Source organism: Festucalex cinctus, chromosome 17 (genome assembly GCF_051991245.1).
Source record: "Festucalex cinctus isolate MCC-2025b chromosome 17, RoL_Fcin_1.0, whole genome shotgun sequence".
Lineage (NCBI taxonomy): Eukaryota > Metazoa > Chordata > Actinopteri > Syngnathiformes > Syngnathidae > Festucalex > Festucalex cinctus.
The window spans coordinates 30673-174851 of record NC_135427.1 but is presented as its reverse complement, the minus strand read 5'-3'; the positions used below and the strand labels follow the sequence as shown (position 1 = coordinate 174851).

General features: G+C 38.0%; 5 protein-coding genes across 23 annotated transcripts in view; 2 read left to right on the top strand and 3 right to left on the bottom strand.

The window, feature by feature from the left end:
* Positions 1–5744, bottom strand: part of LOC144005258 (heparan sulfate glucosamine 3-O-sulfotransferase 2-like) — a 7812-nt gene extending 2068 nt beyond the window's left edge. Inside the window, exons 1-2 of the mRNA XM_077503312.1 lie at positions 5007–5744; positions 1–31 (exon numbers count right to left, since the gene is read on the bottom strand). The exon at positions 1–31 is cut by the window's left edge and continues 2068 nt beyond it. Of these exons, the coding sequence (XP_077359438.1) occupies positions 1–31; positions 5007–5446 (471 nt within the window). The 5' untranslated portion in view covers positions 5447–5744. The remainder of the gene's footprint in view (positions 32–5006) is intronic.
* A 16996-nt stretch (positions 5745–22740) lies between these two features.
* Positions 22741–32203, top strand: LOC144004969 (leucine-rich repeat-containing protein 4B-like). The gene is made up of 3 exons (XM_077502731.1): positions 22741–22855; positions 28099–28723; positions 28812–32203. The coding sequence occupies exons 2-3, from the start codon at positions 28481–28483 to the stop codon at positions 30795–30797; spliced, it is 2229 nt and encodes a 742-aa protein (XP_077358857.1). The 5' UTR covers positions 22741–22855; positions 28099–28480; the 3' UTR covers positions 30798–32203.
* A 3734-nt stretch (positions 32204–35937) lies between these two features.
* LOC144004814 (tripartite motif-containing protein 16-like) lies at positions 35938–120096 on the top strand. 12 transcript variants are annotated; one of them, XM_077502377.1, is made up of 12 exons: positions 35938–36012; positions 66466–66537; positions 76944–77043; positions 77916–78039; positions 89620–89691; positions 89823–89924; positions 106326–106380; positions 107773–107876; positions 111000–111163; positions 117414–117476; positions 117557–117699; positions 117931–120096. In XM_077502377.1, the coding sequence occupies exons 9-12, from the start codon at positions 111097–111099 to the stop codon at positions 118324–118326; spliced, it is 669 nt and encodes a 222-aa protein (XP_077358503.1). In that variant the 5' UTR covers positions 35938–36012; positions 66466–66537; positions 76944–77043; positions 77916–78039; positions 89620–89691; positions 89823–89924; positions 106326–106380; positions 107773–107876; positions 111000–111096; the 3' UTR covers positions 118327–120096. The 12 variants fall into 12 exon arrangements, with proteins under 12 accessions (XP_077358503.1, XP_077358501.1, XP_077358500.1 ...); XM_077502375.1 differs by having other exon boundaries at positions 66466–66554; XM_077502374.1 differs by lacking the exons at positions 35938–36012; positions 66466–66537 and adding an exon at positions 75262–76791.
* Positions 72240–103749, bottom strand: LOC144004812 (myosin-binding protein C, fast-type-like). Of its 8 annotated transcripts, none has more exons than XM_077502361.1 (31): positions 103591–103749; positions 97394–97411; positions 95665–95685; positions 95256–95279; positions 91042–91065; positions 89830–89892; positions 89601–89749; positions 89384–89501; positions 89235–89283; positions 87737–87796; positions 87477–87640; positions 87225–87357; positions 85280–85404; positions 85082–85187; positions 84810–84979; positions 82923–83088; positions 82756–82862; positions 82635–82664; positions 82385–82527; positions 80425–80584; positions 79270–79374; positions 79009–79197; positions 78801–78935; positions 77938–78105; positions 76946–77034; positions 76670–76865; positions 76459–76598; positions 76228–76387; positions 73771–73907; positions 73389–73575; positions 72240–72351 (listed from the first exon to the last, which is right to left on the bottom strand). In XM_077502361.1, the coding sequence occupies exons 1-31, from the start codon at positions 103610–103612 to the stop codon at positions 72326–72328; spliced, it is 3384 nt and encodes a 1127-aa protein (XP_077358487.1). In that variant the 5' UTR covers positions 103613–103749; the 3' UTR covers positions 72240–72325. The 8 variants fall into 8 exon arrangements, with proteins under 8 accessions (XP_077358487.1, XP_077358488.1, XP_077358489.1 ...); XM_077502362.1 differs by having other exon boundaries at positions 95256–95276; XM_077502363.1 differs by lacking the exon at positions 95665–95685.
* Positions 108169–111238, bottom strand: LOC144004813 (stonustoxin subunit beta-like). The gene is made up of 5 exons (XM_077502370.1): positions 110997–111238; positions 110878–110919; positions 110731–110793; positions 110505–110647; positions 108169–109455 (listed from the first exon to the last, which is right to left on the bottom strand). Exons 1-5 carry the CDS (start codon positions 111046–111048, stop codon positions 109039–109041), a joined length of 717 nt encoding a protein of 238 aa, XP_077358496.1. The 5' UTR covers positions 111049–111238; the 3' UTR covers positions 108169–109038.
* Positions 120097–144179: the final 24083 nt, after the last annotated feature.

Below are 144179 nucleotides of genomic sequence, written 5' to 3'. Positions count from 1 at the left end.
TTGACCTTCTAGAGTCCTTGGCATCAAACCTCTGAAGGAAATATGAAAGCAAAGCGAAGACTTTTTGTTTACATCCACATAAATTATTTATTTTACGCTATTTCTTGGGGGGTGCAGCACTTTTGAAATGCTGTACAAGCTAAGCGTCTCAAACAGGGAGGACACAATGTCCTTTGCATCAAGGAAAATGGGACTGTTGGATGTTTTGATGCCGAGAAATTTGAGTGGGGACTAAAAAGACCAGTGGTGGAATGTAAAGAAATCCAATTACTTCATTACAGTACTTGAGTAGATTTTTTTCAGGTATCTGTGCTAAGGTGTTTTTTTCTGACATTTTACTTTTATTAAAAGTACTACTTTTTACTTCGAAAGAAAAGATCTGTGCGACTAAAAAAAGTTTTTATTTCAGAAATTGGTAAGCTCTTTGCGTGTTATTAGCTAATTTAGCATTTTATGGTAGTCAGGTCACACACAAAAGCTATGGAAAGGTTTTGGATTAGAGTGACCAGATTTTCAAAATGACAAATCATGAGACTACAATTTTGTTGAAATTCAAATATACCATAAATTTTCACCAGGACTTATTTATCACAGATTTGATTGCTAGCCAATCTGGTTGTTATCACCTAAGCTAATGTTAACTCTGTTGGTTGGTTCAACATTTGTAAATAATCAATGCACTCACCATTGTCCCACATTTTTATTTTTTTATTTTTGCTCGGTCCCGGCAGCTATTGGAAGATGCTGTTTATCTCGCGCTGGTCCCACTTTGTAACATTGGTAATTCGCCGTCAAAAAAAGGTCAGCTTGTGTTGGATCTGACTGACAGCATTAGGCTAGCAGGACTACATTTCCCATGATTCTTAGACATTTAAGACTGTTTGTGTAATAACTACAATTTCTGCACCCGCTCTTTGCAATTGAGACGCTGCATCAAAGCCTTCTGTATGCTCTAGCATAAAAACAAAACCAAAAAAACGTATATATACGTCTTTGGGACACTTAAAACATAAAAAAAACGTATTTACACGTTATTGGTTGCAAATGAGTTAATTCAGGACGTCTCGTCATCCTAATTTGAATCACATACAAGCCTGCGCCAGTGCTAGCTAGTTTGGTTTAGAAAAACAAAAACAAACCAACATGTCATTGTCGCAAGATATGAAAATTTAATTTGTATATCATTGATCATTTTACGCTTCTAATTTTAATTCTAACTTCTACTCACACAAGTCGAAAGTTTCCCCATCCCTGATAAAGACTTGAAATCCTAGCCAAGGAGAATCTTCTTTTGGCTCCAAACCCAGTTTCTTGATGCAAATGAAGACGCCGAAGCAAAGCGCGAGCGCAGTCACTTGTCACCAGAGAATTGTGTCTCGCACGGCTCTATCGTGTAGCACGCTTCAAGAGCCATAAATCACCATGAAGGCACGCACAACACATCCAGCAGCAGGTGACGATGCTCACTTACTCACAAGTCGACAAAGTGGAACGCTGTAGTCAGTACTTGATCTCAAATTCTCTAAGATGGCTGAAAAAGGTTAATCAAATCAATTAGATAGATGTACAGGAAGGTAAGTAATTGACATCACACATGTTCATCGGTATTAATGAGGTTATTTTAGATATGAACAAAATATGCACTCAATATATATAAAATACCGACTGTTGTAACCAGAACAAATGGTTTAAAGCAAAGAACAAAATAACTACATACTGTATTTTTCCCCCCAATTTCAAGTGCTCTCATTCAATGACAGCACAAAACTGCTGAATAGCAAACCAGCATTAGGTCCTCATTTTGCACATTTTGCACAACACTTAAAATATGACGTATTTATACGTTTTTGGGAGCTAATGAGTTAATTAAATTAGTAATGAATAAATATATTATAATTAATTAAATAAAATTAATAATTGTCTATCGTTTTATATCGAGCACATCATAACATAGCATCATAACCTGTGACATATGTTAGCTTATTTTAGGGGGGGGAAGAGTTGGTTTATTTTTCTGAATTTTTGTCAAGCCTGTCCTGATGTTATGAATATTCTATGCAGCTTTTATATTGGAACTCATTAGCTTGTCCAAGAGTATTTATTGAAGAGTGCTGCAAGCAAATGTATGTGCTCTAAGTGCAGCCCCTTCAGTCTAGTAATTATTTTTTTTTTACAGTACGTGTAAAAATCGAGTATACCGCATGCATTTATAACCCAAAACTTGCAACCGTATTAATCAGTTTGTAGGTTCGAGAAGGCTTGGGCAAACTTCTGTGCTCAAGGGGCTCATTTTCTTAGTTTAAGAGCAAAATTGCTCAAATCATTCTTAACTTGCTGTCATAATATCAATAAAAACAAAATCTGTGTGTTTTGCCCACCTCTGGGTTAGAACGTGAGCATCGGATCCAAGTCATATCACCTCCTCCCTGTGCTTGTTGTTTTGTGTTCATGGGAGAAGTTTCCAGTGACGTCTCGCACCGCACCGCAGTCCTCTTGAGAGTTGTTACCATTTGTAACATTTCCGGAATCTTTAGCTTCACCTTTTTTACTCATTTGAGACAACACTTGCACGTAGTCTATATACTGGTCAATAAGCGGCTGTCCAGCTCCACAGTTTGACCTTTACTCATCAGACGGCAAACGTCCGTTTTATGAAGGCCTCCCAAACCTCCAAAGTCTGTGTTGGCACTTGACCTTTTCTGGCGGCTGACAATCATAATGCCAGGGCGCCAATTACTGGAATGGCCGCGCTTTCTTCTCCAGTTATCTCATATGAGCACTCCTGCTTGACGGCGAATCGTTAACAAAAACGAATATGTGATATAATCATTTCAATGGTGATTTAGAGCGTTTTAAATGGTTGGGGTTGTCATGTGACTCCACGTGTTGTGTGACGCAATTTAACAGTCCTGCAGTTTACAAGTAAGTCTTACATTGACTCTCACTTTGGATTGTGTGGGTATGCCTAATGAAGTGTCTGACAGGCTTTCGACAAACACGGCCGTTTAACTCATTCACTGCCTTTGACAAGTATACTTGTCAATTGTATTTTTTAGAGCGGTGCTAAATGGGGGCGAATCTGAGCATGCTCCACTGTAAATATCAAACTTGGAAACAACTTTACTGATGCCCAACCACCGGTAGATGACATCATTGCCCCATTTTATAGGAAATAAACACAGTTTCAGAGTCCATGGGAGAAATGGCTGCATTTTGGCAAACCTACATTTTTCTGCTGTCAATTATAAAAGAACGGGACGGGACAAAAAGTAGGGAGTCTATTCTGTTATTTGGTAGATTCGGTATATATATAATTATTGAATGTAATATCACGTGAGTATTGGAAATGTAAAAATTTTCTATAATGACTGGCAGTGAATGAGTTAATGAGGCCGCGCTTTGTTAAAAGCCTTTATGTCGCAGTTTGGGATCAATAACCAAAACATTCCAAACTTCTTTGCGGAGGAAGGGAAAAAGTACAAGCTAGTTGACGACTACTGACAAGTTGGTTTATCCGTCTATTTTATGAACCGCTTATTCCTCACAAGGGTCGCGGGGGGTGCTGGAGCCTATCTCAGCTGGGCAGTAGGCAGTAGGACAGAGATGTACACGCATCCACACACACAAGCACACAATTCGGAGCGCCCAATTAACCCGCCGTGCATGTCTTTGGAATGTGGGAGGAGACCGGAGTACCCGGAGAAGACCCGCGCGGGCACGGGGAGAACATGCAAACTCCACCCAGGAAGGCCGGAGCCTGGACTCGAACCCGAGTCATCAGTACTGGGAGGCGGACGTGCTAACCAGTCACCCACCGTGCCACCCCAAGTTGGTTTAATTTATTGTAATAGCGGCAGGACGCAAAAATCAGCTCCGCTTCTCCTTTTAAAAATAAATAAATAAATAAATAAGTACAATATTTTTTCGAAGTTTTCACCTTGTTAACATAAAGGTGGAAAAAATTCTAAATTAATTGAAATATGACTGCATCTTTCAGTCATTCATAACATAATTTCGTAATAATTCATAAACTTGAGTTAAAATTGAAAAGATGAAAAAAACCGTAATGTTGATTTGTGCTGAGGTGTTTTCTGCCACTAGATGGCATCATTGCATTTGTAAGACGTTGGTGGTAGCTCAGTGCATTTTTCTTTTCATATTAAGAGCTGTCTATAACATGAAGTAACCTGTGAAATTCTGCACATTTTTAAAATTGGAATATACAACTTGACAGAATTCTACACAAATATATTCATTGTTATTAAAATTAATTACTGCTAAATAGGGGTGTGAATTGCCTCGTACCTGACGATTCAATTCGTATCACGATTCACAGGTCACGATTCGATTCGATACCGATTAATCCCGATACGAATTTATAAGTCGATTGTTGCGATTTTTTTTCATTCAAATTTAGAAAATACTAATCAGTAAGCTTGTAGAGTGTAAGATTTATATGAAAATGTATTATTTATTTATCTGAAATTTCAGTCTTATAGAGGTTGTAATCTGTTTCATGTTTGAACAGCATTAAAATAAAATATTAAGGCTTAATGTTCCGTTCATATAACATTCTTCCATGCTCAAGGTGTGAATCCTAAACCGAAGTCAGACGTTTTGTTGAATATTTTTCCATTAAAAATGGAAATTTAAAAATCGATTCACACACAAAAAAAAAAAAAAAAAAAAAAAAAGGCAATGATGATAAGACGTTGAATCGGTAAGACTACCGAATGAACAATTCTGAGCTCTTAAAAAAAAAAAAAAAATCGTTTTTTTTTTTTTTTTTTTTATTGAATCGATTCGAGAATCGCGCGATGTAGTATCGCGATGTATCGCCGAATCGATTTTTTTTTTTAAACACCCCTACTGCTAAATTTTGAAATGGAGTGTCAGCTGCATTGTGATTGGAATTCCCCCAATACAGGCTTTCCAATTAAGGGGCGTATTAAAAAATAATGTAGGGTTAAAGGAACTTAATGCATTGTCCAGTCCGGCACCCTTACCTGTACCACTCGAACCCTCTGTCATAGTTCCTGTCGAAGAAGTGCGTCTCGGTCCCGGCAGCTCTCACGTCCGGATGGATCCGTATAAACTCCAGAACCGCCCTGGTTCCTCCCTTCTTCACGCCAACTATGATGGCGTTGGGCAACTTTTTATTGCCGAACTTGGGGTGGCCCATCGGCGGGCTGGGCGTGTCGCCCCTGGCGTGGAGCGGAACTGAGGGCGGCCACTCGGCAGCCGACGGGGGAGGAGACGCGCAGGCTGCGCCGGCCGGGAGCCGCCGATTGCAGCTCGGCGCCGGATCCCCCGAAACCGGCAACATCATGAGGGGGTCCGCGTGGAATAAAGTGCAGTAGCCCACATAGGAAAGGAGCAGGGACAACAAGCACACGGATGTTTTTGTAAGCCGGCGATTGAAGAGGAGCGCGCATGCCATATCCATGGATACCAACAGTGCATTTTTTCCCCTTTTAATTAATCTTGCCTAATGTCTCCAAAGCTTTGAAAAGATCGCATTCCATCTCCTCTGATGCGCGTCCAAAACTTGACGTGAGAGGTGGGGGGAAAAAAAAGCCTATTCTGAGTTCTCCGTTCTTGGCCATGGTCATGACGCACCGGAAAGAAAGACGCGTGCTGGTCTGACAACTTCTTCGTCTGGCTCCCTGCACACACACCAAAAAAGAAGAAGGGAAAAAAAAATCCAGGTGGTGACGTCACAGCATCTTTGCATTAAACACGCGCTGGGCTCTCGCTCAAACTTGACTGACTCGCTCCTCAGCGAGTTGCTGCAGCACACAGATTCCAACACGTCGGATATTTTCAGCACACTGCAAAAACTCAACCCGGTGCTAGACGTTGCCATTACATATCCTAGTTAGAACTTGTTAATTTATCACAGGCAGCATACCAATCTATAAGATAACCTCCCGTACACCTTATATTCAAATCAAATCAAATCAAACGTTATTTATGTAGCACCTTTCATACATTCAAATGCAACTCAAAGTGCTGAGCAAATAAAACATATATAAAACAATAAAAAGAAAAAGCCATCCCTCCCCCTCCATATCCCCATGATCGTACCCACAGACGCACGCAAACCACAACATGGCGGGGCACAGAAGAACCCTGTGAGGAAAGGCACCCAGGAGGAGTTCATCCACTTTTTGCACATCACATCTATTGCGCATCTGTTGAGCCGCTTTCAAGACTATAAATACATAAAAAAAAAAAATAGGAATGCATTCAAACAACCACTTAGCTTTGCTTTAGTCAATTTAGCGTAATGCTAACAAAAAATAAGCAAAACATGCACACAAATATTTAAATACACCAATGTTTATATTATAGCCTATATTTGCTTATACTTATATTCTGCGTAGAATAGTACTGCAAAGCTCAATGTTATTTTCTTCTTTTCCTTTGCCGAGCAGTGTTATGAATCAGTGACATCATTTGACGAATAACTTGTATAATTTTGTGGAATTTATTTTTGCAGGTCAATCCCATAGACCTGAAACAATGGTTTTATTAAACAATAAAAAAATACAATAAAAAGAATTAATAATGTTTTTCTTATAACCAACCATTTTTATATCTTAAATTCACAATGTGTATAGACGCAAACTTTATTTTCTTGTCTAGAATCAAATCTAAATGTCATTAAAAATAACTCATCTTATTATATTTTATACTCGAGGCCACGCATTCTGGCTGACATACACCGTTAACAGAAGTTAATTCATTTACGGTTTTGTTTAGCGGGAAAAATCTTCTCTCAAGAGTCCAGTCACATATTAATTTGCCCACTATTTTGATGTTCAAACTTGAACGTTCCCCACTTTAACGCAAAGCTGTGAAAAGCCGCTAGCCGTCCGTGTCGGTTTTAGGTTAGCTTAGCAATTAGCGTGGCTTCTCCATCTTTTCTCGGCATCCATTTGTGAGAAAGATACCTGTTGGAAATGTACAGTAGCTTATTTGCCACTACAGAGGCGCTAATTACAGATATAGGAGCGACTTTAACATGTTTAGCCACATTAATAGCTAGCCGAAGCACGTTGCTAGCTAGCTGGTGCAGCAAACGTAGCACCTTCTCGGTGGTTGATTCTCAGTTTCTAGTGTGATATTTTTTACATTTTTAAAAACATTGTAACATTTTTGTTTTGTATAAGTCTTTTTTTTTTCTTTTGTGACAACATTGTTGCTTTTGTTTAACTTTAAAAGCAACATGCTAATCCCTGCAGCGTTAGCCTCCCCGGCGCTATTTCAAGCCGAAGTCGGCTAATATTCCGTGAGCGCAAACTGCTGAATAAAACAGCAGAGTTCCAATGACAGACACTAATTCCGTGACAGTGTTTTGCTTTTGGGCAAGGGCACGGTTGGGGTCATCCCTCTTCGTTTCCTGACGAGTGGACTGACAATCCCGGAGGGGGGGAAACGCGAAGATAAAAACGCGGAGTAGCGCGCGGACGTGCGGGGAGGAGTCGAGGTGTCACCGCGTTGCTCCCGAGGGTGCCTGCGCCCAATCTCGGAGGCCTCTGATTAAAGAATGATTTATAGGGGCCAGTCGCAGGGCCCCCCTCAGCAATCCGTCTCGTGAATGAGATTTTTTCCCCGCAAGAGGGCGGGTAAATCAAACCTCGGAGCGAGTACGTCTACGCAGGCTGTGATTAAATGTTATAATCACCTCTGCTGAGTGTGCAAGCTTGTGTTTTCTGCTTGTTTTTTTTTATTTTATTTATTTTTTTATCAGGGACATTGAAGCTTTAAATCAGTTTACCCTGAGTTTGGTTACAGGGCTTATGGTTTATTTTCAGCTATCATAGACTGCACAGTCCCAGTGATGGTTTTATATGAGAAAGATTGCTCTAGCAGTAACCACTTAGGTAAGTCACTCTCATACACACTAGTAAATCACTCTTAAACACACTAGTAAAACACACTCTCACCCACCACTGAAATAATCTCATACTCCTGAAATGGTCTCATACGCACCTGTAAATCAATCTCATAACACTAGTTAGTCAATCTTATACACAATCATAAGTCACTCTCATACACACTAGTAAATCACTCTCACACACACACCACTGAAATGATCTCAAACACTACTGAAATGCTCTCATACACACCCGTAAATCACTATCATGCACACTAGTTAATCCATGTCGATCGCTAGTACAACACTCACATACCACAGAAATGATCTCAAACACTACTGAAATGCTCTCATACATACCCGTAAATTAGTCTCATGCACACTAGTTAAATACTCCCTAGTAAAATACTCTGTACACACTTGACAACACTCTCACACACTGCTGAAATAATCTCATATGCTCAACTGAAAAGAAATCTCATACATACTACTGAAGCTCTCTCGTTAACAGTAGTAACTCACTGTCATACACACTTATAAAACACTCACACACACTACTGAAACACTTATACACTACTGAGACGTCATATGCTGCTGAAATGATCTCATACTACTGAAATGATCTCATAATAGTGAAATGCTCTCATGTAGACATGTAAATCATTCTCATAACACTAGTTAGTCAATCTCATACACACTCGTAAGTCACTCTCATTCACACTAGTAAATCGCTCTTATACACACTAGTGAAACACTCTCACACACACAACTGAAATCATCTCAAACACTACTGAAATGCTCTCATACTCACCCGTAAATCACTCTTATGCACACTTGTTAATCAATGTCATACACACTAGTAAATCACTCTTATACACACTAGTAAAACACTCACATACCACAGAAATTATTTCAAACACCACAGAAATGCTCTCATGCACACCCATAAATCACTCTCATACACACTAATTAATCTCATACTCCCTAGTAAAATACTCTGTACACACTTGTTAAACACTCTCACACCCACTACTGAAATAATCTCATGCTCAACTGAAAAAAATCACATACATACTACTGAAGCTCTCTCATTAACAGTATTAACTCACTTGTCATACACACTTATAAAACACACACGCAAACTACTGAAATACTCATATGCATTATTGAACACACACTGCAGAAACACTTATACACTACTGAGACGTCATATGCCCTAGTAAATCACTCATATGCAATTGAGAAAGGCTCTCACACTATTAAAACTTACTACTGAAACGTTCTCACGCGCACTACTGAAATTGCATTACACACACTACTGAAACATATACATACTACTGAAACACTCTTTTAGGCAGTAGTGAATCACTCTCATACACATTTGTCAAACACTCTCATACAACTGCTGAAACACATACATTTATTTTATCCTGTGTGAAGCCTTCAGAGAAAAGTCTGGACACCATTTTTAATGTCATGAAAAAATGTATTTAAATTTAACCTCTTGAGTAACAGATGTTGTGCTGTTAAAAAAAACAACTAATTATTGTATATTAACTACTAGTCTTGTATTTTTTTTTTTCAGGTGAAAATATAAAGTTTATTTTTACTGAAATGTTCCGTTCAAATATGACTGTATTATATATAAAACACTTATCGAAAAGAAGAGTTTTGGACCAAATTGTATAATGCATTTATAATAAAAAGCAATATAAGTACAGTAGAAAGGGAAAATTGTTGATACCAACCACTTATTATTAGCTCTTGACAAAAATTGTTCATATGATAGTGGGTTGTTTTTTTCTGCTCTCTCTCTCATTTGTCTCGTGGCAAATTCCAAAAGCCACTTTTTCTTGCTGGCCACTGTGCCAGCGGCTTAGCTCGTTTGTCAGCACTAAGTGAGGCCTGAGGTGGGGGAGATGGGGGTTTGTGTCACCACTCTCATACGGATGATGCGCCGCAACTTCACCTCGCAGATGGATGAGCGATGGCTTCTTAGCAGAAACAATTCACGCCCACTCCGTAAAGCCAACACCCCTCCAAGCTCTTTTATTGACTGCCTCTCTTGGGCTCATAAATGGACCCAAGGGGACCACCAGGCTGCATCTAGTATCTGTTGGTGCAACCCTCTCGCAGGTGCAGATATTTACAATACTGGAAATGAGTAATCACTTATTTCCACACAAGCAAAATATATATAAATCACTCAAATGTACTTAAAATATGGCCTTTTGTCACTTGTAAAGCGTTGACTTCAATATCATGGCTTCATCACGTGGAAAAATAGCTGCTACAACAGCACAACCTACCGGTGAGACAAGGGTAACGCAATTCATTTGTGGAGCGATTCGGATTTTGAGGGACACTAAATGACGTTAATAATGAAATGCATCCATTTACTGGACAATATATTCGGTATACCTTCAACTAATGAGATCCAATATTATACCTTAAACCTAATAATGCTCATTTGTGATTGTCACTATAAGTGTACAGTTTGTTTACACTGTATATGTATGTAGTGTATATTTAGATCAGGGGTGTCCAAACTTTTTCATTTGAGGGCCACATACAGGAAATTCGAAGGACGCAAGGGCCACATAATGTTATGAAGAGAAATTGTATTTAGTCCTAAAAATTGTACAAATAATTTATTTGTGCTTTTGCATATTTAGAAAAATGCTACAGTATAAAAACCAATTCATTTTTAATATGGAAGTAGGGTTATTATAGTTTTTTTTTTTAATTTAGTTAGTTTTAATTGGTTTTCAGGGTGTGGTTTTTTTTTAATTAGTTTGTTCTTTAATCAATGTTTAGTTTTAGTTTAGTTAGTTTCAGTATTGGTTTTAGTTTTTTTTTATGTGTAGTATTGTGCGCAATTTTTAAAAAAACACCACGGGCACGACGTCATTATCCGGTTTATATCAAAATACATCTACTAAAAATCACATTTAAAATCATTCCCAAAGGCTCATGCATTAAATTAACTACCAAAGACTAAAACGAAGGACATTTTTGCTATAATTATAGTTTTATTTTAGTTAGTTTTGTAAACATAAAATGTAGTTTCAGTTAGTTTTCTTTTTTAAAAAAGCAAATTCGTTTTTATTTTATTTTGTTAACGAAATTGTTTTTTGAATTTTTGTTTTTTCGTTAGTTTTAGTTAACTAAAATAACCTTTAATAGCACCTGTGTTTTTTGACACCCTCCCTTCTTACTTTGACCATCTCCAAACATTTTTGTTTTTATTTTATCTGAACTGAGTCAAATGCCATTTTTAGCATATGTCGCGGGCCACTAAAAAATGGACGGCGGGCCGCAAATGGCCCCCGGGCCGTAGTTTGGCCACCCCTGATTTAGATCTTCAAAATTTACATAATGGTTAACTTTGTGGGTTTTTTTTTTTAAATTTTTTTTATTGAGGAGCTCAATCATTTCAGTATTTTACCTTATAACATTTATTTTATCAACTAAATAGATGGTCATGACTTAACCCCATTGGATTAATTACTAATGATATTTCTGAAAGCATTTTGAATTGTAATTGGTAACAGTGGACACGGATGAATTCCACATGAAGAGACATCTCAAAAGGAACATTCTCACATCATCGAGGAATTTTCAAGAAAGGCGCTTCAGTGCACTGGATTATTATTATTTTTTTTCTTTAATCATTCTGCAGAAGCATGATCTATGAAACAAGTCCAACTCCTTTGGGATTTCTTTCTAAATCATATGCTGATCTCTATAATGTGCGAATAATGCCCTCACTGCGTTCTGCTGACTCTGGAGATTTGCCTGCAGAATCCCTTTGGGAGACGGACACATTCAGTTATCATTGTGGCGTGACCTTTATTTCGCTCCCTTGTTAGATATTCACATAATGTCTCTTTGTATGGCCGCATACCATTTTATAATAATATTATGTTACCTTAAATGTTAATTCTGTGGACCACACCTGATGAAATGACAGCAATTGTCCCTAGTATGGAGTCTTATGTGAGAATATTAACGCCGTCATCACATTTTGGTGAAGGAAGATGACTTCAACTTAAAATATGTTTGATTGAAAAAAGAAAACAAATATTGTAAGAAGGGCCTGAAGGTGATTGCAATTGCCAACTTAACCACAAGAGGGAAGTAAAGGATAAAAATATTTTCAAGACCGTAAGACCCTCAACATTCACACTGAATGAGTGTTTGATACAAGATTTTCTTCCTGTTTTTTTTTTTTTTTTTTTTTTTAATTGCTTCTTTTTTTTGGATTGTTTTTTAATGACAGAAAAAAAATCCAAAAAAACAGACAAAGGAGAAAAAAAAATACACACAAAAAAAACAGAAAAAAATACGATAAATGTGAAAAATCCAAAAACAGAAATAAATTCCATGACATAGATTGCTCCTTGACAACAGAAAAAGAGTATTTTGAAAAAAATTCTGGAAAAACAGAAAAAAATTCTGAACCCCCCCCCCCCAAAAAAAAACAAAAGAAAAAAACGACACACAATTCTGAAAAAGGGGAATCAAAGAGAACAGGAATTATAAAAATAAATAAATAAATAAATAAATTATATATATATATATATATATATATATATATATATATATATATATATATATTCTTAAAAACAGGGGAAAAAAATCTGAAAAAAAAAACACAAACAAAATTCCGAAAGACAGAAAAGAAATCCCATAAAACAGATTTTTCCCAAAAAACAAATTAATCCAAAAAAACAAAAGGAAAAAAATATCCAAAAAACAGAGTAAAAGTATTCTATAAAACAATAATTAAAAAATCTGAAAAAAATTCCCATAAACAATGCACAAATAATTTAGTGCAACATGTGAATACAATACGCTTCCATACAATTCAGTTCTTGTGATAATATATGGTATGATATAAAAGACAAAACAATTACATCATTCATCTCTACTTGTGTAGTCAACTGTAATTAATTGTTCTATTTGATAGTATTTCTTTCTATTAGAGTTGCCATGGGAAACTACAGTATTTTGTGACAGCAACTATTGTATATCTTGCGTCACATGTAACATGTACTCAACTTAATTCAAACCCACAGACACACACACGCACACACTTAAGTGAGTTCTCTTCTCCCAGACAGGAAATGATGTCATCTCTCCGTCTCCAAGGAGATGGAGGCAGTTGCTAAGATACTGTGACACCAGGGTTTTTCCTCACTCTTTTCTCTCAGCCTCACATATATTGGCGCCAGCCACTAAATGTATACTTTTTTTTTTTTTTTCCAGGGGGTTTGGAATTGATGGCCGTGAGTCCGGCCCCCTTCCGTCCAAACCTCCCTTCACAGTGTGAGCCGCACCTCTGTGGTGCTATCAGCATGCCACATATGTCTCGGCGCGCTAGCATGTCTCTGCCAAATCCTCGTCGCCCTCCCTCTCCCGACGCCGCGTTAAGTTGAAGCCATTTGACAATCCCCTCCTCTGTGCGCTTCATGTACTGATGACACGAGCAATGCAACCATGATGTTTATTTATGGTGAACAAAACGCACGGCCGTGTCGTCCTCTCCTCACAGATGCTCAAGGGTGCCCGCGAGTACACGAGCCATACATGCATAAAGGGGGGGGGGATATCAGATTCAATGTGCAATGACACAGTGAGGACACGGAGTGGAAAGCAGAGGGGGGGGGGGGACTTGGCAGGGGCGGCGTGGAGTCATTTTAAATGGCGTGGCGGCCGGGGGATGGGAGGGGGGCGGAAGGGATGCTGGAAGGCAAAAAGATGTACACAGAGGAGAGCGAGCGCTGAAAGGCGGCCAGGTTGGGACGCAGGCCGGATTGTGAGCTGAGATTTCAGCGAGGGTGGGAAAAAAAAAAAAAAAAAAAAGAGGAGGGGGAACAAGGGAAAGGAGGAATATCCTCTGCACCGCTGTGTGACTGGAAATTTAATAGAGAGAGAGAGGAGGGGGGAGGGGGGGAAGGGGTGTAGGGGAAGGCAAAAAGGCACAGAGACCTCATTGCTGTGCGGCTTTCAGCAAAAAGCAGGCGCTCGTGAACAATACTCACTACGGCATTCACGGGGAGGGGAAGTGCAAAAGGGAGGGGGGAGGAGCAAAGGCGAGGGGAGGGGGCAGGGGGGGGCATATCTCGGGGCTCTTTGGGAAACATAACCGGCCTTCTGCGTCCTCTGACCTTTCGGTGCGGGCTAAGATGGGGCGAAGACAGTGAAGAGGGCAGTCAAAAACTGATAAGAGGGGAAATGTGGCAAATGTGCACATATACAGACATAAGGAGAAGTCAAGTCAAAAATTACATTACGTTACATTCGGATTAATTGTTAGGCTCTGGATTTGGATTCCAAAAACGCAGAGGCAAATAAGATTTTAACTCTTTATTCGCATAACGTCGAGAGGCGTACAACAAACTTGACTAGACGAGAAAGAATGAGAATGCATCGAGAATCACGAGATGCTAAACTAACTTGGTCTGTGGAGGTGCACAGAGGAACAGAGGAAATAAATCCAACAAAACACACACTTATCAAACAGGCTTATATAGACAATGAATCAATCTGATTGGCTGTGGCTAGACATGTGGATAACAGGTCTGACATGGAATTATCTGATTGGCTGTTGACCAGAAAAAGAGATTAAAGATTCCCGACATCACTTAGCTTGTGATAGAATTTTACCAGTTGAAACTAGATGCTGGTTACATCAGTTCAAAACAGACACTTGAACTCACGGTCATGACCCAAACATAACCCTTGCATGACCCTAGTCACGACAGTAAACATAACCCTTACATGACCCTAGTCACGACAGTAAGCATAACCCTTGCATGACCCTAGTCACGACAGTAAGCATAACACTTACATGACCCTAGTCACGAAAGCAAGCATAACCCTTGCATGACCCTAGTCACGACAGTAAGCATAACCCTTGCATGACCCTAGTCACGACAGTAAGCATAACCCTTGCATGACCCTAGTCATGACAGTAAGCATAACACTTACATGACCCTAGTCACGAAAGCAAGCATAACCCTTGCATGACCCTAGTCACGACAGTAAGCGTAACCCTTGCATGACCCTAGTCACGACAGTAAGCATAACCCTTACATGACCGTAGTCATGATATTAATATTGTGTTTGTGGAAAATGAATTTAGCAGCAAAATCTGCCTGTTTATCCATCCCAGGGGGCGGCCATTTTGCCACACTCTGTCAACTGAAAATGACATCACAGTCGCTCAGGTAATGACCATAATTTTTTAAACTTTATTTCCCCTTTTTAATGGTTCACCCTTTTCAAATATAGTGGATCTAAAAGGTCTACACACCCCTGATCAAATGCCTTTTTTTTTATGTGCTATAAAAAACAAAAACAAAATCTACAACCCCATTCTAGCTGAAAATTTGGTGGTAACTGTTGCCTGCTTTTTTTTTTCTTTTTTTTTAAATATATTATTATTTTTTTTAAACTGTTCATAATTCCCTCCACCTAGACTCAGGCCTGATGCTAACACCACCACGTTTGGCTGTATGTATTGTATGTATTGTGTTCCTTTGGTGATATGCAATTTTGTGTTTGTGCCAACCACCTTTTGGAAGCATGTGACCAAAAAGTTCAATCTCCAACAACTACAAAACCTCCCATATGCATTTGGGAGATAAGTATTTGTAAAAGGTAGCCAGGCTTGGATGCTTTTTTTTTTTTTTTTTTTTTTTTTTTGGGAAAGATAGCACAGCCTAAACATGAAGAAGCACCAAACAGCAGCCAGTTACTTGCCAGAAATTCCTGCGATTTTTTTTTTTTTTTTTTTTAAACGACCTCTTGGCTTGACTTCTCTTCTTCAGAATTTTGGCGGCACATCCAGTTCTTCATAATGTCACTCTTGTGCCATATTTCATCCGCTTGAGAAGGACTGTCTTCAACGTGTTCCATTGTATATTTCATGCAATGGAAATCCTTTTGTACCTTCTCCTCACTGATACCTTTGAAGAATGAAATCCCTCTGATGCTGCGGAAGTTCTCCGCGGACCATGCCTTGCGCCGTAAGATGTGCCTACAAAAATATCAGTCAAACATAGTAGAACAGGTGAACTTTATTTTGAGGTGATTTTTTTTAATTTTTTTTTTAATTTGGGGTGAATCAGAGGCGCTTGGTGTGTTTGAATGTGATTGATTCATTCAGCTTTATAATATTAAAGACGCAATGGACTATTTTGAGTTTATCTCTTGTTACATACCAATCGCATCGTCCTATAAGGATTCTCTATACCGTGTGCAATGGATCTTAGTACCAGTACCGTTTTGGTCCACTGAGACAAATAATCACCTTGTCCAGTAATTAGCATTACATTAGCGTAGCTTGTACCTTGATGGACAGAAATAGACTGTCTCTTGTACCCCATTTCTCGACACTATGGATGTCTTTTCTAGCTTGATAGTCAGAAATGAGCAAATCACATTTGGAAGTGGACTTCTTGTAGGCTGAAATACTGTCATTTTTAGTCATTCGGCCTGATACTGATACCCGGTATTGGTACTCGCCCATCCCTAGTAAATATATTTCTGCCATGTTTCATGTAAATGAGTCACTTTGAAAACTGCCTGGCTCGTTTTGATTGGTCAAGTTACATTTGAAACAGTCATGACAGGTAATGGATGTAATTGACATTGGCTAAGAATTAAACTTGCATTCAAAAGACAGATTCTTAAAAAACAAAAAAAAAACAAAAAACATTGCGTTCAGACATTCTAAAAACACGGGTCAAAAATAACCCAAGTTGGAAAAAACAAGGGGCCAACTCAACTTTTTTGGTTATTCAATTGACCCAAAAAGTTGGGTCAAATCAATAACCCACAAAAAACCCTCTAAAATTGGGTTATTTTGTGGGTTATTAATTCATTTAATTTTACCCATCTTTTTGGTTTGAAGTCAAAAACTTGGGTCAGTTCATTTTTGACCCAGTACAATTGAGTTATTCGATTTACCCAAAAATTTGGGTCAAATGAATAACCCACAAAACAACCCAACAAATTGGGTTACTTTGTGGGTTATTGATTTAATTTCACCCATCTTTTTGGGTTAAATAACTCAAAAAGTTGGGTCGGTTCATTTTTGATTAAATTCAATTGGTTTATTCAATTTACCCAAAAAGTTGGGTAAAATGAATAACCCACAAAACAACCCAACAAATTGGGTTACTTTGTGGGTTATTGATTTAATTTCACCCATCTTTTTGGGTTAAATAACTCAAAAAGTTGGGTCGGTTCATTTTTGACCCAATTCAATTGGGTTGTTCGATTAACCCAAAAATTTGGGTCAAATGAATAACCCACAAAACAACCCTACAAATTGGGTTACTTTGTGGGTTATTGATTTAATTTCACCCATCTTTTTGGGTTAAATAACTCAAAAAGTTGGGTTGGTTCGTTTTTGACCCAATTCAATTGAGTTGTTCGATTAACCCAAAAATTTGGGTCAAATGAATAACCCACAAAACAACCCAACAAATTGGGTTACTTTGTAGGTTATTGATTTATTTTCACCCATCTTTTTGGTTTAAATAACTCAAAAAGTTGGGTCGGTTCATTTTTGATTAAATTCAATTGGTTTATTCAATTTACCCAAAAAGTTGGGTAAAATGAATAACCCACAAAACAACCCAACAAATTGGGTTACTTTGTGGGTTATTGATTTAATTTCACCCATCTTTTTGGGTTAAATAACTCAAAAAGTTGGGTCGGTTCATTTTTGACCCAATTCAATTGGGTTGTTCGATTAACCCAAAAATTTGGGTCAAATGAATAACCCACAAAACAACCCAACAAATTGGGTTACTTTGTGGGTTATTGATTTAATTTCACCCATCTTTTTGGGTTAAATAACTCAAAAAGTTGGGTCGGTTCATTTTTGACCCAATTCAATTGAGTTGTTCGATTAACCCAAAAATTTGGGTCAAATGAATAACCCACAAAACAACCCAACAAATTGGGTTACTTTGTAGGTTATTGATTTATTTTCACCCATCTTTTTGGTTTAAATAACTCAAAAAGTTGGGTCGGTTCATTTTTGACCCAATTCAATTGGGTTGTTCGATTAACCCAAAAATTTGGGTCAAATGAATAACCCACAAAACAACCCAACAAATTGGGTTACTTTGTGGGTTATTGATTTATTTTCACCCATCTTTTTGGTTTAAATAACTCAAAAAGTTGGGTCGGTTCATTTTTGACCCAATTCAATTGAGTTGTTCGATTAACCCAAAAATTTGGGTCAAATGAATAACCCACAAAACAACCCAACAAATTGGGTTACTTTGTAGGTTATTGATTTATTTTCACCCATCTTTTTGGTTTAAATAACTCAAAAAGTTGGGTCGGTTCATTTTTGACCCAATTCTATTGGGTTGTTCGATTAACCCAAAAATTTGGGTCAAATGAATAACCCACAAAACAACCCAACAAATTGGGTTACTTTGTAGGTTATTGATTTATTTTCACCCATCTTTTTGGTTTAAATAACTCAAAAAGTTGGGTCGGTTCATTTTTGACCCAATTCAATTGGGTTGTTCGATTAACACAAAAATTTGGGTCAAATGAATAACCCACAAAACAACCCAACAAATTGTGTTACTTTGTAGGTTATTGATTTATTTTCACCCATCTTTTTGGTTTAAATAACTCAAAAAGTTGGGTCGGTTAATTTTTGACCCAATTCAATTGGGTTGTTCGATTAACACAAAAATTTGGGTCAAATGAATAACCCACAAAACAACCCAACAAATTGGGTTACTTTGTAGGTTATTGATTTATTTTCACCCATCTTTTTGGTTTAAATAACTCAAAAAGTTGGGTCGGTTCATTTTTGACCCAATTCTATTGGGTTGTTCGATTAACCCAAAAATTTGGGTCAAATGAATAACCCACAAAACAACCCAACAAATTGGGTTACTTTGTAGGTTATTGATTTATTTTCACCCATCTTTTTGGTTTAAATAACTCAAAAAGTTGGGTCGGTTCATTTTTGACCCAATTCAATTGGGTTGTTCGATTAACACAAAAATTTGGGTCAAATGAATAACCCACAAAACAACCCAACAAATTGTGTTACTTTGTAGGTTATTGATTTATTTTCACCCATCTTTTTGGTTTAAATAACTCAAAAATTTGGGTCGGTTAATTTTTGACCCAATTCAATTGGGTTGTTCGATTAACACAAAAATTTGGGTCAAATGAATAACCCACAAAACAACCCAACAAATTGGGTTACTTTGTGGGTTATTGATTTAATTTCACCCATCTTTTTGGGTTAAATAACTCAAAAAGTTGGGTCGGTTCATTTTTGACCCAATTCAATTGGGTTGTTCGATTAACCCAAAATTTGGGTCAAATGAATAACCCACAAAACAACCCAACAAATTGGGTTACTTTGTGGGTTATTGATTTAATTTCACCCATCTTTTTGGGTTAAATAACTCAAAAAGTTGGGTCGGTTCATTTTTGACCCAATTCAATTGGGTTGTTCGATTAACCCAAAAATTTGGGTCAAATGAATAACCCACAAAACAACCCTACAAATTGGGTTACTTTGTGGGTTATTGATTTAATTTCACCCATCTTTTTGGGTTAAATAACTCAAAAAGTTGGGTTGGTTCGTTTTTGACCCAATTCAATTGAGTTGTTCGATTAACCCAAAAATTTGGGTCAAATGAATAACCCACAAAACAACCCAACAAATTGGGTTACTTTGTAGGTTATTGATTTATTTTCACCCATCTTTTTGGTTTAAATAACTCAAAAAGTTGGGTCGGTTCATTTTTGATTAAATTCAATTGGTTTATTCAATTTACCCAAAAAGTTGGGTAAAATGAATAACCCACAAAACAACCCAACAAATTGGGTTACTTTGTGGGTTATTGATTTAATTTCACCCATCTTTTTGGGTTAAATAACTCAAAAAGTTGGGTCGGTTCATTTTTGACCCAATTCAATTGGGTTGTTCGATTAACCCAAAAATTTGGGTCAAATGAATAACCCACAAAACAACCCAACAAATTGGGTTACTTTGTGGGTTATTGATTTAATTTCACCCATCTTTTTGGGTTAAATAACTCAAAAAGTTGGGTCGGTTCATTTTTGACCCAATTCAATTGAGTTGTTCGATTAACCCAAAAATTTGGGTCAAATGAATAACCCACAAAACAACCCAACAAATTGGGTTACTTTGTAGGTTATTGATTTATTTTCACCCATCTTTTTGGTTTAAATAACTCAAAAAGTTGGGTCGGTTCATTTTTGACCCAATTCAATTGGGTTGTTCGATTAACCCAAAAATTTGGGTCAAATGAATAACCCACAAAACAACCCAACAAATTGGGTTACTTTGTGGGTTATTGATTTATTTTCACCCATCTTTTTGGTTTAAATAACTCAAAAAGTTGGGTCGGTTCATTTTTGACCCAATTCAATTGAGTTGTTCGATTAACCCAAAAATTTGGGTCAAATGAATAACCCACAAAACAACCCAACAAATTGGGTTACTTTGTAGGTTATTGATTTATTTTCACCCATCTTTTTGGTTTAAATAACTCAAAAAGTTGGGTCGGTTCATTTTTGACCCAATTCTATTGGGTTGTTCGATTAACCCAAAAATTTGGGTCAAATGAATAACCCACAAAACAACCCAACAAATTGGGTTACTTTGTAGGTTATTGATTTATTTTCACCCATCTTTTTGGTTTAAATAACTCAAAAAGTTGGGTCGGTTCATTTTTGACCCAATTCAATTGGGTTGTTCGATTAACACAAAAATTTGGGTCAAATGAATAACCCACAAAACAACCCAACAAATTGTGTTACTTTGTAGGTTATTGATTTATTTTCACCCATCTTTTTGGTTTAAATAACTCAAAAAGTTGGGTCGGTTAATTTTTGACCCAATTCAATTGGGTTGTTCGATTAACACAAAAATTTGGGTCAAATGAATAACCCACAAAACAACCCAACAAATTGGGTTACTTTGTAGGTTATTGATTTATTTTCACCCATCTTTTTGGTTTAAATAACTCAAAAAGTTGGGTCGGTTCATTTTTGACCCAATTCTATTGGGTTGTTCGATTAACCCAAAAATTTGGGTCAAATGAATAACCCACAAAACAACCCAACAAATTGGGTTACTTTGTAGGTTATTGATTTATTTTCACCCATCTTTTTGGTTTAAATAACTCAAAAAGTTGGGTCGGTTCATTTTTGACCCAATTCAATTGGGTTGTTCGATTAACACAAAAATTTGGGTCAAATGAATAACCCACAAAACAACCCAACAAATTGTGTTACTTTGTAGGTTATTGATTTATTTTCACCCATCTTTTTGGTTTAAATAACTCAAAAATTTGGGTCGGTTAATTTTTGACCCAATTCAATTGGGTTGTTCGATTAACACAAAAATTTGGGTCAAATGAATAACCCACAAAACAACCCAACAAATTGGGTTACTTTGTGGGTTATTGATTTAATTTCACCCATCTTTTTGGGTTAAATAACTCAAAAAGTTGGGTCGGTTCATTTTTGACCCAATTCAATTGGGTTGTTCGATTAACCCAAAATTTGGGTCAAATGAATAACCCACAAAACAACCCAACAAATTGGGTTACTTTGTGGGTTATTGATTTAATTTCACCCATCTTTTTGGGTTAAATAACTCAAAAAGTTGGGTCGGTTCATTTTTGACCCAATTCAATTGGGTTGTTCGATTAACCCAAAATTTGGGTCAAATGAATAACCCACAAAACAACCCAACAAATTGGGTTACTTTGTGGGTTATTGATTTAATTTCACCCATCTTTTTGGGTTAAATAACTCAAAAAGTTGGGTCGGTTCATTTTTGACCCAATTCAATTGGGTTGTTCGATTAACCCAAAATTTGGGTCAAATGAATAACCGACAAAACAACCCCAAAAAATGTGGTTGCTTTGTGGCTCATTAATTGAATTTGTTGAATACCTCAAAAAGTTGGGCTGGTCCATTTTTGACCCAATTTGAGGTATTTTTGACCCAATCGTTTTTAGAGTGCACGACTCCTGACACTAATGTTGATTGGTTCACTTTGCCGGTTAAAATAGAGGAAAAATAGCTAAATAGCAGCAGCCCTTCTTCAGAACCACAGTGACATGTAACACGTCCAGTTTTATCCTAATTATTCCGTTTTTACTTTGAATTAAGCACGTCGTATATCAAGTCGCCCAATAGTTACTTTCTAATCTTGGCAATTTGCTCGCTTGAAAGCCTCAACTTGTCCTTATGTGTTCCATAAACTGAGTCATGACTAAAATATGTGTCAGCATCATGCTCTTTTTTTTTTTTTTTTTTTTTTTTTTTTTTTTTTTAAAGGACAACTCATGCGGATGAAGTGCTCCAATGGCTCCATGACTGCAGGTGTAGCCATGAGAGGCGCATCTTAAGCTGCTCTTAGTGGGATTCAGAGAGGGCAACATGCGAAATGTGCGTAAAGACGCGAGAGGGAGAGAAAAAAAAAAACACCTTGTGCGCAGCCTGCATGCGCGCCTTTCTCCAAGGATGACCAGACACGCGCATGCATCCTCGTCCCCTTCAATCCAATGTGATCATACTAACATCATCGTCTCCCTGTGGCCTTTAAACTGATTTCCTCTCTCTCTCCTTTCCATTTTTTTTTTTGTCGGCGCGGATTGTGTTCATCTGTACGCTGCTATCATCGCCACCGCCGTGCGGACCCCCGCGTTGCGTTGGCGCTGCGGAATAGCCGACAAGACGAACAAGAAGAGGGCAGCTCTCAGCCCGGGAGACAAGCCAATCCATTTTTTTCTCTTTTTTTGTGTGTGTGTGTGGGGGGGGGGGCGAAAGAGGGGGTGGTGGTGGGGAAGACAGACAGGACCAGACAGACAGACGCTGATGAGGATGTCGAAGGGAAAACATCGACGTTAAAGACTCCCGCAACGCTCCAAGGTAAGCGCATGTTCGTGCAGGTGTGTACATTTTTGGAGAGGAGGATGAAATGGCCGGCGCGGTTGATTTACATTTTCCGCGACGCGCGCGCGCGCATCCGACGAAGACGATCAGGTGGCAAATTGTGCAGAAGCCGCAAAGATGCATGACAATTTAGGAGGAGTGAATAATTAATAAAGTGGCGAAATAAAAAAACAACCACATTATATAAGCACATTTCGTTGCCTTTAAAGAAAAGATGGAGGGAGTTGGGGGTGTTTTTTTTTTTTTGTGGGTGCAGTTGTCATTAAGCGCGAATGGGTGCAAGCCATTTTGTAATGCAGCATGTACAGAATTAGGCCTATTCAGAATTTCAATTGCGTTCTAGAGGAAGGTGCGCAGCTGCATAGATGAATAAGGCCATTCTGTTCCATCACTCAGCTTAGTATTTTGATTTTCTTTAAAAAAAAAAAAAAAGTCTCATCATTTGTTAACATTTTGCCATGAAAACGGCACCGGATTCCCACGTCCTGAATCAATCTAGTGTTGTCATAGTTACAGCAGATGATGTTGGCCCTGCTGCACCTGTGTCGCTTTGTGTTCATGCACACCATCATCTCATCAGGGCCTGGCATGGACCCCCCCCCCCCCCCCCCCCCCCCCCAAAAAAAAAAAACAACTCACACTATTTTTTTTCACCCCCCCTTTTCCTTCTCTCCTCTTCATAAAGCTTAACGACTGTGTTGTGGAAAAGCTTGATACAATCACGCCGTGATTGGTTTGTAGCAATTGGTCAGCAGCTTGCAGCTAATTTGTCTTTTCACGACTGAGCGCTCTCTCAGGCCTGATCGAATAATCAATACCGACATTGTTGCAATCTGCTCTCAACACCAAAGAGCAACAAAGATTAAAAAAAAAAAAAAAAAGACATACAACCGTTGAGAATTGGTGGGGAAAATACACAAGTGTCAGCAATGTCATGATTCAAAAACCTCCTCGGGGGAAAAAAAAAAATGACTCAGTGTAATATTCTATACTTGAAGAGCATCTCATGAGATATAATTCGCCTCATATGGTGGAGAGATTGAAGATGGCATGTCAAGGCAACAGGCTTTCAGTGTCAAGGTCTCTCTCTCTCTCTCTCTCCCTCTCTCTCTCTCCACACAGTGAAAGGTTTGTTACCTTGTGTGGTCCTTAACATGTGAATAATGTGTTTTTGCTCCCCCAAGGCTGTGGAAAGAAATCACACACCAAACCAGAGCCGCTTAAATAGGCCTCGTGTGCGGTAGAGCACTGAAGTAGGAAATCAAAGATGATTATTTTTTTTGCCTAAAGGAAAAAGACATTTTGACTATTTTGGTACTTTTAATACATAAAAATCCCCCAAACAATGACAGATAATTTTAAAGAAAGGCATATATGCATTTTAACTTCACATACATGACATTAATAGCAAATTTCTATTCCACTAATTTTTTGTAGCTTAAAACGTGCCCTGTGATTGGCTGGCAACCAGTTCAGGGTATACCCCGCCTACTGCCCAAAGCCAGCTGAGATAGGCTCCAGCACCCCCCGCGACTCTTGTGAGGAATAAGTGGTCAAGAAAATGGATGGATGGATAATCTTAAAAGGGCCACAAGAGGGCGGCCAAACCCAGTATCCCTACCAAAAAAAACAGACAAATAAAAAAATCCACAAATGTTTTTCTAACCCAACGTTGAGTCAATTATTTTGACCCATTAGATTGAGTTGAAGATTGGATTTGGGCGGCCTAAATAATATCTGAAGCGGGTCACCATTTTTGACAGTTTTGTTTAGTGGCCTAACTGAAGCTGTAAATTGAATGGAAAATTTTTCGTAATCAAGTCATTCTTTCCTTATATATAGTAATGCTGCGTTCTCACCAAATCCGAAAAGGTGAACTGGAACGCTTCATTCGCGAGCGTTTAACCGCGTAGAGTGTTTTTGGAACGGTTGCTGCTCATTCGCGCTTACCGGAGCCGAGGAGGCGTGTCCCTCGGTGAACAAGGAAGTGGAGCACTTTAGCGAGTCAACAAAAAGTGAGCACCGCCAACTACTTTCACTTCTCTCCTGGGACTAAACAGCCGTGGCACTATTTTCTCCTTTTTTGAGGTACGTGATAGCACTTTCGCTTTTTTAGTGGCAATCGGGCGGCCAGCATTTGAGCTAAAAAATAGCTTTGGCGTTAATAATTAGCACTGCTGCTAACTCGGTACAGTTCAAAAGCAAGTAAACAGACTTTCTTGATTATCGTTCTGTGACGGCTGGCCGTGTTGTTGCGCTCGGTGTCAAGTTAGTGTGATGGAGATTGTGGACCAAAGTGCAGGGAGGCAAACGAGGCGTGGCAGCGGTTTTAATTGAACTCAAAACAAAGTGCAACATAAGATACAAAGTACAAAACAAAGCAGGGAATAAAATTACTAATGGTGAAGACAAAAGGCAGGACTCTGAGGCATGGAAAACAGGGCAAGACTGAGGACAAAAACCGGCAGCATGACAGGAAAAAAAAGACATCGACAGCAACAACAGTAACAACGATGAACCAATAAGAACTGAACGGAAAACAGGTGACTAAATACACACAGACTAATTGACAATGACTAGACACAGTTGGGCAAGACAAGACAGTTGGCAAGGGAAGCTGATTGGTGGATACACTGGGAAGGGAAGACACGCAGGTGGACAAGGTTAACAACAAACCAGAAAGCAGAAACAAACATGACAAACTCAAAAACCCAACAAAAGTAGCAAAATGCAACGAAACGCCAAAAAAGTTCAATTTTTTGAACTTCGACGAATGTGCGGATTTTCGTCGCGAATGTGCGGATTTTCGCTGTTGCGCACCGCGTCCCAACGCGCGAAACGCGTCCTCCGCGCCGCCCCACGCACTTTCGTTCCGTTGCGCGCGAACTCCATTGATTACAATGCAAACGCGCCGGCAAAACGCCCCCCCGGCTTTTGGTGAGAACGCAGCATAACGGGAATTTTTTATTTTTTTTTTTTTACCCGTTGTTAGATGCTGTCTAATCCTCAACTCAATGTGCTGGGTTTAAATTTCAAATAGGCGAGTACTGATACCTTATTTCAAGGTATCGGTACTTGTGATGTCGCCCTCTTGTGGCAGTTTTATGATGATGAACTAGTCATTAGAAATGAGAAGAATTAATTTTATGCAGTTTTAAGGGAAAATGCTATCATTGGATATGTAGGCCTTTCTTTAAAATAATCTTTAAAAATAACCTTATCTTATTTTTTTTTTAAATAGTAAGGTATCGATCGGTCTGAAAAAAAAAAAAAAAAAAAAAAAAAGTGTTATTGAACATCCCTAGTATAAATAACCCAACATTGACTTTGAAGCTAGTGCTAAGTTAGCTTTTTGATAATCCAGTATATCATATCTGTTAAATTGTATTAACTTAATTAATTTAAAATATAAATAACTCTCTGTTGAATCAATTTCTTCCTAGCCTCCATTTTGGATCTTGTCATATTACAAAGTGTTGCCTGCAAAAGCATGCAGTAAAAAGGGCAATTACATACTAGCACCTCTCTATTTGTGTTGTTGACAGTTTGGTGTGGTTCTATACAGTGTGTGCGTGTATGAGGGTGTGTGTGAGACTGTGAGAAAGTCTGTGGGATGTGCAGAGCATCTGAAAAAAAAAAAAAAAAAAAGTCTATTTTTAGCAAACACACTCCCTCATGAATTTCCTTAATAGCTGCTATAACAGTTCTCAGCTATGTTTTATTCCACAAAGACTGATGTTGACCTTGTCGATATTATAATGAACCATACACTCTCGTTTGGATTCTTTCTTAATCCTCCCACCAAAACGCGGACGTAATATATGAAAGCATACGTTGATTGTATGTGACATCGAAGCGCAGCGGAGCTTGTTATGCGTTTTGAGTGGCAAACGCTCATCAAGCGCCGCTAAATATAATCATGTAGAATGGGGCGCCGGACAGTAAAAACACAAGATGGTGAGTGAGCAGGTTGCCACAGCAACCGTGTTTCTAGGAGCCCATGCGTCGTCGCCGCATAGGAGAGGAGACGCAAAAACGCCGCCATTGGAGCGTGCCAAAAGCACCGGTTGTTCGAGAGTAAAAATATGTGCATCTGTAATGTATGTTCAACACGGCCGGCTTATAAGAGATCGTGGGAGTCGTAATGTCTCGAAGACGACGAGGCGCTTTCGCTCTTATCGTGAGGGGAAATAGCCCGAGCGGTTCTAAATTTAGTGAGTCTGCTGATGCTTGCAGGCGTTTTCTGTTTCCCAAAAAGTGCACGACGGCCTCGCAAGCAAGGGCAACGGTTTTGCTAGGGATGCATATCGGCGTGGGTCTCGCGCTCGGTGTCTTGTTCGGTTCATCGGCTTCAGCGCCAGGCCTAATTGCGTGTTGGTTTATTGCACGCAGCACATGCGGTCAATAATAATTATAACTTAATTGCCAGTACTACGTGAGGGTACCATTTGTTAACTCGTTAATAGTGTTGTGTTCTTGCTTTCATGATGGATTGCAAGAATCGCCGCAGTGACCTTAAGTGTAGATTAATCCTGCGGGCCTCACATAATTCCATCCCTATAATACAAAATAATCTTTCAAACAGGATGTACCGTATTTTTTTTGGACTATGAGGCACACTTAAATTTCTTTTAATTTTGTGCTTTTATTATCAGGTGCGCCTTACGGATGGATGTCAGCTTTTCACTTTAACTTAATTCAAATTCCTACTTATTTGCTTTACAAAAAAAATACTTGATCCCGGCGTGGATTGGGCGCCTCCGGTTTCTCACTAACATACATAATCTAGTTTAGTATTATAGTAACCAAGTTAAAACTCAAGAATGGGAACAAATACTTTAAGATTCAGCCTAAAGCAGGACATTTTCTGGACTACTTATATAAAAATAAAGATGAAAATTTAGATTAGATCTCCAGGGACCACCACACCACGGCAACGTGCTGTTTTTTTTTTGCGGCCATTTCAGATAAGTTCAAGAAAATGGCAGCTTACTGTCTAGTTGTGCTACGGGCCATAATTTGAAAGACACTTCTTCACAAGTCAAAGCCTGACCTTGCTTGTCTCCAGCAACAGGACATTGTCATATTTTCATAATTAAATTCAGTCCTGGGCATCCTTGCATGAATGTGTTAGGCTAATATCTCAAAGCTACGGCACTGTGCATGACTTGACCTCCTTTCTTTCTTTTTCTCCTTTTCTCTCTTCTTCCACCCTCTAGCCCCTCCTGCCACAGTGAGAAGAAACAAACAACCTCTGCAGAGAAGACGCTTTCCGGAGCAAAATCCCTCCCAAATATAATTTTATACTAATAATTGTCATGGGAACAAAAAAGGACATGCTTTCTTAAAATGACATGCAAGGAAGAACAAGGTGCTTGGTAGTCAAAGAAGCATGAGCAAAGTAAAATAAGAATCTATTAATGATAGAGTCTTTAATATAACATCAGACCCGTCTTTCTAAATTATTAAGCAGTCGACTTGAAGGAGGAAAACAGCATAAGAACATAAAATATGAACATAAAAATAAGCACTTAAAGTCCCCTGTTAGGAGGTGATTTATAACATCATACAGCAGTAGGGGTGGGTCATGACTCAGTTGCCATGCGTGTTGTCATGGTGACCAGCCCCTGCACCCCTTCCCCCCTCCTCTGGTTGGTCCACCTTTTGTTGTGGTTCCACAACCATGGACCGCAGCTGACAGAGGCAGCACCCCCCTGCCCTGTCCCCTGTAGCTGCTCCAATCAAGCGAGCCGTGTCATCTGCACCAGGAAGACTCTCGATCAAGTCCCGGACAGTATTTCGGAAAACACAAGATACCTCAATCTACAAGAGAACACAATTCAGGTGAGCGCGGCATCACATTGGTGCTCAGTTCATATGTTTTGACAGGAGGTGCTACAAACATGCCTCCGTGTTTCTGTTTCCACACCAGGTGATCAAGTCTGACACCTTTAAACACTTGCGGCATCTGGAAATCCTCCAGCTCTCCAAGAACCACATCCGGCAGATCGAGGTGGGAGCGTTCAATGGGCTGCCAAACCTCAACACGCTGGAGCTTTTTGACAACCGTCTCACCGTGGTACCGTCGCAGGCCTTTGAGTACCTCAGCAAGCTAAGGGAACTATGGTTACGAAACAACCCCATCGAGACGCTGCCGGCGTTCGCCTTTCACCGCGTCCCCTCTTTACGCCGTCTCGATCTCGGGGAACTCAGGAAACTGGATTTCATCTCAGAGGCGGCCTTTGAAGGTCTGGTCAACTTGCGGTTCTTGAATCTCGGCATGTGCGGCTTGAAGGACATCCCCAACCTCACCCCGCTCGTACGACTAGAGGAGCTGGAGTTGTCAGGGAACCAGTTGGGAATCGTCCGGCCGGGATCGTTCCAGGGCCTCGTGTCACTTCGGAAGCTGTGGCTCATGCACTCCAAAGTGTCAGTCATTGAACGCAACGCTTTTGATGACCTCAAAAACTTGGAGGAGCTCAACCTATCACACAATTCACTTCATTCACTGCCTCATGACCTCTTCACGCCTTTGCACCAGTTGGAGAGAGTCCATCTTAATCACAACCCATGGGTGTGCAACTGTGATGTCCTTTGGCTCAGCTGGTGGCTTAAAGAAACGGTCCCGAGCAACACCACGTGTTGTGCCCGATGCCACGCGCCGCCGGGTCTGAAGGGCAAGTACATTGGCGAACTGGATCAGAGCCATTTCACCTGTTACGCCCCGGTCATTGTGGAGCCGCCCACAGACCTCAACGTCACCGAGGGCATGGCCGCCGAGCTCAAATGCCGCACGGGAACCTCCATGACCTCGGTGAACTGGTTCACTCCGAACGGCACCCTGATGACCCACGGATCGTATCGCGTCAGGATCTCGGTGCTCCACGACGGAACGCTCAACTTCACCAACGTGACCGTGCAGGACACCGGGCAGTACACTTGCATGGTGACCAACTCAGCTGGCAACACCACGGCCACCGCTGTGCTCAATGTATCCGCCTCCGACCCCAGCAACAGCTACAGCTATTTCACCACCGTCACTGTGGAGACAGTTGAGACGGTGGGAGGAGGGGACGATAAGAACTCTGCAAGACAGTACATCAATGAGACCTTCATAGATTTTCCTAATCCTACTGTTGAAAGAGGGGTCTTAGACGGCATCACTATCACCCCTTCTCTCTCTTCACTTTCCTCACTGTCCCCACGAGCAAACAGAGCCACAGATAATGCAGTGACTGTGTCCCTAATTGATGTAACGAACATCCCCGGCCTGGATGATGTCATGAAAACCACCAAGATTATCATTGGCTGCTTTGTGGCCATTACGTTTATGGCGGCCGTAATGTTGGTGGTCTTCTATAAGCTGCGCAAGCAACACCAGCTGCACAAGCACCACGGCCCAGCCAGAGCCATCGAAATCGTCAATGTGGAAGACGAGATCGGAGCCGGCGCAGGAAGTGGTATCTCAGGCGGGTCCACCATGAATACCGGCAGCGGCGGCGAAGGAACCCTAAGGATACATCATCCCGAAATAGTTACCCTGCCCAACATCGGCCGTTCTGATACGTTGAACCATTACTACAAGACTCATCACTTCAACAACAACGTGATGGGCCTAAGTATTGGTCCCGACGGAATGGGGTCAGGAGGACTGCACAAGAACCAGCAAGGCCAGGAGATCCCCATCTCCTGTACCCCCGTCCCCATCTCGACGTCCAATCTGCTGGTCTCCTCGGGAAACGGCACCAACACCAACCCGAGTCCAATGTCGCCGCCTCTGCCGATGTCTCTCCCGATGCCTACCATGGGCCTACACGGATCGATTAAAGGTTTCATGGGCCAGAACCAGAACCCCCAAATGGAGCCGCTTCTTTTCAAGGGAAACTCAAAGGAAAATGTCCAGGAGACTCAGATCTAAACGCGCCGGTGGGACAGAGAGGGGATTCATGTTGGGTTTATGCTCGGAATCATTAGACACTAGAGTGCATTGACTTTACACCAGGAGATGGGATAGACGGGACATGGCGACACACAAACACAAAGACTCGTCCGTAATGGTGTACTGAGCCAAGGATTACCACAGTGGGCCACTTGTGTTTGTAGTAACGCTCATGGCCAAGGAGATCGAGGAATGGACTTTGCTACAATGTAAATCTGTGCCAAAGCAAATGTTTTTTGCATTTTCTCCAAACTGTGTTGTCAAAGGGAAAAAAAACAAAACAGAAACAAGTCTTTGGGAGTAACCGGCCCCTAAATCATTGTTGGCCCGGAGAGATGGAAGACATGCACACTAGTACTTACCAAGCTGAAGATGGCAGAGATTACGGAGATATGAAATCCGAGAGACATTTTTCTTCTCAAAAAGAAGCCACACTTGCTCTGAAGTGACTCAAATAGACTTTCCCAAGGTGACAATAATGTAGGCATAACTAGATGGACAAAAAGGTACAGTGCAGTACAAACTACTGTGAAAAATCCACAAATTATATAAATATATTTTCATTTAAATATGTATCATTGCAAACTCCGACGCAGAGATATTTTGGGGTGGATGCATACGCCGGTAGAGTTTGTTTCTATGTGATTAACGAGGGGGCAGAGATGGGGGGAGGTTGGTTATGATACATGTTTTCAGTTTGGCTACTTCTCAGAGAACATAAGGGCTCAATTGCAACACTCATTGTGAATCTTTGAATTGGCTTCAAGTCTATTTAGGTTGTAGTGCAGTAAACGCAGATCTCTGTTTGACAAACTTCTGTCTGTTGCTTCAGTAGTACTCATTACAAATTTTTGTGTTCCGAGGGTGTATTATGTATTTTGTAACAGCCAGCTACTTGGTATTTGAATCGTATCAATTCTGACAATGCCATAATGTTCCAACTAATGTTTCACAAACAGGGAGCGGTATTCCCATGCAAAGACCTGTACGGCTAAAATAAAGTGTTGACTTATATGTGTTATTTCAAGCAGATCCGTAGCCAGGAATTTGATATGACCTCCTTGCTCATGGTGACTATAATCATGCCATAAACGCCATCATGACGACGTTTCGACATCTCTCTGCAGCCACATTGGAGAAGGGATCGAACATCCGACCGAGGATGATTAGAGTGAATGGAAATGTACAGTATATCAATAATAACAATGTCTGGTTGTATGACAATTGTAAGAACTGCATTTTTACAGTGTAACTTTCATATGTTCGATGCCATTTGCGCTTCTCGCGTTTCAACTATGTATTTCTTTATTTTTGTTAGTTTGATATAATGTGTACAGTTGTCTAGCCATGTATCATTATGTGTGAAATAAATGAATCATATATTGGATTGTGGCAGGTCAATATGGCAACCGCGATAGCAAAATGTGAGGAATTCTGGGCTCAACCTGGAGTGGACGTATGGGTTGTGGTTGCGCCATTAGTCACTGTGCTAATGAAAGGTGTCATCTGCTCTATTAACATGTTCAGACAGGCTATTAGTCACTCTCCTATATACGTCCAACAGACACTACAAAGGGAGCGTTTTCATGAAAACGAGATGAGCGTGGTATTTATTTTAGTAGCCCTTGGTGTAATAGCGATAACATTTGTCTTGGCGAGAAGTTTTAAAGTACATAAAGCAGGCACGTAAAATGTTTGTTGCAATTGAGCACAGGCTGGACGTGTGGTCCGATGTGTGAATACTGAGAGTACGGCATTCACACTATCACACTATTCTGCATTCATTTCTCCTTATCGTTCACTTCACAGCAGCGCCATCGTTTAAAGGTGAAGTCAAGTCAAACGTTTTCTTGGCAATATGTGCCCCTCTGGTTTAAACACAAAATTCTGGATAATACTTAACTTGTGTAATATAAACTAAGCAGAAAATGCTGCCCGTTTTCTACATCTCAGGAGCGGCCATTTGATATTATACCGCCCTCTGTTGTCGACTGAAAATGACATCATAGTGCCTAAGGGCTCAGGTAACGAATGTCAGTCCAAAATTCAGGATGTAACGATAAGGGCAATATCGTGATATTGAGATATTAAAACTGCCATAATACCGTCGTCGTCATGTTGAAAATATTCAAAAGCAGCACATCTGTTAAAAAAAAAAGAAGTTGATTTCCATTTGTGCAGTTCTAGCACCCTCTAGTGTCTAGTTTCTTAGTGCAATTTAATTTTCATTAGGGATGTTTTGGCCCGTCTATGTTTACAATCTACACTAATGATCAGATAAAGGGGAACATAGTATGCATGTGAACCGTCAACCTAGTCAATATGGAGGAACTCAATATGTGCGTGCATTAACAAGTAAGCGCCTCAATATTAAATGTTATTAGAGATTGTAGGTGGTTTATATGCATTGCTATTGTGTACAAAAGCACAATATTGTGCTTTTTGTTTTTTAGTATGCGCTCATGTTTATTACAGTATTGTGACCTTTTTTAAATATCGCCAACCTCCCCACAATGTTGTTGTGATTATCGTATCGTGAGCTTCATATCGTGATATCGTATCGTGATGTTTGGATATCGTTACATCCCTAGACAAAATGGCCGCCACCTTAGATGGATTTAAAAAAAAAAAAAAAAAAAAAAAAAAAAAAGGTGGTTTTCTCGGCTTAATTCATATTCCATAAATAAAATGTTTATCTGGATAACTTGTTTAGACTAGTGGGTATTGTAAAGATAGTGTTTCACTTGACTTCCGAAACTCAATCAAATCCGTTTATTGCTCCTGTCTGGTTTCCATGTACAACTTTCTTAACGTCACTGTAAAGAGAAAATAAAAACGTCTTGTAAATTTGACACATCATAGAGAAGACTATTAGCAACTCTGCTAAATTTAAAGTATATAGAAGGAGGCTTCAAAATTGTGTAAAATTAGCTTCTGCTACAGGCGTGTTCACTAAAACCTCATCATGCTCAACTGTCAATCAAATACCACAAATCTTTCAAATGTCTAGTCATGTTTAAGCCACGAAAATATATCTGCTAAAACCCTCCATTGGCTGGAACATATATCACAGACTCGTCATCTTAAGAGCTTTCCACGCATTGATGAGAGGCGCTAACCGCCAGCTAGCTTGAGAGGGAACAGGCTTCCGGTCGCCGCGGATGGGCGACAGGCTCGTCAGCTGTGTCACCTCGTCGCTTGGGTTTGTCAACGTGTAGGTCCACAAAATGGAGACGCTTCAGGAACCGTTTATTAAAGATGGCGGCACACGTCATTCAGCCTGTGGCTAACGCTACATGACATATATTGAAAACGTACGTCCCGATAGTTAGATACACATTTTTATCGCGGCATCCAGAGATGATTAATTTTGGGGGTGTTAGCTTGGCTAGCTAGCTACAGTAGCTAACTTCTTGCTGTTGTGGTAGAAGTGGGCCAAGTAGTCGCTATTCTCTGAATTAAGTTTACAGGGGCTTTAAGATTGAATCCTATTACAAAATGTAGTTCTCCAGTTTGTTTATATTTTTATATTTTTGTTTATCATTTTTGTGCCAACTGATGTGTCTTTCTCTTCCTTTTTAACATTTTAATGGCTATATTGAGCATCACAGTATTTTACATTTACTGAAAATTGAACGGCACAACACATGAGCAACTATAAATACTTTTTTCACATTTCGCTTTTGAATTACAATAGCTGTGCTATTTGTTTCGATACGTCTAACAACAATTAGCTTATTCTTACGACGTCGGGCTCAAATTGCGCTTGTGAAAAGCGTTTTTGTGCCACTCAAACAATGCAATGTAAATGCAGCCTCGTGATTCTCCACCTTGACACATAATAGTTCCTAAAAACCGTATTTGACTTTGCATCTGAGCGTCCATTCCAATTTATGTGATGTCATCTCCCACGCCGCTCACAACCGCTAGGGTGGCTAATTTTTTTATGTTGTCATGTATTAACCGTTATAGCTGGCACTTAATTTTGTTTGATGATATCTCAGCATTCACACATCATTTGTAGTGTACCTGTACGATAAATGCTGTTATCGTATTTGTGACTGTTATACAGCGTTGTGTGTTATTTTGTGAGTTTCTTGTCACTGTTGAAGCTTTTCTTTGGAGTTACAGAGGCTGTTTGATGTTTTTTTTTTTTTTTTTTTCCCCCTTACTCACAGGTCCGTATTGATTCTACCGCATTGACAACTAGTCATAGTCGAGGTAATAATATGAGATGGGGCGTCAGACGAAAACCCACGAGACTCTGTTGTCTGTTATTAAAGGACGTCTCCCATGTCAACAAACACCAGCTCATTCTGTTCAATGCTTAACAGTGAATCTGTTACGCTCTGCCCCGCAGTATAATCTCACAAGTGGAGCAATCGATCAAGTGAGTCAGGTTGTCTCAAATGCGGCCAGGCTTATTCTCAGACTGGCTGTGTTTTTGTTGTTGTTGTTGTTGTTTTTTGTGTCCGTGCATCCCATTAAAACGCTGATGTATATCGCGGTAAACGTGAGCGCAGACCCGACAGACGCGTCGAGCAAACGGGGACGGACGCGCTCGGAATATAAATGAAGGCTAAAGACGTAACATATGGGCCGCTCCCTTGATGTGATCCGTTTGGCGGGCCCCGTCGTCCAGATTTCAAAGAGCATACGAGATAACGTCTCATGTGGGAGCGCGCGGTCGCCATGGCGCCGATGTTCCTACCTGAATGTTACCGTGGAGAACCGAGCGCTTTGGCTGACGAGAGCTCGCCTTTATTCGCGCTGAAATGTGACATTCACGCGTATTATGATACGATTTTGAACATTGTAATTGCGATTTTTGTGCGATTGCGATTCAATGTGTGATTATTTTTTCAAGGTTCTCTTATAATGATGAAATAAATATGTTACCGTGGTGATATAACATTTGCAGGGTCCTCTTGAAGGTTGTATAAGATGTTTGAGAGGTCCTTCATTGATATAATTGTATGAGCTCTTTTAATTGAAACTCAAAGGCGAGACTAATAACAAAGAAAGTTGTACCTGACTGTGTATGACAGCGTCAGGTGGAATTCTGCTCTATGTGTACCACCCGTTGCCTACAGAGACTTCTGGATTATACGAAGGCGTCCCTAATGATACCGACTGTTGTTGACTGCTGGAATAACGAGACAGGAAACGGACTGACCTTTTTGCTCCCTGAAAGGTAAGACACTCTTTCATAATATGAGAAATATCACCAATAGCTGTTTTTGTGTGTCTGTATTCAGTTCAGTTTATCACAAGGTGTCACGATGTCACGAAATATATACTGAACAGTATTGCGGTAACGTGGACGTAAACAAAAAGAACACAACAGGCTGTGATTTGGAACGACAAACTTGAATCAAAAAGTCATTTGACAAATAAATCAGCAGTAATGGACTTTACGTTTTATTTGAATCCCTCAAAAATGGGCATTTTGGGCGATCAATTCAAATTTTTTTGGGAAAAGCTGGTTTAACAGAAATATACACGTCATAATTTTTATTTAAAGGAGGAAAATGACACTAATATTTTATTTAAACAATCATCCATCCATTTTTTTTTTAGCAGCTTACTCCTCACAAGGGTTGTGGGGGGTGCTGGAGCCTATCCCACCTCTTCACCAGTTGGCGGGGTACACCGTGAACTGGTTTCCAGCCAATCACAGGGCGCACAAACAATAATATTACAATCAAATTAAACACAAGACGGACGGATATACTGTTCATTGAGACACCTCAGCTCCTCTCATCGTATCAGTACGGCACTAATATTACTCAGTCTGCACAGAGGATAAAGAATATATTACAATGAGTATGGTTTAAAGTTATAGCACCACAGAAGTAATGCTATTTAGTGTTAGCATTAAGCTAGGATTGCTAAAAAAAAAAAAAAAAAAAAAAAGCTATGTGGTTGTTTTCAAATTATATTCAGTGTGGCCGTAAACTTCAACTTGGAGTGGCAAAATAACAACTTAAAAGGCTCTTCATTATTTTCCAAAGTGCTGCTCATTGTGAAGTGAGTTGAGATTACTGTTACCTTACAGCACTTCAAGTCTGCGCTCCCAGTGTGTTTATATTCGTTATATCTCTACAATTAACACATCAACACCATGAATAAATGTGACAATAGGAAAACGCCCAGATGTTTCAAATTAATTATCGCTGCAAAAAAAATATCAGTTATATCCTCTCTCGAAATGTGAGTAACCCCTCGTACTCCTGTTATGTGCCCCATTATGTTGTAATAAGCGCCGCTTTTGGCTAAACTGTACAAATGTAGTGGTTTTACAGCAAATCTTGTTAGGCCGGGGTGCCAGCTGGCTAGTAAACAAAAACTGTAAACGGATTTGACTGACTGCTCAGCCACCAAAATGTTGTTATAATGACGGCGCAGAAACATCGTGTCATGCCGGCTTTCCCAAAAAACATCGCCCGTTCTACTGATCTTCATCCTGACTAATTAAAACCCTAATTATAAACGAGTTGGCTCATTTGCCAATGCGGTTATTATAAATGACTACAGTCAATATGATGAAGAACCATTTTAAGATGGTGTTAAATGTTTATACTCGCCATCACATCTTGAAAAATATAACAGAATTTTTTTTTCTTTTTTTTTTTTTTTTCTCACATCACAGCTCAGCTTGTGAATGTCACATGACCAAACCTAGAAAACAGGTGAGCTGTGATTGGTTACCTGAGCCCTTGTGATGGCATTTTCAGTCGACAGTAAGTTGCAAAATGTGTTTTTAAAGGTACTAACTGTATGTGAAAAATAATGAAAGTATCAAATTAATTATAGAAAAAATATTTACTTTTTATTGCTCTAATGGGCTAAATAAGTAAATAAAATAGCGAGTCTGCAACAAGTCACTTGCCGTTCAGAAAAAAAAAAAATCTCCGAAAAACAGAGCACCAGCTTCTGTTTTAAATTTTTTTTCTGTTTTTTTTTTTTATATTTTGCCCATTTTTATGAATATTTTTTTTCTGAGTATTTTTTCCTCCTGTTTTCCCATATTTTTTTTTTATGACAGAAAAAATATTTAGAAAAACAGAAAAAAAATTCAGAAAAAAAATAGAAAACCAGGATTTTATTTAATATTATTGTAAATACTACAGTATATATAGAACTTGTGCATTTCCACAAATGCTAATTTTGATGAGCATAACGTTGACGTTCCCCTGCGGTTACACGTACTGCATCCATCTCCTTGCTCCAGCCCTGCTGTCTTTCCCCTTCAAATTCAATAACGAACGTCCCAGCTGCGCGCTTCTCGAGGGAATCCCCCGGCCCCAGTTGGCCCCCAGACAGGCTGCACGGTCTGCGGGGAACCTGACACAACATCAACTCCACTGCGAAGCCGAGGTGTCAGTCTGTGGGCCGCGTCTCTCTCTCTCTCTTTTTTTCTCTCGCTTCGCTCACATTGGGAGCCTTGAAAAATGCCAAAGCTTCTCGTTCCTTCACACTTCACAGGCAGATAAATAAGCGCAGGGCGGACATATTTGATGTGGCTGCGTGGGCTGCAGCAAGAGCAAAACATCAAATGAAAAAATAATAATAAGCCTGTTCCTATTTATGTGAGGATGGAGCACTTTTAGCTCTGACTTGACTTAATAAGATGGATGAAAGAATCATTTACGATGAATTTGCTTGCTTTTTAACTCGCGTTCGTAAACACTTGATTAGATACACCTTCGCTTTCTAATGAAGCTCAATATCAGTACTCAATATACTATAATGTAAGATATTATATAATAATAAGATACTCAATATCTCTAAAAAAAAAAAATAATAAAAAAATATAAAAAAAATAATGAAACTCAATATCAGATCTCAAACAACAATTCTGTTTGTCCGGTTTGAATCCGGGTCATGACACCAATTAAAATGTTATGAGCAGATTTTTATTTTTTATTTTTTTTGAACTGATCCTTTCATCTGTATTGCTCACAATATTATACTAACAATTAATAATAAAAAATAAATAAAATACTATAATAAATAATAAATAGAATAAAAAAAAATAGAATTAGGCTTTATTGATCCCTTTGGGAAGGCTCCCTGTGGGAAATGTACATGTCCAGCAGCAATGAGAACAGATAATAAAATAATTCAATCAATCAATAAATAAGGTTATTACACCAGAGATTGAATTATTAATAATAATAATAAGAAGAAGAAAAATAAAAATTCAATCAATCAATAAATAAGGTTATTAAACCAGAGATTGAATTAATAATAACAATAATAATCATAATAAAATAAGAATTCAATCAATCAGTAAATAAGGTTATTACACCAGAGATTGAATTATTAATAATAAAAATAAAAATTCAATCAATCAATAAATAAAGTTATTACACCGGAGATTGAAGTCTGTAAATTTTCAGACGAACTATTTTAATAGGAAAAATCGAGCTACGGCCATGATTTATCCATGTGGCGGCTGAGGAGATCCGTCCAGTGTCCACACCGCTCGAGTGGACATGCGTCACTATCTATCCAGAATGTGTCACGAGATTTCACAAGCCTGCAGAGTTTCTCGCCACCTCCGGGGATAAAACAATCAGCCTGACCAACAAGGCATGTAACCTACAGAGCGAGAGAGAGGAAGAAAGAGAGAGAGAGAGAGAGGGGGGAGCTGATTGTTTGTGCAAGCGCACAAATGTTGCTGATGTGTGTAGAAAGGTTACACTCGTGCAGAGTGATGACAACTTCACTTTGGTCGTGTCACAGCGGAAAAAAAATGGACTCAATATTAGACTGACAATTTGTCATCCAGTGAAACCAACAAATCCGTTTAGAAAGAAAATGTATAAATAAAATTCTCTCACACACTTCTGAAACACTCATTCGTAACTGAAACATTCTTATATACACTACTGACATGCTCTCACACAACTTAAACATTCTCATTCTAACTGCTGAAATGTTCTCATTTACAGTTAAATGCTCTCACTACTGAAACACTCCTACTAACAAGTGAAACCGTCTTATATACACTAATGAAATGCTCTCACACACTATTTAAACACTGTCATACACAACCTAAACACTCGATACAAATTTATGAGATGCTCTCATATCATACACACTACTGAAATGCTATCACTATTGAAACACTTTCTGACACATCCTACATAAATGCTCTCACACACTACAGAAACTCTCACACACTACTTAAAGTTAAACTACTTAAACTACCCAAAGTTCAAGCTACTGAAATGCTTCTCTCTCTCTCTCTCTCTCTCTCTCTCTCTCTCTCTCTCTCTCTCTCTCTCTCTCTCTCTCCCCCCTGCAATGCTCGCACACACAACTGAAATGCTCTCACTTCTAACTAATTTGCAAAACCAATTTAATTTTGAACCGGGTCATTTGTGAACTGAGAATCCAAAGTCTGACTAATGGGCAGTGAAAGAGTGTGTAGACTTTTTCCACAGTTGTATATATTTATATATGTTGATTAGCACTTGTCCTCTAATGCCTTTATCCTCCGTAGTCTACGTGATGAAGTGACAGCGATTACTGTCCTATGAATATTTAGTTTGCGGCAAACACTGCGAGCAGACACCTCGGAGTAATTACTGCAGGAATGTACAGTGTGTAGCAAAACGTTCCCCAGCGGATACACGCCCACACACACACAAACACACGCTCGGGCTCAGTGCGGATGCCGTTATTAGATTATACTTACTTGATTATTGATTTACCATAACGTCTGATGGAGGCGATGTCTTTACTCTGTAGACTCTCGATGCTTTTGGCTTTTATCGGCGCTGCGCATTATGTCGGAACATTTACTTAGCCCCCTCGTGCCCCAGGAGTACGCTAGGTTTTTACACGGCTTATAAGAGCTTGGCATTTGGGGTAATTTGTTTGCTTTCCTGCTAATTAAATGAGAAATTTAAAAGCCCTCTCATGTTTCTTGGGTCAATATCGAGCTGAAGATGGTGAAGAGTTAGCATAATATTATTATACTGCTAGTTTTATCTGCATGAAGCTTGTGTCAAATCACTTTTCATTTGTTCTTATGGTTTTAAATGTAAGACTTTAAAGAAACAAGCACCATGAAAAGGAATTTTTATGTCGTAATGCTAAATGTTAAAACTTCCTCGTTTGGTCCATGTTTGCACCCCCTCATTATTTTGTCAAATTCTAGTGAGACCTGAGTCATTTTCGTCCAAAAGTGTCTGCTTTGGTTTAGGGTGAACACTCTTAATTGGGCTTAGAAGAAAATTGTAATTTATTATTTTTTTTTACAAGTTACAATTTATTGCCTCATCAAAGAAGCTTACATTTTATAATCTTACATTCCTAAATCAGCAGGGATCAACTATAACGCTAGCTAGCTCATACTAAAAATAGCTTATTAAAACTTATTTGAGCGAGAAGATGCTAACTTATGCTAACACTGGGAAATCATGCTAAATTATAATATAGCTTACTGAAACTTATTTTCCTTTTCCCTAAAATATGTAGGCCTACTGTAATTACATTTACTTCAAAATGTAATCCATGTTAGAAAAAGTTAACTCGCGAGCACTCATGGCATTGTGAGATCATACAACTGATAGATTAGATAAGATATAGACATTTCCAATGTTGCCTCTCACTTCAGAAGCTAAATATGGTAGCTAATTTTTGAAGTAACATTGAAGCTAACACTGGAAGCTAACATCAAAATCTCAAGTTGGACATTGACGCCAGTTTCGGAAGCTAATATTGGTTTTCCTTTGATCTAATGTTAGAACTAATATTGGAGATTTGAACTTTCACAGTAACTCAAGATCATATCTTATTGATTAAAGGTGCAAGCTTCTTTGTTTTTCAGTATTAAAGTCCACCTTAAAGATGCTATCAAGATAGCACTGGGAAACTTTGCTAGTTTAACACGCCAAATCACACTTTACTAAACTAAAAATGAAATTCTAACACATATGAATGATTAAAACACATATTAATGATTAAAATAAGTGAGCAAATCAGATTTAAAACTATTCAAATGAAACTGTTTCAATGTTAAATTTAGGTTAGAAGATGCTAACTCATGCTAGCTAGCGCCATGAATTTGGATGATTTTGTTGACATTTTGTACTTCTGTTGAAAAAAAAAAACAACAACACATTTTTGAAAACCTATTTTGAAACAGAAGTATCACATTTATTCCAAAATAACAAAGTTTATTAGTAACCATGATACTAATGAGTATATGCAGTATATGTTTAGATTTTTATATGCAGTGAAAATAGAAGTTTTTAGGCAATATTTTTTAAGTTCTATAATACTTATTCCAAAATGAAGTTTTGATCGAGATAAATGTATCATGCTATGCAACTAAATGGCTGTCTGGTAAAAGCATGTTCTTCATAAAATATACATGCCACATCATCACTGGCCCAAGCTTGAAGATTCCACTCAGCACAAGCATCAAAAAACACTAGAAAAGCGGAAGAAAGTCCACTTTCTGCGCTTCCCATCCCGTCGCTGCCATCTTGCTAATTCTCCTTCTGTCCTAAAGAAGGACATTTAAGTCCCATGGGGCACAGGAATATTGACGTGGAGAGATGAGTTATTGATTGCTGGGAGAGGACAAGCGAGACAGTTGACATGCAGCAGACTGCTTCACGTCGCAAACAGCATAAAAAAAAACGTTGGGCACTAATGACAGAATATTAGCTATGATATGCATCTATTGAGTTTTGATCCGACACGTGTATGAAAGTGTTCGTCTCCTCTGCGGCGCAGTGATGCATCTTTACATGATGCAACGCCGCTTTTTTTTCTTCTTCCAGGGCCTTGTACTGTACGCGTGTGTGTGTATATGAAGTGATAATACAAAAGCGTTCCGTCCTGATCGAATGGGATGATGACATTGATGAGAAATAGCTTTGGCCTTCCCCTGGCTGCAATTCGGTTTCCACAGAGATGCATCTTCTTGTCTCATGGATGCTTTGACGTTGCTTTGTGATGATGGAGCGCGTGAAATGGAAAGGCGCGCGCAGGTTTGTGCTTGATGACATTATAGCAAAAAAAAAAAAAAAAAGTTGCAGTGCATTATTTGAGCAGGCAAATATATTCCCACCGGCTATTATGCAAATTGGGAGGCTGCGCATTGTGCGATGCGACTAGAGAGGGGAGTTCACCATCACGTTAGAATTAGCATTGTTCACACATCCGCTCATCTTTAGGCCTCTTTCTGCACTCCCTCCACCCCTCCCCCCCTCCCCCCTCCCCTCCTCCATGCGTCCTCTCCTTCCCGTTCTCGCTGCGGTGTTGCTATAGCAACAGAGAAATGTGGGAATACCTCCGTCCTTCAGAGTGCAGGAGATGGAGGGTTGGAAGGAGCAGACAGTGGGAAGCGAGCGGGCGAGGATTCTTGTGAGAAAAGCAATGTTATTAAAAAAATAACATTAAGTCTACACCGCCCGAACCCTACCCCCCCCTATTCATATTTAGGGTTTGGGTTCATAACCGGTTACCAGAACGCTGCGTGCGGCCACGTCTGAGTGTCACGCTGGGCCCTACACGCCATTTGTCCGACGATACATGTGTTCTGGACGTCTCCATTTGTAGTGAGGCTGCAGTTTCCATGACAACGTCCAGACTAAAATAGCACCACATTCTCCTAGCCTCTCTCTCTCTCTCTCTCTCTCTCTCTCTCTCTCTCTCTCTCTCTCTCTCTCTCTCTCTCTCTCTCTCTCTCTCTCTCTCTCTCTCTCTCTCTCTCGGCTCACGGTGCACCGATAACGGTTCATCCCAGATCTTCGGGCCTCCTTCTATCAGTACGAGTCCAACCAGGCACTCTCGTCATATCTATTCATCATAATAGACTCAAGTGCATGTAAAACCACCATCCCAGCCTATCATAACTCCGCCCACCCCTTATCTCGGCGGCGCAACACGTTCCGTCAACATGCATCAAGCCCGGCGTTGCCACGGCGACGCGCTTGAAAATCGCCGCTGTAATTTCCAACAAAGGCAAAAAACACTAGAGCCCACTGGGATGGGAGTGTGTGTCTTTGAGTGTGTACTTGTGTGAGTGTGCGTGTTGATTTGAGTGACAGACAGCCGCAGTGTTGTAAGTGACCCTTCTGTGAACTGCTGGGTATCGAACGCCACCGTTACATGCTGTTTGTTTACGTGTGGGCCCCATATGGTGATTCTGCTACTCTCCTCAAGACCCATCAGTATGTACATTATATGCTTAGTTTATGTCAGTGTATGCTGAAGTGAGTTGAGGAGCGTCAAATTCATCCTGAAACGTGACAGTTTTTCTATTTTTTTTTTTTTTTTTTTTCTTTTTTTTTTTTAAGAGCTCAGAATTGTTCATTCGGTAGTCTTACCGATTCAACGTCTTGTCATCATTGCTCTTTTTTTTTTTTTTTTTTTTTTTTTTTTGTGTGTGTATGTGTGCGTGCGTTTGCGTGCGTGCGTGTGCGTGCGTGCAAATACGTATAAATTTATACTCATTCATTCACCTAAAACCTTATAAATATCCCATTACCCTTCGCCTTAACCAGGTACTTCAGAATCTTGCCAGAGTCGTGAGATTTAAATGGTCAGGAGACCAGAGAAAAGGTCAGAAAAAAAAAGAAATAAAGAGAAAAGAAAGGTAAATCAAAGTGACATCCAGCACCGACCAAACACTTCCTGCCTTCCCCATGGTTACAAAATCAAAGTCTTACGCCAACCCCGGAAGCCTCTAAATTCCAGCAAATTTAGCGAGATCTCAAGAGCCCAGAGGAAAAACTAAAGAGAGGAAGGAGGGAAGGATCGATAAGGCAGAGTGAGATCAATGACGTGACAGTTTTTCTGTCTACCAGTTGGTTGGTCAGAGCAAAACTTGTATGATGTGTTTTACCTTAACATCCTTAATGGTTTTCTAATGTTATTAACTCATTCAAACCCAAAAACGTGTAAATATGTTTTTAATGCTTTGTCCTTAACTCCCAAAGACGTATTCATATGTTTTTTTTATGCAAGAGCACACAGAAAGCTTTGATGCAGCTTCTGACATGAAGAGGTGCCTTAAAGCAATGGTAGCGATTACAAAAAACGACCAGCAGGTGGCAGCAGAGTATAAGTGATCTGCCAGGGCCATGTTGCAACAAGCTCTTTTTGGCAGTGTTTTCACCAGGAATGTGAATACTGATGAAACCTTCCTATATTCTAATGTTCATTGCTGCAAAATGGTAACAGATACATGTGTACTTTTTTTGTCTTATGAAAGAAGAGACTCTAATCTTTCTTTTGGTATGTTCCATGTTTTTATAGCAATAGAAGACACTATTCTGTGGGCCTGGCAAAATCAGTCAAAATCCATTAAAACAGTGGGATTGAAGGGGGTTGCTTCAGTGAAAATGGTTGGGAGTGAATGAGTTAATATTGATTCTGAACTCCTACATTGATGGGTGACAATTATCTTATATCATTTTAATTGATGGTTTCTAATTGGCAAGTAATATATATGCGATTAAGAGGTGAATTAATTCAGGTAAGTCCACACTGAGGGCCTTTATACCAAATGCATGGTCCGCCACGATGTGTGGATCACTGACCCATTTCTACATGACACGTGTGCCTTTTTCAAAGGCCAACTCGTACCAGCTGTGTGCTCTGAGTAAGCGTACGCTATGCGGACAGAAGTAGTAAGGAACACATCTTAATAAAATAAATTACAGGTCAGGCTCGATCCCGTAATTAAGATCTGAGTTTGCAATGTAAAGGTCCTCTTGAAATTGCGTCCTTTTGTCGGGCAAATAAATCACAATTTTTCCCATACTATAAAAAAAAAAAAAAACTAAACTAAACTAAAAACAAACAAACAAACAAACAAACATATATATAAAAAAAGCACTTAAAAAAAAAACACACCGAATTTTGTGTTCATCTTGGTCGAAATGTATGTTCTGTAGTGGCCCCCAGCAGTTTTGAAAAATTGAGCCACTGAAACCAGCTTCACTAATTTAGCGACACGAATTTTTTTTAGGTGTGTCATCTGCCCTAAATTTGTAATTAACTTTCCTACAACATTTAATTTGTTAGAAAACTTGCTAGCGCCCCTTCAGAATAAAATAGATTCCAATGTTGCGTCTAACTTTGGAAGCTAAATTCGAAAGCTAACATCAAAAGCTAATGTTAGCGTTAGCATTGACAGTAACACTGGAAGCTAATTACTTCGGAATCTTAAGTTGGAAGCCAACATTGAAGCTAAATTTGTAAGCTAATGTTGTTCATCCTTAGCTCTGGCTAAGTATTTTGGAACAGCATAATTAGATCGCTTCCAATGTTGCCTCTAACTTCAGAAGCTAACTTTGGAAGCTAAATTCGGAAGACAACATTAGAAGCTAATGTTAGCGTAGCATTGACGGTAACACTGGAAGCTAATTATTTTGGAATCTCAAGTTGGAAGCCAACATTGAAGGTAAATTTGTAAGCTAATGTTAGTCATCCTTAGCTCTGGCTAAGTATTTTTGAACAGTCATAATTAGATCGCTTCCAATGTCGCCTCTAATTTCAGAAGCTAACTTTGGAAGCTAAATTCGGAAGATAACATTAGAAGCTAATGTTAGCAGTAAAGTTGAAGGTAATATTGGAAGCTAACTTGGGAGTCTTAAGATGGAAGCTAACATTGGAGCCAACTTTGTTTAGCTCAAGTTAGTTTTCCTCAGCTGTAATGCGAGGAGAAATTTTGGAACTTGGAAATATCACACTAATCTTTAGCTAGTTAATAAAAAAAAAAAAAATGTTTTTCAACAATAAAATACAACCAGAAGATGCTTAGTGGATAGCACAAGGAAACTTCACTCATTACATGCCAACTATATATATTAAAAAAAAAAAAAAAAAAAAAAAAAAAAAAAAACAAACTCAAACACGTTATTGAATAAAATATGTGATCACTTCAGACGTCAAACTATTAAAATAAATCTGCTTCAGTGTGAAATTGCGGTTATAAAATGCTGATTCATGCTAGCGCCGGGGAATTAGCTTGATTTTCATCATATTTCCTTACTTGTTTTGAAAAAAACAAGTTCTTTTTTTTCTTTTTCTTTTTTTTTTAACTATCAAGAGGCAGGATATTGATTCCAAGCTAAATCACATTATGTCACAATAAAACTTGGCTATCGACTCAGAAGTGCATAGCGTTGTGTAACAATTTTAAACTTAGTAAGTAAATGTACGAGTAAACAGATACGAGATTATCATTGTTGCAGTACATGCAATACAGCTTGTGCGAGTTTCTTCAAATGCAAAATATGGGTCTTGGCTCGGTAAGGGTTATGCATTTAATATGACAGGTGTGGGGGTGTGAGAGCCCATTCAGACAAGACAAACACAAACTAAGACATTTAGGAAAATTCTCCTTCCGACCTTGTGTGAAGTGTCAAAGGCTTGAAATGCTTCAGCCTTAAATGCATGATGGGATGTTTGTGGAATGAAAAAAAATATGCCAAAGAGCCTCAGGCCCATCAAAGACCTTTGGAATAAACTAGAACAGAGATGAAAATTCTCACATCCAGACAGTCTTGCGGAAAGTCTTTTGCGTAGAAGTGGAAAGTGATTCTAGCTGCCAAAGGGCCATTTCCATATTTTGGTTCCGGTGCTTATTTATCTCTCATACATTTGCTTATGCAATCAGTGATATTATAACCTCCTGAATGTCCATCCCATTTATTTTCCATACCGCTTATCTTGCTCAGGGTTGCCAGTCAATCACAGGGGACATACAGACAGTCGTGTGAGCCAATACATCATCAGTGATTCAGTGTAAATGTTCTGTAAGAATTCATACATGCAGTTTAGTAAGTTGACTATCAAATGACAAAGGAATCATTGTGACAGGACATTTTCTTGTAGCATTTCCATGGTAACTGTGACTCACCTACTTGTTTGGGCTAACGTTACTGTTCAGAGTTATGTACAGTGTTTGCATTTTCCTTCACAACTATTAAAAAAATATACTACATATATAATGGCTTTAGTCAATAGCATGCATGCTTGCGTCATGCGCTAAGTGGATGCATTGCATGAAGCGCCAGGAAGGCCACTAGCTAAATTATTAACATTCATGTAGTTGGCAATTATCTCAATTCAATTCAGGTCATTGAGAATGAGTAGCTTTCATTTTTTGTTTGCTGTTCATTAAGAGATGGATAGTTTGCTCTCACGGGCTGAATTCTTGAATTCATGTTTGCCTTTAACTCATTCACTCCCAGGACATTTTCGTTGTTTTACTGGATTTTGACTGATTTTGCAAGTTCCATAGCATATTGTGTCCTATTGCTATAAAAACATGGAACCTACCAAAAGAAAAATTAAAGTCTCTTCTTTCATCAGGAAAAAAAAAGTGTATTTCTAGCTGTTTCCATTTTGGATCAATTAGCATTAGAACATGGCTAAGTTTCATCATTATTCACAAATCAGTTTAAAATAGTGGGGAAAAGAGCTTTTTGATCTCTTATACTCTGCTGCCATCTGCTGGCCGTTTTTGGAATAACTACCATTGTTTCAAGCATTCTCTTCAGTTCAGAGGTTGCATCAAAGCCAAAATTACATATTTGGGAGCATGGTAATATTTAAAATAGAACGTTTGGGAGTAAATGAGTTAAGCATGGCATATATATATATATATATATATATATATATACATATGTATGTATGTATATACTTTTCACTGATTTGTCACTCACAGTAGTTGTGAGACTCTTCTTCATTTATGTTTGCATGGTTGTATTATACTGCCCCCGGTGTCCAAAGGAGGAGCTGCAATGAATTAAATATGATGAACTAACTCTTCTATTTAATTATGTTTTTATAAAGTACATTTGTGCTATTCCGTATGAAAAACACATTGCAAATACATTTTTTTATTTTTTATTTTGCAGAAGCTGGAACAGATGAATGTCTTTCCATTCAATTTAATGGGGAAAAGATTACGTTTTTTTTTGTGTGGTGTTTTTTTTTTTTTTTTAGCTAAATGCTTGTGTTTGCTCGGATTTTCTTTTGTTTCTTTCTCCGTTTGTGAGAACTAAAAACCCGCTCCACTGTGTTTGTTTGTTTTCTCGACGACTTTTGTCTCCCGCTCACTGAACGAAAGCAGGACAAATGGGATATCGGCCATCTTCTGCTTTGAGCCAAGCAGAGACAACAGCTACGTTCGACTGACTGGGCCACGCAATATAATAGATCGTATCTTATCAAGTAAGATGTCAGCTCGGCGTCTTCGCACTCAATAATCCCGTTGTATCCCAGAAAGCTTCTTTGATACTAACACATACTTACATGTGCGCCAAGTCAGGGAAAATACTCCGGGCTGTGTAATTCCCAGGCCAAACCCACAGCAGATGACATAGCACATTATAATGAGTGTTTATGGCCTTGGGAGAGTGAGTGAGTGAGCGCGCGCGCGCGTAAATGTACGTGTTAATCCGCGTAGCCAGGTGGCAGCGTCCTCCCCGTGTTGTGGTTATAAATTGTAGACTGCGGTGATAAAGTGGCATCATCCAGCGTGATCATCTCCTTAAGATCCCAAGCCGAGTCAAAAAATGTCTGCCAGGCCGAGCTGTCATGTCAGGGCGGGATGGGAAATTGGCCCAGACAGTGATTTGGAGTGTGCTTGGAGATGAAGTAGATTGGTGTGTACGCAGAGCGGAGGTCAAGTAGGAGGACTATAAAAGCTCGCTCTCCTTTACTGGAACATGCACTTAATGCCAATGAAGATTTGAGATGTGCCGCAGTGGCTCCTAAAATGATTAAAATGAGCAAATATGTGAGGTAAGCGCATGGCTCTCGACTCACACACTTGCATTCATACATCCCGAATGAATATTTATCGCGAGATGTTCCGAAATGCGGACAGAACGTCGCCATATTTTCCAAACTGACTCCCCGGCATACATATTTAATACGTTATGTAACAAATGCGAAACACATAAAAGCCGCATAAGGAAGCGTAAGTAGTTGTAGGTTTTCCGTGTCTTTTGGCCTTTTAAAATTCAAATTCCGGTTTTATCAGCAGGGGTAGAGGAGGTAAATACGTCAAAAAAAATGCACAACTTCCAGATATGTCAGCTTTGTTTATTAAGCCACCAATGAGGCAGTTTTCTCTTGTATCATAATCCAATTTTTTTTTTTCAGTTTTATGCATTAAATATGTCAAAATGAGTCTGTGACCTATTGTAAGTGTGACATATTTTTATGCATTGTTTATGCATTGGATGCAAAAAGTAACAAATTTCTTCCAGGGGGATCAGGCCGTCACACTCCCGTGGCCACCTTCGGGTGCACTATTGCTGGGTACAATTCCGTTGACATGGTGGCACAGTGATAATTTTTATTTTTTTTTTCATTTTGACTTTGTTTTTAAATTCACTTAGTTTTAATTAATTTTTAGAGGAAGTTAATTTATATTTTTAAGAAAATGCTTATTTTTAGTTTTTATTAGTTTTAGTATTAGTTTTAGTTTTTCAAATATGCGTTATCTATTGCATATATTATTACAAAATGTCACTAAGTATTTAATGATAAAGTAAATTACAATTCTCAGACTGTTCGACCGTTTTATATTTGTAAAGTGTCTTTGATTCTTCTGAAAAGCAGTACACAAAAAATAAAATACTACTACTACTACTACTACTAATAATAATAATAATAATAATAATTATTATTATTATTATTATTATTATTATTATTTCTAATGGATGTACAACAAATTGAATACATTTAAAATGAACACTCATGTTTGGTATGAATTAACAAAGATGAAAACCAAACATTTTTAGTTACTTTTATAAACATCAGATGTAGTTTATTACTTTGGTTTTTATTTGTTTTTATTTTAATTTAAATTCATAAAAAACATTTTTTTTCAATTGTAGTTTTAGTTATTTTGCTAGTTTTTGTTAACAACAGTGCACCTTGCACGGTTGCCACACGGCGGCCACTATCAACAATTAGACAAAAGCTGTTTTCAAATTTTTAATGTATCAAAAGTCCTAGTAGTTGGTATCAACATCCAATAAAAACATTCAAAATCAGCTATTTCTGACCAATTGAAATAGCTTGTAAAAAGAGGCATTTTGCAACCAATTTATCTTGCAAACCCCATAAAAGGATATCAAAGATTCTAAAAAAAATAAAATAAAAACAAAAAACGATAAAAGGGGACTTTTAAGAGGATTGAACGCATATCAAGCTTATAGAGTCTTATCTAGTATCATGTTTCTGACGTGACGCTACGCTGGTGCTGATTACACTGTACTTTAGAGCCGCGTGAGCGTTATTATGTTTGCACATTGTATGTGACAAAGGATTACTGTGAGCCCAAACTCCACCAGCATATCTCTCGCAGACACCACGGCTTTGTGCGTAAACCTCTTTGCCAGTGCGTCTCAATGCGCTGGGAAAAATGGTGACTGGGGAGATGAGGGCGAAAAAAAAAAATCACTAATGTTTGTTAAGCGTATTTGTTGGGCTTTTCTTTTAAGGCAACTTAACTGGCACTTTTTAGTGTGAACGCTGCTCAGTTCGCTGAGAATTTAGCATGAAAAATATTAGGGATGTTCGATACCACTTTTTTTCAGACCGATACCGATATCAGACCCTCAGTACTCACCGATACCGATACCAACTGCCGATACCAGTAGTACATTTTGACAAATCAAAAAAATCCCTAAAAAATATTTTTAAACAAATATATCTCCTTTAATTTTGACAAAAAAACAGCACAGTCACTCTTCAATAGCCTTAACGCTCATAATAAAACACAAAAATGCTCTTTTAGTTTAAGATTCACAATTTTGAAGTATTTCCAAACCGGTGAAGTTTTGGTGAAAAACTGCTGCAAGCTAGCGCCACCTACAGGCAAGGAGGACTCATTTAACGTCTTCCCCTCTGCCATCGGTCGCTTGTACTCATCTGCGTCACGAGTAGTCGAGTACTTGAAAAAAGGCTGGTATCGGCCCGATACCGATACCTGGTATCGGCCCGATACAGATACCTGGTATCGGTACTCGCCCATCCCTAAAAAAAATATTGTATTTAGAAGTAAAATCAATATATTTACTTATGTATATATCTACGAATAGATCAGTGGTGATTGCTTTGAAAAAAAGAAAGTGATGAAATATGTGTGCATCAATTACTGTTGTTGTTTATTTCATTTCAATCATGATACCCTGCAAACATAGTTATTTTCCAAGTGAGTCACATGTCCAAATGTGAGCCAGTCCAATCAAACTTGTGTGTTGTGACTGCCCCTAAAAGTGACTTATTAACCGAGCATCACCATCGTTTGTGTCACGGTGACTCGTCACTGACTCACTGCAGTCCAAACTGTCCAAAGATGGTGGCGTTCTATTTCTGACAGCTGTCTCGGCATGTATTTGACCCCCCCGTGGAGTTGGCATGTGGGAATGGCGCCTTAGTCGTACCATGTGTCGTGACCCGTTATATATATGACGTTACAGGTGGTGCGCCATGGTCATTGATCGCCTATTGAATCATGTCTCAGGGATCCTCGCGGGGTGCAAAGTGTCTGTTCAGTGTTTCGGGCAACTCACTGAGGTACACGAGTCACTTGTTCTGCAATTAAACCCTTTCCGCCTTCAGTGGTGGAAGGGAACGACACATATGTTGCTATATGGCACTTTAATAGGACATCAAGGTTGATTCATTTCACAAAAATCTTATTTCTTGGCTATACACTAAAAAATACTCTCTTGTTATGTTCTGAGGTTGGATCCCAAAAGCGCACAAACAAATAAAATTTTGTATGTATGTTCAGTAGTACCCCCCAGCAGTTTTGAAAAATTGAGCCACTGAAACCAGCTTCACCAATTTAACGACATGAAATTTTTTTAGGTGCGTCATCTGCCCTAAACATGTAATTAACTTTCCTTCAACATTTAATTTGTTAGAACACTTGCTAGCGCCCCTTCATAATAAGAAAGCTTCCAATGTTGCGTCTAACTTTGGACGCTAAATTCGAAAGCTAACATCAAAAGCTAATGTTAGCGTTGGCATTGACGGTAACACTGGAAGCTAATTACTTCGGAATCTTAAGTTGGAAGCCAACATTGAAGCTAAATTTGTAAGCTAATGTTGGTCATCCTTAGCTATGGCTAAGTATTTTGGAACAGCATAATTAGATCGCTTCCAATGTTGCCTCTAACTCCAGAAGCTAACTTTGGAAGCTAATTTTGGAAGACAACATTAGAAGCTAATGTTAGCGTAGCATTGACGGTAGCACTGGAAGCTAATTACTTCGGAATCTTAAGTTGGAAGCCAACATTGAAGCTAAATTTGTAAGCTAATGTTGGTCATCCTTAGCTCTGGCTAAGTATTTTGGAACAGCATAATTAGATCGCTTCCAATGTTGCCTCTAACTTCAGAAGCTAACTTTGAAAGCTAAATTCGGAAGACAACATTAGAAGCTAATGTTAGCGTAGCATTGACGGTAACACTGGAAGCTAATTACTTCGGAATCTTAAGTTGGAAGCCAACATTGAAGCTAAATTTGTAAGCTAATGTTGGTCATCCTTAGCTCTGGCTAAGTATTTTGGAACAGCATAATTAGATCGCTTCCAATGTTGCCTCTAACTTCAGAAGCTAACTTTGAAAGCTAAATTCGGAAGACAACATTAGAAGCTAATGTTAGCGTAGCATTGACGGTAACACTGGAAGCTAATTACTTCGGAATCTTAAGTTGGAAGCCAACATTGAAGCTAAATTTGTAAGCTAATGTTGGTCATCCTTAGCTCTGGCTAAGTATTTTGGAACAGCATAATTAGATCGCTTCCAATGTTGCCTCTAACTTCAGAAGCTAACTTTGAAAGCTAAATTCGGAAGACAACATTAGAAGCTAATGTTAGCGTAGCATTGACGGTAACACTGGAAGCTAATTACTTCGGAATCTTAAGTTGGAAGCCAACATTGAAGCTAAATTTGTAAGCTAATGTTGGTCATCCTTAGCTCTGGCTAAGTATTTTGGAACAGCATAATTAGATCGCTTCCAATGTTGCCTCTAACTTCAGAAGCTAACTTTGAAAGCTAAATTTGGAAGACAACATTAGAAGCTAATGTTAGCGTAGCATTGACGGTAACACTGGAAGCTAATTACTTCGGAATCTTAAGTTGGAAGCCAACATTGAAGCTAAATTTGTAAGCTAATGTTGGTCATCCTTAGCTCTGGCTAAGTATTTTGGAACAGCATAATTAGATCGCTTCCAATGTTGCCTCTAACTTCAGAAGCTAACTTTGGAAGCTAAATTCGGAAGACAGCATTAGCTCTTTTACTGCCACACTTTATCAAAAAAACAACCCCCAGTGGCAGCTGATTTTGAGCATTTTAACTCATCTTTCAAGGCAAACAGAATATTGTCTGCTTTTGATTATTTAAAATGTTTAATGCTTTATTCGCATACCTCGAGAGACATAGAACAAACTTGACTAGACGAGAAACAATGAAAATGCATCGGGAATCACGAGACGCCAAGCCTCCTTGAGCTGCGGAGATGCACAGAGGAACAGTGGTAACTAGAGCTGCGAGCAGCTATAAAGGGCCCTCGCAGCCCGGGCCACGTTGGGGTCCTTGCACGTTGGGGTACTTGCACGTTGGGGTACTGGCACGTTGGGGTACTGGCATATTGGAAGCAAAATTTCTTTGAAAATGGCATAATAAACGTTTACATGTAGAATATTTTTTTGCCAGTGTGTGTGTCAAGCTCAACGGGTTTTGGTGATTGTTAAGACCTGCAAAAATCAGCGTCCTTTTTTATTTTTAGGCAATGAGTTGCCCTGATTGGTATTTTTTTGTAAAAGTGTATATACACATCATCGCTCGTTGTACTCATTGCACAATGTTACTTTTATTGTCCAAAGGGGCAATCAAAAATGAATAAAACAAAATGGAAACGTACATACGTTTGGATCGGTGTGAAGCCAGTGAACAATTTGAGTGGTGGAAACTAAAAGAATATTCATAAATGACTTAGTTATCACACTTAGAATGAGTGTACATTTTTTGTACAAAATACCGTATGTGGGGTATTTTTTATTTTTTTTTATATAAGCCTCAAGGGCTAGGTGGCGCTGTATTTATAACTGAATGTTGTCATAGAGATACCTTCAGGCCTTGATTATAAGCATACATGTCAAGTGTGGGATTTTTTTTTGGAGCATGTACCGTGGAGTTATTAAGCATATCCTTCATTCACGATATTGCTTTTAATGTCCATAGAGGCTATCAAAAATAAATAAAAATATATATATGTTTGGATAAGTCTGATGCCAGTGAACATTTTGAGTGGTGGAAACTAAAAAAATATTCATAAATGACTTAGTTATCACACTTAGAATGAGTGTACATTTTTTGTACAAAATACCGTATGTGGGGTATTTTTTTTTCATGCCTCAAGGGCTAGGTGGCGCTGCATATATAACTGAATGTTGTCATAGAGATAACTTCAGGCCTTGACGATAAACATACATGTCAAGTTTGGGATTTTTTGGAGCATGTACCGGGGAGTTATCAAGCATATCCTTTTTCATTGTGAAACACAAATTTTGATGCCCCGCCCTCATCATATAGTATTTCGAAAAGTCAAAATTTTTCCCCCTGTCGTTGGCTCAGGTCTTGACATGGTCCAGGCCAAGTCTTAACTCAGTCGGATGAAACGTGTAGGAGAAGTGGGCAAAAGTCTGCCCCCTGTGAATGTGCAAAAATCGTCAAAAATGGGACATTCAAAAATTCGTAGCTCACTTCCTGTTCATTTTAGCATATGGGTACAAGAGACTTTTTTGTAGGTCTTGGGCTCCCTCATACACTTAAAAATATTCGGCGTTCTTGCTTAAACGTACAACCGGGGCTGCTTCGTTAAAAATTTCGAGGGGGCGCTATTGAGTCATTTTTGTAAAAATAGCACAATCAACAATAAAATATTGCTCATTTTACCAGGCCAGATGTGTGTGCCAAGTTTCAGGAGTTTCTGTGCATGTTTAGACCCTCAAAACTGGCGTTGTTTTCTTGGCGAACAGCGCTTAGCCACGCCTACAGCAATTCGCAAAAACTCACAAACTTCGTGTTGTGACATCATGAAGGCCGAAACCCTCCTCTGAGCAAATATGAGGTAGGTCCAGTTAACGTGTTTGGAGAAAAACGTAGAAGAAAATTCGTAAGAAAAAAAATTGCCACTAGGTGGCGATATCAGTTAGATGAAATGTAAGTTAGTAGATGTCTTTAGAGCTGGACTCTCATCAAATGTGTGAAATTTTGAGAAGATAGGATCATCTCGGTCAAGTTAATGCAGCTTTTATTTTCACGAAAAATCTTCAGATTTTGCGTCACCGTAGCGGCCACGCCCTATGACGAAAAGTTACAATATTCGGTGTGGGGCATGATCAACATCTTAAGGCTTTTCTGACCAATTTTCAAATGGATCCCTTCAACAAGCTCAGCACAGTAGCTAAAAACGTAAAGTATGACATTTATTGTAACCACTAGGTGGCGCTATATGTATAACTGAATTTTGTCATATAGATGTTTTCAGGCTGTGACTATTACGTTGCCTGAGAAGTTTGAGATTTTTTGGAGCTTGAACATGGGAGTTATTAAGCATTTGCTCTTTCTGGACAAATGAAATTTTAAAGGCAATATTTGATGCTCCGCCCCCGTCGTATAGTATTTCGAAAAGGCAAGATGTTTTGCCCAGCTGTTCTCTTAGGTCTTGAGATGATAAATGCCAAGTTTGAAGTCAATTGGATGAAAAATGTTTGCAAAGGGGGAAAAAGCATGACCACAGTGAATGTGCCAAAATAGGCCAAAATTGGACATTAAAAAATTCATAGCTCACTTCCTGTACATTTTAGCTACATGGTCCCAATAGACTTTTTTGTGCGTCTCGGGGTGCTACACGTGCCTGCCAATTTTCGTTGCTCTAGCTCAAACGTGTCGGGCTTGGTTTTTATTTTTCTACGCTAGGGGGCGCTATAGAGTCGCGTTGTTATAACGACTTCATAATATCAAATTTTTCGCCGGACCTGAGGAGTGTGCAAAGTTTGGTGAGTTTTCGTGAATATTTAGGTACCCAAAATCGCGATTGTTTGCGGAGAATAAAGAAGAAGAAGAAGAATAATAATAACTAGAGCTGCGAGCAGCTATAAAGGGCCCTCGCAGCCCGGGCCACGTTGGGGTACTTGCACGTTGGGGTACTTGCACGTTGGGGTACTGGCACGTTGGGGTACTGGCAAGTTTAGGTACGGCACATTGGAAGCAGAATTTCTTTGAAAATGGCATGATAAACCTTGACATGTGGATTTTTTTTTTTTTTGTAAAAATACCGTTAAGTTGGTGTATTTTTTTTTATGCCTCTAGGGCTAGGTGGCGCTGTATATATAATGGAATGTTGTCATAGGGATACCTTCAAGCCTTGACTCTAAACATACATGTCAAGTGTGGGATTTTTTTGGAGCATGTACCGTGGAGTTATTAAGCATATCCTTCATTCACGATATTGCTTTTAATGTCCATAGAGGCTATCAAAAATAAATAAAAAAGTACATGTTTGGATAAGTCTAATGCCAGTGAACATTTTGAGTGGTGGAAAGTAAAAGAATATTCATAAATGACTTAGTTATCACACTTAGAATGAGTTTACATTTTTTGTACAAAATACCGTATGTGGGGTATTTTTTTGTTTTGCCTCAAGGGCGAGGTGGCGCTGCATATATAACTGAATGTTGTCATAGAGATACCTTCAGGCCTTGACGATAAACATACATGTCAAGTTTGGGATTTTTTGGAGCATGTATCGGGGAGTTATTAAGCATATCCTTTTTCAGTGCGAAACACAAATTTTGATGCCCCGCGCTCATCATATAGTATTTCCAAAAGTCAAGATTTTTCCGTCTGTTGTTGGCTCAGGTCTTGACATGGTCCAGGTCAAGTCATAAGTCAGTCGGATAAAACATGTAGGAGAAGTGGGCAAAAGTATGCCCCCTGAAAATGTGCAAAAATCGTCAAAAATGGGACATTCAAAAATTCGTACCTCACTTCCTGTTCATTTTAGCATATGGGTCCAAGAGACTTTTTTGTAGGTCTTTGGCTCCCTCATACACGTAAAAATTTTCGTAGATCTTGCTTAAACGTAGAATCGGGGCTGCTTCGTTAAAAATTTCTAGGGGGCGCTATTGAGTCATTTTTGTAAAAATAGTACAATCAACAATAAAATATTGTTCATTTTACCAGGCCAGATGTGTGTGCCAAGTTTCATGAGTTTCTGCGCATGTTTAGACCCTCAAAACTGGCGTTGTTTTCTTGGCGAACAGTGCTTAGCCACGCCCACAGCGATTCGCGAAAACTCACAAACTTCGTGTTGTGACATCATGAAGGCCGAAACCCTCATCTGAGCAAATATGAGGTTGGTCCAGTTAACGTGTTTGGAGAAAAATGTACAAGAAAATTCGTAAGAAAAAAAAATGCCACTAGGTGGCGCTATCAGTAAGATGAAATATAAGTTCGTAGATGTCTTAAGGGCTGGACTCTCATCAAATGTGTGAAATTTTGAGAAGATAGGATCATCTCGGTCAAGTTCATGCAGCTTTTATTGTCACGAAAAATTTTCGGACTTTGCGTCACCGTAGCGGCCACGCCCTTTGGCGAAAAGTTACAATATTCGGTGTGGGGCATGATCAACATCTTAAGGCTTTTCTGACCAATTTTCAACTGGATCCCTTCAACGAGCTCGGCACAGTAGCTAAAAACGTAAAGTATGACATTTATTGTTACCACTAGGTGGCGCTATATGTATAACTGAATTTTATCATATAGATGCTTTCAGGCCGTGACTATTACGTTGCCTGAGAAGTTTGAGATTTTTTGGAGCTTGAACATGGGAGTTATCACACTTAGAATGAGTTGACATTTTTTGTACAAAATACCGTATGTGGGGTATTTTTTTTTCACGCCTGAAGGGCTAGGTGGCGCTGCATATATAACTGAATTTTGTCATAGAGATACCTTCAGGCTTTGACTATAAACATACATGTCAAGTTTGGGATTTTTTGGAGCATGTACCGGGGAGTTATTAAGCATATCCTTTTTCAGTGCGAAACACAAAATTTGATGCCCCGCCCTCATCATATAGTATTTCCAAAAGTCAAGATTTTTCTGCCTGTAGTTGGCTCAGGTCTTGACATGGTCCAGGTCAAGTCTAAAGTCAGTCGGATGAAATGTGTAGGAGAAGTGGGCAAAAGTATGCCCCCTGAAAATGTGCAAAAATCGTCAAAAATGGGACATTCAAAAATTCATAGCTCACTTCCTGTTCATTTTAGCACATGGGTCCAAGAGACTTTTTTGTAGGTCTTGGACTCCCTCATACACCTAAAAATTTTCGTAGATCTTGCTTAAACGTACAATCGGGGCTGCTTCGTTAAAGATTTCTAGGGGGCGCTATTGAGTCATTTTTGTAAAAATAGGACAATACATGATAAAATATTGCTCATTTTGCCAGGCCAGATGTGTGTGCCAAGTTTCATGAGTTTCTGCGCATGTTTAGACCATCAAAACTAGTGTTGTTTTCTTGGCGAACAGTGCTTAGCCACGCCCACAGCGATTCGCGAAAACTCACAAACTTCGTGTTGTGACATCATGAAGGCCGAAACCCCCATCTGAGCAAATATGAGGTTGGTCCAGTTAACGTGTTTGGAGAAAAATGTACAAGAAAATTCGTAAGAAAAAAAATTGCCACTAGGTGGCGCTATCAGTTAGATGAAATATAAGTTCGTAGATGTCTTTAGGGCTGGACTCTCATCAAATGTGTGAAATTTTGAGAAGATAGGATCATCTCGGTCAAGTTCATGCAGCTTTTATTGTCACGAAAAATCTTCAGACTTTGCGTCACCGTAGCGGCCACGCCCTTTGGCGAAAAGTTACAATATTCGGTGTGGGGCATCATCAACATCTTAAGGCTTTTCTGACCAATTTTCAACTGGATCCCTTCAACGAGCTCAGCACAGTAGCTAAAAACGTAAAGTATGACATTTATTGTAACCACTAGGTGGCGCTATATGTATAACTGAATTTTTTCATATAGGTGTTTTCAGGCCGTGACTATTACGTTGCCTGAGAAGTTTGAGATTTTTTGGAGCTTGTACATGGGAGTTATTCAGCATTTGCTCTTTCTGGACAAATGAAATTTTAAAGGCAATATTTGATGCCCCGTCCCCGTCATATAGTATTTTGAAAACGCAAGATTTTTTGCCTAGTTTTTCTCTTAAGTCTTGAGATGATAAATGCCAAGTTTAAAGTCAATGGGATGAAAAATGTTTGCATAGGGGGAAAAAGCATGACCACAGTGAATGTGCCAAAATAGGCCAAAATTGGACATTAAAAAATTCATAGCTCACTTCCTGTACATTTTAGGAAATGGCTTCCACTGACTTTTTTGTGCGTCTCGTAGTGCTACACGTGCCTGCCAATTTTCGTAGCTCTAGCTCAAACGGGCCGGGATTGGTTTTTATTTTTCTACGCTAGGTGGCGCTATAGAGTCGCGTTGTTATGACAACTACATAATATCAAATTTTTCGCCGGGCCCGAAGAGACTGCAAAGTTTGGTGAGTTTTCGTAAATGTTTAGGCCCTCAAAAATGCGATCGTTTACGGAGAAGAAGAAGAAGAAGAATAATAATAATTCTTACAAAAACAAGAGGGACCTCGCAGCGGTCGCTGCTCGGGCCCTAACTAGAGCTGCGAGCAGCTATAAAGGGCCCTCGCAGCCCGGGCCACGTTGGGGTACTTGCACGTTGGGGTACTTGCACGTTGGGGTACTGGCACGTTGGGGTACTGGCAAGTTTAGGTACGGCACATTGGAAGCAGAATTTCTTTGAAAATGGCATGATAAACCTTGACATGTGGATTTTTTTTTTTTTGTAAAAATACCGTTAAGTTGGTGTATTTTTTTTTATGCCTCTAGGGCTAGGTGGCGCTGTATATATAATGGAATGTTGTCATAGGGATACCTTCAAGCCTTGACTCTAAACATACATGTCAAGTGTGGGATTTTTTTGGAGCATGTACCGTGGAGTTATTAAGCATATCCTTCATTCACGATATTGCTTTTAATGTCCATAGAGGCTATCAAAAATAAATAAAAAAGTACATGTTTGGATAAGTCTAATGCCAGTGAACATTTTGAGTGGTGGAAAGTAAAAGAATATTCATAAATGACTTAGTTATCACACTTAGAATGAGTTTACATTTTTTGTACAAAATACCGTATGTGGGGTGTTTTTTTGTTTTGCCTCAAGGGCGAGGTGGCGCTGCATATATAACTGAATGTTGTCATAGAGATACCTTCAGGCCTTGACGATAAACATACATGTCAAGTTTGGGATTTTTTGGAGCATGTATCGGGGAGTTATTAAGCATATCCTTTTTCAGTGCGAAACACAAATTTTGATGCCGCGCGCTCATCATATAGTATTTCCAAAAGTCAAGATTTTTCCGTCTGTTGTTGGCTCAGGTCTTGGCATGGTCCAGGTCAAGTCATAAGTCAGTCGGATAAAACATGTAGGAGAAGTGGGCAAAAGTATGCCCCCTGAAAATGTGCAAAAATCGTCAAAAATGGGACATTCAAAAATTCGTACCTCACTTCCTGTTCATTTTAGCATATGGGTCCAAGAGACTTTTTTGTAGGTCTTTGGCTCCCTCATACACGTAAACATTTTCGTAGATCTTGCTTAAACGTAGAATCGGGGCTGCTTCGTTAAAAATTTCTAGGGGGCGCTATTGAGTCATTTTTGTAAAAATAGTACAATCAACAATAAAATATTGTTCATTTTACCAGGCCAGATGTGTGTGCCAAGTTTCATGAGTTTCTGCGCATGTTTAGACCCTCAAAACTGGCGTTGTTTTCTTGGCGAACAGTGCTTAGCCACGCCCACAGCGATTCGCGAAAACTCACAAACTTCGTGTTGTGACATCATGAAGGCCGAAACCCTCATCTGAGCAAATATGAGGTTGGTCCAGTTAACGTGTTTGGAGAAAAATGTACAAGAAAATTCGTAAGAAAAAAAATTGCCACTAGGTGGCGCTATCAGTAAGATGAAATATAAGTTCGTAGATGTCTTAAGGGCTGGACTCTCATCAAATGTGTGAAATTTTGAGAAGATAGGATCATCTCGGTCAAGTTCATGCAGCTTTTATTGTCACGAAAAATTTTCGGACTTTGCGTCACCGTAGCGGCCACGCCCTTTGGCGAAAAGTTACAATATTCGGTGTGGGGCATGATCAACATCTTAAGGCTTTTCTGACCAATTTTCAACTGGATCCCTTCAACGAGCTCGGCACAGTAGCTAAAAACGTAAAGTATGACATTTATTGTTACCACTAGGTGGCGCTATATGTATAACTGAATTTTATCATATAGATGCTTTCAGGCCGTGACTATTACGTTGCCTGAGAAGTTTGAGATTTTTTGGAGCTTGAACATGGGAGTTATCACACTTAGAATGAGTTGACATTTTTTGTACAAAATACCGTATGTGGGGTATTTTTTTTTCACGCCTGAAGGGCTAGGTGGCGCTGCATATATAACTGAATGTTGTCATAGAGATAACTTCAGGCCTTGACGATAAACATACATGTCAAGTTTGGGATTTTTTGGAGCATGTACCGGGGAGTTATCAAGCATATCATTTTTCATTGCGAAACACAAATTTTGATGACCCGCCCTCATCATATAGTATTTCGAAAAGTCAAAATTTTTCCCCCTGTCGTTGGCTCAGGTCTTGACATGGTCCAGGCCAAGTCTTAACTCAGTCGGATGAAACGTATAGGAGAAGTGGGCAAAAGTCTGCCCCCTGTGAATGTGTAAAAATCGTCAAAAATGGGACATTCAAAAATTCGTAGCTCACTTCCTGTTCATTTTAGCATATGGGTACAAGAGACTTTTTTGTAGGTCTTGGGCTCCCTTATACACCTAAAAATATTCGTCGTTCTTTCTTAAACGTACAACCGGGGCTGCTTCGTTAAAAATTTCGAGGGGGCGCTATTGAGTCATTTTTTTAAAAATAGCACAATCGCCGATAAAAAATTGCTCATTTTACCAGGCCAGATGTGTGTGCCAAGTTTCAGGAGTTTCTGTGCATGTTTAGACCCTCAAAACTGGCGTTGTTTTCTTGGCGAACAGCGCTTAGCCACGCCCACAGCAATTCGCGAAAACTCACAAACTTTGTGTTGTGACATCATGAAGGCCGAAACCCTCATCTGAGCAAATATGAGGTAGGTCCAGTTAACGTGTTTGGAGAAAAACGTAGAAGAAAATTCGTAAGAAAAAAAATTGCCACTAGGTGGCGCTATCAGTAAGATGAAATGTAAGTTAGTAGATGTCTTTAGGGCTGGACTCTCATCAAATGTGTGAAATTTTGAGAAGATAGGATCATCTCGGTCAAGTTAATGCAGCTTTTATTGTCACGAAAAATCTTCAGACTTTGCGTCACCGTAGCGGCCACGCCCTTTGGCGAAAAGTTACAATATTCGGTGTGGGGCATCATCAACATCTTAAGGCTTTTCTGACCAATTTTCAACTGGATCCCTTCAACGAGCTCAGCACAGTAGCTAAAAACGTAAAGTATGACATTTATTGTAACCACTAGGTGGCGCTATATGTAGAACTGAATTTTGTCATATAGATGTTTTCAGGCCGTGACTATTACGTTGCCTGAGAAGTTTGAGATTTTTTGGAGCTTGTACATGGGAGTTATTAAGCATTTGCTCTTTCTGGACAAATGAAATTTTAAAGGCAATATTTGATGCCCCGCCCCCGTCATATAGTATTTCAAAAAGGCAAGAATTTTTGCCCAGCTGTTCTCTTAGGTCTTGAGATGATAAATGCCAAGTTTGAAGTCAATGGGATGAAAAATGTTTGCATAGGGGGAAAAAGCATGACCACAGTGAATGTGCCAAAATAGGCCAAAATTGGACATTAAAAAATTCATAGCTCACTTCCTGTACATTTTAGCTACATGGTCCCAATAGACTTTTTTGTGCGTCTCGGGGTGCTACACGTGCCTACCAATTTTCGTTGCTCTAGCTCAAACGTGCCGGGCTTGGTTTTTATTTTTCTATGCTAGGGGGCGCTATAGAGTCGCGTTGTTATGACGACTTCATAATATCAAATTTTTCGCCGGACCTGAGGAGTGTGCAAAGTTCGGTGAGTTTTCGTGAATGTTTAGGTACCCAAAATCGTGATCGTTTACGGAGAAGAAGAAGAAGAAGAAGAAGAAGAAGAATAATAATAATAATAATAATAATCCGATCGAAAAACAATAGGGACCTCGCAGCGGTAGCTGCTCGGGCCCTAATAATAATAATAATAATAATAATAATAATTTTTACAAAAACAATAGGGACCTCGCAGCGGTCGCTGCTCGGGCCCTAATAATCCGACAAACTCACACTTCTTGGTTTGGCTTAAATAGACAGTGAATTGATCGGATTGTCTGTGGCTAATCATGCGGGTAACAGGACTGACATGGAATTATCTGATTGGCTGATGGTTACATCAGTTCAAAATGGACAACATTTAAATCCTAAATTTGTTCAATAAAAAGTGTTATACACTTACTTTTCCTCTTCCCTAAAAAGTGCTTCCACTGAGGGAAGCCATTTTCTTTTATGACGCAATCAAAGCTAGCAAAGCCCCACCCCTCCACATTTGGTATCATTGAAAATCTCTGAATGTCTTCTATAGAGCACAAAAGGAGTTAATTCAATCTGGGTGGGAGATATTCAGGTTTAAAAAGGTCCACTACAGAGGACAAATTTGAATTGCTGGTAGTCAGGAGGATATAGCAAAATGCCATTTATTAAAAAAAACAACAAATAAATAAAATTCACAAGAATGCGAGGCGTGTACTCACTGTTTTTGAAGCGACTGTATATATTTAAACACATTGCATTGTTTCGAATAGTCCGTGAGAACATGCTGAAGGCCTTGTAGTGACCCCGGCAAGTTAATGAACACGACTTGCTGCTGCCGTGGCCTTGTAATGAGCCACAACATGGGAGGAAACGGTGCCCCCGGGCTCGATGCGGAGTCCACTTGGCAGCATGCATGTTGCTTCAGTGTGCCCGCGAGGCCGCACGCTAACTCATTAGGATATGATTTCTTCTTCTTCTTCTTCTTCTTCTTCTTCTTCTCTCTCTTTCCCACCCCCACTCATTGTCATCCCTCTCCTTTTGTCGTCCATCCCGTCGTCCTCCTCTCACCGCCCTTAAATAATACGCAATTACCACCAAAAATAACAACTCTCCTTAGCACCTGTCACGGACGATTTGTCTCCCGGCTCTCCGTCAACTTGTGCGGCAACGTTCTCTTTTAATTTGACAAAGTGGAAAGGGAGAGAAGGAAAAAGAAGCCTTCTCAGCATCACAGAAACATCAAATCTTATCAGAGGGATTTAGCGCGTCGAAAAAAAGTGACAACGTGTGACAGAGCGCTATATAGACTAGCGAAGGCTGATGCCACAGGAGATCACAACAAGACACATCTTCCCTCCTCTTGTCATGGTGGCAAGAGAACAATTCACTTGCTTTGCTGTGCATTTATTTGCCGAATAAATAAGGAAGTGAATAATGTGCATTAATGCAAATGCGGCCCTGCTGGCTCTCTCGGTCTATTTACATTTTCTATAAAAAGGCAGAGACAAACTGGGTGTTCCGTTTGGAAGAAGGAAATAGCACTAATAGTTGCAACGTACGCATCCCCTCATTTATGGCCCAGGGCATCTGTAAATTTGGTGACAAAAAGTAGACTAGATTGTAGACTCGTAAAATCAGGTCTAACTTGTGGCGCTGGTGGTGTAACGCGATTTTGGCGGATTTGATTGAAGCGCAGGCAGACAGATCGACAAATCCCAAGGGCCAAAGCCCTTTTTAGTGAGCCGAGTCAAAAGAATTGGTTCGCCATTAGGGGTTACGCTGTAAAAAAAATAAATAAATAAATAAAAAATATGCGATTAACATGAGTCTTTGTTGAAAATTCACCATGAAGTTCTTTGCATTCACCGATGTATGTTTAATCAAATGAATCAACTCAGGTGACTGTTCCACTGGTAATTAGTGGCAGATAGCACACTAAATTGAAATTGGTTGAAATGAATTGAAAATATGAAATGAAGAATACAAAAACACATATTTGCAAAACACATGAAAATACGTGAAAACGTATTATGCACGTAAATTACAATAACATAATGACTGAAATATTTTTTACAGTGTACGTGCTCCCTCTTACGTGCTCCAGTTAAATTCAAAATCGAGTCTAGTTTCATCAATTCTAAATCAAACTCAATTGAGTCTTTTATAAATTTTAGCCAACCAAATCCCAAATCCTTAAACTGCCGTGTTAAGTATGACTTAAGGCAAGTTACTGTGGTGGCCATTTTTTTTTTTTTTTTTTTTTTTTTTTTTTTTTTTTTTTTTTGTGGCGGCCATTTTAATTGCATACAGGAACCACTAATCTAATAGACTTTAGGCCTCACCCTATAGATACTTATCAGAGGAAATAAACATTAAATAGATAAGAAAAATACTCTGTTGTAGTAATCGTGCAACTTTGCCACTCTTCTAGTTGAAGATTCTCACGACTCCGGGAGCCAAAACTGTCCAGGATTTCGGGCGCTGATGAGCGAGACCTTGCAGGGTGAGTCATACCATCAGGTAAGACTCCTCCTTAATATAATTTATCATAAGTCCTCCTCGGGACCTGAACTTTTTAGCTCAATTTGTGTTTAATTTGCCACATCATTTACTGTGAGTCATGGTCCTGTCAGCTAGTGAAAACGTTCTTTTCTAAGCCTGCATTTATCCGTTCTGAATTATGTAATCAGCTGTGTGGAGAGGAGGCCTCCCCTCGCCATCTCCTCTGCTTCCTCCTGATTTGGAAATGAAGTGACATTTATTGAAAACGCCGAACTCGCACTTTGCAGTTTTGCATATACAATGCTACCTTGACTTGCAAGCGCCCAAGCTTGGGACATTTTTGAGTTAAGAGCCATCGTTTGATTGTGTTTTTTTTTCTTTTTCTCAGTGCCAAAAAAAATCAGCGCGTCCCGCGAACGTGTTAGTTCTCTTCCAGACACGGTGTCCTCTCGGTGATGTTTCCCAGGCACGGCGACTTCACTGCCGCAATTTCTCGCACATGCTCAGAGATGCTAATTAACGATTGGATTGTATTAGATTCACAATTACAATGAAAAGCTTTTAATTAAAGCAAGTCCCATGTGTTGCCTATTAGAGAACCTGACCGTCTTCCTGCGTTGAATATTTAACACCCTCTGCTGGAAGCACAATACCTGGATGTTACTTACAGGAAGCACAAGGTTAAACTAACAACAATTTCAAATCACTCTGACCAAAAAAAAAAAAAAAAGGGAGAGAAAGTTAATTAAAGCATTTCAAAGCGTTTAAGTGTTTAATCAAGCTTCTTTTCATGCAGCACTTTGCGGAGCAGGACCGGTTACTCCCTAAGTCCCTTAACAAACTGGCGCGGAAAAAAATATAGTGCGGGGGCATTAATAGTCCTCAATGCAGCTGCAGGTATATGTTAATAATTACAATATTATGACTTTTTCCTAAAAAAAAATAATAATAATAATTACTTCCTTATTCTCCTAATATTTCAACATTATTCTTGTATTATTGTGACTTTAATCTTGTAATATTTTGACTTTATTTTGCAATATTACAACTTTATTTTCACAAAATTTTGACCTTATTCTAATAACATCATTACGACTTTATTCTCACATTGTGTATTTATTCCTGTAATATGACAACTTTAACCATGACATTATGACTTTAGTTTCCTAATATTTTTATTTTATTTTGCTTGTAATATTTGTACTTTATTTTCATCACAAATTTATTCTCATTATTATTATGAATTTATTCTTCTACCATTACTTTATTTTCATAAAAATAATTTGTGTAAACTCTCAACATTATTTTCCTAAAATTTCTGCTTTATTCTCCTAGCATCACAACTTTATTCTCATAAAATAATAACTGCTTTCATAACATCAATTTGTTCGTCTCGTAACATTATGGCTTTATAATTTTTTTCTCGAAAAATTCATCTTTATTTTGTAACATTCCAACTTTTTTGCTGACGTATATTTAAAAAAAGGAATTGATCATCCTTAAAGTATTACCTTTTTATTGAAAATATGATTTAATATTACATTTTGCAAGATGTCGTCTTTTATCTAAAAAACAAAACAAAACAATATAATATTTTTGTAAAAGTTTGACATTAATCCCGTGACAAAATGATTAAATAACTTACGCTTTTTATTATTTTTTATTTATTTATTTATTTATTTATTTATTTATTTATTTATTTATTTTTTACTGTATTTGACTGTATTTTCGTAAATTACACCTTTTTGTTGGTAAAAAAAAAGAAGAAAAAAATACAAAAAAAAAAGGCTTTATCTTGCAATATTTACTTTCAACATTTTTTCTCTGAATATTCTGACATTTTTCTTGTACAACTCATATCAATAAAACCTTATTTTAATATATATTTAAACTTTATAATGTAATTTTATCACCATAGTTTTATTCTCAAAAGATAACAACCTATTTTTTCTGAATTCAACGATCAATAATTCTCTTTTATTTTTCCCTTTCGGTGTGGCTTCAATACGTTGCATGCGAAAAAAAAAAACATAATTAAAAAGACTTTTCTTGCTTTCTTCGGCATCCTGGTGGCGTGAATAGGGCAACATATTGAACCGATAATTAAATAGTTATGAAATGGGAGGATTCCAGTCCAGGTTGAACGCTCTCATTCACACTTGCAAAAACGAGCATCTGTTATCTTCAGAGCGGGTCTAAAAATAGCCGGGATGCTCGAAACAAAGAATTGCAGCCATTTATAACCCTCCAACCCACACAAGAGCTTCCCCTCGTTCGCTACGAATCATGTCGTGTAATGTGATTACTAGCGGAACCGCGTATGTTAATGTGCTTGTGCGCGGAGGAGCCACAACTTGACCCTCCCACGCTGGGCCACCAAAGACGTCGTGGATACCCTGAAGGGAAAAAAAAAAAAAAAAAAAGAGAGAGGATTTGAGGTCATGCACAGCAGCTTGAGTCACAAGCGGGAGGAGGAAGTGGTGATGAGGAATTCACAGTGGAGATAAGTAACTTAGCGCTCCATGTCATCACATTATGCGCCATTGCTTCGCCATAAGGAGATGTATTGGCAACATAATCTGGAAAATTCTCATCACAGGCTTTAATATGAGGTATTAGTAAATGTGGTTTGTGCATGGTTGATTTTTGCACTTGTTGTTTCTTCACTTGAGGTTACTGTAATCAAAATTGCTAGCAAAATGTAAAGGTAGCCTCAATTCACTTATCAGTCACTGATTGGTTGATTTTCCTCGGGACTGTTTTTTTTTTTTTTTTTTTCCTGTGAGTTTAAACATCTTTAACAAATGTTTTTTTTATTTTTTCCTAAATAAATATTATTTCTCTGTACAGCTCTCATTTTGGTTGGATGTGAGGTGGAAGGAGATTTTCTAGTGCAAAACAACAACTTGTTTTCGAGTCATTGCATCATGATATCAGGATTTAGTGACAACATAATAACAGCTGAAAAGCTGTTATGAAGGGCTTCAATATGAGAGGTATTATTCAATGGGGTTTGTTGCGTATTGATTTTTTTTTTTTTTTTCACCTTGATACTTGACAATATGAACCTCCCCTGAGCTCAGGATCAGAAACTTCAATTATGAAACTATTATACAGCCACAAAATTGAGACTGGATAAATATATAGTAGCTGATATGAGATGGAAATTTGGGACATTTTCACGTAAAATGGCACTTTTAGGAGTCATCAAATCATTACGTGACGGCTGTGGAGTCTTTGTTTACTTCAGATTCAAGGTCAAGTTCCCCCAGAAGCACATTAGCACTAGAGCTCAATTACAAGACAAGACGCTCAGTGAGGTCAAGTGGGTCGTGTTAGTGTGTGTGGAAATTCATTTGCATTGTTGACACTGTATTCATTCACCAGGCGTCATGAAGAATTTCACCAAGTAGTGCTCTCAAACTGTGTATTATGCACATATTACAACTCACAGCGATATATTGCGGCTCGATATTCGTGGCCGGCGTAAACTCTGCGCAGGGGCAGGTTAGACTACATGTTGGTAATTTGTTAAAAAAAAAATGAGAGGGAGGGCTACGCCACTGTGTCAGTGTCAATAAAACAGGCCGCTTGCACTGATATCAAAAATGCAAATACAAAAATAGAGCCCTAGATTTAAAAAAACAAAACAAATATGCAACTTTATTTACATAGCATTAAAATTTTATCCTCGTAACATTATTACTTTATTTATGTAGTATTTCAATTTTTCTTACAATATTGTGTCAGTAAAGAAAAACAAAGTCTTAGAATATTGTGACTTTTTTTTCCGGATAAATAGACCGAAAATTCATTTGCATGGTCGACAATATTAGGCACCCCCCCTCCGCCCACAACCGCCATCTTAAAGAATTTCACCACACGTCCGAGTGTCCCCTCACCTCCTCTTTCCGCTGTGTTTTGGATGTCTGGACTCTCCTGCAGGCCGTGCCGGACGTGAGCGGGCCGCCGCTCACGTCCGTACGCTGCCTGTCAACTCTCTGACTCGTACCGGGAGTCTGACGGGTGGTGACTTGCATCCACAGCCTGGCCTCATGCTCTTGTCTCCTTGCGTGTTTAATTACAGCACGCCATGTGGCACTAATGGGCCCCAACGCAATTTGAGTAATTGCGTTAGACTTGAGCGACAGCGATTAAATACAGTGGACCCTTGGAAAACAAATCCATTACGGCGGACGCTTCTATCTTTGATTTGTTCAGACTTTTAATAGATTTCACATAAGAAATAATAAGCATGGAATTGATCAGGAGGCGCAGCGGGCCAGTGGTAAGCACGGTAGCCTCACAAAAAAAAAATACAGCTCTCAGTTGAGAACTAAATATATGACCCTACTTGGAAATGTCTCCATGACCTTTACTGGATCGATTCACAGGTGTCATGACAGTTCTTGCAGTGGCAGGAGGCCTCCTTGCAGTGGCGCTGTTGCTCATGCAAGTGAAGCATCATGAGATTCGTTCTCTGTTGTTATTTACACTCAAATGTAGAAGTCAGAATCTGAAAAATTATTCCTTTAATTTAGCCATTTTTGGCAGTCAAACATTAATATTTTTCCAAAAATAAATTTGATATTTTCATTATTTTTCACGTACAATTAGTGCCTTTAAAAATACATTTTGCAACTTGCTGTTGACTGAAAATGACATCATAAGGGCTCAGGTAGCCAATCACAGCTCAGCTTGTGAATGTCACATGTACAAACCTAGAAAACAGGTGAGCTGTGATTGGTTACCTGAGCCCTCGTGATGTCATTTTCAGTTGACAGCAAGTTGCAAAATGTGTTTTTAAAGGTACTAATTGTACGTGAAAAATAATGAAAGTATAGAATTAATTATAGACAAAATATTAACTTTTTATTGCTATAATGGGCTAAATAAGTATCCTTTAAAGGTTATAGTTGAGTCAATATCACCATGAAGTGCCTTTGTCCATATGAGAGCTCGTGACAGGGTGGACATTGCTGGCATTTCACTAATTTCACTTGATTCAGTTAACTTGACAGAACTGTTTAACATATATGCAATTTAGAATTTCTAAAAGGCTTTTATATCAATTGGTATTTCACTGCTGTATGACAGAGTGGACACGTTACGCTAAGCACCCAAATTCGCACATAGTAGGATGAAAATTACAAAACGTGTAAATATTTACTAGCCAGTGTTTTAGCCTCCATTGAAGAAAAATAGACAGTTGGTTGTGTTGTAACTGAAAAATTCAGAGGGTTTCTTAAAGGCTCAGTTATTCCATTATGACAGGGTGGACAATTTCAGGGTCACATGCAAAATGCTCATTATGATTATGAAACTAGAATATACAGTACATAATGAAAAAAATGTTTGTTTTATCATATTACTAGTGGAAAATAAAACCATGTATTTATTTTATTTATTTTCTTAGGATTTATGTTTTTAAAATATAAATGTAGACCTCAGAGTTTCATTATTCTGTTACATTTTCATGACGCCCATGAAGTTCATAGTGATGTTGATTTCAGTTTGGTTCAATGGTAATATTTTGTTTTCACAATAGAAAAACAGAATGTTCTGTTTAACTAACAATAATTCTCAACGGGGTTTTCTGCAATCGTGCAAAATGTATTGATATGACATAATTACATCCTCGTTGCAAAATAAATAGAAACCGAATATTTTTTTTGCAAATGAAGCACAACCAACTCCAACGAAGACAAATAATTATTTATTTGGTTTCTTCGTGAGAATCTCAGACATTCACTGTTCACTTTAGAATTGGCGTCACAATCTTCCTTTTCTTAACCATGGTTTGGATCCGCTGCAGCTGTTGGAAGGCAAGACAGAAAACTATTGATTACAAAAACAAGTGATTGTCCAGCCCAACATTCTTTGTGTTTCGAACCTTGTTACCTTATTAGGTACACCTGCATACTTTAATATGGCAAAATTCTACTTTTCGAAAGATAGTAAGATATCGCTAAATCAGGGGATTTTATAATACTTTAGTTAGCTTACTTAGCTACATAAATTGTACCGCTAGCCACCACTGCACATTACAAAAACAATCATCGAATGATTGTAAAACAAATACTTTTCTGTTAAATAAATGAGGAAACAAAGAAGTGTCAATCAACGTTAGCGATAGCATTGGCAGCTAACAAGATGAAGTGACCTGTTATTGATATGCTCCCCCCCACCATGCTCGGAAATCATTACGGAGATGTAACTACAGGTGGCATGTAAACAGATTAGACTTGACTTAACGGGTATGTGCTCAGTTAAGCATGGTTGTGTTTACCACCCGCATAGCATACATGCTCAATATTTGCTTCTTTGTTTTGTTTGTACATCCGTAATAGCGGCGGCAAAGAGGATAATGTGCTTAGGTCGTATTTTTAAAGGGCACTTGGCTGCTTTCTGGTGTAATGGACCCTGCTAGATTCTCCACCATTATATACATTGTCAACAAATGCCAGTTTTGCTTAATTTTGTGTTAGTTGTACTGCTTTCTATAGTATTTTTTAATTATTTTTTTATTTGTATTTATGTATTTATTTTGCTGGAACCTACGCTGCTTTATTCTTTGAAAAAAATAAATAAAAAATAAAATAAAATAATAATAATATCAGTTATTGTGATGAGGCCAAAGCCGTGTCTAGTATAAAAATAAAAATACTAGGGATCAGCATATTTGTTGTTTTGAAGAGTTATTACACTGAAAAAAAAACGATACTATTCCTTAGCCTGTATACAGCATTTCCCATTATATGTTAGCATTAAGCTAGCTTTATTTCTGTATTTATTTTTACTAATCAAACGTGATTTGCTTTCATTTTGTGGCACCTCTAGGTGAATACAAACCTCGAATGTCCAGCTTGCACTCCACCGCATCTTGGCCCAGCTCGTTGATGGCCACGCAGGTGTATTTGCCCCCGTCGAAGGGGCTGGGCTTGCGAATGTTGAGGGTCACCACGCCTTGGTAGTTCTGCATCAAGTACTTGGGGTCCTCGCTGATGATCATCTTGTTCTTCATCCACACGATCTTGGGCTGAGGGGGCCAAATAATGGAATGAAATGTCTCAGAATAGACGAGGCAGCAGCCATGACCCTTTCCGACCAAAGGTCACCCTGGGGGAGATCTGCACATCTTCTGACAGATACTTCAGTTTGCATGTGACAAATGGCGGTGACGCTATTGTATGACTTGGACTCCACAGTCCATATTTAACATGATCGTATATACCTTAGGGAAGCCTTTGACGGCACAGCTGATGGCAGTGCTGTACCCAGCCACCACGGTTCTGTCCACAAGGGGCTGAGTGAACTTGGGCACACAGGACATGTCTTTCTCCTGGTAGGGGGTTTGTTTCAGCTCCAGACCTATGTGGGGAAGAGTGGCATGTGGGAGCAGATTAGATGGGATCCAAATGTTGTTGTATCCTCTTGGTGACAGAGGTGGCAAACGTTTTCACACTCTGTGCTTGAGTATAGGCACCCTGTATTTAAAAACAAAACAAAACCAAAAAAAAAACAAAAAAACAGCAGAATGAGGAAAAACTAATTCAAAGCCAAGGACATGTTATGTCTTCTAAGAATGCAGACATTTAATTATATATATTTTCAAAATTTCCACATGGTAGGGTCAAGGAGGGTCTCACGATGAATGAAACTGAATTTCTTTTCAATCAAAATAAAAAGTTCAGTCTGAAATGTACCCTATAAAGTGAATTCAGAGATTTCTTTCTCGATAAATACAAATTGTGACATGCGGGTAGCTAGCTTTTACCTTTTCTTTAGAGCGCCTTATCGTCTGCCGTAAGTGTGTGCATGTCACAGAGAGATTAGTGGAAGAACAAGGAAGGGTTAAAACCCCCCCGAAAAAGTCAGATGTGACAACCAATGTATGGACCTAGCTTTAGCATTGTCACTTTCGAGTGCCTCATTGTCTGCCATAGTGCGTGTATGTCACAAAGGGATTAGCGGAAAAGCAAGCAAAGGTTTAAGTAAAGATAAGTCAGATGTGACAGCCAATGTGTGGACCGAGCCTTAATTGTCACTTTAGAGCGCCTCGCCATCTGCCATAAGTGTGCGCATGTCACAGAGAGATTAGCGGAAGAGCAAGAAAGGGTTAAAAACAAAAACAAAAAAAGTCAGATGTGAGAGCCAATGTATGGACCTAGCTTTTGCATTGTCACTTTAGAGTGCCTCATTGTCTGCCATGAATGTGCGTATGTCACAAAGAGATTAGCGGAAGAGCAAGCAAATGTTTAAATAAAGATAAGTCAGATGTGACAGCCAATGTATGGACCTGGCTTTTGCGTTGTCACTTTAGAGCGCCTCATCGTCTGCCATAAGTGTGCGCATGTCACAGAGAGATTAGCGGAAGAGCAAGAAAAGGTTAAAAACAAAAACAATAAAAGTCAGATGTGACAGCCAATGTATGGACCTAGCTTTTGCATTGTCACTTTAGAGTGCCTCATTGTCTGCCATGAGTGTGCGTATGTCACAAAGAGATTAGCGGAAGAGCAAGAAAGGGTTAAAAACGAAAACAAAAAAAGTCAGACAGCCAATGTATGGACCTGGCTTTTGCGTTGTGACTTTAGAGTGCCTCGTTGTCTACCATGAGTGTGCGTAAGTCACAAAGAGATTAGCGGAAGAGCAAGCAAAGGTTTAAATAAAGATAAGTCAGATGTGACAGCCAATGTATGGACCTGGCTTTTGCGTTGTCACTTTAGAGCGCCTCATCGTCTGCCATGAGTGTGCGCATGTCACGGAGAGATTAGCGGAAGAGCAAGAAACGGTTAAAAACAAAAAAAGGCAGATGTGACAGCCAATGTATGGACCTGGCTTTTGCGTTGTCACTTTAGAGTGCCTCGTTGTCTGCCATGATTGTGCGCATGTCACAGAGAGATTAGCGGAAGAGCAAGAAAGGGTTAAAAACGAAAACAAAAAAAGTCAGACAGCCAATGTATGGACCTGGCTTTTGCGTTGTGACTTTAGAGTGCCTCGTTGTCTACCATGAGTGTGCGTATGTCACAAAGAGATTAGCGGAAGAGCAAGCAAAGGTTTAAATAAAGATAAGTCAGATGTGACAGCCAATGTATGGACCTGGCTTTTGCGTTGTCACTTTAGAGCGCCTCATCGTCTGCCATGAGTGTGCGCATGTCACGGAGAGATTAGCGGAAGAGCAAGAAAGGGTTAAAAACAAAAACAAAAAAAGGCAGATGTGACAGCCAATGTATGGACCTGGCTTTTGCGTTGTCACTTTAGAGCGCCTCATCGTCTGCCATGAGTGTGCGCATGTCACGGAGAGATTAGCGGAAGAGCAAGAAAGGGTTAAAAACAAAAACAAAAAAAGTCAGATGTGACAGCCAATGTATGGACCTGGCTTTTGCGTTGTCACTTTAGAGTGCCTCGTTGTCTGCCATGAGTGTGCGTATGTCACAAAGAGATTAGCGGAAGAGCAAGAGCAAGGAGGGGGGGTAAAAAAGATTCAGATGTGACAGCCAGTTTATGGACCTTCAAGTTTGCGTGGTTGCTTTAGAGTGCCTCGTTGTTGGCTGTGAGTGCACGCAGGTCACGGAGAGAAATGTGGTCTAGCAATTATTTTCTTGTGATAATTTTACACAATTGTTGGGAAAATAAATATGTTAAGATACCTTCAAAAATCTACTTAAGAACAGTAACGTGTACTTCGCACCTGTCTTGGCGATGGTGGCCGTGTTCTTGCTGTTGCGAGGCTCCTCGCTCAGGCCGCACAGGTTCTCGCTATAGACGCGGAACATGTACTCGTTGCCCATGATGAGGTCGGACGCCGTGCAGTGGGTCCGCTTGTTATGTTCGTAAATGGTGAACCATTCCTAAAGAAAGAAAATATGATCGTCGTACGTACACCTTGCTCACCTCCCCTCGTCTTCAGTCTTTGTCTCACCTTCGTCTTCATGTCGGCCTTCTGGATGGTGTATCCGGTGACCTCACAGTTGCCGTCATCTGTGGGGGGGTTCCACTCCAGCGCGGCGTTGAAGCCCCACACGTCGGTCACCCTCAGATTTAAAGGCGGCCCCGGCTTTTCTGATTGGATTTCACCGTCGACAGAATGCTTATCCAGATACAACTCTGGCACACGAATAAATGGTACCTACCAACAACTCTGAGTTGGAAACTGGCCCTGTCCTCCATGTTCTCGATCTTGAGAACCAGCTCGTACGTTCCCGAGTGCTCTCGTTCTGCTGTACGGATGAAGAGGATGCTGTCCACGTTGGAGGTACGGACGTTGATCGTTTTTGGGTCAATGGGTTTCCCGTCTTTGAACCAGTCTACGACGGGACGCGGTTTACCCTGCGAGACAAGACATGATGATGATTGATGGATCTTAAATCTTTGAATCTGTGTTATTTTTATTTTTATTTTTTTCAGACCTGGAAGGGGACGGTCAAGTTGATCTTTTCCCCAACTTTCCTGATGTACTTGGTCCTCAGGTACCGAGGGAGGCGGATCTTAGGATGCTCTAATGAAGGTAAAGACAATGAAAAGTTGAGCTCATTTGCAGATTCTAAAGTAGCGACGACAACACGACACAAAGTTTGAATGATTCATTTAGAAGAATGATTCGTTTTTCTAGATCAGTGGACTGGGGTCTAATTGATAAGTCAACTAGTTGATGAGTTGACTTCACTACTCAGCAATAGGGATGTCACAATAAGGGCAATATCGTGATATTAAAACTGCAATATCGTCGTCGTCACGTTCACAATATTTAAAAGGAACACATCTGTTAGAAAAGTCAGGTTGATTTCCATTTGTGCAGTTCTACTAGTGGCTAGTTTATTAGTGCAATTTAATTTTTATTAGGGATGTTTTGGCCTTCTATGTTTAAAATCTATGCTAATTGTCAATTGAAGGGGAACCTAATTTGCTTGTGAAGCGATCAATGTGTGCTTGCATTAGCAAGTAAGTGCCTCAATATTATTAGAGATTGTAGGTGGTTTATATGCATTGCTGTTATGTACAAAAGCACAATATTGTGCTTTTTTTTTTAGTATGAGCTCTTTTTTTTTTTTTACAATATTGTGATCTTTTTTTTTAAATATCACCAACGCCCCCACAATATCGTGATAATTATCGTATCGTGACCTTCATATCGTGATAATATCATATTGTGATGTTTGGATATCGTTACATCCCTACTCAGCAATGAAGTCAGCATCTATGTTTACAGTCAAAGTTGGCTAACCGCTAATCACGTCTTTGGCAGTTTACAGAGGATTTACGACCACTGTACTGAACTGGAAAAATATCTATTTTGTCTACCAATAAATCAACTTTGATCACATTATAGTCGGCTACAAAAACTCTTTAGTCATTTGATATCCCCAAATCGCCACCCAGAGACAAAACGACGATGACTCACCCATGATCTCGCGGATGGTGACGGGCTGTGACATGACGGCGGGAGGACTGTGCCCGGCGAGGTTCACTGCCACCACCCTGAAGTTGATCTTCTCCCCAACGGGTAGGCCGCGCACCACATAGCTCTGCTTTTCACACAAATCCGCGTTGGCTTTCACCCACTCAGTATCTGCAAGGAGAAAACAATAACAAATCAATGCATTTTGTCTTTCTATTAACTCATTCACTCCCAGCCATTTTCACAGAAGTAGTCCCGTTCGCTCCCGGCATTTTTACTGGATTATGACTGATTTTGCAAGGCCAACAGAATATTGTGTTTTATGGAACCTATCAAAAGAAAGATTAAAGTATCTTCTTTTATCAGGAAAAAAAAGTATGTTTCTATCTGTTTCCGTTTTGCAGCAATTAGCATTAGAAGAGAGCTAAGTGTCATCAGTTTTCACAAATCTATTTAAAATTATAAGTAATTGGGCTTTTTTCTACATGGCCCTGGTTGATCTCCTTTGCTCTGCTGCCACCTGCTGGCCGTTTGTGTAATAATTACCATTTCTGCAACCGTTCTTTGCAGTTGAGAGGCTGAATCAAAGCCTTCTGTATGCTCTAGCATAAACCCCCCCCCCCAAAAAAAAAAAAACGTATAAATACGTCTTTGGGACACTTAGAACATTTAAAAAAAACGTATTTACACGTTATTGGGAGCAAATGAGTTAAAATGATCTATTTAGGATTTCAGGTGAAATTTCAGTATGCAAATAAAATCTACTACCGGTATTTCCTTTACATGTGAGCTGATTTTCTAGAATCAGTGTCATTCTGGAATTTCACCCAAAAGCCCAACATTGCTAACTCGTGAGTAGTTTCGACCTCCATCTTTGCAGTATTCAATAATGTAGCCATCCAAGCCCGCTGCTCCTATTCTGTCCGGGGCGAACCACTTCAGACTGCACGTGTTGTTCGTCACGTCGTTCACCGTCAGACGTGTTGGCTCGCTCGTCGGGGCTGAACGTCACAGAAAGAAAGAGCCGGTGAGTCCGGGGAGGAAAAAGCTTTGAGGAAAGGAAGTGACACGGACCGATAGGCATGAAGGGCTTGGAGGTGAGACTCGGCGGCGACAGGCCGATGCTGTTAACGGCAAACACCCGCATCTCGTACAGGACGCCTTCAATCATCCTCTTGGCCTCGTACGTGGTCGATTCGTACACCTCAAAGTTCAGCTTCGTCCATCTGGTAGAACCTTTCTTCTTTCTCTCCATCAGATAACCTGTCAGATTAAAAAGCGTTAAGCGACACAAGACGGAGCATGTGTGCACTATGTAACGTCTTCGTTCTTTACCCTTGATTTGTGCGCCGCCGTCAAATTTGGGAGGTTCCCAGACAATGTTGGCGCAGTCTTCTCCCACTGACGTGCACTTGACGTGCTCAGGAGCGTCGGGAACATCTGAAATTTGGAACACCAACCATGTTTACCACCAGATAATGCAATTTTTGTACAACTTGCACGTGAATACCAACTGAAAAGCTGTGGAATTCATTGAATCGCTGAAATGTGAGACTTGGAATTGGAATTGTTGGTAAAATATGCATAATAGTTTGGGGATTTTATTGCAAAAAGTGTGGAATTTTGGGCAGTGTGAAAGATATTTCACAAGATGTCTTGAATGAATAGTTGGCTGGTGTGGATGGTTATGGTTGTTAACATTAGGGAATTTTGGAACTGGCATAAATTGTGGTATTGTTTCAATTCATTGATAAATATGGAAGGAGGAGGTAAATATGTCAAATTTGAGTATTTTACAGGGAACATTTTGAAATTTTTATTAAACGTCTCATTTATTTGAAGGGTTTTTGGGATGGAAAATGTGAAATTCATGGAAAACTGAGAATTTGAGGAAAGTGTCAAATTGATCTCCCAGGTGTCCTTAATTCATTCACTCCCGGCAGCCATCTTCACTGAAGCAACCCCCTTTAGCTCCCGGCTGTTTTATCGGATTTTGACTGATTTTGCAAGGCCCACAGAATATTGTGTTCTGTTGCTATAAAAACATGAAACTTATCAAAAGAAAGATTACAGTCTCTTCTTTCATCAGGGGGAAAAAAAGTATATTTGTGTCTGTTTTGGTTTTGCAGTTTAGCAAATTAGCATTTAACATATAGCTACGTTTCATCAATATTCACATTCTTGGTGAGCTTGTTGCAACAGGCTGATCTCTGCTGCCACCTGCTAGCCATTTTTTTGTACTAAAAACAATTGCTTTGCATAAAATTTAAAAAAACACGCAAAAAACCCCGTCTAAATCCGTTTTTGGGAGTGAATGACAAAGTATTAAAAAACGGGTTTACACGTTTTTGGGTTTGAATGAGTTAATTTTCTCACTGACAAGTTTGAATCAGTTGAAAAATTTTGTAAAGTTCCGATGGGAACTTTCACGAGTTCTTTTATCTTGAACGCTCGCTATACTAATAATAACAACGTATTGCATTTACTTACCAATGACCTTTATGTTGAGCACAGCCTTGTCCTGACCAGCGGGGTTGGCGACGACGATGGTGTAGTTGCCCTCGTCCTCCCGCTCTGCGCCCTCAATGACGAAGCAACTCAAGTCCTTCCTGTTCTCTACCCTCACGCGCCCAGCAGTCTCTGTGATTGGCTAACAGACAGGAAATAACAATGGAAAAAGTTGCCTTTATCTTCATCCTTATGGTATTGAGATGAATAAAACATGGATGCAGTTCTACATTCAGCAGAACTTCATCCGTTCTATTTCGCACCAGCAGACATTCTCACTATTGAGTTTCTGGTAGTCTCTGAGGGAGAAGAGTGGAAAATACCATTTGTAAGGTTAGAAGCAGGGCTCATGTTTGTCCTTAAGCTATTTCAGAGCAGCTAACCATAGAAGCTGGAGGGCAGATCAACTTTTGCGTTTATGAGAACTGAATTCGCTTTCCCTGACCACTGGCGGCTTCACTTACACACGCAGTCCATGTAAGCAGTGTGAAAATCAGATGTGCGGCTTAAAGTGTTGCACGACATACTGTAAAGGCAAGATACTGTATGTATGGAAAAATAATAGCATCATATCCATGTTGGATAGGTGTACTGGAAGTAGACTAATATAACAAAAGAAAACAGTAAACAACATGGACAAAATCGAGGAAGGCATTTGGGAAAGGTTTGAGTGCGTGTCGCTTTAAAAGGTTCGGCCTGACCTGGTGAGTGACATGGGTGTCGACAAATGAGAGCGTACTTGGGCTGTTGTAAGCTCAAGTGAGCGGCTGGCGGTTAAACGCTAACTGTTAGCTATTGTGCATGTTGGAAGAATGAGTGTGCGTCCGTTGTAGCCTTAGCAGCTCGTGTTTATTTTGTTATCGTTTGTTAAATAGTTCTTGGCAGCTGTGTCTATACTTGACTATTTGTGGGGGAAATACAATATGCTCTAGCGTTGGCGTTAGCTAACATTGATATCTTGTGTTAGCAATGTTTGTGCGTCTTTTGTGGCCTTAGCAGCTCGTGTTTATTTTGTTATCGTTAGTACAATAGTTCCTGGCAGCTGTGTCTATACTTGACTACATGTGGGGGAAACACAATATGCTCTAGCATTGGTGTTAGCTAGCATTGCTATCTTGTGTTAGCAATCATGTTGTTGGGGAACGTTATTTAGCTATGTTATGCAGTAGCACAGAATACATATATTTTATAAGGGCATTCTCTGTCTTTTATACACTCTTACTTCTGGCTCACCGCTATCACGCTAATACTAAAGCTTCGTTTTTTGTTGTTGTTTTTTTTGTTTTTTTTGTTTTGTTTTTTTAAGAGCCAAATCCATCAATTAATCGCCGTACGAGGAGAACCCCGACACGATTCAGTGCGTTTCCATCCAATTGTTTGGAATTTTTTAAGCAAATTTACTGAAAATGCGCAGAACAGACATGCGACTTATGCCCGTTTCCATGTGTTCTTTTTTTGCGAATATTGAGTGGACTCCGCCGCTGTAGGTGGCGGTATACACCATAGAGATGTGATCCGCTAGTAATTTGAAAGAAAAAGAAGAACCGGTAGGGACTGCGCCGTGCCATAACGTCGTATGAGTTTGGTTGAATTCTTGATAAACCGTAGCATTTTTTTTGCTGTTTTCCATCTAAAATTGCATTATTTGCTTCTTTAATTCCAAAAAAGTCAAAATTCGCATTTTCCTTTTTTTGATACGCTTCAAAATCCACCCCCAGTTTTATTTTCGCATTTCTTGAAAATTAACTCATTCACTGCCATTGACGGAAAAAGACGTCAAATGATGCAGTTTTTTTTTTTTTTTTTGCTAGTCTGGCAATGAATGTGTTAATAAAAATGAGTGGATGGAAGCCCAACGAATGATAATTCAGTCTCTTTTAAAAGAATAGGGGCCCTAATGTTTTCATCAGCAAGTTTAGCTAGTGAGCTGTCACATCCTTACCTTGTCTCCTTTGGACCAGAGCACTTTTGGTGCCGGTTCTCCAGTGATCTCCACGTCCAGTCTCAGCTTGTTGCCAGCCACCAAAATGATGGTGTTTTGTGAAACCATGCATCCGGTGGTGTCCAGGTGGATCTTTGGAGGCTCTTAAAGGGTTTGTTTGGAGAAAGCAAATCATTTTTTGTTTACAATTCGATCTATGCATAAGAGTCGTAAAAAAGCCTTTCCGATGAGGTAACTAAAGTTTATTTACCCTGCCTGGGCACATAGTCGATCTTGATTTCTGTATCACGGGAGAAAAAGAGAAGGTTTAATGCTGTCTGCTGATGATGAATGTTTCCACATCACCGCCGTAATGTTTGTGTTTCCCTCACCCAGGAAGTTGAGTTTGGCCGAAAGTGACAGAGCGTATCCGTCAGGAATGAAAGTGTAGTCTCCGGCATCCTCCGGCTTCACATCGTCAATGATCAGACGATGAAACCTGAAACGAAAATTCATTAAGGTGCGCTTTTCTTTCCACCCCTTTACTCTCCTTTTATACCTTCCGACGTGCGTCATTTTGATGCGGTCGCTGGGCATCACTTCCACTCCGTCCTTGTACCACTTGCCCGTGACCTTGTCATCAGACACCTCGCACTTGAACAAAGCCTGCTCGCTTGCCTTCACTGTCAGATCAGCGATGTCCTGCAGCACCTCCAGTTTTTTTTCTGCACACAGTGGAAGTCACATGGAAGAAGGTTAGGGCCGTATGAAAACAGTTGGTAACTTTATAATAACTATCTGCTATAACTAATTAATAGATCATTAGTAAACTGCGAATTAATGAGTTATTTACTAATAGTGAATGAGGACTAGTTGCAATTTAAGATTCCAAGTTATGAGTAATTTACTAATAGCTCATTTATGATCTCCTACTCATGTAGCAGGTATTGTTACAAATCATTAATTATAACTCATTACCTAACAGTTCATTTGCTCCCAAAAACGTATAAATACGTTCTATTTTAAATGTATTAAGTGTCCCAAAGAGGTATTTATGGGGGGGTTTTATGCTAGAGCATACAGAAGGCTTTGATGCAGCCCCTCAACTGCAGAGAATGGGTGAAAAAAAATGGTAGTAATTTCAGAAATGGCCAGCAGGTGGCATCAGCGTATAAAAGATCAGCCATGATGAAAACATGCTGTTTCCCCACAATTCTAAGCAGATTTGCGAATAATGATGAAACTTAAACTAATGAATAGGTCATTAGTAAACTGTTAATTGTTATTTATGAATAATTAATGAGGACTAATTGCAATTTAACTCATTTACTGCCACACATTATCAAAAAAAATAATATTACAAAGCTTTTATCAGTTACATCATCCTTGAAAATGTTCAATTTCATCAGATTTAATCATGTTTCATTGTAATTTCATACGCAATGAGCCCATTTAAAAGAGATAAAATGCTGCCATCTGCTGGTCATAGATAGTGAGTGTTTTTTGATCCCACAACTCATTGACCAGGCACCGCGTGCTGCACTTAGATAGTGAACTTCCCATTGATAAAAAACAAAACAAAACAAAAAAAACATAGTTGACATCATTTATCGTTTATGGCGGCATACATTGTGAGTTTACTAATCGTTATTAAACGTTTTTGGCGGTCAAAGAATTAAGACTAATGTTCCAATAACATTCCAAGTTACATGTAATTTACTAATAGCTCGTTTATGATCTCTGACACATGTAGTAGGTATTGTTACAAATCATTAACTATCACTCATTACCTAACAGCTCATTAACTCAATATGTTCTATTTTAAATGTATTAAGTGTCCCAAAGACGTATTTATACGTTTAACATACAGAAGGCTTTGATGCATTCCCTCAACTGCAGAGAACGGGTGGAAAAAAAATCGAAGTAATTACAAAGACGGCCAGCAGGTGGCAGCAGAGTATAAGAGATCAACCAGGGCCATGATGAAAACAAGCTGTTTCCCCACAATTCTAAGCAGACTTGTGAATAATGAAGAAACTTAGCTATATTTTAATGCTAATTGCTGCAAAAACCGAAACAGAATTGTACTTTTTTTTTTTTTTCTTGATGAAAGAAGAGACTCTAATCGTTCTTTTGGTAGGTTCCATGTTTTTATAGCAGTAGAACACAGTATTCTGTGGGCTTTGCAAAATCAGTCCAAATATATTAAAACAGCTGGGAGCGAAGGGGGTTGCTTCGATGAAAATGGCTACAAGCATCATTACAAATCCTTAAACTGTTGACGAACATGTTGTTAATGATTCATTAATTAACAGTTTACTACTGATTTATTAACTAGTTATAACAGATAGTGGATATGTCCAAGTGACATGGTGGTCTTGAGTCACTTGGATTGTACTTTTGAAAGAACTTCAACTAAATCAAGTGAAAATGTTCCCTATAGTACCTTCCACCTCCAGCTCTCCTTTGGTATGTCCCCCATTTGTCCAAGCATGGTACATTCCAATGTCCTCGAGTGTGGCTTCCTGGATAATGAGCGTGTGCTTCTTGCCGTCTTTCTTGAAGCGATATTTTGTGGATGCCGAGTCTTTTGTAATTTCTTCATCCCCATAGAACCTGGAAGGAAATAATAATACGATAATCATGTCAGAAATTAAACAGCGCCAATAAAACAGATGTGATCAAATTGATCATCCAAACTCGTATCAAACTACTGACCACATCACATGGGCGCCTTCCTCCGAAACCTCAATCTCAAACTCCACTCTCTCCCCGACCACCACGTGGTAGTCATCCATAAGCTTGGTGATGGTCACGGGCGGTTCTGGGTGTAAACAACAGAGTTACAAATTCCAACATGGATGTTTCGAGTCAACAAGGATTGTCGTTTCTGACGAGAAGGCAAAGTTGATGTACCTTTGACGAAAACCTCGGTGAAACTCTTGTCTTCGCCAATCACGCACTCGTATGCGGCGTCGTCAGCCAGGGTGGTCTTGTTGATGGTGAGCATTCTGATGTTCCCGTTGGTCTCCATCAAGTACCTTTCGAAAATAACACGGTCAGTTTGTTATTCGTAGTGGTGTGACTGTACTTCAGAAGATTTTTGTCAGGTTTTTCATTTGAATATTTATTTATCTGGCCACTTCCTGTGTGTATTGTCTACATTTAAAACAGATTTGGAACAGCAAGATATGCTAACGCTATAGCCTTATTTACTAAACATTATGCTAATACAAGAGAATTATTTGACATCTACAATAATTATTGGTGGTGTTCTGTTTTATGCGAACCGAAACTAAAATTGTGAAGTTTACAAATTATTCATCTAATCTGAAAAACACACACGAGGATACTTGTGCTAGCGCTAGCATTGGAGCTAACGATATTCATGACAATTTACTGTTAAACAGGAAGCGTGTTAAACATTAAACAGATGTCATGCAAGCTTATTGGTTATAAATTTAACTAGTGCTGTCACTATCGAATATTTTTTTAGAATCGATGGATCTATCGATTATTCAATCTATTAATCAACTAATCAGATGCATTTTAATTTTGCATTAAAGTGTATTACAAAAGCATGTTTACGCTTGATTACTGTTTATTAACGGTTGATTGGTAGTCATTTCATACTTTTGTATTTGTGTAGTGATTTAAAAATGGGGATTGATGTTCGACTATGTTACCATTTTGGTCATTTTTTCCAAACTAGAAACGGATGTTTGCAAATGTCTTATTTTGATTAACTCATTCACTCCCAGCCATTTTCACAGAAGCAATCCCATTCGCTCCAGGCTGTTTTACTGGATTTTGACTGATTTTGCAAGGCACACAGAATATTGTGTTCAATTGCTATAAAAGGATGGAACCTACCAAAATAAAGATTAAAGTCTCTTCTTTCATCAGGAAAAAAAGTATGTTTCTATCTGTTTCCGTTGTGCAGCAATTAGCATTAGAAGAGAGTTTCATCAGTTTTCACAAATCTATTTCAAATTCAAAGTAATTTAGCTTTTTTTTTCTACATGGCCCTGGTTGATCTCCTTTGCTCTGCTGCCACCTGCTGGCCGTTTGTGTAATAACTACCATTTCTGCAACCGTTCTTTTGCAGTTGAGAGGCTGCATCAAAGCTCTAGCATAAAAACAAAAACAAAAAAAACATATAAATACGTCTTTGGGACACTTACAACATTTAAAAAAAACGTATTTACACGTTATTGGGAGCAAATGAGTTAAACACAGAAGACAATCAGTCTTCTTTTTGAAGAACTATTCAGTGAGCAATTACTGTTGATATGAAGAAATCAGAGGATTGAGACTATTTTAAATTAAAAATCTCGAAACGATTACTCGATTATTGAAATAGTTGTCAATTAATTTGATAATTGATTACTTGTCGATTAATTTTGACAGGTCTAAATTTAACTTTAGAATTGTGCGATTGCCAACCAACAATATTGACTAGAACATTCTTGCAGCGTGCGTTTCTTCACGCGTTCGAGGCTAAACGTTGAATTGCAGGTCTTATTTGATCAACATTAGCCTACATAAGGCATAAATGTCTTGGCAGTGTGACTTAGTGAGCCCTCTGGGAGGCTTCTTACGACGGCCTAAAAATAAAATGTGTGGATGGCAGCATCGGTCCAAACTTTGACTTTGCGGAGTCGATAATTTTAGCTGCGCATTTTTCAAGCGCTCTCCATCATCCATCCGAGCTCAGTGGCTAATTTACAACCTAATTTTGCCGTCTGTCTCTTTGAGTATATTTCCTGCTGGAAGTTTCGCACGCACAGTCTAAAAAAAATGGTACTAATAAAAAAGGCATACAACATGATTGAGTGCGTTGGCGCTTTTATGTATGTACTTGGCGGAGGGTTTGATCTCTTGGCCGTTCTTCAACCATTTGACCTGGGCGTTGGGATCCATCACCTCGCACTTAAGAACGATTTTCTTGCCTTTGTCCACCGTGTAGCAAGATTCCAGCTTTGTCAGGAAAGCTGGGAAGAAGCGGAAAACGGGAATTGGGTTCTCTTGTTTCTCCCCTGGCCGTCCTTCATCTTATTGCGCCGACTTCAGACGCTCTCGCAAGTGCCGATTCACCCTCCACCCGGCTCACCCTCGCTGTGCTTGGGCTCCGCCTTCATCTTTTTCAGACGTTTCAGCATGCCCCTCAGGTCGGTAATGCCATACTTGAAAGCGATTTTCTCATATTCGCTCGGGTGGGCGTTCTTCAGCAATTCCCATACGTCGACCTCCTCCTCCACCTTTTCAGGTTTCCTCCTGTCAGTCATCGGGAAGAAAAAAAAAGGCGTTTTAATGAAACGATTATATAGAGTGTGAGGATGTGCTTTCTAGTGTAAGCAAAGATGTTCTCACTTCTTGGCAGCTTTGAGAAGAGCGCTGAAATCCAGGTCACCCTCATCCTCGCCGGCATCCCTGCGTGGACGCAAAACTCTCAGAACAGCCGACTTGAGTCGCATGACTTAACTCGATTCAAATGAATTCGACAATTTTCAGACTTAGCTAAAACTCTTTAAAAACAAACAAACAAACAAAAACGACTGACTTGATATTCATTTGGGATGGATATCGGTTCTAATTTCCTCAATCGATTTGATTTCAATTCACAAGAGTTCAGTTCTATTCGATTTAAATTTTTCCCCCCGATTCAGTGCACTTCAATCCAGTATTGATTAATTATGTAACATCAATTTTTCTTAAATATCGAATATATGATAAAAACACCACAAACATTAAATTTTGCAGAGGCAAGAACATTGACATCAGCAAGGAGATGAAAATATTTTCATAATTCTAATTCAACACAATAATTGTAAATATAAATTAAAAAGATCTGAATTGCCTTGAAGTCCAGTAAGTAAGGTCTTTCATAAATGTAATAAAATATTTTACGTGAGCAGTAAATTTTAAGAAAACATTAAGATACAAAAAAAAAAATTGGCCTTTGAAACTCTATTTTCTTATGAATTTATGGGAAAAAGAGATAATTGATTCATGGTAGGGGTGCACCGATCACAATTTTATGGCCGATCACCCAAGTCTGACCTGCCGATCCCGATTTTGCCAATACCGATTTTTTTTTTTCCATTACAAGCAGCATATACCTTCAGTGTTCCAATCTTGTTTTTAGTGTTGTTCCGATACCGTTTTTTTGGCTACCGATACCGATACCCAGCTTTGCAGTATCGGCCGATACCATACCGATACTTAAGTTTTTTTTTTTTCCTCAACATGAAAAAGCTGTCCTGCTATTGGTTCAGAGCATTCAAGGGCCTTTGATGGGCAGTGAACATGTCACATAGCAGTGAATGTCGTGCACCAGCAAGACACAAGATGCTGCATCCAAAATCCTATATTAGCGTTGGAATTAATGGTATCGGCATGTTACTTGTGAGTAGTCACCGATACCGATACCACTGTTTTAATGCAGTATCGGCACCTCTGCCGATACCAGTATCGGTATCGGAACAACACTACTTGTTTTATAGGAAAACATTGAACAATATCGGCGAAATAATGCACATGGGTTGTTTTAACTGCACATGAAGTAGTTCTCGCAAATAAAAATGAAAATCTTATTAGTCATCTCAGCAGAAGATGAGATTGGTGGAAAAGATCGGTTTACTTTTAAGGGATCGGCCAATCACCGATCTGCCAAAATTAAGGAAATCGGGGCCGATAAATGGGCCAGCCGATCGATGGGTGCACCCCTAATTCATGGTTTATGAAACGATATCAGGCTTGAAAAGGAAAATTGGTTCAATATCAATTTTTTTTTTTTTTTTAAACCAAACCCAACCTTAGTATTCACGAGACCGGACTTTATTAGACGTGACGTATGAAATGCGCTTACGCTCTTTTGAAGGCAGACAAAATGTCCACATGCTCGTCTTGCTGGGAGGCTGAAATGAGAGAAGTTGCCGAGTTGGCACATTAGGGCCGGATCAAACCTGAACATCAGCGTACGTGGAATGCGAGTGGCCCGTCTCGCCTTTCACTCACCCTCCACGGAGATCTCAAAGCTGGAGCTGTCACATTTGTCTTTGGACGTCACCTCGCACCTGTAGCTGCCCGCATCTCCGCGGACCACTTTGGTGACCAGCATCTCATAAGTGTAGATCTTTTAGGGGTAAATAGAACCAAGATGGAAAGGGTGGATAATCATTGTATGGTGCAAACACAACAAAATTCATTCATTTTGTTCATATCTCTGACACACCTTTGTATCTCTGTCATAGGTTTCTTTGAACTGCATGTGTTTGCCGGCCTTGCTGCTCAAGTCCAGCCACTTTCCCTTCAGCCATTTCATGGTAGGTTTCTTGGCCAGGGCGCTCGAGTCAACCTTTGCGATGAGGATCAAATCCGTTCCTGTCATCAATAAACGCCAGTCAGTAAGTTGCCAACATGGGACAACAGTGAGTTCTAGCCGTCTTGTTTGCAGGTCTAACCTACGACAGCGGTCACTTGATCTGGCGGCTTCTCCAGGAAGAGCCCAGTGAGCTCTGTCACCTCTGGGGGAAAAAAAAAAAAAAAAGATATACAGGTATTTCATTATTTTATATTATTGTAGTTTACAGATGTACTTGATATGGATTATGGAAGCACCACCCCTGAGAAGACAACACTAACAATGACGATGACCACACTGTGCGCAACAAACCAAAGTGCAGCAAAAAGGGATAAAATGACAACATTAAAACTGAACATCTGATACAAAACACAATATAACAACGATAGTTACAGTACATATAATGACATAATTAGTAGCATTTCATCGTATATGATGTTCTTCTACCAGTAGCAGTTTTACTATTTTTACTAGGGGTGTTAAAAAAAAATCGATTCGGCGATATATCGCGATACTACATCGCGCGATTCTCGAATCGATTCAATAATCGGCAGAATCGATTTTTTTTTTTTTTTTTTTTTTTTAGGATTCACACCTTGAGCATGGAAGAATGTTATATGAACGGCACATTAAGCCTTAATATTTTTATTTTAATGCTGTTCAAACATGAAACAGATTACAACCTCTATAAGACTGAAATTTCTGATAAATGAATAATACATTTTCATATAAATCTTACACTCTACAAGCTTACTGATTAGTATTTTCTAAATATGAATGAAAAAAAATCGCAACAATCGACTTATAAATTCGTATCGGGATTAATCGGTATCGAATCGTGACCATTCGTATCGGGATTAATCGGTATCGAATCGAATCGTGACCTGTGAATCGTGATACGAATCGAATCGTCAGGTACTAGGCAATTCACACCCCTAATTTTTACCAAATGTTACAGGACTGGTTCTGTGTAAGTGTAATTGTAATGAAAAATGTTGCGGAATGTCAAGCGTTCCTTGTTCCTTGTTCTTCATTAGCGATGTAAAAAAAAAAATTGAAATGCGCACGTACATAAACAAACATGTACAAAAGAGAATATCCGATTTGGAAGCAGGCAGGATTAAAGTTCCGCAACAAAACTCTTGAAAATGAACATCTCATTAGCGAACACATTATATTTCCCACGACATCGAAATGAAACACAATTCACGTGTCGACGTCACCTGTGCAACAGAAAACATTGGATGCAGACGCTCGAAAAGAAAAATAAGACATTAGCATGCACTGGTAAGGAAACACAATCCAAGCTTACCCTCCACTACAGCGTTCACGTTAGCTAGGGGAGAAACAATTTTGCGGTTATACCAGCGCTAAATGGAAAGTGTGAAATTTTAATGAGTGAATGCACCACACAGTGACAGGCAATACCAGCTAACCCCGCCTCCCAAGTAAATAAAGAAATAAATACGTGTGCTCTTGGGGGTAATCATAACTGTTACGGGTCAGAACACAAACAAATCAAGCAGGTTCATTTTCTACGCTTTATAACCATCACATTTGGGATAAGACGTATTTGAAATGACCTTGAATACTTCTGTCGGACTGAGGTTGTTAGATACAAACCCCTGTAGCATTACTAGCAGTTGTTTGTTTGCATAGTAAATCAGTTGTACCGCATATGTATGTTTTAATTCGAGCTTAAACAAGCTGGCAGTTGCTTCCTGCTTCATTAGCCAAACTGTGGTTAAGAATAATAGAACCTCTCAACCCACATACTTAAACTTTAGCCTCACGGGAAAGGCTTTAAACAACCTTGGTATGTAAGAACCAACTGTCCACCCTAAGGGACACAAGCACTGACGGCTAGCGCAATTATGGAGATCAAACGAACATAGCACGAGATGATGAAATCCTCCTACGTGGAGTGTCATGAGTGACGCAAGAACATTTCCTTGACATCAAGCTACATTTATGAAAAATCTGTTGCTACATACAAAAAATAGCTTTGTGATAACAAAACAGACCTACCTTTACAGAAGCGTAGAACTGCCAATGTGGAGTAGACAGTTTTGACTGGGCTGTGTTGTTTGAACGTGCTGCAAAGTCATTTGAACGTTGTGGTAAATTAATTCGTTCGTCTCTGTAAAACAGGCTAAATGCTGAAAACATTTGCAGTACGTTCAAACGACGTTCTCAAAACGTTTGAATGACTTTGCAGTATGTTCCAACAACATAGTCCAAACAAAATTGTTTACAGTACATTGGCAGTTCCACGCTACTGTAAATTTGTAAGTAAAGTCAAATGATTTGATGATGAAACATTGTTCTAGACTAGGGTTCACCAATTCCGGTCCTCGAGGCCCGGAATCCTGCAGGTTTTAGATATTTCCGCCTACCAACACACCTGATACTAAAGGTCAGGATCGCCGTCAGGCATGTTGAGGACCTGATTATATGAATCATGTGTGCTAGTGGGCGGAAACATCTAAAACCTGCAGGACTCCGGACCTCGAGGCCCGGAATCCTGCAGTTTTTAGATATTTCCGCCTACCAACACACCTGATACTGAAGATCAGGATCGCTATCAGGCATGTTGAAGACCTGATTATATGAATCAGGTGTGCTAGTGGGCGGAAACATCTAAAACCTGCAGGACTCCGGACCTCGAGGACCGGAATCCTGCAGGTTTTAGATATTTCCGCCTACCAACACACCTGATACTGAAGATCAGGATCGCTGTCAGGCATGTTGAGGACCTGATTATATGAATCATGTGTGCTAGTGGGCGGAAACATCTAAAACCTGCAGGACTCCGGACCTCGAGGACCGGAATCCTGCAGGTTTTAGATATTTCCGCCTACCAACACACCTGATACTGAAGATCAGGATCGCTGTCAGGCATGTTGAGGACCTGATTATATGAATCATGTGTGCTAGTGGGCGGAAACATCTAAAACCTGCAGGACTCCGGACCTCGAGACCCGGAATCCTGCAGTTTTTAGATATTTCCGCCTACCAACACACCTGATACTAAAGGTCAGGATCGCTATCAGGCATGTTGAAGACCTGATTATATGAATCAGGTGTGCTAGTGGGCGGAAACATCTAAAACCTGCAGGACTCCGGACCTCGAGGACCGGAATTGGTGAATCTAGACAGTAGGATCCATTCCAGAAAACAAAAAAAAAGTAATGGTGTGATAAGGAACTAACCCAACCACCTTGCATATTTATCGATGTAGCAATACAATTTTGGTGAGTTTGGTTCTATGTCAGTACTAGATTTCGAAGTCTTAGAGAAACCGTAGATATCTAAACATGGCACCAATTTGAAGTAGACATGAACATTACTATATTGGATAACAAAAACACTTCAAGTATTTCCAGAGACTCTCCGATTCCCAAAACAGGACAAGGTTGGCGACACACCGAAGACCCCTTTAAGCGGCGAATGCCAGTTCTTGGGTTTCGCTTGTAAAACCTGAACTGGGCATGTTTGGGATGTGTGATTTATCGCAGCTTGCCTGCAACTCACAGCAGCGAGTCTACTTTATGTCTCGCCTTCTTGGCCTTTGGACCTCAGACAGAAGGACACGCTACAAAAAAAAACAACGCGTCTGATGTCCCGGGAGTGATTCTCAGGAGCACTCGGCTTCCTGAGGAGTTTATTAATAGGCCATAATGTTCAATTGAGGGCAAAGTTGGGATATCAAATGACGCCGTGTCTACTGGCAGCAGCTGTTATTGTTCAACAACTGAATCTTAGCTGCGCTTCACCGCTTATTATTTAAATTGCCAAAGCAGCAGACATGAATAAAAGCTGGTGATATTTCTCGCAGAAGTCTTGTCAACCAAAAAAAAATGTAGCACGAGACGCAATATAGTTTGGCTTGAGCTCATGTTATAGCACAACTGCTTTATTACAGTCCAAATAGTATTAAGAGTTTTCAAATAACTAAATACCCAAAAGTCATACGATCTAATATCTATTGTAGACAAGAGTCGGCCCAAAGCTTATGTGAACTAAGCACCTGCATAGGGCACCGCGACCACTATAGTGCCCTCCAAAAGTCAATTACAGCCAAAAGATTCTGGAGTGTTGAGTTAGAACAAAGTAACAAAGTCAAAGATGTTTTAAAGTCAATTTAGAGGTTTGTTCCAAAATACATTAATATACGTCTTTGGTTATTGTTGAAAACTGTAAGAGACTGAAAACTAAGGGGCCTATTCACTAAAGGTTTGCGTCGCCTTTGCACGGCGCTAACCGTTAAAAATGGAGCAATCCGGGAGCGCCTAATTCACTGAACACACGCAGATGTGGAAATCCGTCACTAAGTGCGCTGCCAACCAGATTGCGTCACGGTGCGCCCGTGATATTTGCGCGTATGTAAATTAGGTCATTTGCATACATTTGACGCAAAATATGCCCACTCCAATGCAAATGAGACTCATTGATATGCAGCGTCTAATTCACTAACGCCAGCGCAAATAGCCACACAGAGTTTGCGTGACACACATAACGTTTTTGGAAAGCATGTATTAACCTGACGCAACCTCGATCCCGGGATCATGACAGTAGTGCATGGCACGGTGCGTTTAGGACAAGGTAACCCGGACTGATCGGCATTTTATGATCATTTTTACGTGCCAGATGCATACTGTATGGCCACGCCAACCTCTGAAAATATATTTCTAAAAAATTATCGCACCAATAATTTCTACTTTATGAATGAATGAATGATGTCGTTGTCGTTCTCTCAGCTTTGTACAGCTTAATGGCGCTATAAACGCTTACTCTCGGTCTAACCTCGATTTCTGATAATGTCATCTTTCAGACTGCGGGTGCAGTTGTGGTGCAATATTTTGCGCTATTACCGGGCGCAGCGCATTTTTAGTGAACATGCCCCTAAGTATGGTCGTAGTTAACAGTAGATATATAATAAATATTTTTGGGAGGCGGTCACCATGTCGAGACTCTAGTGCACGAACGAGCATGCCACATTAATCACTTTGATTGGCCATGATTGAAGTTGGCTGTGACCACTCTCACAGCGGAGCATGTAAGCATGGTAAGCCTTTGCTCGCATCTGTGGTTATTGGTGCAATTGTGATATGCCGTTAGCTAGCTTGCTATGTCTACACACTGAAATTTTTGTACATCTTACATTAACTGTCAGCCCATCAAAAATACATCATTTGACGTCTTTTGCCGTCAATGGCGATGAATGTGTTATGAAGTTTTAAACATAAATATTCATCATTTTTTTCCACTTGCTTTGCTGTACTCCATTTTGGCACATTTTTTAACTAAAAATAACAAGTAATAAATCCAGACTATACTGGTTTATTTTTTTTACTTCTAGAAGACCAAGACGATATTCCGTAAGTAATATAGAGGGCCCTAAAGTCATTTCCTTCGGGCCCCATGGAGGTGTGGGCCGACTCTGACTACAACCCCTAAAGGAGAAAAAGTAATATTCCAAACAATCATCCCAGTAGCATTGAGGAACCGCGATCTTTTTCTTACCATCCGAGTTGGAGTCAGAATCTGCTGCAGACAAAGCGAGAAGCAGGAATGAACGCAACAAAACGACAAGGAAGCAACAGCACGTAAGCTGCGCAACATTTGACACGCGTGCAAGCTCCTTTCATGCTAATAATACACAACTTGCCTAATTTTCAGACATATTTCAGATATGTATTGTCTACCGTAAAATCAAAGTGCAGACACTGTGAGAAATCAAAATATCCATAGGACATATTCGTTTGGTGACTTTAGCGAATCATCTGTGACACACCTGCAAACAAGTAATCACGGGCACACTTCATGCTGAGAGAATTTTTTCCACACAAGAGGCGCATGTATGCACGTCTATGTGAATACATTAACACGATTATGTGGACGGGCATAAGGAACGCTCATGTACTGTACATACCTCCATCTGCGGGGGGTACGTCTATAGAAAACGAACAAGAATTAGCCATCGCTTATTCTGTTACCTTGTACTGTATGTGGCCAGAATTTTAAAAAAGCTGCGAGAGAGTGTCAATATTTTTTTTCCTGGAAGGTGCCTACCATCTGTTTCCTGCTGCTGTGTAAATAAAAATCGTGGTTATAAGGAAACAAGTGTTTGGTGGGACCTACTCAACATTAAAATGTGTTTATAAACAATATATAAACAAAAAAGACATTTGCCATTTCTGGAGAAATTGCGTGTGAAGGCTGAAAGGCTGAATAAAAAACATTGTAGCATGTGGAATAATTTGGAATGATATGGAATGAGTTGAATATGTTGAAGTTGGAATGGTTATAATCAGTCAATAGACGTGTAAACTGGAGGTGAATATGTAAATATTTGGAATTTGGGACTTTAGGAAATTTTGTGAATGGGAGTAATAAATTAGATGGCTCGAATGATCTGCACATGTTGAAATTGGAATGTTTTGATTTGGTAATTTTGAGTGAGGAATGAATAATCGACCATGAGGTGAATTGAGCAAAATGCTTTAAATTTCAAATGGGAACTATCCGAATCTGATATTTGGAAAGTGCCAATGGAGACGAATTGTAAATAAGTATTGGGGGAAATTCCGCCTTCATTGGAATGAATGGGAAATTTTTAGGTGAAAAATGGTGATTCATGGCGGAATGTTAATTTTTGGAATGGAAAAATACAAGCCACCATAACGTGAATTTTTAAAATATCTTGAAATTCGAATGATATGAATCGGATGAATTATATGGAAGGAGAAGCTCGTCAAAAAAAGTGGCCTTCAGCCTTCACGCCATAATTCCTTATGTTCCTGCAATGAATGAAAACAATGCCGTGAGAGAACAAGAAGAAACTCCTCCCAAATATTTCTAGTCATCTCTGCTTCATCCCTCTGCATTGCAAACACGCTAAAAAAAAAAAAAAAAAAAAAAAAAAAGAGTAAACGATGCAAAGTGATGATAATACAACAATTGGATAATAACAGAATTTGTGCAAGCATTCGACGTGCTAAGAAATGCTAACATGCAGAACCAAAGTGGCATTGTCACTTTATTATCCCCTTCAGCGGCAAAAGAAGTGATTGACCTTTGCCTCTACACTCTGTAATTTACTCAACTTATCATCTGCATTATTCAAATAATTACCGTGACTCATTAGCGCAGATGCTTTTGGAGCACTCCATGCATCTCAAATATGAATATCTCTCACTCATATTGTACAGAAAACATTGGCTGGCTCCTGTGGGGCTAAAATTAACAGGTTTTTTTTTTCTTTTAGCGAACACCGCAAATCATTGTGGAATGTGGAAAACACAAGTTAAGAGCCTTCAACAGCTGAGCAAATATAGTTCAAGAAGAACACACAAAAACAATAAATAGAACATCTCGCCAAGTATCACACGAGGCTTAGCAACATTTGTGTCACTGGGCCTACTGTGTGCCCCTGCCACATTATTATTATACTTATGTATTTAAAGTCTGACAGATTCACTGAATACAAGGAATAAAAACCACGAGCTGGCACATAAACAACATTGGCGGCAGTCAATTAATGCGGTCAGAGGTGACAAAAGTGCAAAAGTGAAAACGTGCGAGCTATAATCGAGTGACGATGTGATAATGAAAGGCGCACAAAAGGTCAGGAGGTAAATGGAGGCGTGCAGCTGACTTACCGTGCACCTCCGCTGGCGCTGCGGGAGGACAAACACAGGCGACACATGATTAGAATGCAGTGTTTATGCACGCTAATACTATAAAATTACAGCGAGACGGATCGGTAAATCATTTTTAGTAGCTTTCATATACAGCAAACCAATTCTATTTTGGATGCCCAGTCGCAAATAGGAAGGATCTTTAATCGTCTCCCACTCAAAAAAAAAATTATTTCTAATAGACTATAAATGACACAAGATGGCGGCAGGGCACTTTTTTCCTATTATACATGGTTATAATCTGACTCAATAAAGCTCCTCCGTCCATTATCCTGGTTCCAAAATGCCACCAGATGGCGCCAAAGCAATATTTTTTGATTAGACATGGCTTTGGCTTGAGCACAAAAAGGCAATAAATAAACAAAAATGAAAAACTAAATAAATATATATGGAAATACACATTTGTTGACATGCCAAATATTATCCAGTTAATTGTTTATGCTAACAGATCCGTTTACATTTTGTTCCACTTTATCCAAGAGAACTAATACCATCCTAAATCGGATATGGCGGTTTCACAAGGTGACACGTTCATATCTTCAATAACGTGACGCTCAAATGAACGCTGACATGGTATACGCCCGTAAATCCAGTGAACATTCTATAAAATGTTCACTTTTTATAGCGTCTTAACCTTCGACTCGAATCTATACAAGGGCTCATCGTGAACCGGGCTCCTGTGACTTGAGGTTTTTTTGGCGCTATTCTTTTAACGCATTACAAGCGTAACGGTTCATTTCAACACGGTGGTCGCGACTGTCGAGGCTTAAGTAAGCTGGAATTGGAAACATATTAAATACCAAACTCCCCTCTGAGGGGTCAGAGCAGCAGCTGAAAAGGTCAGGGACGGTGTCTCATGACTTCCCTCAAGACAAGCTGCGCTTTATTTTTTGGACCGTTTCTTTAAATAGCCGCACAAGTTTGACTTCGCTCACGCTGAAATTTACGCATTTGCGGTTGCAAATTGGCAGAAGTGAATTCCAACTATCCCGATTGCCTACCGCCATGTTTAAGGTGAAGCAGCTGCTTGTCATGCTGTTGCGCAGAAATTCTCCATTTGGCCACATGTGTTTGTTATTTAAAAAAAAAAAAAAAAAAAAAGGAGAGGAAGTATGTTCCTTTTTCATGCATAGTGTGTTAGCATAAAGCTAAAATGACTTGTTAGCTGAAGCTAGCTTTCTGGTGAGTTTGTTATTTAAAAAAAAAAAGAAGAAGAAGAAGAGGAATTATGTTCCTTTTTCATGCATAGTGTGTTAGCATAAAGCTAAAATGACTTGTTAGCTAAAGTTAGCTTTCTGGTGTGTTTGTTATTTTTAAAAAAAGAAGAAGAAGAGGAATTATGTTCCTTTTTCATGCATAGTGTGTTAGCATAAAGCTAAAATGACTTGTTAGCTGAAGCTAGCTTTCTGGTGTGTTTGTTATTTTAAAAAAAAGAAGAAGAAGAGGAATTATGTTCCTTTTTCGTGCATAGTGTGTTAGCATAAAGCTAAAATGACTTGTTAGCTGAAGCTAGCTTTCTGGTGTGTTATTTAAACAAAAAAAAAAAAAAAAAAGAAGAGGAATTATGTTCCTTTTTCATGCATAGGGTGTTAGCATAAAGCTAAAATGACTTGTTAGCTGAAGCTAGCTTTCTGGTTGTTTAAAATGCACAACTAATTGTCTTTATTTTATGTCTTGTTTGACAGTAAACTTTAGCTTGAAGCCGCTGTTTTGAGAAAGTTGCCACGATTTGCTAACCTGCTGCTTGTTATGAAGTGATATATAAGCTAACCATACCATGTTCGATTATCAAATTTTTGATAGAATCATAAGGAAAAAAAAAATCAACCGAAAATGGCTCATATGGGAAATTAAATCTATAAATTGGGTCACTCATGTCTTATGGCACTACTCTAGTGTTGTTCTTTTTCTTTTGCATTGTGTGTTAGCATTAAGCTAAAATGACTAGTTAGCCGAAGTTAGCTAGGTGGTTGTTACACATCTACACATCTAACTCTCTTTGTTTTTTATGTTTTGTTTGATGTTAACCTTGAGCTCAAAGCTGCTTTTGTTCATTCAAATCTTAAGGCGCCACTTTATTTTTCTTTTTTTTGTTAGTTGGGAGGTTAATATCCTATATTTAAATTAGCTAGCTGCCAACACTACACCATGTTATAGTAGCTTACAGTTTTCTGTCTATGCCTTTGTTCTAATACCATAATTTTGTCTTTCTCCCCCCTAATTAAAATGAATAAAGATATTTTACAACATTTATTTAGAAAACATTTTATGCCTATAAACAACATTAGCAACAATATTATGTACAGCATTGTGTGGCGTTACTTTATGAAGAGAAGCTCATCGTACCACACCATAAAACCACCACAAAGTTGCCTCACAAACATATCCAATATAATATTTAGCTAGTCTGTCAGAATGTGAATGCGCTCAACAGATATTAAACCTCACTTTTGTTATGATGCATAGAGTCCAACTCTTATTTTAATGTGCCCTTTCTGAATTGTATGTAAATGTTACAGCCATTCATGCTGAATTTTTGTCATTGTGGGCCTTGAAGGTCTCTTTTATACCTAAGCTACATATTTTTTTGTCTTTATTTCTGTTTATGAATATGCTTGCTAAAAACAACAAAGTATTCCTAAGGTTTTTAAACAACTACAATTTTATTACTGTTAAAACTTGACATAATTAAGTATAGCATAAGTATAGAAACGCTAAGTGTGGAATGTTTTGGGTTGATCAGATGAACGGACTTTACTTGTAGCATATCACAGTGTATTAAGTGTAAAGGCACCTGCTGATGGTTGACGGAAATTATTAAATAGGAGTTAATTGCCTTTCTATTTATGCCTCATTTTGAAGTACGACCAATTTAAGGCTCAGCTGCGGGCGACGCTTTGTGGACTAAACAAATGAAGGCGCTAATGCAATTTGACATTGTGGGGCTTAATGTGAGAAAATGAATTTCACTTAAAATGATCTTCTTAATCATCTAAATATAGATTTACATCCAACGCTGGGGTTTTAATGAGGCAAGCGGGAAAGTGTTTCAATTCTCTTATGTTCTACTTGGTTAAGTAGAACAACATTTTTGCATGATTTTATGTTGCGTACATTTCTGAAAGTTGAATAATGATTTAACGAGAGATGAATCGAGTCGAGAATGATATTTTACATCCTGATTTATCTCAGCCGCGAGTGCGCAAATGTTACACAGTAGCTAATACGCTGGTGTGTGTGAAACTCTATCAACTTAAGAGGATGGCGAGGGAGGGGGGAAAAAAAAAAAAAAGATGAAAAGGTCACGGGTTACTGGGGATTATTTTTGGCCGCGCCTTGAGGGTCGGAGCTGACTGCAAAAGGAAGGAAGCATGATGGATGATTTAAAAAAAAAAAAAAAAAGTGAAACATGATACCATTCTCATGCTGATTAGCTAATCTTTTGGTTGAATATCACATTTAGTGCATATGTAAAACATGCAGCGGTGTCATGCATTGGCTGATGATCCGTTTGCAAGCTTGCCAGTTGAACTCGGCTCGGTTACAACGCGGTGGGCGGCGCACATGTCCAATCAGCTAAATTCAAACTCACTTGGCTCTATATGGTTACTAAGCACATGCTTATATTTCCGAGATCATCATCAAACCAAATGTATCAAGATTACAGGAAAGTCCGGTGGGAAATAACGTGTGAAGTCCATTATCATGGCGGAGCGGATGTGGAGGGATTTGTTGCGAGACGGTGGGGGCTCAGCAGTGTTAACGCAACCTTGGCCTGTGAAACTGGCATCATATCCCACTTGACAATTTCTCATATTGGATGATTTAGAGCCTCTTTGGGTCAAAGTGCTGGCGGCCTCTATAAGGCGAAGGACAACAGATGACACTTTGAAAAAGTAGCCCTTGTCCTATAGGAAGCATTGGAGAATGTGTCCTACGATATTAAAAACTTGCTTGCCAAAAAACAATTCTAGAACTATATATCGCATTACGGTATAGCATTTTCCTTTAACTCTTTGACCGCCAAAAACGTTTAATAACGTATTCTAAAATCCTAATGAATGCCGCCAAAAACGTTAATTTACGTTTATTACATTTTTTTTTGTCCTCTGAATGGGCAGGGCAACGTCTTGTGCAGCATTACCTTGTCACTAAACAAAAAATATTAGTGACAGTCACTGTTGTGCAAATTTTTTTTTATCTTTTCACGAAAAGCTTGTTTTTCTCTTATGTCACTCAAATGACCTAATTTCAAATGGTGATTACTAAAGAACGGAATAAGGTAGAAACATAGTTTTTTTTTCCTCATGAAAGAATGGAATACAATCTTTCATGTGGTAGCCATCATATTTATGTCGTCATACCGCGTAATATTCTGTTTGCTTTGAAAGATGAGTGAAAATGCTCCGAATCGGTTGGCACCGTTGGGGTTTTTTGGATAACGTTTGGCAGTCAAAGAGTTAACATTGCATGAAATTTACTCTTCTTGCCTAATAAGCTCTATAGGGCAATTTTTTTTTAAAATACTTCCAGCTTTGTTGTTGCAAATAATTAGTCTTAAATTCTGAAAATTTTCTAATTTATTATTGACTTGTTTCAGAGTAATCTGAATTTTCTTAACAAAAACGAGAGCAAAATTTTTGCATCTAACCCTGAGTAACAGCCAAATTTCAAATTGTCATTTAAGTGATTGTCAGTGGACAAAATTAGTAACAATATTTAATTTTAACTCATTTGCTTCCAAAAATTTATAAATATGTTCTATTTTTAATGGTCAAAGTGTCCCAAAGACGTATTTATAGGTTTTTCTGTTTTGTTTTGCTTTGATGCAACATCTCTACTGCAAAGAACAAAATGGCCAGAAGGTGGCAGCAGAGTATAAAATATCAACCAGGGCTATGTTAAAACAAGCTGATTTTCCCACAGTTTTAAACAGATTTGTGTATAATTATGAAACTTAGCTATATTCTAATGGTAATTGCTGCAAAACGGAAACAGATAGAAATATATTTTTTTTTCCTGATGAAAGAAGAGACTCTAATCTTTGTTTTAGTAGGTTCCATGTTTTTATAACAATAGAACACGATATTCTGTGGGTCTTGCAAAAGCCGTCAAAAATCCAGTAAAACAGCGAGCGAAGTAGTGTTGCTTCAGTGAAAATGGCTGGGAGTGAATGAGTTAATGATTTTGTGTTCTGTCTTACAGGCCAGATCGGACCCACTGCTGGGCTGGTTATGGCCCGTGGGACATATGTTTGACACCCCTGCTCAATTGGCAGTAAGCCCAATCCAATATGGAATTAAATATTTCTGTTATTACGCTCAGATCATTAACTTTTCATCTTGTATATGTAAACGTGTACTATTTTGATCATCTGCAATTATTAGCATTGTAGACATTCGTCTGTAAAGTCTTCATTTAAATACACATGACTGCTTAAAATCCAATATAGTTGATCTTTTTGATGCTGTGACGACATTGGGACCTTAATTAAAAATGATTAAATGCTAATTATTTAGTAATTTTGTTATCATGTTATTAATGCTTAATATACAATACAGATTATTTTACAATTCATGCCAGCAAATTAGAAATCTGCCTCCTACCATACTCAATAAAAATACAGATGCTAATTAATTAGTTGTTTTGTTATCGTGTTATTAATGCTTAATATACGATACAGATTATTTTACAACTCATGCCAGCATTTAATACACTTTTTCATCAAATAAAAAATCTGCCTCCTACCATACTCAACAAAAACACATCAAGTACTCCCATAACATAAATATGAACTAACGCGCAGCAACACAGAAAACACGACTTTACTCCAACTAAACATCACTCACAAGTCACTTGCATTTGTATTTGCTGATCCATAAAATTCCTGACAGAAATTTATTCTGACAATCAGCTATAAAAAATTGAACCATTTTGGGCCCCGAGCCCAAGTTTGGAAACCCTCATTCATTTCATGATTGCAGTACTTTTTGCTACCAAACCACTTAAATGTACTTTTTATACGTTAATATGATTGTGCTGACTAAAACAAATAAATAAAGTTAACAGCAACATCCTGCAATATTTGAAGTTAATAATTTCCCAAAGAGCCTCTCAGACACCCAAAATGTAAGCAAAGATTGTGCACATCGGCGTACCTGCAGGGACCGGCTTAGGCATGGTTTATTCCTGTGTCTTCTCTTTGCTGCCGGAAGACTGGACGCGGGCGGGTAGCTTATTCCTTTTTATTTGTCGTCCCCCCAAAACCCCCACACCCCCACCCTTGCGCTGTTATTCAAAGCTCTCGTGGCACTTGAGTCACCCACACCCCACCGCTGTAAGTGAGAAACGAGGAGCAAGGAGGCTGGCGTCACCCTAAAGCGCTTTCAAGTGGAGACGCGCTCAGACGGAGAGCACAAGGAAAGGTGCGCTCAAAAAAAAGGGGGGGGGGAGGCTGAGGGGGTGCGAGAGCAAAGTCCTCCGATCTGTTTAGAGGTTCAGACCAAAGTTTATGGACTAATCATTTAAAACTACAAATAAAAAAATGCTTTTCTCACCCACTTGTTGGGTTGCTATGGATAAGGAGCAGATTGGATTACTTTTACCCAAGTTTGAACCAACATATTGGGTTGAAAATTGGTTTTTGGGCGGGCTGAAGGGCTTAATTCCGTTGTCATTTTGTAATGGAACATCTGGCAGTCTTAATACTGCTGTGTCAAAAGTGGGCTGACCATATTCATAGGTGAATTTGACCGAACTGGCTCTGGGTTGTTTTACACAAAACTGTTTTGTGCTGAGGTTGGATCCCAAAAGCGCAAATAAGATTTTAACTCTTTATTCGCACAACATCGAGAGGCGTAGAACAAACTTGACTAGACGAGAAACAATGAGAATGCATCGAGAATCACGAGACGCCAAGCCCTCTTGGGCTGTGGAGATGCACAGAGGAACCGAGGTAATAATCCGACAAACACACACTTCTCGGTTTGGCTTAAATAGACAGTGAATTGATTGGATTGGCTGTGGCCAGACATGTGGGTAACAGGTCTGACATGGAATTATCTGATTGGCTGTTGACCTAGTAAAGACTTGAAAGATTCTTGACATCACATAGCTCCTGACATCACATAGCGTTTTTCCAGTTGAAACCAGATGATGGTTACATCAGTTCAAAACAGACACTTGACCTCACGGTCATGACCCAAACATAATCTGGCATGACCCAGTCATGACAAAAACAACAACAACAGACAAACAAGAATAAACAACACAGAACTGTTTTTGTACAAAAACACACAAAGTTGGGTCAAATTGACCCAAGTAGTGGATCAGTCCATTTTTGACCCAAATTGGGGTGTTTTTTGATCCAGCAGTTTTAAGAGTACACACTTAAAATTCACTCCCAGCCATTTTCACAGAAGCAATCCCGTTCACTCCCGTTTTACTGAATTTTGACTGATTTTGGAAGGCCCACAGAATATTGTGTTCAATTGCTATAAAAGCATTGAACCTATAAAAAGAAAGATTAAAGTCTCTTCTTTCACCAGGAATTTATTTTTTTTTCTATCTGTTTCCGATTTGCAACAATTAGCATTAGAAGAGAGCTAAGTTTCATCAGTTTTCACAAATCTATTTAAAATTGTAAGTAATTTAACTTTTTTTTTCTACGTGGCTCTGGTTGATCTCCTTTGCTCTGCTGCCACCTGCTGGCCGTTTGTGTAATAAGTACCATTTCTGCAACCGTTCTTTGCAGTTGAGAGGCTGCATCAAAGCCTCCTGTATGCTTTAGCATAAAAAAAACCCAAAAAACAAACAAACGTATAAATACGTCTTTGGGACACTTCAAACATTTAAAAAACAAAAACGTATTTACACGTTATTGGGAGCAAATTAGTTAAAATTGCTGTGCTGTAGATAATGGCCCAATTTTGGGGGGTTGTTTGTACCAAAAACTCAACCCAGAAAGTTGGGTCAAATCGACCCAAGTAGCGGGTCAGTCCATTTTTAACCCAAACTGGAACTATTTTTTCACCCAGCAGTATCAAGAGTACAATCTTAAAAGTTTATGCCCCCCCCCCACACACACCCACCCCCCTCAAAAACATCATTTCTTGAAAATGTGCCGACTGCTGCCTCTCTGCACTACCTTTTGTCGTCCCCTCTTGTCACAAATGTGCACGTGTCAACAGTCCTGGTGGAGACAAGCAGCCTGACACCGGAAGGGTCAGAGGTCAGAGTGTGAACCTGTGAACGAGGACGAGCGTGTCACATGCAATGCAGTCCGTCAATATGTCAGGAGTGACTCGAGCTTGGACATTTGGGGGAATTTTGGGGGCTGGGAGCAGTGCGGGGAGGTGAAATCCACAAGTGTGCACATTTCTGCACCTAAACAACTGCACGGCTTGTAAAATCTTACCTCAGACAGCAAAGTACAAATATACTAATTATATAGCTGTGGTATATGTTCCATGTTTATATATTGCTCATAATTTTTGACATCGGGAAAAAAAGTGCATTCTTGAGTCCTCTATTTATGTGTACATGACTCCTACTGAGATTTTATTGTTCCATAGTCAACAGTAAAGATACAATTTATCACGCTAGCAGTTTTTTTTTTTTTTTTTTTTTTTCCCCCCACGAGGAGACTTGACCAAGCAAGGTGTTCGGGCCCTTATTGACACGGCGCAATAAATTGCCGTGCTTTACAGCCTGCTTACAAATCCGTGCCATCATCTGATAAGGATGTTGAATTGGAGGACAACTATAAATATCCCGGGACTTTTACAGATAGCAAATGTAAGAGGCAGACAGAGATAATTTGTAGCCAAGTGCAGCATTTTGTTTTGCCCACAGTAACAATAATCGAGTCTACATTCTGACCTTGTTTTCACAGGTTTTAGTGCCAGGCATCTTGGCTGTGTTTCTGCGCTGGGCCATATTCAAATCAGGTGAGGGGATTTCACTTTAATAAACAGATATTAGTACTGGATTGACAGTGTATTTTTCACTCTGGATTCTCTGGAATGATTTATATATATATATATATATATATATATATATATATATATATATATATATATATATATATATATATATATATATATATATATATATATATATATATATATATATATATATTAAACATTTTCCTGCAAATATTATACTTTTTTTCCCTTTTATCTAGAAAGTGAAATAATGCTGCAAAATAGCAATAATAAAATAACCAAATAATCAATGCATTATTTAATCATTTCTGTATTTGGTTATTTTTTTCATGACTTATTTATTTACTTAAATATTTCAATATTTATCCAATTATTGCAATATTTATGTGAAGACAAGTCTTGCTCGCCAGAGCCATGATTTTAATATCTGGCGTGATGCTTCCCTCTAGTGGTTGTATCTATTTATTACATGTTTACGATGTGTACAATAAGTCTCGCTTGAACGATGGAGTTTCTGCGTTGGTGTCGGTGACGTAATTCAATAACATGAAAAGCAAATCTTGGCAAGAGCTTTAAAACAATCTAAAAAAAACAGTAAACACGGCGGAGTTACTTAGTCGTGCCAACGAGTTGGAACCCTCGTAAAACCTGATGAATGAAGGAATGAGTGTAGTTCATTTGACTTTTTGATTGGAATTTTGTTAAAACTATGTCATGCAATCCTAACGTGTCGTAATCATACAAAAGACTGCAATCAATAAGTCGTACTGGATGGATTACCACATATGCATGTTATTCTAAAGATAGACAGCAGGGGGAGACAAAGACCATATCACGCCTCACAGGTGATTGCGATTGAAAGTGAAATTATTTTTAATTATTTATAGTAAAAGTGCTTATTAATTAAAAAAAAAATGGTTCATTGTAGTAGATTGACTAGTCAAAAAATCCTTTTGTATATCGCAAATTCCTTATTTAAAAAAAATAAATAAAAAAAAGCTTTGGTTTCTATTTTTTTTTTTTTTAAGCTTTAATGTTTGAGTGTTGAACAAAACCCGTTTTTATCACTATCTTTATATTTAGCTCCAGTTTATCAGTATGCTAAGATAATGGCTTCCAAGTTTGCAGTGGAAAAATACCAAATAGCTTGAAATAACTTTGTAGTTTGTATAGCTCTACCTTTGCTACATGCTAAGCTAATAGCCTCTACATGCTAAGCTAATAGCCTCTGAGCTGGTACGTATTGGAGAAGTCAGTATTGGACCTCATAATAATAGTCGCTCCATTAAATTGTAGCCCCCAAAAAATCTCTATTAACTTCTACAAAAAGTTTTGATCTGCAGTTTTTTTTCTCAGTCTTTTTAATCCATCATTTCTCACTTTAATGTTTTGCAGTATGAAGTTTGTTGTCAGCAGCCTAAAATCCTGCGGCACCCACTGACCGCCCATGTGAATCTTCAATTGAATAAAGTGAACGAAAAAGTGGAGAGCAGCTGGAGGTACAGTATGATGAATTCAAAATGCCTCATATGACACTGATGGATCTTTATAAAGCACCACATCACCTCGGCGTTGCACAAGTGCAGCCTTGCAAATGCTGTTCTAATGTTTAAGGCATGTGTGAAGCTCATTTATCAACACAGAAAAGCAAACAAGTGAAATAGCCTTTAAAACCCTTTCGTAACGAGTGATCATTTTATTGTCACGAGAAATAAACAATGTGGCATTACATGTTATAAAATAAAATCCAGATCCACGAAGCAATATTTCATGTTCACACAAACACAAGTATCAGCTTGCTTGTTTCTAGAAATTGATTTTTTTTTTTTTTCTGTTTTATTAGTGTAAAACACAAATAATGTAAAAACACACTGTGGCATCACACATTGCTACAAAATAAAACAAAATCACAATTATTTTATGTGCTTCAAAAAACACAAATAGCTTATTGATTAACTCATTTACTCCCAAAGACGTATTTATAATTTATTTATTTTTTTATTTATTTTTTTTTTATTTTTGTTTTTATGCTAGAGCATACAGAAGGCTTTGATGCAGCCTCTCAACTGCAAAGAACGGTTGCAGAAATGGTAGTTATTACACAAACGGCCAGCAGGTGGCAGCAGAGCAAAGGAGATCAACCAGGGCCATGTAGAAAAAAAGCTCAATTACTTACAATGTTAAATAGATTTGTGAAAACTGATGAAACTTAGCTCTCTTCTAATGCTAATTGCCGCAAAACGGAAACGGATAGAAACATACTTTTTTTTTCCTGATGAAAGAAGAGACTTTAATCTTTCTTTTGGTTGGTTCCATGCTTTTATAGCAATTGAACACAATATTCTGTGGGCCTTGCAAAATCAGTAAAAATCCAGTAAAACAGCCGGGAGCGAACGGGACTACTTCTGTGAAAATGGCTGGGAGTGAATTTAATATAAATGTGTATTTACAAGCTTTTGAATTTATTAGTTTATTTATTTTTTTTATTTTTGTTAAAACTATTTTTAGGAACATGAAACAGTATTCAATATGCTTACAAAAACACAAACAGCACCTTCTCGATGAATGTAAATATGCTATATACAAGGTTTTACATGTTTTAGCCTTCATCGCTAATTATTGTAGACTGAAATGTATGAAAATGAGGCCCTGAGCAGTTCCTCATTCCTTCAACGTGAGAGTGCATGAGGACTTTTGTCCGACCCAGAAACCAGGCATCATCCTCCCCTTAAAGGAGCTTTTAATCCGCCACAGGAGTCTCACCTCCCGCCTGCCCTCGCCCCCCTCCGCCTCCTCGACGGCGTAGAAGTTGACCACCCCCGCCGGCTGGTCCAGGTACATGCTGATGGTGCTGTACTGGGGGACGTCCCATATTTCCTTGTTGATGCCGTCGAACCACACCTGGTAGTGGGATCCTCCCCAGCCGAGACCCCAGGACTGCTCGTTCTCCCCCAGCCCGCATGGTCCGTCGTGTCCCCTCCGCCCGGCGCCCTCGTGGGTGACCCCGGCCACCACCCAGCCGGAATAGTTCATCTCCCAGTACGCTCGGAATCCCAAGATTCCTTCTTTGCAAAGAACCTTAGATTGGGAAAAACAACACTTTAGCATTAGCATTAAGCTAACACATGTGACTCTTTTTACTTTTAAGTTTAATTTGACAGTTAACTCCAAATATTACTAGTAACTATTCCTAGCAATAACATCCTAAAGAAGTGTTCATTATGTGAACCAATTAAAAAAATAATAAAACTGTAAAAAAAAAAAAAAAAAAAAAAAAAAAAAAAAAAAAAAAAAAAAAAAAAAAAAAAAAGTGGTGAGAATTTATTGTATATTTGAATTTCAGTAAAACTGGGAGTGCCCTGATTTTTTTAATTTAGCAAAAATGGTCACACTAAACCACCATACAAAATAAAATCAAAGAAATTTGAACCATGGAATAAAATCTTAACATTTTAGAGCAATTAATTTAATTTAATTTAATTTAATTTAATTTAATGTATATTTTACTTTCAGCGAAATCGTGTCCCGGTTTTTAAGTTAAAAAATCTGGTCACCCTAAACCACCATACAAAATAAAATTAAAGAAATTTGAAGCATGGAATCAAATCTAACATTTTAGAACAATTAATTTCATTCAATTTAATTTATTGTAATTGAATTTATTGTATATTTTACTTTCGGTGAAATTGTGTCATGGTTTTTAAATTAAAAAATCTGATCACCCAAAGCCACCATACAAAATAAAATAAAATAAAATAAAAATTTCCATGAAATACAATCTAACAGATTAGAGCAAATAAAATATCTGTAAAAACACAAAAGTTTTGCAAGTGCATCTAAAACCATTTAGCATAGTAGCTAGAGCAACTAATAAGTACAACACAGTTTTATTAAAAAAAATAAAAATAGGTACAATTTTTATTTAACAATATTATACCTTTTAACTTGTTTTATTTTTTTTTACTTTCCTATATTTAATGCATTAAAAATGAATGAAATAAATATAATTAAAAGAAATATATAATAACAAAATAATATGTAATAACAATATATAACATTAACAATAAATAATACATCAAATAAAAAAATAAAAGTTTGGCTCATATTGTCAAAGTATTGAAAGCAACCTGCGGTGTATGTTCGTATCTCTCCGGCCTGTCCAGTACCGGACAAGTGACATCATCAGTCATTCGGGACACTTTGGAGCCTCCGTCCGTTATCCACAGCATTTTATTGGCTGTCTTATCATCAAAAGAAAGTTTGATCCAGTCTGGTGGGAATACGCATAAATTTCCCAAATTAAAAGCAGATTTTTACAACCGTCAAAGTCCTTGCCTAGAGGATCAGTCTTACATTTCAGGAGCTCGTCTCGGCATGTTGGTTCCGGAATGTTTGGGTCATAGTCAGGAATTTTGTCTGCGAAATTAAAATGCTCATATAAGAAGAGGAAATAAAAAAAATAAAATAAAAAAAATATATATGCTTTTGATTCAAACTCACCTTGAAGAGCAGCCACATTTTTAGTCTTCTTCCCTATTTTCTCTATCAAAAAATAAATAAACACAATCCAGTTTATTATCCCGGCGCATTATTAATGATATTGCATGTGATCTATTTACCAGGTCTGCAGGCTGTACGCAGGATTCTCGTACTTGGCGTGCTGGTTGGCATCTTGAAGGCCTCTGGCTGGTGCGTCTTGTCGGCGGCGCTCTTATATACATGCAGGACAACACTCCCTCTCCGGAAAGAGACTTTTTGCTGGGCTCCAGGCTGACATTTTGGGAAGGTATGTCCAGATAATGAGCTGTGGCGCGCACTGCCAAGGCGGGATCATCACGTCAACGCCGGTTGCCTGGCCTGATGACCCATATTTATCTGATTAGGCTGTTGCACGCATCTCCTTGAATCCTGGAAAGGGGGTGTAATGCATACTAAGTGGGTGCAAACACACTTTGAGGCTTCTTTAGTCAAATGTGCTGCAGCCATAATAGCGTGTCATAATCAATCATCAGATGTGACACGGGAAATTATCCACTTTAATGTGAATTGTTTTCCAGATTATTATTTATTTGCAACAACTATGCCACTACACATCATCATAATGATATCAGCATATACTTTTTGCGACATTAGTTTGGCAGTATGCCTTAAAGGTAACCCAGTTGCTAACCAAAACAGCAACTCCTATTGATTTCCACATATAGTGTTTCAAGAGTATAATCACATGCTAAGAAACTCTTGTTGGAAACCTAATGATGTCATATTAAAGTGATGTCATCCCAATGCAGCGTTTCCCAACCGCTATTGAAATAAGGCGCACATTTTACATGTGAAAAATATCACAAGTATCTTGATATCATGATATAAAAACTGCCACAATATATCGTCGTCATCATGTCACGATATTAAAAGCAGTACATCTGTTAAAAAAAAAAAAAAAAAAAAAAAGTTGGGTTATTTCCATTTGTGAAGTTCTAGCACCCTCTGGTACCTAGTGTTTTTTTGTTTGTTTGTTTTTTAGTTTGTTTTTTAAGTGCAGTTAAATTTTCACAAGGCATGTTTTGGCCTTAGTATGTTTAAAATCTGCATTAATGGTCAAATGATGGGGAACGTGAAGAGAGTCAAGATGTGGAGGAGCGCAATGTGTGCCTCAATATATATTCTTATTATATATTTTTATATATAATATGTATAATATTATTATAACATTTAATTGCTGTAATGTACTAAAGCACAATATTGTTTTTTTTTGTTTTGTTTTTTTAGTATGAGCTGGGGGTTTTTCACAATATTGTGAGTTAAAATTCCAACAAATTAATAGCAATTTCTGTTATATATATTTTTTCATTTGTTCATAAAATACATATTTTGTATCAAACATAATAACAATAATCGATAAATAAATTTAAAAAAAAAAGGAAAATAACAATTTAGTGGCCAGAAAAAGTCCCAATCAGAATGTGTGGTTGCACATCTCTGATAGGGCGAGTACCGATACCTTGAATTAAGGCCGAGTATCGGCCCGATGTGAGTTGAGGTGCTTCAGTTTTAGTAGCCTAAAGTACTTCTTTGTGGCATTTAAAGAGAATTATAGAATAGTAGCAATTAATTATTGACAGTTTTTCGCAGCTCTCTTTCAAAATTCTACACACAAACTGCCATGATTACATTATTATTATTTTATTATTATTATTATTATTATTATTATTATTATTACAAGTAAAGAAATACAAAAAATCACATGTACATCAATTTCAATTTCAATTTCATTGACTATTTACTATGTGTAAGGAATATTACAAACAAAAAACACTTTAGAATATGAATAACTAGATGTCATTGTGGAGTCGTAAAGTCAACAAGTCAACTAGGTCGAAAGTCACTTCCCAATCCCTCCATTGATGTTGGCTGGAATTCAAATCTGGCCTTTGGCTGGGCTACTCAATGACATTCACTTGTCCCGGAGCAACTCCTTTGGTATCTTGGCTTTCGTTGTTCTGCTGAAACTCGAACGGCCTCCCCAGTCTGAGGTCAAGTAGTGCGTCAAATGCCTTTTTATCCGGGATATCCAGTGTTGCCACGGTTACCTCGAAAAAGTAACTCAGGTACTTTGCTGATAGTTGCTTTTAAAAGTAATTGAGTTACTTTGTTGACTACTTGCTTTAAAAAGTAACTGGGTTAGATTACAAGTTACTATTTATTATTATTATTTATTATTATTTTATTTTTAGCAGATATCGACCACCCTGTTTAGCATAACAGCTGGTTTTGCCACGTTTGGGCACAACTTAAGCCACAAATACAACAGATGGACCAACGTGGCATGTCTATTATTATCGGTGTATTTCTTTATTATCTGGTTTACTGTATGATATCAAATTGGTCTATAATTGCCGATAATTATCGGCGGATTTCTTTATTATCTGATTTATCTTTTTGACGTCAAATTGGTCGATAATTGCCAATAATTATCGGCCACCGATATTATCGTGCATCCCTAATTTTGATTAGCGCCTCTTATAGGTGGCTCAGTGTAACATGTGGTACCAAAAGCGTCACTCTCTCAAATACTTCCATATAGAAGAAAATATATTTATCAAAGTAACTTGAAAGTAACAAAGTAACAATGATATCACAAGAAATATAGTATAATATAATATATATATATAATATAATTAGTGTTGTTCCGATAACGTTTTTTGGCCCCCGATACCGATACCGATACCCAGCTTTGCAGTATCGGCCGATACCATACCGATACTAGTGTTGTTCCGATACCGTTTTTTGGCCCCCGATACCGATACGATACCCAGCTTTGCAGTATCGGCCGATACCGATACTTTAGGTTTTTTTCCCTCAACATGAAAAAGCTGTCCTGCTATTGGTTCAGAGCTTTCAAGGACCAATAGGATATCTTAGATCAGCATGCAGTGAATATGTCACATACCAGTGAATGTCGTGCACCAGCAAGACACAAGATGCTGCATCCAAAATCCTATATTAGCGTTGGATTTAATGGTATCGGCATATTACTTGTGAGTACCCACCGATACCGATACCACTGTTTTAATGCAGTATCGGCGCCTCTGCCGATACCAGTATCGGCATCGGTATCGGAACAACACTAAATATAATATAAATATAGTCTGAACACTTGACTGGAAATAGTAACTAACGCGATAGATTAGTCGTTAAAAATGGCCACATTTATGAGTAACGTCTTACTTAGTATCACTGAGGATATCTATGTACATTGCCATGTTCACTTTCCGCGTAATCCTCCAGTCTCCCAGTTAGTTCACCTCACAGCATGATGCTGTCAACACCGACATGGCCGAGCTAAAGTCAATCCCAGCTGACACCATGGACTGCTTGCCAGCCACTTCAGAAAAATAAGGAAAATGTGCTTTGCTGTGACTAATTAAACACATCTTACTGGTTGTATTCGTTTGTGTGTTTACATTTTGTTTGTGTTGTCGGGTGCTATCGCGCATACCCAAGTCATCCCCTTGCATCAGTGCTGATCGGGTGCCACGTTTAAAGGTCGGTGATGCAGCAAAGCGTTTTTGGCCCCGGCACGACGGGATGCCCCTCACATCCAAGCATCCGTGTTTCCGTTTTAAGAAAACCACATTAAAACCCCGATCCGGTTACACGCCTCTCGGTATTATTGACGATTCTGATCTCACATTATAAGTTCGCACCAGCAACCGTGCGTGACCTCGACGCCTGTGTGGCGCTTTAAAGGTATATAAGACCTGTCACTCTTATCGCAGACCCACGGACACGATCAGGATGCCGACCACTGACACGATCATGTCAGACAACTGGAGGTCAGGCAATGGTGAGCTGGATTTTTATGCTTTTCACATAGCTTGATTTAAAGAGTATTTATCACCGGTTGATTTCATGTTTGTCATTTACTGGCCATATTATGCATTGAAGAGAAATTTATAAAATGTAACATTGTATTTGGCTGTTATAGGGCATATTTTTTGCAAAAAAAATAAAAAATAAAATTATATATATATATATGATTAAAATGTAGGTATTTTAACTAATTAATCGCACAATAATTCTGTGATTAATCGCGATTAATCACATTTTTTACTACTATTTTCTACTAAGCTTGTAACAGATATTTGCTTGAGTAAAATGTTGGGATTAATGTAAAATCATCAAATAGAAAGTATATTCGTCAAAGAATGTTCTAATTGCTTTCTTTGGTGCTTGACTAATTTTTTCCCAATGAGTTTAATACAAGTGCTTATTATGAAGTATCACTTGGATTTAAAGTTTATTATTGTGGTGGGAAATTATACTGAGAGACGAGTATAATATTTGAAGTTTCTCATGTAAATGTAACAAGTAAAATACATTCAAAGTGGCTCTCAGTATAAGTAATGCATGGCTAACTACAATTACAATATAAAGGAAGTGTTCATCATCTGAACTGATTTCTATTATTTATTTCCTTTTCATTTCATGTATTCATTTATTAGCTTGTGAATGTGTTCTGTTGGCATACAAATGAAGTGATTAGAAGGCGCTCGCGGTTCATGTGAGGACAACCTCAAGTTCTTCTCATCGCTTTGACAGCAAACAGGTGTCTTGCGTGATAAATATCAGCTCGCGCATGCTTTCCGTAACGGGAAAAAAAAAAAAAAATCGAAAATGATGAGAAGGTTATTCATGTTGGCTCAGACCGCGACGCTCATCTTTATCATCGTGAGTCATATTTTATTTTTTCCTGGAATCACTGCTCAGAGCTGGTGTGAATGTTGGGACACTTTATATTGGATGCTGCGGCGCAAGCTGGTATAAATAAAATATATTGCCGATGTTGACATCTTAATACTGTCGGGATTATATGTCTCCACTTCTTGATCTCCATCAAGTGGAAAACAGTGCAGCAAAAGTACTTGATTACGAAACAGTCATTAGCACGGAGCTCCTTACGTAACATTGTATAAATCTTATCGTAAATGTCATCAAGCATAATATGATCTCTTTTAATATTAAATTATGGGATTAACACGTGCTATATATTACAAACTATTTTTTTGATCCACAAATGAAAATAAATCATTAGTCTACTACTAACCTCGCTAGAAAAATATTTAACTAATTTCCCTCATCAACAAATACAAAAATGTTTCGCTGCGCGTAATAAAATAATTGCTGGCAGCTATCAAAAATCGTCTCCGCATATAATGTTGTCGTGGATGTGTTGATGTGACAGAGACAGATGGCGTTTTGTAAGCGTACATTGGCTCACCTTCCACCATCTGTTGCGATATTAAACCAAATGACTCTTCCAGCCAAGTATATTGACCTTAAGCGACTCTCAGGGAAAGTCTTATCTTCAAATAACCTGGTGATGCCTGGGAATCCTTTGGATGGCACGCTGTTGCCATGACAACCACTCATCGGCTGTTTTTCGGAAAATGTGCTCACACTCCATACGTGAGAAGTCCACGTACATGTGTAAACTAAATAATACACTGGTCTCTTTCATGCTATCAAAATAACGTTTCCATAGCTTTGCTAACATTGTGAACTGACTAACCAACAATGCTAAATTAGCTAACGTTGGTAACTGTTTTTAACATGTCACAAGACGCAATAAATTTGCCACAAATGATTCTTGGAACTGACATGGACAAACAATTCTTTTAAATAAACTCCCAACCCCCTTGGCAAAATCTTGCTTCTTCAAATTTGTTGCGTTATCATTGTTAATCTCACAGTTTTTAACACCTTAAAAGTCCCAAAGATCCATTTACAGATAATGTTTTTTTAATCAAATCAAGAAAAATAGAATGAAAAATTTGTAACTCAAAAATATGAGACGAAGCTTCATTTTGTTGTCAAACACACAGTCTGGTTAGCTATGTTAACCTCATAGATTTGCTAACAGATACGGTAGCTTGCCAAACATTAAGCTTCATGTTAGTTTTTTTTTTTCATTTGTTTGTTTTGTTTTTTTAGAAGACAAAGAATACAAAGACTGGTTTTAGAAACATTAAAACTATGTGATCATGTATTCGTACAGCTAGCTAACATACAGAGTACAGTTAAGCTAACTGCTGGTTAAACATGAACTAAGCTTCATGTCGGTTATTTGATTATTTTTTCTTGAGAAAACAGTAAAGACAATACAGATTTGGAAATACAGGTTTGGAAACAGGAAGTTATGTGATTATACATGTATTAGTGCAGCTAGCTAACTCATGTACAGAGTACAGTTTAGCTAACCAATAGCTGGTCAAACATAAACCTCGGCATTTTGGTTATTTATTTATTTATTTATTTATTTATTCATTTATTTATTTATTTATTTATTTATTTGAGAAAATGACAACAATACAAAGACTGACTTTGGAAGCATAAAAAAAACACTATTCTACTGTATTAGTACAGCTATCACAGGTACAGATGCTAAGTGCAAATTGGCTAATGTGATTGAGCAAGATTTTGTGATTTTTGACGTTATGTAAATCAAAATAAGTCTTCTCTATGACATCCCCTGCCAGAAAAGACCCCAGCCTACGAACCCGATTTGCCTGAGCCGAAGAGCAGAGCTGATCTCATCAAATGTAGGGACTTTTTTTTTTTAAAATTCCAAAAACGATTTATTTTTTACTTTACAACATTATTTATTTTCTCTATCCGACAGACTGGATGAACCTTTCGTTCGATGCACGGACGGCCAACAAGGTGCTATGGGTAACACAGGGAGGCGCTAAGGTGTCCCGCATAACCGATGACGTCACTTGTCCCGTCTTAGACGGACCGGATAGATTTGAGTACATGCCCCAGGTACTTTGGCCGTAATGGCGACAACAGCTCAAATGTCACCAGCTGAAGCGAAAGACCTTTAATTCGTTACTAAAAGTGTATTAGGGAGCCATGAACGTGTCATCATAGATACTAAGTGGGTGCGATTTGAGATGATTCTAAAACACATGCAGCAGACTTATGTTTATTTAAAGTAAAGCGTCTGTCGTAAATCGAACTTTCTGTACTGACTGTCAACATCCGTTCCAAAAGGTGCTTTGCAAAGAGGGCATCCTGGGTTGCCGGGCCTACTACGAGGTGCAGTGTTCCGGTTGGGTGGTGGTCGGGCTGGCGAGCGAACGCGCCGGCAGGAGGAACAAAGACGGCTCCTGCGGCCTCGGGGACAACGAGGACTCGTGGTGCCTGGGCTGGAGCGGTTCCAGTTATCTCGCCTGGCACGACGGTCATATATCCGAAATCCGAGACGTTCCCAAGTCTTCCGTATTAGGCGTGTACATCGACCACCCCGCGGGTATCCTCAATTTCTACGCTGTGGAGGAAGACGAGGTGACTCTCCTGCAGCAGATTAAGAGTGGTTTTGTTGAGAAAATGATGCCCGGTGTCTGGTTGGGGGTGCATTCAGACTGCGTGATCCGAAGCTGTAACTGACTTGACAGTTAAAAAGCCAGTCGTCGTCTCACTCTGCTCACAAAAAGTTCGGCTTAATCGGCTTTCAGGCGACTTTTCAGGATGAACCAAAAAACCGTTCGGGAATCACATTGCGCTATAATCTTTACAGGTGAACGTCTGTAAAAATTTTTAATGCATTTCCAACTGTTCAATTTTTCAGGACTTTTTGCGCAACATGGTCTCTAACGAGTTTTTGAACCATGAATGGACCAATACAGTTCTTGGTTCAATCAGAATTTGAAAAATGTGATCTTTGTTCACATTTTGACCAATGTCAAAAAAAGTATGGAAAGGTTAAATTAAGCTCACCTGTAAAGATTATAGTACATTTTCAGTTCATCTTAAAATTTCACTCAAAAGTCCAATATATCCACTTAGCTTTTAGTGAGTAGTATACATTCTTGCATGAATCAACTAATCCGATAAGTTATCACGTCACTATACGTATGTTTTTGATAGTAATGAAGCTAAGCAGTATTTAGCTCGGTGTATTTTGAAAAAGTTAGCGTGGAACCTCCACTGATTGACATCCAAGTGCTTCTAGTAAAACAATTTTTCCATTGGAAATAATACAAATCGAATTAGTCAATATTGTAAAATCTGTATTAACAAAGTAGCATTTTATCTTTTGTCAAAAGTAATGATCGTATTTTTCGGACTTCTTGTTCTTCTTCCCATTTCTTCTTCTTTCTTTTGGCAGTTGGAAAATACTTAAGGTAAGCCAATTTAAACTAAAAAAACCCAAAAACGTTTCCATAGTTAGAAGTTTCATATCCAACCGGAACGTGCAGACACAAATAAGGTTTTAACTATTTATTCACATCTAGAGGAACAAACTTGACTAGACGAGAAACAAAGAGAGTTGCACAGAGGAACAGAAAGCAATAATTCTGCAAACACAAACACTTCTCAGAACGCTACTACAGACAGTGAATCGATCTGATGGGTTGTCACTAAGAAAATGAGTAAAGATTGACATCACACAGGTTCTGACATCACATAACATCACATAGCGTTTTTCCCAGTTGAAACCAGATGATGGTTACATCAGTTCAAAACAGACACTTGACCTCACGGTCATGAACTCAAACTTAACCCTGGCGTGACCCCAGACATGACAATTAGAGAATGGGGATTTTGGGTGCAAGTCGGTTCTTGGTCTTGGTTTTGTAAAATAAATGTCCACCCCTAAAAATGCAACTTCCGTAACCGCCTTATATACCTTTTTTCTTTTCTTTTTTTTTGACTGGTGCGACTTATAGTCCGAAAAATACGGTAACCGTGTTATATAACATGAAATAAATCGAAAGCAACTCATCCTGACAAATTCAGCAATTAGTTGAAAATTTTCGGCCCTGGAGGTTCCACTCTACCTAGCAACAATTTAGCAGGAAATCGTACGAAAAGTGAAGCATAATATTTCCCAGTGACTTGATGTGTCACTATGCCTGCAGGGACGCACTCCAAAAAAGGAAAAAAAAAAAAAAAAGGCCGCAACACATTCCACAAACATGGCGGACATGCTAAGCTTCGAAAAATTGTCATGAAAGCGCTATATTTCATGTAAGCAATACAGCATATTATTTGCATTCAGTGATCAAATACATGTTTTTCACGTGACATAAAAATAAGTGATTTTTGTACTAATTAGAGTACATTACTTTTGGTACGAAATCTTACTAAATTTTTGCCGTGTGTTACGTTAATTTGTATTTGTATTGTATTCCTTCCTTATTGTTGAATGCTGTTTGAGATGTACTGATGTAAAAATAAATGATAGTTTAGAAAGTAATAAAAGGCAGAAATAATCTGATTGTGTCTCATTATGTTTATTAAAACAATCCACAGCTCAGTCGTTGACAACATACTGTACTGTATGTGACATTTTAATAATGCGGCTTGTTAAAATGGAGATGGAAACAAACAAGCTAAAAATATTCTTTTTATACGTCTCATCAAAATTTCTGCGGGCTGCAATCAGGTTTTCAATTTCGGAAATATATCCAAGCTGTAGCAGATAGTTTCCATTTCTTCTCTGTTTACATCATGTGCCAGCCCATCACATGCATTTGAATCTGTCTGAAGTCTTCACTTAGTGGCTCAGCTCAATAGCATGTCCGGCGCATTATTTGTCCACACGTTTGGACGACCTCATGGGAAATGACATATAGGTTAACTGCTTGTTGATTTACACCCAACAACAGCTGTTCATACCGGTATATAAATACCTACTCAATTTGCAGTACTGTGGATTTGATCTAAAATTATTATGTATAAATTATGCATTATCCATCCATCTCTGCCAGTTTAAAAGTACACTCTGAAAACAGTTGGGTCAAAAGTAACCCAACTATGGCTCAAGAAAGGACCGATCAAATTTATGGTTTAATTTAACCCAACTTTCTGGGTTGTTTTATACAAAATTTCCCAATTTTTTCTGGCCCTTTTTGAGTTTTTGCATCCAATTTAAATATTCAGGTCCAGTTTTCAAACATCTGTTCCACATGTTTTTGTCAGTCTGTGCGTGTCACTTACAATAATGTTTTCGGTGGGGGATATTTCTGTGTTGATTTGATTTTAATAGTCATCACCGTCATGCTGACAGCCTAAACTTGAACCACAGTTATTAAATGGCTCCCCCTGCTGGAAATTGGTATTATCACTGCCAACCCAAATGTGGTTCTATTTCGTCCCTCCCGACCGCCAGGTGGCGGTTTTGGTACACGTAATGGAGTTAAATATAGTCGTGAAAAATACTACCCATGAGCGTTACAGACTCTTATTACGCTGCTTCCTGATTGAGAACACCAAACACAAGCTGTGCAAAAGCATCCGAGAGGTAATAATGCAGCTGTCCGTCAACAAGCTAACTGTAACGAACGTTAACAAGGCAGAAGCGGGTCATAAATATCTCGAGAGAAATTTAGCATCGGCTTCATCTTATCTCAGCACTTAAAATGCCTTTGATAGCTTCCTCTTGTAACGACAATGATGCCAGCTCTCCTGGGGATAAATTGAATACAACAACATCCCTGAAACATCCTCAACTGGTCAAAAATGCTGCCAAAACTGGAAGACGTAAGAGGGAGCACTTAATTCACATTATGGGCTCCCTCTGTGCGCTTTAGAGTTCGTTTTAGGTTTCTGGTCCCAAACTATTTTAATGTCCATACATCTATTCATCCATTTTCTTAGCCGCTTATTCCTCACAAGGGTCCCAGCTGGCTTGGGGCAGCAGGCAGGGTACACCCTGAACTGGTTGCCAGCCCAATCCAGGACTATGTAATGTCTTCTACTTTAATTCCTTGGCATTCCACACAGCACGAGACTAGAGCCCTTATATTTGTGTCTATTTTGTTTTTATTGTTTACAACTGTTATTATCTTCAATTGTCTTCTGTTTAATGGTTTATTTTGTTGACTGTGCAGCCCTTTGTTCAAGCTGTTGTTTTTAAAGTGCGCTCTAAAAAAAAAAATGCGAGTTGAGATGATTACAATCTTCTTATTCCTTAATGTTAAAAATGTGGAATGGAATGTTTTGTGTTGTGATATTTACACATGTATTATGTCAAGTAAATATGTTTCCATTCTTTTTCATCACATTTGTAAACAATAAGTGTATGTGTTTATTTTCCAAATTAAATAATTAATTAACTAATTAATTTTATGTAGTCAATGAATCAAGTTGAACCTGAACCAAGTTGAATGGCCATTGGTTTTGTCAAAGATTTTTTCTCTCCGGTACTGTATATTTGAAATGTTTTGGTTTGTTTTCTTCAGTAATTTAGCAAAACATGATGGCTAGCCTGTTAGCGAACTTCAGTGTACATTATATAGCACACTATTCATTCGATAGCATCAAAAGAGCACATTGGTGCGATTAATCCGAGGAATAGAAGAGCCGATTATTAGCCAACAATCTTGTCTGAATTGGCTTGGCCACCTGGGGGCAGTATAAGACAGACAGATGGACATTCCTCTCTGGTGGATGAGCATCATCCCGCTCAGTGTGATGGAACTTCTCCTGGGTGCCTTTCCTTACAGGGTTCTTCTGTGCCCCGCCATACTGTGGTTTGCGTGTGTCTGTTATGGTTTGGGTGTGTCTGTGGGCACGATCATTTTATTGTATTATGGATGTTTTAAATGTTCAGCACTTTGAGTTGCATTTGAATGTATGAAAGGTGCTATATAAATAAAGTTTGATTCATCAACTCATCAGTACGGCACTAATAAGTTTTCTATGCAGAGGATAAAGAACATATGACTGCCACTACGCTCATTAGAGATGTTAAACTTCAGTTAGGAGCAATATAATCCTTGTAGCCTCTTTTTGAAGAATTGTTCACTATTTGTCAAACTGTTGCAAAGTGAGTTCTTCATGGAAGCTCCAAGATGACATTCCAACAAAGCAAAAGGCCCCAAGAGAGGACCGATCAGCTGTTTTGTTTTGGTTTTTTTTTTTTTTCCCCCCACCCATAAATTCCTCAGTCACAAGCCCACACTCACCAAAAGACAAGAGAGGCTGTGACCGGGCATGCCGGGAGGGATGAAGAAGCCCGAGAAGGGGTTGTAGGGAGGGCAAAGGAGGAAAGTGCTGACAGTGTGTCGAGAGCGAGGAGAGATGAACAGACGCCACACAGGTAGAACACACAGCCAGGGAGTTCGGACATACAGGCAGATTACGCAGTGTGTTTTGTGGGACAAACAGGAAGTGGACCAGCTCAACGTGGGATTCTGTGAGGACACCTGAAGAGTGGCCAGATTAGTCAGGTACGACAATATGGCATTTTTATTACCATTTTTTATTTTTATTTGCATTTTTTATGGAATATTTCTGGAGACACCGATATTTTAAATAATCATTTTTTAACCAATTAAGTGAATTTAAATAATTAGTTCGACCACATTTGAATAATTCTTAATGCTGTACTTTTGTTGATGTGTAACTATACTGTAGCTTTGCTTCACATTCACTATAAACACACAACGTACATTGTTTTCATGACTTGGTTAGCCATGAAGATCAAATGCATACTGATGCTTGACTTGACTGTAAATGTCGGCAGCGTGTAGGAGACATGCAAATGTTTCCAAGTCCACAAAGCTCACTCTGTGTGGTGCACACACTCGACGTTTGTCCTCTCCTCCATCATCGCCATCATCATCTCGCGTTTGCATTTCAAGTTTTCTCTCCCACACCAGCATTTGACTCCATCGTTGCGCTTCTCCTCCTTACTCATTATCAAGAAGATGATGCAAAACTCCAACAATAACACCCCCGGAAGGTTGGTCGAGATGGTTCTCATGTCTTTGACTTGACAAAGATGTGATTGTAGGGAATCATTTAGTCCGTGACTGACTTGAAAGGAGGTTGTGGTTGGCGATCAGCTGGTGTGGGAAGCTCAGGGTTGGGGGGCTCACTCTCAGATATTTTATACTAGCCTTAAAAAAAGCCTTAGTCGTTTTATCCATCCATCCATCCATTTTCTTGACCGCTTATTCCTCACAAGGGTGGCGGGGGGTGCTGGCGTTAGTCGTTTAAAAAAAAAAAAAAAAACCTTACTATACATGGATATTTAAAAATAAAACAAAAAAAGCCTTACTATACATGGTAATTTAAAACACTCCTTACTATACACTATATGGTCATTAAAAAATAAAAAAATAAAATAAAAATAAACACGCCTTACTGTGGGGTATATGCCATGGAAGAGGCGAGACTGTTTTTTGCGCAACAGTTTGTTTCCGGTTCGGTTTGCGACGTGTGGGCTGCGTCAAGAATACTTGCGCTTCCGACTTTGTGCCCCTGGGTTGCACGTTCGCAGCTCTTACTATACATGGTCTTTTTTTTTTTTTTTTTTTTTTTAAATGCCTTACTATACATGTTCGGTTTTTTTTAAACGCCATAGTATACATGGTCGTTGTTTTTTTTAAACGCCTTTCTATACATGGTCTTTTTTTTTTTTTTTAACGCCTTACTATACATGGTCGTTTTAAAAAAAAAACGCCTTACTATACATGGTCGTTTTTTTTTGTTTTTTTTTAAAAACGCCTTACTATACATGGTCGTTTTTTTTTAAACGCCTTACTAAACATGGTCATTTAAAAAAAAAAAAAAAACGCCTTACTATACATGGTCGTTTTTTAAAAAAAACCGCCTTACTATACATGGTCGTTTTTTTTTTTTTTTTTAAACGCCTTACTATACATGGTCTTCTTTTTTTTTTTTTTTTTAAACGCCTTACTATACATGGTCGTTTTTTTTTAAACGCCTTACTAAACATGGTCATTAAAAAAAAAAAAACAAACGCCTTACTATACATGGTCGTTTTTTTAAAAAACGCCTTACTATACATGGTCGTTTTTTTAAAAAAAAAACGCCTTACTATACATGGTCATTTAAAAAAATAAAAAAAACGCCCTACTATACATGGTCGTTTTTTTCTTTTTTAAACGCCTTACTATACATGGTCGTTTTTTTTAAATGCCTTACAATACATGGTCATTTTTTTTTTAAACGCCTTACTATACATGGTCGTTCTTTTTTTTTTTTTTTTTTTTAAATGCCTTACTATACATGTTAGGTTTTTTTTAAACGCCATAGTATACATGGTCGGTTTTTTTTTTGTTTTTTTTTAAAAACGCCTTTCTATACATGGTCTTTTTTTTTTTTTAAACGCCTTACTATACATGGTCGTTCTTTTTTTTTGTTTTTTTTTAAATGCCTTACTATACATGTTAGGTTTTTTTTAAACGCCATAGTATACATGGTCGGTTTTTTTTTTGGTTTTTTTTAAAAACGCCTTTCTATACATGGTCTTTTTTTTTTTTAAACGCCTTACTATACATGGTCGTTTTTTTTAAAAAACGCCTTACTATACATGGTCGTTTTTAAAAAAAAAACGCCTTACTATACATGGTCGTTTTTTTGTTTTTTTTTAAAAACGCCTTACTATACATGGTCTTCTTTTTCTTTTTTTTTTAAAACGCCTTACTAAACATGGTCATTTAAAAAAAAAAAAAAAAAAACGCCTTACTATACATGGTCGTTTTTAAAAAAAAACACCTTACTATACATGGTCGTTTTTTTTGTCAGAAAAAAAAGCCTTACTATACATGGTCCTTTTTTTGACGGAAAAAAAAGCCTTACTATACATGGTCGTTTTTATGTCGGAAAAAAAAGCCTTACTATACATGGTCGTTTTTTTGTCGGAAAAAAAAGCCTTACTATACATGGTCGTTTTTATGTCGGGAAAAAAAAGCTTTACTATACATGGTCGTTTTTTTGTCGGAAAAAAAAGCCTTACTATACATGGTCGTTTTTTTGTCGGAAAAAAAAGCCTTACTATACATGGTTGTTTTTTTGTCGGAAAAAAAAGCCTTACTATACATGGTCGTTTTTACGTTGGAAAAAAAAGCCTTACTATACATGGTCGTTTTTTTGTCGGAAAAAAAAGCCTTACTATACATGGTCGTTTTTTTTGTCAGAAAAAAAAGCCTTACTATACATGGTCCTTTTTTTGACGGAAAAAAAAGCCTTACTATACATGGTCGTTTTTTTGTCGGAAAAAAAAGCCTTACTATACATGGTCGTTTTTTTGTCGGAAAAAAAAGCCTTACTATACATGGTCGTTTTTTTTGTCAGAAAAAAAAGCCTTACTATACATGGTCGTTTTTTTGTCGGAAAAAAAAGCCTTAATATACATGGTCGTTTTTTTGTCGGAAAAAAAAGCCTTACTATACATGGTCGTTTTTTTGTCGGAAAAAAAAGCCTTACTATACATGGTCGTTTTTATGTCGGGAAAAAAAAGCCTTACTATACATGGTCGTTTTTTTGTCGGAAAAAAAAGCCTTACTATACATGGTCGTTTTTTTGTCAGAAAAAAAAGCCTTACTATACATGGTCGTTTTTTTGTCGGAAAAAAAAGCCTTACTATACATGGTCGTTTTTTTGTCGGAAAAAAAAGCCTTACTATACATGGTCGTTTTTTTTGTCAGAAAAAAAAGCCTTACTATACATGGTCGTTTTTACGTCGGAAAAAAAAGCCTTACTATACATGGTCGTTTTTTTTGTCGGGAAAAAAAAGCCTTACTATACATGGTCGTTTTTTTGTCGGAAAAAAAAGCCTTACTATACATGGTCGTTTTTTTTCGGAAAAAAAAGCCTTACTATACATGGTCGTTTTTTTGTCGGAAAAAAAAGCCTTACTATACATGGTCGTTTTTTTGTCGGAAAAAAAAGCCTTACTATACATGGTCGTTTTTTTGTCGGAAAAAAAAGCCTTACTATACATGGTCGTTTTTATGTCGGGAAAAAAAAGCCTTACTATACATGGTTGTTTTTTTGTCGGAAAAAAAAGCCTTACTATACATGGTCGTTTTTTTGTCAGAAAAAAAAGCCTTACTATACATGGTCGTTTTTTTGTCGGAAAAAAAAGCCTTACTATACATGGTCGTTTTTTTGTCGGAAAAAAAAGCCTTACTATACATGGTCGTTTTTTTGTCGGAAAAAAAAGCCTTACTATACATGGTCGTTTTTTTTGTCAGAAAAAAAAGCCTTACTATACATGGTCGTTTTTACGTCGGAAAAAAAAGCCTTACTATACATGGTCGTTTTTTTGTCGGGAAAAAAAAGCCTTACTATACATGGTCGTTTTTTTGTCGGAAAAAAAAGCCTTACTATACATGGTCGTTTTTTTGTCGGAAAAAAAAGCCTTACTATACATGGTCGTTTTTTTGTCGGAAAAAAAAGCCTTACTATACATGGTCGTTTTTTTGTCGGAAAAAAAAGCCTTACTATACATGGTCGTTTTTTTTGTCAGAAAAAAAAGCCTTACTATACATGGTCGTTTTTTTGTCGGAAAAAAAAGCCTTACTATACATGGTCGTTTTTTTGTCGGAAAAAAAAGTCTTACTATACATGGTCGTTTTTTTGTCGGAAAAAAAAGCCTTACTATACATGGTCGTTTTTATGTCGGGAAAAAAAAGCCTTACTATACATGGTCGTTTTTTTGTCGGAAAAAAAAGCCTTACTATACATGGTCGTTTTTTTGTCGGAAAAAAAAGCCTTACTATACATGGTCGTTTTTATGTCGGAAAAAAAAGCCTTACTATACATGGTCGTTTTTTTGTCGGAAAAAAAAGCCTTACTATACATGGTCGTTTTTATGTCGGGAAAAAAAAGCCTTACTATACATGGTCGTTTTTTTGTCGGAAAAAAAAGCCTTACTATACATGGTCGTTTTTTTTGTCAGAAAAAAAAGCCTTAATATACATGGTCGTTTTTTTGTCGGAAAAAAAAGCCTTACTATATATGGTAGTTTTTTTTGTCAGAAAAAAAAGCCTTACTATACATGGTCGTTTTTTTGTCGGAAAAAAAAGCCTTACTATACATGGTCGTTTTTTTGTCGGAAAAAAAAGCCTTACTATACATGGTCGTTTTTTTGTCGGAAAAAAAAGCCTTACTATACATGGTCGTTTTTATGTCGGGAAAAAAAAGGCTTACTATACATGGTCGTTTGGTTTGACTCAGCCTGGGATCGAACCCACAACCTCAGCGTCAGAGTGTAAACACTCTACCACTAGACCACGGGGCTGTTAGTCAGTTTACTGGAAAGAAGAGCAATGAGTTTAGTAAGTATGACTAGGAATTTAAAAAAAAAAAAAAAAAAAAAAAAAATGCCTTACTATACATGGTCGTTTTTATGTCGGAAAAAAAAGCCTTACTATACATGGTCGTTTTTTTGTCGGAAAAACAAGCCTTACTATACATGGTCGTTTTTACGTCGGAAAAAAAAGCCTTACTATACATGGTCGTTTTTTTGTCGGAAAAAAAAGCCTTACTATACATGGTCGTTTTTTTGTCAGAAAAAAAAGCCTTACTATACATGGTCGTTTTTTTGTCGGAAAAAAAAGCCTTACTATACATGGTCGTTTTTATGTCGGAAAAAAAAGCCTTACTATACATGGTCGTTTTTATGTCGGAAAAAAAAGCCTTACTATACATGGTCGTTTTTTTGTCGGAAAAAAAAGCCTTACTATACATGGTCGTTTTTATGTCGGAAAAAAAAGCCTTACTATACATGGTCGTTTTTTTGTCGGAAAAACAAGCCTTACTATACAGGGTCGTTTTTACGTCGGAAAAAAAAGCCTTACTATACATGGTCGTTTTTTTGTCGGAAAAAAAAGCCTTACTATACATGGTCGTTTTTTTGTCGGAAAAAAAAGCCTTACTATACATGGTCGTTTTTTTGTCGGAAAAAAAAGCCTTACTATACATGGTTGTTTTTTTTGTCAGAAAAAAAAGCCTTACTATACATGGTCGTTTTTTTGTCGGAAAAAAAAGCCTTACTTTACATGGTCGTTTTTTTGTCAGAAAAAAAAGCCTTACTATACATGGTCGTTTTTTTGTCGGAAAAAAAAGCCTTACTATACATGGTCGTTTTTTTGTCGGAAAAAAAAGCCTTACTATACATGGTCGTTTTTTTTGTCAGAAAAAAAAGCCTTACTATACATGGTCGTTTTTTTGTCGGAAAAAAAAGCCTTACTATACATGGTCGTTTTTTTGTCGGAAAAAAAAGCCTTACTATACATGGTCGTTTTTTTGTCGGAAAAAAAAGCCTTACTATACATGGTTGTTTTTTTGTCGGAGAAAAAAAAGCCTTACTATACATCGTCGTTTTTTTGTCGGAAAAAAAAGCCTTACTATACATGGTCGTTTTTATGTCGAAAAAAAAAGCCTTACTATACATGGTCGTTTTTTGTCAGAAAAAAAAGCCTTACTATACATGGTCGTTTTTTTGTCGGAAAAAAAAGCCTTACTATACATGGTCGTTTTTTTGTCGGAAAAAAAAGCCTTACTATACATGGTCGTTTTTTTTGTCGGAAAAAAAAGCCTTACTATACATGGTCGTTTTTTTGTCAGAAAAAAAAGCCTTACTATACATGGTCGTTTTTATGTCGGAAAAAAAAGCCTTACTATACATGGTCGTTTTTTTGTCGGAAAAACAAGCCTTACTATACATGGTCGTTTTTACGTCGGAAAAAAAAGCCTTACTATACATGGTCGTTTTTTTGTCGGAAAAAAAAGCCTTACTATACATGGTCGTTTTTATGTCGGAAAAAAAAGCCTTACTATACATGGTCGTTTTTTTGTCGGAAAAACAAGCCTTACTATACATGGTCGTTTTTACGTCGGAAAAAAAAGCCTTACTATACATGGTCGTTTTTTTGTCGGAAAAAAAAGCCTTACTATACATGGTCGTTTTTTTGTCAGAAAAAAAAGCCTTACTATACATGGTCGTTTTTTTGTCTGAAAAAAAAGCCTTACTATACATGGTCGTTTTTATGTCGGAAAAAAAAGCCTTACTATACATGGTCGTTTTTATGTCGGAAAAAAAAGCCTTACTATACATGGTCGTTTTTTTGTCGGAAAAAAAAGCCTTACTATACATGGTCGTTTTTATGTCGGAAAAAAAAGCCTTACTATACATGGTCGTTTTTTTGTCGGAAAAACAAGCCTTACTATACAGGGTCGTTTTTACGTCGGAAAAAAAAGCCTTACTATACATGGTCGTTTTTTTGTCGGAAAAAAAAGCCTTACTATACATGGTCGTTTTTTTGTCGGAAAAAAAAGCCTTACTATACATGGTCGTTTTTTTGTCGGAAAAAAAAGCCTTACTATACATGGTTGTTTTTTTTGTCAGAAAAAAAAGCCTTACTATACATGGTCGTTTTTTTGTCGGAAAAAAAAGCCTTACTTTACATGGTCGTTTTTTTGTCAGAAAAAAAAGCCTTACTATACATGGTCGTTTTTTTGTCGGAAAAAAAAGCCTTACTATACATGGTCGTTTTTTTGTCGGAAAAAAAAGCCTTACTATACATGGTCGTTTTTTTTGTCAGAAAAAAAAGCCTTACTATACATGGTCGTTTTTTTGTCGGAAAAAAAAGCCTTACTATACATGGTCGTTTTTTTTGTCGGAAAAAAAAGCCTTACTATACATGGTCGTTTTTTTGTCGGAAAAAAAAGCCTTATTATACATGGTTGTTTTTTTGTCGGAGAAAAAAAAGCCTTACTATACATCGTCGTTTTTTTGTCGGAAAAAAAAGCCTTACTATACATGGTCGTTTTTATGTCGAAAAAAAAAGCCTTACTATACATGGTCGTTTTTTGTCAGAAAAAAAAGCCTTACTATACATGGTCGTTTTTTTGTCGGAAAAAAAAGCCTTACTATACATGGTCGTTTTTTTGTCGGAAAAAAAAGCCTTACTATACATGGTCGTTTTTTTTGTCGGAAAAAAAAGCCTTACTATACATGGTCGTTTTTTTTGTCAGAAAAAAAAGCCTTACTATACATGGTCGTTTTTTTTGTCAGAAAAAAAAGCCTTACTATACATGGTCGTTTTTATGTCGGAAAAAAAAGCCTTACTATACATGGTTGTTTTTTTGTCGGAAAAAAAAGCCTTACTATACATGGTAGTTTTTTTTGTCAGAAAAAAAAGCCTTACTATACATGGTCGTTTTTTTGTCGGAAAAAAAAGCCTTACTATACATGGTCGTTTTTTTGTCGGAAAAAAAAGCCTTACTATACATGGTCGTTTTTTTGTCGGAAAAAAAAGCCTTACTATACATGGTCGTTTTTATGTCGGGAAAAAAAAGCCTTACTATACATGGTCGTTTGGTTTGACTCAGCCTGGGATCGAACCCACAACCTCAGCGTCAGAGTGTAAACACTCTACCACTAGACCACGGGGCTGTTAGTCAGTTTACTGGAAAGAAGAGCAATGAGTTTAGTAAGTATGACTAGGAATTTTAAAAAAAAAAAAAAAAAAAAAAAAAAAAAAAAATGCCTTACTATACATGGTCGTTTTTATGTCGGAAAAAAAAGCCTTACTATACATGGTCGTTTTTTTGTCGGAAAAACAAGCCTTACTATACATGGTCGTTTTTACGTCGGAAAAAAAAGCCTTACTATACATGGTCGTTTTTTTGTCGGAAAAAAAAGCCTTACTATACATGGTCGTTTTTTTGTCAGAAAAAAAAGCCTTACTATACATGGTCGTTTTTTTGTCGGAAAAAAAAGCCTTACTATACATGGTCGTTTTTATGTCGGAAAAAAAAGCCTTACTATACATGGTCGTTTTTATGTCGGAAAAAAAAGCCTTACTATACATGGTCGTTTTTTTGTCGGAAAAAAAAGCCTTACTATACATGGTCGTTTTTATGTCGGAAAAAAAAGCCTTACTATACATGGTCGTTTTTTTGTCGGAAAAACAAGCCTTACTATACAGGGTCGTTTTTACGTCGGAAAAAAAAGCCTTACTATACATGGTCGTTTTTTTGTCGGAAAAAAAAGCCTTACTATACATGGTCGTTTTTTTGTCGGAAAAAAAAGCCTTACTATACATGGTCGTTTTTTTGTCGGAAAAAAAAGCCTTACTATACATGGTTGTTTTTTTTGTCAGAAAAAAAAGCCTTACTATACATGGTCGTTTTTTTGTCGGAAAAAAAAGCCTTACTTTACATGGTCGTTTTTTTGTCAGAAAAAAAAGCCTTACTATACATGGTCGTTTTTTTGTCGGAAAAAAAAGCCTTACTATACATGGTCGTTTTTTTGTCGGAAAAAAAAGCCTTACTATACATGGTCGTTTTTTTTGTCAGAAAAAAAAGCCTTACTATACATGGTCGTTTTTTTGTCGGAAAAAAAAGCCTTACTATACATGGTCGTTTTTTTGTCGGAAAAAAAAGCCTTACTATACATGGTCGTTTTTTTGTCGGAAAAAAAAGCCTTACTATACATGGTTGTTTTTTTGTCGGAGAAAAAAAAGCCTTACTATACATCGTCGTTTTTTTGTCGGAAAAAAAAGCCTTACTATACATGGTCGTTTTTATGTCGAAAAAAAAAGCCTTACTATACATGGTCGTTTTTTGTCAGAAAAAAAAGCCTTACTATACATGGTCGTTTTTTTGTCGGAAAAAAAAGCCTTACTATACATGGTCGTTTTTTTGTCGGAAAAAAAAGCCTTACTATACATGGTCGTTTTTTTTGTCGGAAAAAAAAGCCTTACTATACATGGTCGTTTTTTTTGTCAGAAAAAAAAGCCTTACTATACATGGTCGTTTTTTTTGTCAGAAAAAAAAGCCTTACTATACATGGTCGTTTTTATGTCGGAAAAAAAAGCCTTACTATACATGGTCGTTTTTTTGTCGGAAAAAAAAGCCTTACTATACATGGTCGTTTTTATGTCGGGAAAAAAAAGCCTTACTATACATGGTCGTTTTTTTGTCGGAAAAAAAAGCCTTACTATACATGGTCGTTTTTTTTTGTCAGAAAAAAAAGCCTTACTATACATGGTCGTTTTTTTGTCGGAAAAAAAAGCCTTACTATACATGGTCGTTTTTTTTGTCAGAAAAAAAAGCCTTACTATACATGGTCGTTTTTTTGTCGGAAAAAAAAGCCTTACTATACATGGTCGTTTTTTTGTCGGAAAAAAAAAGCCTTACTATACATGGTCGTTTTTTTGTCGGAAAAAAAAGCCTTACTATACATGGTCGTTTTTATGTCGGGAAAAAAAAGCCTTACTATACATGGTCGTTTGGTTTGACTCAGCCTGGGATCGAACCCACAACCTCAGCGTCAGAGTGTAAACACTCTACCACTAGACCACGGGGCTGTTAGTCAGTTTACTGGAAAGAAGAGCAATGAGTTTAGTAAGTATGACTAGGAATTTAAAAAAAAAAAAAAAAAAAAAAAAAATGCCTTACTATACATGGTCGTTTTTATGTCGGAAAAAAAAGCCTTACTATACATGGTCGTGTTTTTGTCGGAAAAACAAGCCTTACTATACATGGTCGTTTTTACGTCGGAAAAAAAAGCCTTACTATACATGGTCGTTTTTTTGTCGGAAAAAAAAGCCTTACTATACATGGTCGTTTTTTTGTCAGAAAAAAAAGCCTTACTATACATGGTCGTTTTTTTGTCGGAAAAAAAAGCCTTACTATACATGGTCGTTTTTATGTCGGAAAAAAAAGCCTTACTATACATGGTCGTTTTTACGTCGGAAAAAAAAGCCTTACTATATACATGGTCGTTTTTATATCGGGAAAAAAAAGCCTTACTATACATGGTCGTTTGGTTTGACTCAGCCTGGGATCGAACCCACAACCTCAGCGTCAGAGTGTAAACACTCTACCACTAGACCACGGGGCTGTTAGTCAGTTTACTGGAAAGAAGAGCAATGAGTTTAGTAAGTATGACTAGGAATTTAAAAAAAAAAAAAAAAAAAAAAAAATGCCTTACTATACATGGTCGTTTTTATGTCGGAAAAAAAAGCCTTACTATACATGGTCGTGTTTTTGTCGGAAAAACAAGCCTTACTATACATGGTCGTTTTTACGTCGGAAAAAAAAGCCTTACTATACATGGTCGTTTTTTTGTCGGAAAAAAAAGCCTTACTATACATGGTCGTTTTTTTGTCAGAAAAAAAAGCCTTACTATACATGGTCGTTTTTTTGTCGGAAAAAAAAGCCTTACTATACATGGTCGTTTTTATGTCGGAAAAAAAAGCCTTACTATACATGGTCGTTTTTACGTCGGAAAAAAAAGCCTTACTATATACATGGTCGTTTTTATATCGAAAAAAAAAGCCTTACTATACATGGTCGTTTTTTTGTCAGAAAAAAAAGCCTTACTATACATGGTCGTTTTTTTGTCGGAAAAAAAAAGCCTTACTATACATGGTCGTTTTTTTGTCGGAAAAAAAAACCTTACTATACATGGTCGTTTTTTTGTCGGAAAAAAAAGCCTTACTATACATGGTAGTTTTTTTGTCGGAAAAAAAAGCCTTACTATACATGGTTGTTTTTTTGTCGGAAAAAAAAGCCTTACTCTTCATGGTCGTTTTTATGTCGAAAAAAAAAGCCTTACTATACATGGTCGTTTTTTTGTCAGAAAAAAAAGCCTTACTATACATGGTCGTTTTTTTGTCGGAAAAAAAAGCCTTACTATACATGGTCGTTTTTTTGTCGGAAAAAAAAGCCTTACTATACATGGTCGTTTTTTTTGTCAGAAAAAAAAGCCTTACTATACATGGTCGTTTTTTTGTCGGAAAAAAAAGCCTTACTATACATGGTCGTTTTTTTTGTCAGAAAAAAAAGCCTTACTATACATGGTCGTTTTTTTGTCGGAAAAAAAAGCCTTACTATACATGGTCGTTTTTTTGTCGGAAAAAAAAGCCTTACTATACATGGTCGTTTTTTTGTCGGAAAAAAAAGCCTTACTATACATGGTCGTTTTTTTGTCGGGAAAAAAAAGCCTTACTATACATGGTCGTTTTTTTGTCGGAAAAAAAAGCCTTACTATACATGGTTGTTTTTTTGTCGGAAAAAAAAGCCTTACTATACATGGTCGTTTTTTTGTCGGAAAAAAAAGCCTTACTATACATGGTCGTTTTTTTTGTCAGAAAAAAAAGCCTTACTATACATGGTCGTTTTTACGTCGGAAAAAAAAGCCTTACTATACATGGTCGTTTTTTTGTCGGGAAAAAAAAGCCTTACTATACATGGTCGTTTTTTTGTCGGAAAAAAAAGCCTTACTATACATGGTCGTTTTTTTGTCGGAAAAAAAAGCCTTACTATACATGGTCGTTTTTTTGTCGGAAAAAAAAGCCTTACTATACATGGTCGTTTTTTTGTCGGAAAAAAAAGCCTTACTATACATGGTCGTTTTTATGTCGGGAAAAAAAAGCCTTACTATACATGGTCGTTTTTTTGTCGGAAAAAAAAGCCTTACTATACATGGTCGTTTTTTTGTCAGAAAAAAAAGCCTTACTATACATGGTCGTTTTTTTGTCGGAAAAAAAAGCCTTACTATACATGGTCGTTTTTTTGTCGGAAAAAAAAGCCTTACTATACATGGTCGTTTTTTTGTCGGAAAAAAAAGCCTTACTATACATGGTCGTTTTTTTTGTCAGAAAAAAAAGCCTTACTATACATGGTCGTTTTTACGTCGGAAAAAAAAGCCTTACTATACATGGTCGTTTTTTTGTCGGGAAAAAAAAGCCTTACTATACATGGTCGTTTTTTTGTCGGAAAAAAAAGCCTTACTATACATGGTCGTTTTTTTGTCGAAAAAAAAAGCCTTACTATACATGGTCGTTTTTTTGTCGGAAAAAAAAGCCTTACTATACCTGGTCGTTTTTTTTGTCAGAAAAAAAAGCCTTACTATACATGGTCGTTTTTTTGTCGGAAAAAAAAGCCTTACTATACATGGTCGTTTTTTTGTCGGAAAAAAAAGCCTTACTATACATGGTCGTTTTTTTGTCGGAAAAAAAAGCCTTACTATACATGTTCGTTTTTATGTCGGAAAAAAAAGCCTTACTATACATGGTCGTTTTTTTGTCGGAAAAAAAAGCCTTACTATACATGGTCGTTTTTATGTCGGGAAAAAAAAGCCTTAATATACATGGTCGTTTTTTTGTCGGAAAAAAAAGCCTTACTATACATGGTCGTTTTTTTTGTCAGAAAAATAAGCCTTACTATACATGGTCGTTTTTTTGTCGGAAAAAAAAGCCTTACTATACATGGTCGTTTTTTTGTCGGAAAAAAAAGCCTTACTATACATGGTCGTTTTTTTGTCGGAAAAAAAAGCCTTACTATACATGGTCGTTTTTTTGTCGGAAAAAAAAGCCTTACTATACATGGTCGTTTTTTTTGTCGGAAAAAAAAGCCTTACTATACATGGTCGTTTTTTTGTCGGAAAAAAAAGCCTTACTATACCTGGTCGTTTTTTTTGTCAGAAAAAAAAGCCTTACTATACATGGTCGTTTTTTTGTCGGAAAAAAAAGCCTTACTATACATGGTCGTTTTTTTGTCGGAAAAAAAAGCCTTACTATACATGGTCGTTTTTTTGTCGGAAAAAAAAGCCTTACTATACATGGTCGTTTTTATGTCGGAAAAAAAAGCCTTACTATACATGGTCGTTTTTTTGTCGGAAAAAAAAGCCTTACTATACATGGTCGTTTTTATGTCGGGAAAAAAAAGCCTTAATATACATGGTCGTTTTTTTGTCGGAAAAAAAAGCCTTACTATACATGGTCGTTTTTTTTGTCAGAAAAATAAGCCTTACTATACATGGTCGTTTTTTTGTCGGAAAAAAAAGCCTTACTATACATGGTCGTTTTTTTGTCGGAAAAAAAAGCCTTACTATACATGGTCGTTTTTTTGTCGGAAAAAAAAGCCTTACTATACATGGTCGTTTTTATGTCGGGAAAAAAAAGCCTTACTATACATGGTCGTTTGGTTTGACTCAGCCTGGGATCGAACCCACAACCTCAGCGTCAGAGTGTAAACACTCTACCACTAGACCACGGGGCTGTTAGTCAGTTTACTGGAAAGAAGAGCAATGAGTTTAGTAAGTATGACTAGGAATTCTAAAAAAAAAAAAAAAAAAAAAAGCCTTACTATACATGGTCGTTTTTATGTCGGAAAAAAAAGCCTTACTATACATGGTCGTTTTTTTGTCAGAAAAAAAAGCCTTACTATACATGGTCGTTTTTTTGTCGGAAAAAAAAGCCTTACTATACATGGTCGTTTTTTTGTCGGAAAAAAAAGCCTTACTATACATGGTTGTTTTTTTGTCGGAAAAAAAAGCCTTACTCTTCATGGTCGTTTTTATGTCGAAAAAAAAAGCCTTACTATACATGGTCGTTTTTTTGTCAGAAAAAAAAGCCTTACTATACATGGTCGTTTTTTTGTCGGAAAAAAAAGCCTTACTATACATGGTCGTTTTTTTGTCGGAAAAAAAAGCCTTACTATACATGGTCGTTTTTTTTGTCAGAAAAAAAAGCCTTACTATACATGGTCGTTTTTTTGTCGGAAAAAAAAGCCTTACTATACATGGTCGTTTTTTTTGTCAGAAAAAAAAGCCTTACTATACATGGTCGTTTTTTTGTCGGAAAAAAAAGCCTTACTATACATGGTCGTTTTTTTGTCGGAAAAAAAAGCCTTACTATACATGGTCGTTTTTTTGTCGGAAAAAAAAGCCTTACTATACATGGTCGTTTTTATGTCGGGAAAAAAAAGCCTTACTATACATGGTCGTTTTTTTGTCGGAAAAAAAAGCCTTACTATACATGGTCGTTTTTTTGTCAGAAAAAAAAGCCTTACTATACATGGTCGTTTTTTTGTCGGAAAAAAAAGCCTTACTATACATGGTCGTTTTTTTGTCGGAAAAAAAAGCCTTACTATACATGGTCGTTTTTTTTGTCAGAAAAAAAAGCCTTACTATACATGGTCGTTTTTACGTCGGAAAAAAAAGCCTTACTATACATGGTCGTTTTTTTTGTCGGGAAAAAAAAGCCTTATTATACATGGTCGTTTTTTTGTCGGAAAAAAAAGCCTTACTATACATGGTCGTTTTTTTGTCGGAAAAAAAAGCCTTACTATACATGGTCGTTTTTTTGTCGGAAAAAAAAGCCTTACTATACATGGTCGTTTTTTTGTCGGAAAAAAAAGCCTTACTATACATGGTCGTTTTTTTGTCGGAAAAAAAAGCCTTACTATACATGGTCGTTTTTATGTCGGGAAAAAAAAGCCTTACTATACATGGTCGTTTTTTTGTCGGAAAAAAAAGCCTTACTATACATGGTCGTTTTTTTGTCAGAAAAAAAAGCCTTACTATACATGGTCGTTTTTTTGTCGGAAAAAAAAGCCTTACTATACATGGTCGTTTTTTTGTCGGAAAAAAAAGCCTTACTATACATGGTCGTTTTTTTGTCGGAAAAAAAAGCCTTACTATACATGGTCGTTTTTTTGTCAGAAAAAAAAGCCTTACTATACATAGTCGTTTTTACGTCGGAAAAAAAAGCCTTACTATACATGGTCGTTTTTTTGTCGGGAAAAAAAAGCCTTACTATACATGGTCGTTTTTTTGTCGGAAAAAAAAGCCTTACTATACATGGTCGTTTTTTTGTCGGAAAAAAAAGCCTTACTATACATGGTCGTTTTTTTGTCGGAAAAAAAAGCCTTACTATACATGGTCGTTTTTTTTGTCAGAAAAAAAAGCCTTACTATACATGGTCGTTTTTTTGTCGGAAAAAAAAGCCTTACTATACATGGTCGTTTTTTTGTCGGAAAAAAAAGCCTTACTATACATGGTCGTTTTTTTGTCGGAAAAAAAAGCCTTACTATACATGGTCGTTTTTATGTCGGGAAAAAAAAGCCTTACTATACATGGTCGTTTTTTTGTCGGAAAAAAAAGCCTTACTATACATGGTCGTTTTTTTGTCGGAAAAAAAAGCCTTACTATACATGGTCGTTTTTATGTCGGAAAAAAAAGCCTTACTATACATGGTCGTTTTTTTGTCGGAAAAAAAAGCCTTACTATACATGGTCGTTTTTATGTCGGGAAAAAAAAGCCTTACTATACATGGTCGTTTTTTTGTCGGAAAAAAAAGCCTTACTATACATGGTCGTTTTTTTTGTCAGAAAAAAAAGCCTTAATATACATGGTCGTTTTTTTGTCGGAAAAAAAAGCCTTACTATACATGGTCGTTTTTTTTGTCAGAAAAAAAAGCCTTACTATACATGGTCGTTTTTTTGTCGGAAAAAAAAGCCTTACTATACATGGTCGTTTTTTTGTCGGAAAAAAAAGCCTTACTATACATGGTCGTTTTTTTGTCGGAAAAAAAAGCCTTACTATACATGGTCGTTTTTATGTCGGGAAAAAAAAGCCTTACTATACATGGTCGTTTGGTTTGACTCAGCCTGGGATCGAACCCACAACCTCAGCGTCAGAGTGTAAACACTCTACCACTAGACCACGGGGCTGTTAGTCAGTTTACTGGAAAGAAGAGCAATGAGTTTAGTAAGTATGACTAGGAATTTAAAAAAAAAAAAAAAAAAAAAAAAGCCTTACTATACATGGACGTTTTTTTGTCGGAAAAAAAAGCCTTACTATACATGGTCGTTTTTATGTCGGAAAAAAAAGCCTTACTATACATGGTCGTTTTTTTGTCGGAAAAACAAGCCTTACTATACATGGTCGTTTTTACGTCGGAAAAAAAAGCCTTACTATACATGGTCGTTTTTTTGTCGGAAAAAAAAGCCTTACTATACATGGTCGTTTTTTTGTCGGAAAAAAAAGCCTTACTATACATGGTCGTTTTTTTTGTCAGAAAAAAAAGCCTTACTATACATGGTCGTTTTTTTGTCGGAAAAAAAAGCCTTACTATACATGGTCGTTTTTTTGTCGGAAAAAAAAGCCTTACTATACATGGTCGTTTTTTTGTCGGAAAAAAAAGCCTTACTATACATGGTCGTTTTTATGTCGGGAAAAAAAAGCCTTACTATACATGGTCGTTTTTTTGTCGGAAAAAAAAGCCTTACTATACATGGTCGTTTTTTTGTCAGAAAAAAAAGCCTTACTATACATGGTCGTTTTTTTGTCGGAAAAAAAAGCCTTACTATACATGGTCGTTTTTTTGTCGGAAAAAAAAGCCTTACTATACATGGTCGTTTTTTTTGTCAGAAAAAAAAGCCTTACTATACATGGTCGTTTTTACGTCGGAAAAAAAAGCCTTACTATACATGGTCGTTTTTTTTGTCGGGAAAAAAAAGCCTTATTATACATGGTCGTTTTTTTGTCGGAAAAAAAAGCCTTACTATACATGGTCGTTTTTTTGTCGGAAAAAAAAGCCTTACTATACATGGTCGTTTTTTTGTCGGAAAAAAAAGCCTTACTATACATGGTCGTTTTTTTGTCGGAAAAAAAAGCCTTACTATACATGGTCGTTTTTTTGTCGGAAAAAAAAGCCTTACTATACATGGTCGTTTTTATGTCGGGAAAAAAAAGCCTTACTATACATGGTCGTTTTTTTGTCGGAAAAAAAAGCCTTACTATACATGGTCGTTTTTTTGTCAGAAAAAAAAGCCTTACTATACATGGTCGTTTTTTTGTCGGAAAAAAAAGCCTTACTATACATGGTCGTTTTTTTGTCGGAAAAAAAAGCCTTACTATACATGGTCGTTTTTTTGTCGGAAAAAAAAGCCTTACTATACATGGTCGTTTTTTTGTCAGAAAAAAAAGCCTTACTATACATAGTCGTTTTTACGTCGGAAAAAAAAGCCTTACTATACATGGTCGTTTTTTTGTCGGGAAAAAAAAGCCTTACTATACATGGTCGTTTTTTTGTCGGAAAAAAAAGCCTTACTATACATGGTCGTTTTTTTGTCGGAAAAAAAAGCCTTACTATACATGGTCGTTTTTTTGTCGGAAAAAAAAGCCTTACTATACATGGTCGTTTTTTTTGTCAGAAAAAAAAGCCTTACTATACATGGTCGTTTTTTTGTCGGAAAAAAAAGCCTTACTATACATGGTCGTTTTTTTGTCGGAAAAAAAAGCCTTACTATACATGGTCGTTTTTTTGTCGGAAAAAAAAGCCTTACTATACATGGTCGTTTTTATGTCGGGAAAAAAAAGCCTTACTATACATGGTCGTTTTTTTGTCGGAAAAAAAAGCCTTACTATACATGGTCGTTTTTTTGTCGGAAAAAAAAGCCTTACTATACATGGTCGTTTTTATGTCGGAAAAAAAAGCCTTACTATACATGGTCGTTTTTTTGTCGGAAAAAAAAGCCTTACTATACATGGTCGTTTTTATGTCGGGAAAAAAAAGCCTTACTATACATGGTCGTTTTTTTGTCGGAAAAAAAAGCCTTACTATACATGGTCGTTTTTTTTGTCAGAAAAAAAAGCCTTAATATACATGGTCGTTTTTTTGTCGGAAAAAAAAGCCTTACTATACATGGTCGTTTTTTTTGTCAGAAAAAAAAGCCTTACTATACATGGTCGTTTTTTTGTCGGAAAAAAAAGCCTTACTATACATGGTCGTTTTTTTGTCGGAAAAAAAAGCCTTACTATACATGGTCGTTTTTTTGTCGGAAAAAAAAGCCTTACTATACATGGTCGTTTTTATGTCGGGAAAAAAAAGCCTTACTATACATGGTCGTTTGGTTTGACTCAGCCTGGGATCGAACCCACAACCTCAGCGTCAGAGTGTAAACACTCTACCACTAGACCACGGGGCTGTTAGTCAGTTTACTGGAAAGAAGAGCAATGAGTTTAGTAAGTATGACTAGGAATTTAAAAAAAAAAAAAAAAAAAAAAAAAAAAAAAAAAAAAAAAAAAAGCCTTACTATACATGGTCGTTTTTATGTCGGGAAAAAAAAGCCTTACTATACATGGTCGTTTTTTTGTCGGAAAAAAAAGCCTTACTATACATGGTCGTTTTTTTGTCAGAAAAAAAAGCCTTACTATACATGGTCGTTTTTTTGTCGGAAAAAAAAGCCTTACTATACATGGTCGTTTTTTTGTCGGAAAAAAAAGCCTTACTATACATGGTCGTTTTTTTGTCGGAAAAAAAAGCCTTACTATACATGGTCGTTTTTTTGTCAGAAAAAAAAGCCTTACTATACATAGTCGTTTTTACGTCGGAAAAAAAAGCCTTACTATACATGGTCGTTTTTTTGTCGGGAAAAAAAAGCCTTACTATACATGGTCGTTTTTTTGTCGGAAAAAAAAGCCTTACTATACATGGTCGTTTTTTTGTCGGAAAAAAAAGCCTTACTATACATGGTCGTTTTTTTGTCGGAAAAAAAAGCCTTACTATACATGGTCGTTTTTTTTGTCAGAAAAAAAAGCCTTACTATACATGGTCGTTTTTTTGTCGGAAAAAAAAGCCTTACTATACATGGTCGTTTTTTTGTCGGAAAAAAAAGCCTTACTATACATGGTCGTTTTTTTGTCGGAAAAAAAAGCCTTACTATACATGGTCGTTTTTATGTCGGGAAAAAAAAGCCTTACTATACATGGTCGTTTTTTTGTCGGAAAAAAAAGCCTTACTATACATGGTCGTTTTTTTGTCGGAAAAAAAAGCCTTACTATACATGGTCGTTTTTATGTCGGAAAAAAAAGCCTTACTATACATGGTCGTTTTTTTGTCGGAAAAAAAAGCCTTACTATACATGGTCGTTTTTATGTCGGGAAAAAAAAGCCTTACTATACATGGTCGTTTTTTTGTCGGAAAAAAAAGCCTTACTATACATGGTCGTTTTTTTTGTCAGAAAAAAAAGCCTTAATATACATGGTCGTTTTTTTGTCGGAAAAAAAAGCCTTACTATACATGGTCGTTTTTTTTGTCAGAAAAAAAAGCCTTACTATACATGGTCGTTTTTTTGTCGGAAAAAAAAGCCTTACTATACATGGTCGTTTTTTTGTCGGAAAAAAAAGCCTTACTATACATGGTCGTTTTTTTGTCGGAAAAAAAAGCCTTACTATACATGGTCGTTTTTATGTCGGGAAAAAAAAGCCTTACTATACATGGTCGTTTGGTTTGACTCAGCCTGGGATCGAACCCACAACCTCAGCGTCAGAGTGTAAACACTCTACCACTAGACCACGGGGCTGTTAGTCAGTTTACTGGAAAGAAGAGCAATGAGTTTAGTAAGTATGACTAGGAATTTTAAAAAAAAAAAAAAAAAAAAAAAAAGCCTTACTATACATGGACGTTTTTTTGTCGGAAAAAAAAGCCTTACTATACATGGTCGTTTTTATGTCGGAAAAAAAAGCCTTACTATACATGGTCGTTTTTTTGTCGGAAAAACAAGCCTTACTATACATGGTCGTTTTTACGTCGGAAAAAAAAGCCTTACTATACATGGTCGTTTTTTTGTCGGAAAAAAAAGCCTTACTATACATGGTCGTTTTTTTGTCAGAAAAAAAAGCCTTACTATACATGGTCGTTTTTTTGTCGGAAAAAAAAGCCTTACTATACATGGTCGTTTTTATGTCGGAAAAAAAAGCCTTACTATACATGGTCGTTTTTACGTCGGAAAAAAAAGCCTTACTATACATGGTCGTTTTTATGTCGAAAAAAAAAGCCTTACTATACATGGTCGTTTTTTTGTCAGAAAAAAAAGCCTTACTATACATGGTCGTTTTTTTGTCGGAAAAAAAAACCTTACTATACATGGTCGTTTTTTTGTCGGAAAAAAAAGCCTTACTCTTCATGGTCGTTTTTATGTCGAAAAAAAAAGCCTTACTATACATGGTCGTTTTTTTGTCGGAAAAAAAAGCCTTACTATACATGGTCGTTTTTTTGTCTGAAAAAAAAAGCCTTACTATACATGGTCGTTTTTTTGTCGGAAAAAAAAGCCTTACTATACATGGTCGTTTTTTTTGTCAGAAAAAAAAGCCTTACTATACATGGTCGTTTTTTTGTCGGAAAAAAAAGCCTTACTATACATGGTCGTTTTTTTTGTCAGAAAAAAAAGCCTTACTATACATGGTCGTTTTTTTGTCGGAAAAAAAAGCCTTACTATACATGGTCGTTTTTATGTCGGGAAAAAAAAGCCTTACTATACATGGTCGTTTTTTTGTCGGAAAAAAAAGCCTTACTATACATGGTCGTTTTTTTGTCAGAAAAAAAAGCCTTACTATACATGGTCGTTTTTTTGTCGGAAAAAAAAGCCTTACTATACATGGTCGTTTTTTTTGTCAGAAAAAAAAGCCTTACTATACATGGTCGTTTTTACGTCGGAAAAAAAAGCCTTACTATACATGGTCGTTTTTTTTGTCGGGAAAAAAAAGCCTTACTATACATGGTCGTTTTTTTGTCGGAAAAAAAAGCCTTACTATACATGGTCGTTTTTTTGTCGGAAAAAAAAGCCTTACTATACATGGTCGTTTTTTTGTCGGAAAAAAAAGCCTTACTATACATGGTCGTTTTTTTGTCGGAAAAAAAAGCCTTACTATACATGGTCGTTTTTTTGTCGGA

What these genes read in the sequence shown, in the direction of transcription:
- LOC144004814 (XM_077502377.1), top strand. Translation starts at nt 111,097, where the DNA reads ATGCAGGACAACACTCCCTCTCCGGAAAGAGACTTTTTGCTGGGCTCC. An exon ending in CAGGCTGACATTTTGGGAAG is followed by an intron (nt 111,164 to 117,413) that starts GTATGTCCAGAT and finishes ATCCCCTGCCAG; the next exon opens with AAAAGACCCCAGCCTACGAA. An exon ending in GATTTGAGTACATGCCCCAG is followed by an intron (nt 117,700 to 117,930) that starts GTACTTTGGCCG and finishes CCGTTCCAAAAG; the next exon opens with GTGCTTTGCAAAGAGGGCAT.
- LOC144004812 (XM_077502361.1), bottom strand. Translation starts at nt 103,612, where the DNA reads ATGCCTAAGCCGGTCCCTGCAG. An exon ending in TCAAGTGACCGCTGTCGTAG is followed by an intron (nt 89,750 to 89,829) that starts GTTAGACCTGCA and finishes TATTGATGACAG; the next exon opens with GAACGGATTTGATCCTCATC. An exon ending in TTGTCTGCCTTCAAAAGAGC is followed by an intron (nt 87,797 to 89,234) that starts GTAAGCGCATTT and finishes GCGTCCACGCAG; the next exon opens with GGATGCCGGCGAGGATGAGG.
- LOC144004969 (XM_077502731.1), top strand. Translation starts at nt 28,481, where the DNA reads ATGCGTGTTGTCATGGTGACCAGCCCCTGCACCCCTTCCCCCCTCCTC. An exon ending in TACAAGAGAACACAATTCAG is followed by an intron (nt 28,724 to 28,811) that starts GTGAGCGCGGCA and finishes TTTCCACACCAG; the next exon opens with GTGATCAAGTCTGACACCTT.
- LOC144004813 (XM_077502370.1), bottom strand. Translation starts at nt 111,048, where the DNA reads ATGCCAACCAGCACGCCAAGTACGAGAATCCTGCGTACAGCCTGCAGA. An exon ending in GCGTACAGCCTGCAGACCTG is followed by an intron (nt 110,920 to 110,996) that starts GTAAATAGATCA and finishes ATTTTTTGATAG; the next exon opens with AGAAAATAGGGAAGAAGACT. An exon ending in GATACGAACATACACCGCAG is followed by an intron (nt 109,456 to 110,504) that starts GTTGCTTTCAAT and finishes TCCCAATCTAAG; the next exon opens with GTTCTTTGCAAAGAAGGAAT.